Genomic DNA, 144,179 nt, shown 5'->3' on the forward strand with positions numbered 1-144,179 from the left:
ATTTGCTTTTGATGATAATTCCAAACTTTTCAATGCACCAGTAACTTCAAGTCAGAACCTAAAGGAAGATTTTTATTTTAAAACCAAGATCATGGACAGTAAGAATAGGTTGTTGGACTCATTTGTGAACGTAGCAGTCAAAGATAATCAAATGTTAATGCATCTACTGAAGCTCCAAATTCATCTCACAAATTAAAAATGGAAAGAACTGCGGATGCTGTAAATCAGGAACGAAAACAAAGTTGCTGGAAAAGCTCAGTTCTGAGGAAGGGTCACTGGACCCGACCGAAATGTTAACACTGTTATTTCATTCACAGATGCTGCCAGACCTCCTGAGCTTTTCCAGCAACTTCGTTTTTGTTCATCTCACATGTTGTTGTATAATCTCTTTTCACCTCAGTACAAGATTGAAAATAACTTATTTCTCAAAGATATTTTAACTTTCTGTATCACACGGTATTTTATACGATTCATAAGATAAAACAATTTCTTTACAGTACACATTAATCTGACTTTTCTAAATTCATTTTTCTTGACAATTACTTGAAGCCTTGTAATTAAGGAAGCATAAAGATTTAGCTTTAATGTAGGCTATCTTTTAACAATACAGCTAATTTTGAAAATTAGACTTTCTCCCCAAATATCTATTATATACTGAGATAACAAGGTGTAGAGCTGGATGAACACAGCAGGCCAAACAGCATCAGAGGAGCAGGAAAGCTGACGTTTCTGATTTCTGAAGAAGGGTCTCGACCTGAAACATCAGCTTCCTGCTCCTCTGATGCTGCTTGGCTTGCTGTGTTCTTCCAGCTCTACATCATCTTATCCCAGATTCTCCAGCATCGGTAGTTCCTACTATCTCTGTATCTGTTGTACACTGCTGGTGGAGACTCGCAGAAGTAATTATTTGTGGAAGTTTACAAAAGATTGCATGTCTTCGACTGAGAACCTTGTGCCTTTTGTGAAGCATCATTAGCTGCAATTTGAAAGGGAGAGACAAAAATCACATTAAAAGACTAAAATCTGACTTCAGTGATACACATTAGATTGGCAGTTTTATAATCTTATAAATTATGGGTTAAATTTTTTTTGAAATACCATTTAAATTTATATGTAAACACACACATCAGTTCTTGGCAACAGCCTAAGCAATCTGAATAATTTACCTCACTTGCGATTTACTCACACTTTTAACATACTATTGAATTAATTTTCAGCAGTTTTACTTAGTGAATGATGAGTCGTAACATCCCAAAAATTGTGAGCAATGATTTATCTTCACATTGCAGTTATTGTTATAACTGTGCTTAAAATGGATGCTCGGACCCAATTTTGTCATTGTGTCACAGGTGCCAATTTCTATTTTTGGACTCATTCAACTCCCTATACGTGTATACTGCATGATCTAATCAGCACCTGGTGGCTTCTCAGCTAACTGACAACTAAACAGGTGAGTTGTCCAGAGAATTCTCCTCCTGGCCTCAGAATCCATGTATGGGCAGCTGTCATTCTAATTTCCACTATTCCTGAAGAATCATCTTCTCCGCTGGCTCCCTGCTCAAAACCAATCATCCACTGATCTAAAGGCCAAATGCCCATCTGATATTGTAGGAGCTACCTGTTCCTCTAAAGCATCCAGCTTCTAGCTGAAGCCTGCTTGCCAGCTACTTGAGCTCTGCAAGAAATCTCACTTTGTGCATCTAATTTAACACATTTTACAGGATGTACTGTGTTGCATTTCTGCTACTGTATTTGGTATGGAATTCACAATATAAAGAGTGGTAATTTGGCCAAACTGCTCGATGCAGGTGATAATGCTGCACATAAAGTCCTCCCACCCTATTTAATCTGATTCATTCGACATATCTTTCTGTTTTCTGACTTGTATCCAGATATCTAACCTTGTTTTGCTGCAAGTTCTTCTTCCTTTCGCTGTTTCTCTTCCTCAATGGCTTTCACTTTTGCCTCATGCTCATCAGCCAGTGCTTTCCACTCCTTTCTATTATTGAGGATGCCACTGAGCATTGGCTGAATTTCAGAATGAAATCTGGTGAATTCCTAACATGACAGAAGAAGTATTAGTGTAATTGCAAGTGACTCAGGAAATGTTCACAATATTCAAATATTCTCATGTAGGCAAGTATGAGGTGGCTCATATTGGTAGGAGAAGTAATGAGGTCATATATTCTGTGGAAAATGAGCACCTAAACAAGGGATATGTAAAGATAGATGTACCAATCATTAAAAAAAGTAATTAAGCAATGTTGTAGGGAAGTTATGTTAAACTCATACAAACTTGGAGTACAATCAGCAGCTCTGGTGCCCAAATCATAAAACAAATGGAGAGGCACTGGAGCTAGACCAAAAAAATCTATTATAGTTAGATGTCACCTCTCAGTTCTAGTGTATCAAAAATACTGAACAGGCTGTGGATCTTTTCTCTTGAAGGATTTGATGGGATAAATGTAGGAAAGGCGTTTCCACTTCAGGTGAGACTACAGAAAGATTACAGAAGAAGTCCAAAAGCTCATCATGCCTACATTGGCTCTTTAAAATGACCATCTCACTTAGTGCCATTTTCCTGCTTTCTCCCCTAAACTCTGCACGTTTTCTTTCTTTCCAAATTGCCATTTATTGTGCTTTTCAATGCCTCAATTGGAGATGCTGCCACAAACTCACTACCAGTCCATTCTAGACCCTAACAACTTATTGTGTGAAAAAGATTTTCTTTAAGTCACTTTGGCTTCTTTTACTAATTATTTCACATCCATGCCTTTCCTTTCTGAATCTTTTCATAAGTGGGAACACCTTCCTTCCATTTACTCTGTCCAGACACTTCATGACTCTGAATACCTCATCAGATGTCCACTCTGCTTTTTCCTCTCTAAGGAAACCTCTTCAAATAACACCTTCCACCCCAATCTTAAGTTCACCTGGACCATCTCCGATACCTCTCTCTCTCCTTCTTGGACCTCTCTGTTTCTATCTCTGGCAACCACCTGGAAACCGATATCCATTTCAAGCCTACCGACTCCCACAGCTACCTAGAATTTACCTCCTCTCAACCTTTCCTGCAAAAAGGCCATCTCCTATTCTCAATTCCTTTCCCTCCACTGTATCTGCTCCGGAGATGAGGCATTCCATTCCCAGACATCCTAGATATCCTCCTTTATCAAGGACCTCAACTTCCCCCTCCACAGCAGTTGAGATCACCCTCGACCATGTCACTCACATTTCCCACAACTCATCCCTCACACCCCCTCCCCACAATAACAACCAAAACAGAATCCCCCTCATCCCCATGTACCACCCACCATCCTCAGGATCCAATGCATCATCCTCCAACACTTCCGCCATCTGAAATCTGACCCCACTACCAAAGACAATTTTCCCTCCCTACCCTTATTTGCTTTCCACAGGGACCACTCTCTCCGTGACTCCCTTGGCTGTTCCATGCTCCCCATCAGTCCCACCACACCCGGCACTTTTCCCTGTAACCACAGGAAGTGCTACACCTGCCCCTATACCTCCCCCCTCACCCCCATCCCAGGCCCCAAGAAGACCTTCCACATCAAACAGATGTTCACCTGCACATCTGCTAATACAGTATACTGTATCTGCTATTCCCGTTGTGGCCTCCACTACACTGGGGAAACCAAGCAGAGGCTTGAGGATCACTTGGTGGAACACCGGTGCTCGGTTTGCAACAAACAACTGCATCTCCCAGACACGAACCATTTTAACTCCCCCTCCCACTCCTTGGACGACATGTCCATCCTGGGCTTCCTACAGTGCCACAACGATGCCGCCCAAAGGTTGCAGGAACAGCATCTCATATTTTGCTTGGGAACCCTGCAGCTCAATGGTATCAATGTGGATTTCACAAGCTTCAAAATTTCCCCTCCCCCAACCGCAACCCAAAACCAACCCAGCTCATCCTTCCTTCCTTAACCTGTCCTCCCACCTACCCACTCTTCCCAACTCAAGCCCAACCCCTTCTCCTACCAATTAGCTTCATCCTGCCTCCTTGACTGTCCGTCCTCCCTGGACCGACCTATCCCCTCCCTGACTCCCCACCTACACTCACCTTTACTGGCTCCAACCCCACCTCTTTGAACTATCTGTCTTCTCTCTACTTATCTTCTCCTTTATCCATCTTCGATACACATCCCCCTCTCTCCCTATTTATTTCAGAATTCCTTTCCCCTACCCCATTTCTGAAGAAGGTCTAGGCCTGAAACATCAGCTTTCCTGCTGCTCTGGTGCTGCTTGACCTGCTGTGTTCATCTAGCTCTACACTTTGTTATCTCAGATTCTCCAGCATTGGTAATTCCTATGTCTCCCTGAAAACTGACACTTGATCCTCTTGACCTCCCACATTTCCAAGAATCATGTCCAATAGTGTTATGTCTATCCATCCTGTACTTCTGAGCCAAATGTGGTACCATGGATTTGATTTTGGCTGCACTCCTCGATAACCTCCTACAATCCCAATTCTGCCAAAGCATGAATATCCCATTTTCAGGTTTCCCAATCAATTAGACAAACGCTGCAGGATAAATTGCTAAATCTAGCAAAGGAAAAGTTTCTAGCTCAGCGGATTACAATAGCGGAGAGTCAGGATGGCTGAATTGTATTCTGATTCCTTAGCTTTCATCAACCTCCGAACTGGGAAGGACACCAAAGAAGACTGTCCTCATCTGATTCTTAGACACCTAACTGAAGGTCCCTTTACAGGATCTGAGCAACTGAAGTGAGGTGATCTTTCCCAAGATAGGGATGAAAAGATCGACCTCTCAAAGCAAGCGTAAATAGATGGTTGCAGTTGAGGTAGTGAGCCGGGGCAGTGTAGTTTCATGAACCTGGATATAGCATCAAAGAGGTTCAAGAATTTCAGAAGGACCTTACAGGTAAATGGCAAAATACTATATGCGCCGACCTGTAGACTGACCTTTCCTTTCCCAGCATTATCTTGCATAACATTGCTCAGAACAGCATAACCTTGAAGTTCCCACACACTCCCCTTTCTGAACATCTCTCAACTCCCCATCTGAGCAATGCATGCTCACAGTCAGCTTCATCTTTTATTGTCTCATACCCGTGCCTCACTGTTATTCTCTCCTCTCCCCACATTTCTCATGCAAAGAAATCCTCCCCAGTAGAAGAGAACACAGAAATCCAAGGAGAAACATTTGAAGGTGTCCAGGCCTCCTATGACAAGCACATAATCAGCCACTGGCTAACTGTCCTCACTTGGTGCACTCGGCAGGGACTCTTGGTTAATGATGCCTTTACCTTATGGTGAGGCACGGTGGCTTAGTAGTTAACAATGCTGCTTCACAACGCCAGGGATCTGGGTTCAATTCTAGCCTCGGTTAACCATCTGTGTGGAGTTCATACATTCTTTCCATGTCTGGATAGGCTTCCTCCAGGTGCTCTGGTTTCCTTCCATAGTCCAAAGATGTGCAGGTTACGTGGAGTGGCTGTGCTAAATGACTGACAGTGTCCAGTGATGTGCAGGCTCGGCAGATAGTCACGGGAATGCAGGGTTACAGGGATAGGGTAGGATAGTGGGTATGGATAGAATACTGTTCAGAGTGTTACTGCAGACTTGATGGGTCTAATGGCTTACTTCCAAGCTGTAAGGATTCTACCCAATCCCCTCCAACTCTTGGCAGCTAATAATTCAATAGACATTTCAGGAGAAACATTTTTATTCCCTGTTACATGAATTAATTGAGACATATATAGGATATATTAATTGATAGGAAGCTAGACAAACACATGAGAGAGAAACAAATAGAACGATATGTTGAATAAGTTAAATGGAGGTTGTGTATGAAATAGAAATAAACTAGTGTGGACCTGGCTGAAAGGTTTGTTTCGATAATTTAATACTATGTAATGCTCATTTTGCTTAAATTTCATTCAAGATAAATATAATGAACTGAATTACCTGAAGAAAAATATATCTTCTTTTACTATAGCCAAAAATTTTTCAATACCAGAGGATTGTGAGATTTCTAAAATGAGAACATTTCTATTAGAATTACTGTGGGTGGTAAGATAGGCTATTATTATGGTCCTAGTCAATGTTATTGTAAAATTATGTGCAGCATGGTGACTCAGTGGTTAGCACTGCTGCCTCACAGCACCAGGGACCCGAGTTCATTTCTACTCTCAGGCAATTTTCTGTGTGGAGTTTGCAACATTCTCCCCGTGTGTGCATGGGTTTCCTCCGGGTACTCCGGTTTCCTCCCACAGTCCAAAGATGTGCATGTTGGGTCGATTGGCCGTGCTAAATTGCTGGTAGTGTTCAGGGATGTGTAGATTAGGTGGGTCATGGGGGATCGGTCCGGGTGCGAAGCTCTGAGGTTTAGTGTGGAATTGTTGGGCTGAAGGGTCTGGGTCCACACTGTAGGGATTCTATGATCTATGATTCCACAAAGGAAGAAAGCACATACATCCTGCTAAAATCGTGCCAACAGGAACAAATTTCCAAAAAACACATTACTCAGGAGGCAGAAAATGTGGCTTTTGATTAGCAAACAACAAGCTTGCTGTACTGTTGAGAAGCTCATTCAAAGTAATGCAGTTCTAATTGTACTGAGATTAGTTGAAAGTGCTGAGAGACTATATGATGCCTTTTTCCGATCGCTTTGTCCTCTCTCTGTCCCTATTGAGGCTATTTTATATGGGCTGGCTGCTTCCTGTTCATTTATGGGAAGAATCAACAAAATTCAATAGGTTCCTGAGCTCAACAGTAATATTAGCTTTTCCCATTGACAATACAAATTCAATTCAAAATTACAAAAACCAAGTTAAGGTAATCCTTGTAATCTTACATCATGCATTATTACAATTATCTTCCAACTGATGAAGACAAACTATAGATGATAAACAATAAGGGAGCTAAACACACAGGTTATGGCTGGTCTGTATGCCTGTGTGGCTTTTGATGTTTGTTGATGCAAATGATGATTAACTTCACAGGTAACCAGAATTATTGATCAAAAGTACATTTCAAAAGGTATTTCTGAAATCTGACAAGCCACTTGGCACAGCTGGAACAAGAGATTACTATAATCCTCACAGCAACCCCTGAAGAGGCCATTGTAAACGCCACAGAATACAAATGTAACATGCAGCCATTCATTCATTTAACGCATAAGGCAGAACTCAATGTAAGACAATATTGTGACAAGTTCAATCTCAAATACCACAAGCATCTGCCAAAGCAGCAAAACAATTTTCTCCACATGAGGGTTTGAGATCTTCTATAATTCTGCTGGCTAGGTCTAAACTCACACTATGAATCATTCACCGATCATCCTGTGCTTATTGATGTAAATTGATTGCTAGTCAAGCAAATCTTGCTTTTAAATTCTCATCCTTTCTTTCAATTCCATTTATGACTTTACCACTCCCTAACTCCATTACTCTGCAGGTCCACAATCCTCTGAGATATCTGCACTCTTTGAGCTCTCACCTCCTGAGCATTCCCAATTATAAACGCTGAACCATTGGTCATAGATTCACTGGGTAGTTCCACCTGAGTCCATTTCACATACACTGCTGCTCTGCATTAAAGCAAACTGCAGGTGAGTGTATGGTTTCAGAGCAGACAGAGCATTTGGAAAAATAATGCCAGAAAAATAGAATCAAGGTAAGTCAAGTAATGAATGATCGGGGACTGATGCAGTATCCTTGGTGTAACTGAAGTGGATGGCCCAAGCCAGGTGATTGCTCAGAGAAATTAGAAGTGCCTCGGCCACTTAGGTTATTGGCATCTGTTATTTTCCATTTGATCAATTTCAATCTCAAGACCCATGGGTAATATTTTTACAAATTAACTTATATTTTAGAATGTAAGGCCTTAAATGGCTCCAGATTATGATGACATTTTTTACCCACAATGCATTTCTTAATGGACAATAACGTTTGGGTGGAAGCTATACATTTTGTGAATCACCCATCCAGTTAATAGAGTTGTACATACAGTCATGGCACACTGATTCACATAGTTTTTTGTCTGGAATTTTTCATGTGCGCTGACTTTTTTGAATTTTTTTTTAGGTGGCACATTCGGTCTTTATTTTTCCTTAAACTTCATTGAATGTGCACTTTTCTTAGTCCTGAAAAATTGATTCCAAGCATTCAATTGAAATAGAATTTCAATTCTTAAGCTAGTTGTGCTCAGCTCTTAATGGTATTGGAATGTAGCTAGATGGCATTTGGGATGTATACTTACAAATACAAATCTAGACAAGCATTTCTATTTGTAATAAAATTACACCAAATAACATAAATTGGTCAAAAGAGGCAGGTATGTATATAAGATAATAAAATGTGAGGCTGGATGAACACAGCAGGCCAAGCAGCATCTCAGGAGCACAAAAGCTGACGTTTCGGGCCTAGACCCTTCATCAGAGAGGGGGATGAGGAGAGGATTCTGGAATAAATAGGGAGAGAGGGGGAGGCGGACCGAAGATGGAGAGAAAAGAAGATAGGTGGAGAGAGTATAGGTGGGGAGGTTGGGAGGGGATAGGTCAGTCCAGGGAAGACGGACAGGTCAAGGAGGTGGGATGAGGTTAGTAGATAGATGGGGGTGCGGCTTGGGGTGGGAGGAAGGGATGGGTGAGAGGAAGAACCGGTTAGGGAGGCAGAGACAGGTTGGACTGGTTTTGGGATGCAGTGGGTGGAGGGGAAGAACTGGGCTGGTTGTGTGGTGCAGTGGGGGAAGGGGACAAACTGGGCTGGTTTAGGGATGCAGTTGGGGAAGGGGAGATTTTGAAACTGGTGAAGTCCACATTGATACCATTAGGCTGCAGGGTTCCCAGGCGGAATATGAGTTGCTGTTCCTGCAACCTTCGGGTGGCATCATTGTGGCACTGCAGGAGGCCCATGATGGACATGTCATCTAGAGAATGGGAGGGGGAGCGGAAATGGTTTGCAACTGGGAGGTGCAGTTGTTTGTTGCGAACTGAGCGGAGGTGTTCTGCAAAGCGGTCTCCAAGCCTCCGCTTGGTTTCCCCAATGTAGAGGAAGCCACACCGGGTACAGTGGATGCAGTATACCACATTGGCAGATGTGCAGGTGAACCTCTGCTTAATGTGGAATGTCATCTTGGGGCCTGGGATAGGGGTGAGGGAGGAGGTGTGGGGGCAAGTGTAGCATTTCCTGCAGTTGCAGGGGAAGGTGCCGGGTGTGGTGGGGTTGGAGGGCAGTGTGGAGCGAACAAGGGAGTCACGGAGAGAGTGGTCTCTCCGGAAAGCAGACAGGGGTGGGGATGGAAAAATGTCTTGGGTGGTGGGGTCGGATTTTAGATGGCGGAAGTGTCGGAGGATGATGCGTTGCATCCGGAGGTTGGTAGGGTGGCGTGTGAGAACGAGGGGGATCCTCTTTGGGGATCCTCTTTGGGCGGTTGTGGCGGGGGCGGGGTGTGAGGGATGTGTTGCGGGAAATGCGGGAGACGCGGCCAAGGGCGTTCTCGATAACTGTGGGGGGAAAGTTGCGGTCCTTGATGAACTTGGACATCTGAGATGTGCGGGAGTGGAATGTCTTATCGTGGGAGCAGATGCGGCGGAGGCGGAGGAATTGGGAATAGGGGATGGAATTTTTGCAGGAGGGTGGGTGGGAGGAGGTGTATTCTAGGTAGCTGTGGGAGTCGGTGGGCCTGAAATGGACATCAGTTTCTAGCTGGTTTTGTGCTTTTGGTTCTAGCTTTTGTGCTCCTGAGACGCTGCTTGGCCTGCTGTGTTCATCCAGCCGCACATTTTATTATCTTGGATTCTCCAGCATCTGCAGTTCCTATTATCTCAGGTATGTATATAAAATGTGTCAGAGAAGACCATTCTACCAAACAGTATTATTCTGTCTGGTGCAGCACATGACCAAGTTCAAATACATTGTAATGCTAACTTCTGGCAAGGGCAGTCCACAGAAAATAAAATTCCTGTGGTTAGCTTGAGGAAAATAATTATAAAATTCCTACACCACATAATTCTGATTCAGGTAGCTATAACATCACCTTTCTCTCTTTAACCCCAAGTCTATGGAAATACATATAGACTCTACAAGACTGGAAAAGACATTTCCATTACAATACACAGGTCCCAAATATTGAATGTTCTTTTCATCCTAATTACTCATTGCCTCCCCAAAACACAGTATCTTTATCACCGTCTGGATATTTATAGCAAACTTCATTTCCAGCAGCAATCCTGCATAATTACTTCACATGCTCACCATCTTCTGAATACACAAATTTTATTTTAGCCAAGCATTCACTTTAAACATATTTTGCCTCATTGTGGCGATTAATTTCAATCTTTATCTTAGACCTGGTGGATTAGGAAAATAGGTCATAAAACATTCTTTATTCTGAGGACATTTTAACATTTGTTAATAAATTAAATTCACAGAGTTAAAATAATATTTCAAGTGTAAAATAATAAAGCAATCTTTAAATATTTTACTACCTGTGTTCTTACCTTGTATACAAAAGTGCACACAAAGTCAATGAAACCAACTTGAAGCTTTGGAAGTTCAGCAGCCTTGTTTCGGTCCATCATGGGCTGAAAGAGTCATGATGATGCTAAATATTAATTTTTATAACCACAAATACTGCAATTCAGATGTAAATAGTGACATTTGTCTTTTCTCAAATTAACTTTTCTAATTACTTGTTGAATTACAATTTGTTAACTACCTTGTAACAATAAAGTACTGCCCTTATTAGGTTCAATATATCATCCCATTATTTGTTTCAAGCCATTGTACCAGTACTTACAATAGGTTGCTGATCCAATACAGTTCGTTCCAAGTCACCCTGTTCCCAGAATTCGGCTGCTACGGAAAGAGCTACCTTGAATACAAAAGAAATGACAGATCTGGGACACAATGTAGAACACAAAATTGGCTGCTATCAATTTTAATGTAGGAACATACAGCTTCTATGAACTGAAATGCAAATTGAGAAAGTGTAAGAATGGTGGTACAGTTCTTTACTTAGTAGTTGGCTATTATTCAATTATGGAACTGCTGGAGGCAAAAACTAACTTTATTCAGGGGAGGTGGTTGAATGGTGGTAATATTACTGGGCCACCAATCCAGATCACCAGGCAAAAGTTCTGGGGACATAGACTCAAATCCCATTACTGGCTGCAAGTGAAATTTGAATTCAATTAAAAAAATCTCAATGCTATTACGATTATTTGTCACAAACATCTGGTTCACCAATATCTTTCACTAAAGAAAATTCACCAGACCCCAGCCCTGCGGTTTGCTCTTAATGTCCTTTGGGTATGTAGGGATGAGCAATAAATGCTGGTCTAGCCAATAAATGAATAAAAATCAATCCAAGTAATTCCCAGTTCTGAAGAAAAGTCACTGACCTTAAATATTCCACTCCCGAACATCCCAGCTGTCCTCTTATTTCAAGGGCCCCAACTTCCTCCCTTCAGTGATCGAAAATACTCTTTACTTCATCTCTTGCTTTTCCCACACCTCTGCCATCTCATCCCCTCCCCACAACAAAAACAAAGACAGAATCCCCCTTGTCCTCACATATCACCCCACTAAACTCCAGATTCAACGTATCATTCTCGGCCACTTCTGCCACTCACAATTTGACCCCACAACCAAGATACATTTCCCTCCCCACCCCTATTTGCCTTTCGTAGGGATCCTCTGTCCATGACTCCCTCATCTGCTCCACACTCCCTACTAGCCCCACCACCCCCATCACCTTTCCCTGCAACCACAGGAAGTGTTACGCCTGCCCCTTCGCCTCCCCCCTCACCTCCATCCAAGGACCCAAACAAACTTTTCACATCAGACAGATGTTCACCTGCACATTCGCTAATGTGGTCTGTTGTATCTGCTGTTCCTGATGTGGCCTCCTCTACATCTAGGAAACCAAGCAGAGGCTTGGACACCACTTTGTAGAACATCTATGCTCGGTTCACAACAAACGACAACACCCTCCAGTTGCCCCTTTCACTCCCTGGACGACATGTCCATTCTGGGCCTCCTCCAGTGTCACAATGATGTCACCTGGAAACTGAAGGAGCAGCACCTCATATTCCGCCTCGGGACCCTACAGCCCAATGGTCTCAATGTGGAAGTTACCAGTTTCAAAATCTCCCAAACTCTGGCCACATCCCATGACCAACCCTCCCTGTCATCCCTGCCTCCTTGACCTGTCCATTTTCTCTCCCACCTATCTGCTCCTCCTACCTACCTTCCTCAGACCCAGCCCTCCTGTCTTTCAGACCTCCAACCCCCTCGCCCATTTCTGAAGAAGGGTCCCAAACTGAAACATCAGCTTTCCTTCTCCTCTGATGCTGCCTGGGCTGCTGTGTTCCTCTAACTCCATACTGTGTCATCTCTGACTCCAGCATCGATAGTTCTTACCATCTCTAGACCTTAAATATTAACTTTCCCCCTCTACACAGATGTTGTCTAACCGACTAATTTTTGTCGATTGTTTCTGTTTATATTCCAAGGAGGCATCCAGACATGCTGGCTGGTGGCAAATATATCTCCAACAATTTCATAATCATTAATTAAAGCACAACTGGTGCAGTGGATCTTGTTGGGTAGGCACCCGTTTGAGGAATTAGGGTTAGGAGAATGTTGTGATGGAAATCCAGCATCTAGGTGCTGCCACCTAGAGCTTTTCAAATTAGGGAACTTTCTAAGGAAGGGAATTTGCATGTCATGCTTTTTAAATGAGTTGAAAACAGCATATTTCAAAACTATTAAATTTCATAAGAGAATATTTAGCTTTCACAGATCAACACTGGCTGTTCTTAATAAACTGTCATTTCCTAAGTGAGTACTAACTTTACACTTTCTTTTGAATCTGCATACTTAACCAAGGCTAAATGATCTGCAATTGACTGGTTAGTCCCAACTTTCTTTCCTGCAGTGATATATAATACCAATCCTCTGTATCATTTTTCTTAACAAAGGATGATTCACCTTTTCCTCATTCTCTACCTGTACTTTCTTGGCCACTCTGAATTGTTGTAACATGCTACATCACAGTGTGATGGAGCTCTAACCTATGACCCTGAAGCACTGTGAACTCCAAACACTTTTATTTTATTTGTTACTGTGCAAGACAGATCAATATAAATACATGCAATAAGTAATTCTAATTCATAATGCATAATACTCCTCAGCAAATTATTCAAAGAAAAAACACTAAAGTAGGAATAAAACACAAAATTATATGTTTTACCTTGCTTTGCACTTCCCAAGGTTTTGTGATTGCAGATAAATCACATGCTGTCATCATCATGGCCCTAAATGAATTATGCTCAAGATTATACAAAGGTAATAATCACGATAATAAATCAGTACCATAACATCAATTAACCATGGTACCAGAAGTGCGGAAAGCATTTTTATTGGAAACTTTTTGTGGGAAATGGACATCACAGCCTGGGTCAATATTTCTTGTACATTTCTAATTGCTCTTCAGAAAGTGAACTGCTGTCTTGAACCACTACCGTTCACGTGGGTTCAGATACCCCCACAATACTGGTTGGAAAAGAGTTCTAGGATTTTGACCGAGTGACGGAGAAGGAATAGTAATTTAATTCCTAGTCAGGATAATTTGTAGCTTGGACAGCAACTTGTAGGTGATGGTGCTGTGAGATGACAGAGATTGCAGGTTTGGAAGGAGCCTTGATGATTTATTGCGGTGTACCTCGTCAATGGTATGATTTCAACTTAGTTTCACCTTGACTGCCATTGATTTTAGATTTGCTAGGACTCCTTGACATCAAACTTAGTTAATCGCTGCCTTAGCCAAAAGCAGTCATCCTCACTTCTCCTCTAAAGTTCTGCTCTTTTGACAATACTGAGACCAAGGCTTCAGTGTGTTTTGGAGATAAATTGCCCTGCAGAAACACAAAATCATCACTGAACAGATTGTTGTTATGTAAGTGTCACTTGGTAGCCTTTGCAGTATCCAATTCCTTTAGCTATTTTCGATATCACGTAGAGTGAATAAAGTTGGCTGAAAGCTGACCACTATGATGCTGTGGATCTTAGTTTAGGATGGATTATCCCTCAGTGTTTCTAGCTGAAGTTGGATGCAAATGTTTCAGCCTTATCAGTTTCACTGATGATCTGGGCTCACCCAACACTGAGGATGAGAATTCTTATGGATCCTTTTCTTCCACTGGCTTGCTTAATTATTTACCACTTTTCACAATTGGATATGATAGCACTAGAGAGCTTAGATCTGATCCATTGGTTGGTGAATTGCTTATCTTCATCTATCACATTCTGCTTATGCTGCTTGGCATGCAAATAGCCCTATAATAGCATTATAGCATCACCAAGTTGACACTTCACTTCTTAGGTGTGCTTGCTTCTATTCTAGACATGCCTTCCCACACTTTTCATTGAACCACTTTTCAGTTGACCCGCTGGCTTGATGATAGTTACAGAATGGAGCATACGCCAGGCTACAAAATTATAGATCGTTGTTGAATACAATTCTGCTGCTGATAGCCCATAGTGCCTCATGGATTCTGATTTTGAGTTGCTGGATCTATTTGAAATCTATCTCATTTGTTATGGAGGTATTACTACACAACATAATAGACGATATCCTCAAATAGATAGCTAATCTCCACATGCTGTTCAGTGGATCACTCCTACCAATACATTTATGGGCAGATGCATGTGCAACAAATAGAATGGAGAGGAAAAGGTCAGGTACAATTTTTCTTCATGTTGGCTGTCTCACTACTTGCCTCAGACTAGCAACTGTGTCCTCTAAGACTCAGCCAGCTCGGTCAGTAGTGGTGCTTCTGGATAAGCATAGCAGAGGTGAAGTCCTCCATCCAGTGCACATTCCGTGCCATTATTAACCTCAGAGCTTCCTCCAAGTGTTATTCTACAAGCTGTTGTAATAATTCAAGCGTTCAGGAGAGTTGGTAGGTGATATTCAACAGAAGGTTTCCTTGCCATGTTTGACCTGATGCCATGAGACTTCATGGGATCCAGTGTTAAAAAGCTGAAGATTTCCAAGGTAATTCCTTCCAAATTCTACACTTCTTTTCTACCATCTTTGATGGGTCTGTCCTAATGGTGTGACAGGACATGTCCAGTAATGTCAATGGTGGTGCCTGTGACATTGTTATCATTCCATTAGAATGACTGTCAGCTGTTACTTAACTAGCCTGTGGGATAACCCTGTCAATTTTGGAACAACCCCTCACATGTCAGTAAGGAGAACATTGCAAAGTCAACTGAGATGGGTGATTTGCTGACATTTCTGGTGCCTTAGTCAATTTAGTAAAAAATGTCAAATTTAACATTCTAAAGCCACAAACGTTCTGAATTTTATATGTTTAATTCAAACCATATTTCTTCAGCACATTGTAATGTCTAATTTCAGATTTGGAATTTTAAAAAATACCAAAATTTTACTTACATGATTATTTCTTTCCTTGTTGTTTCCAGTATCATAAATTGGACCCATTCTTCATCACTTTCATATGTTTCTGACAAGTCCACTATCTTTTGAAACATTGTTCTTTTTCTATCATGTGATAGAAATAATAGTGCACATCAATTGAATTTTATGTCTCATGAAAAATTAGATAAAATCCAAATCTGTGAATCATTTTTAAGATATTGAAAAACATACTTGAAATAAAGTGCTAGATCTGTAGCAATAATGGCAATGTCCATCAGATGGAGCACATGTTCATACTGTCTTCTATTGAGATTTTGGAAGATATTTAAATCCTGTTAAAAATCAAATAACACAAACTAAATTTTAAAAAGGGACCAAATCAGCACCATATACTACATTACTGTCAGAACCACATAGAAATGAAGATATTTTGGAGCATGTTGATTCTCATTTATCTTCAATTCTTCTCTGATTATTTCTAAATCATTATTTCTGGCCAATTATTACCAATGGCAAGAGAATGGAGAAATGTCCTGTTTCTGTGGCTCTATAAAAGCTGCTAATTGGATCTCGAGCTAGATGGTCAAATATGAAATTAGGCACCAATCTATTTTTTTGATAATGGGTTTATTGAGAGAACACGGGATTACACAGTGTTCTGGAAATCTCAATTGATGAATGCTATAAGTTGTTTTTCGAATCAACCTGTTTGGAGAAGGTATTACATACCACTGGGACTTGAACCTGGGCCTTCTGGCTTGGAGGTAGGGACATTACTATTGTGTCACAAGAGCCCTAAACAGGTGCTCATGACATTTTCCTTTATCAACCATTCAGAGATGTTACAATATACCACCAGTGGAGGCAGGACTTGAACCAGGTCCTTCTGCTCAGACGTAAGGGCATTACTACTGCACCACAACAGCCTCCCAAGAAGTGCTCATGTACTTAATTCAACAATGCTCTACACTTGTGTTCCCTTACCCTTACATTATAATATGCATACCATTAGCCAAATCCAGTTTTCAATCTTCTTTTTTGAACTGTGGTGACTTGCCAAACCTTTTTTATTGTACAACAGGTGATACTTACTGTCTGCTTACTACTTTCCCAACCAATGTGATAGTGATAGGATGCAATTCCAGGTAGACAAGTTAATGTTAGGCGATACACTGTTTATCAAAGTTTCCTAATTATAATGGCAACTTTAAAAATTCCCAGATTAGGCATAGCGAAATGAGGGAAATGCCTTAAAATTGTGCCAGAGCTCCACCAACAGATCACTGTTTCTTAACCAATATGGTGGGGTCAATTTTAATTTAACTCTTAATTTAGTTTAAACATGTGAGATTTCATTGGTTTAATAGTTTGCACTCAAATAAAATTGAATGGGGTGTGGATGGATAGACAAATTGCACCCATTTGTTCTCCATTGAGTGGTATTAAAATTATCCCTGATATTACTGTTTTTCAATCTCAATCATTCCACCATTCTCATTCAGAATCTTCTGGTAAAAGAACAGCCACTATAAGATTAAAGCACCAGCTCAGCTAAGCTGGTAATGTGGAATTTCATCACAAGTGGCAGCACAACATAGGGATGTCACACAGATGATCTACTACACGGTTATCATTACTGCCAATGAAATGCTTTTGAAGTGCAGTCATCACAGTAATCTAGGGAAACATGCCAATCGATTCATTTAAAACTAGGTTTCACAAGTAACAATGAGATGAAAGGCCCAGTAATCTGTTGGGATAGTTCCAGCTGAGAGGCAAATTTTTTTTTGGACAATGGAACAACTCTCTCGTCATGTAAATTTTGACATCCATTTCAGACAGCACATGGGAGTCCTACTTTAGTACTTCATCTGAAAGATTACATCTCTGACAGTACAACACACCGTCAATATTCTGCTGTGTTCATCCAGCTCTACACCTTGTTACCTCAATATTCCGCTGATGTGTTCACCTAAATTATGTGTTCATGCAAGCAAATTTGCATATGGTATCATTAACTACCTGTCTCTGAGATAAGATTCCTAAAGAGTATAGAGCCAAACCACACCTTAGCACATTGGTAGTATTTCATAGGAGGCAAAAGAAGAAGCACTGTTTCAAATATTGATCTTCAGGATCAGTCAATGGATAGACAAGTGTGTAAGAGAATCATGAAGGCTATTATTCTGTTTTGATAGACTCAACTACATAGAAAACAAAATTAAGATTTCAGCAAGGAAGAGAGTTTCTGTGAGTATTCCTGGAGTGAAAGCGCATTGCTTTGATCATGCTTTCTTACATTTGAATCATGCAGGAAAGCGTACACTTATATGGTGCGAACATCTTTGCTTAGACAATAATATGGTGCATTAAAGGCAAAAAGTAATAGGTTTGCTGGGAAGCAGACAAAAAGGCCTGAACTTTTCTTACTTATTTCTTTGTTCTGTCATCAGTATTGCGAGCTGAGCAGCTTTTATTTGCCCAACCCAAACTGAGCTTGAGAACATGGTGGTGAACTGTCCTGATCTGTACTAGTTCAGCACTTATGCACTTATACATGTTCACTTATCCAATTTTAAATCATTTTCATCTGGTGACAGTGTAAGCCAGGTTTGTGTGGTGTGTGCTCTGAAGAAGAACCTACAATAACTGTGCTGTAATAGCAAAGAAATTCATGACTATCAACAGAAATTAGAAAAAGAACTTGGGGGACTGTACTGTTGCCAAGAAACAACAATTTCTGGCCTGTATAACAAAGTGTGAAGCTGGATGAACACTGCAGGCCAAGCAGCATCTCAGGAGCACAAAAGCTGATGTTTCGGGCCTAGACCTTTCGAAAGGTCTAGGCCCGAAATGTCAGCTTTTGTGCTCCTGAGATGCTGCTTGGCCTGCTGTGTTCATCCAGCTACAAACTTTGTTATTTTGGATTCTCCAGCATCTACAGTTCCCATTATCTCCGATCACAATTTCTCGCCTGTAGCATTTTTGGCACCAAACCTTCAAAAATTTGATTTAGCCTAAAAGTAGTGAAAATGACATGAAATTAATACCATAAAGTGTGGTATTATGAATGTGTCAAATGTGAAATAGCTGCAGATATAATTATAAATAAACAAAATTAGAATTTCCTTCTATTTTTATTAAAACATTTTTTAAATTGAAAATTTTAAAAAATAAGCAGCTATAGAAATGCCTGCTATCTAACAGCATCATCAATACATGTTTTTGACAATTTTTTTCCAATGATCCTTGTATATAAAATTATTTGCAATCTTACACCTTGATCTAGTGTTGGTTTTTCTTCTATGTTTTTCATTTAAATAATACTTCATATACACAGAATATTTTATATAGTGTTCACTGTGTGTTATGACTACCAGCATGCTATCTCCTTTTCTATTATTTCCAACCCTTCTTCTGATTTAAACAATTTGTTGGGATTTAACACAATTCTGGCATACCTCATCTTGGAGCAGAGTTTTGCTAAATTCCAAGTGATGGCGTTCCATAATTGATGAGCCATGAAGTTTTGCCAGTGGATCCTGTGATCTGTTGGATTTGTGAAATGTAATTAATAAGATTGTCTTTTATAAAAGACATAGTATTCAAAATAAGTGCAATAATACATGCCAACTGCTTTTAGTAATAGTTACTCACTTCATTTGATAGAGGTTGTTTGTTCCTCTATGATCAATGTCATGGCAAAGTGCTGCTGTCACCATGGCTAAAGCTTCTAGATCTGTGTAGTAACGCTTTAGGTTTCCAGTCTAAAAGAAGTTCGCAGAGTAATGTTAATAGGTCGGAACTGTCTGGTATGCAGCAACTCACAAAACAGGACCCATTCATTCAATTTATTTCCTCACTCTTCAGCTAAAAATGTTTTGTGAGAGCAAAAGAGTATCTAGGAACTTAGTGAATAATTGGACAAATCATCTTTTGCCAAACCCGAATTTTTGCTCCACAGTTGGTGACTGTGCTTTTGGCTGTCTCGGTTCTAAGGTCTGGAATTCTATCCTAATTGTCCGCTAACTCCCTCTTTCTTCCTTTAAGACAGTTCTTAAAATCTAAGATAATAAAATGTGAGGCTGGATGAACACAGCAGGCCCAGCAGCATCTCAGGAGCACAAAAGCTGACGTTTCAGGCCTAGACCCCTCTCTGATGAAGGGTCTAGGCCCGAAACGTCAGCTTTTGTGCTCCTGAGATGCTGCTTGGCCTGCTGTGTTCATCCAGCCTCACATTTTATTATCTTAAAATCTACCAGTTTGACAAAGTTTTGTACCATTTATCCAAACACTGCCTTAAGTGATCTGGTATCAAATTTTGCTTTGCTACTTTAAAGGTCCGACGTGAATACAAGTTGACGTTGATGTTGATTGAAGAGTTTTTGTTTAGTGCATTGGTTGTGTAACAAAAATAGAAATTGCTGGAGAAACTCTGCATGTCTGGTAACATCTGTGGAGAGAAAGCAGAGTTACCGCTTCAGGTTCAGTGACTTTTCATCACTGGTTGTGTCATTGTTTAACTAGGTCTTAGTGTACTGTATGTCACATGTTGTGTCACCATGGGGTTGCTCTTTCATTTTTAGCTAAATCTGGTCCTATCCTTCGCATGTTCTTCAGTTATTTTGATTTGATGCAATTTATTCTTGTCACATGTACCTAAGTACAGTGAAAAGTTTTGTCTTGAATACAGTACAGGCAGATCATATCATACAATGTTCATAGGATGATTAAATACGGTGAGGAATACAAAGTTACAGCTACAAAGAAGGCGCGTATAAAGCAAGATTGATATTGAATATGATAAAATGTGAGGCTGGATGAACACAGCAGGCCAAGCAGCATCTCAGGAGCACAAAAGCTGACGTTTCGGGCCTAGACCCTTCATCAGAAGGGTCTCTGATGAAGGGTCTAGGCCCGAAACGTCAGCTTTTGTGCTCCTGAGATGCTGCTTGGCCTGCTGTGTTCATCCAGCCTCACATTTTATCATCTTGGAATCTCCAGCATCTGCAGTTCCCATTATCTTTGATATTGAATATGAAATTTGAGAGTTCCATTCAATAGTCTAATAACAGCAGGGAACAAGCTGTTCTTGAAGCTGTTGGAAAAAAGTTTAAGCTTATGCATGTTTCACCTGATGAAAGAGGTTGGAAGAGATTATAGTCGGATTGAGAGGGATTTTTGATGATGTTATAGAGTAATAGAGTGATACAGCATGGAAGCAGACTCTTCAGTCCAACCAATTCATGCTGAACATAATCCCAAACTGAACTAGTCCAAACTGCTTGCTCCTTGCCCATATTGTTCCAAAATTTTCCTATTCATACATCCATCCAAATATCTTTTAAACTTTGCAATTGTACCTGCATCCATCACTTCATCAGGAAGTTCATTCCACATGCGAACCACGTCTGTGTAAAAAAAAAGCTTCTTAATTCTTTAAATTTCTCTCCTCTCACCTTAAAAATGTGCCCCCTAATCTTGAAATTCCCCATTTTAGGGAAAAGACAACTGCCATCAACTCTATCTATACCTCTCATTATCCCGAGGCAGCGAGAAGTGTACGTCGAATTAATGGGTGGAAGATAGGCTTGAGTGAAGGACTGGGCTGCATTCACAACTGTCTGTGGTTTCTTACAGTTCTGAGCAGAGTAGTTGCTTTACCAAGCCATAATGCATCCACATAGAATGTTTTGTATAGTGTATCTATAAAAGTTAGTGAGAGTCTTATGAACAGGCCAAATATCCTTAGCTTCCTGAAGAAGAAGAGGCATTGTTGTGCCTTCTTGACCGTCACATCAATGTGGGTGGTCCAGGACAGATTGTTGGTGATTGTCACTCCTAGGAGCTTCACGCTCTTGACCATTTCCATCTCAGCTCCATTGATGTAGATAGGGATGTGTACTCCTCCTTGTTTCCTGAAGTCAGTGATCAGCCTTTTAGATTTGCTGGCTCTGAGGGAGAAATTGGTTTCTTTACACCATGCCATCACGCACTCCAGATAGTTTCCCGTATTCTGTCTTAGAATTATTTGATACCCAGCCTACCGTGGTGGTGTCACCAGCAAACCTGTAGATGAGGTTTGGATGAAATTTGGCCACACAGTCATGGGTGTACAGGAATTACAATAAGGGGTTGAGAATGCACCCTTGCTGGGTGCTGGTGTTCAGGATTATCGTGGAGAAGGTTCTGTTGCCTACTCTCATTGATTGCAGTCAAGAAGTTGAGGATCCTGTTGCAGAGGGCGGAGCAGAGACCAATGTCTTGAAGTTTGGAGATTAGTTTGATTGGGATTACAGTGCTGAAGGTCCAACTGTGATCAATGAGAAGATGCAGCACTTTACAACATTTAAAAGACATTTGAATGGATTCATGATAATGGCAAAGAGTGAGGGATGTGTTTTACCATGAAGCTACTTTTTGCGGTGGAATCTAATTCTGATCTGTCCAAGTAACAGCAGCTTCCAATAGTTGCCCACGTTATGAGCTGATGGATCTCTTTTGAATCTATTGCATTTAGCACGGTGTATTACTATGAAAATCAGTGGAAGTTGTGTGCTTTCTGAGGACTAAATAACATTTCCACAGGGAATGTGTATTAGTCATTCTCATATCTTTGCCACCAAACTGTAGATTGGTACAAGCTGGAATCAGCTAGGTTTATTCCCTTCTGTTGGTTTTCTCATGAACTGCCACAATCTCAATTTTGCATCTTTATCCTTCAGGAGTCACCCACTCTGTAGTGCAGTGCTACCAAGTTACTCGGTGTTAGGCAGTGAAACTCTCCGTTCAGAGTGCATCTGTCACCTTGTTATCCCTGGTCCTTCTTCAAATAGTATTCAACATAAAGTTACATTGATTTATCAGCTAAGGGAGGATAATAGATGATAGACAGTAGGAGGTTACTTTACTTATGATGACATTAGACGTCATGGGGCCTGGAATCAATTTTGGGAACCCTCAGTGCTACGCACTTCCAACAGTGCCACAACCTCTAATGGGATAAAACATACCCAGGGATGGTGATGGAAGTGCCTTGGGTGTTGGCGAAAAGGCATAGTTCATAGAGGAGACAACAAAATGTACATCAAAGAATTACTAATAGTAAAGGTTCACCATTGAATGTGGATATCATTTTGTACTCACTGTGTATAACAAACAATCATTTAAGCAGAAATCCATGAGATTGATAGCCAATGCCCTCCTGAGAGGCAAATTGACTATTTTACTAGTATAGTGATGTGAGGTGACCCTTGTTTCACACATTTATTCAGTGTTAAAGCTGAGTCCCAGGTCTTAGGGAAAATGGCAGTTTTATTGAGGCAAGGACAGCTTCAGGATACAGATAAGTTTACTGATTTGCTCAGGGACCAGGGAGAGAACTGATTTCACCCCTGGATCTGCAAGTTCTGGCTGGGATCCAGACTTGTTAAATGAGCCTGGCGTCTGGGCGTGGAACCTGCTTAGCAAGAAGCAGGTGCTCACTAACTGCACAAAAAGTGAGCAAACTGGGGCTTGCAGCCTGCATGAAACGTCAGACTCAGTTTGCACCAATCACCAATCGCCGATAATGTCAGGGTTAATGTCTCCCTTCAGAATTCCAAGACTGATTAATTTAATTCAGGTTTGAAGACTATGTAGGAATAAGCAGAGTAATTAAAACTGCTTCAGAGATAATGGGAACTGCAGATGCTGGAGGATCCAAGATAATAAAGTGTGAAGATGGATGAACACAGCAGGCCAAGCAGCATCTCAGGAGCACAAAAGCTGACGTTTCGGGCCTAGACCCTTCATCAGAGAGAGGGATGGGGTGAGGGTTCTGGAATAAATAGGGAGAGAGGGGGAGGTGGACCAAAGCTGGAGAGAAAAGAAGATAGGTGGAGAGGAGAGTATAGGTGGGGAGGTAGGGAGGGGATAGGTCAGTCCAGGGAAGACGGACAGATCAAGGAGGTGGGATGAGGTTAGTACGTAGGAAATGGTGGTGCGGCTTGGGTTGAGAGGAAGGGATGGGTGAGAGGAAGAACAGGTTAGGGAGACAGAGAAAGGTTGGACTGGTTTTGGGATGCAGTGGGTGGAGGGGAAGAGCTGGGCTGGTTTTGGGATGCAGTGGGGGGAGGGGAAGAACTGGGCTGGTTTAGGGATGCGGTGGGGGAAGGGGAGATTTTGAAGCTGGTGAAGTCCACATTGATACCATTGGGCTGCAGGGTTCCCAAGCGGAATATGAGTTGCTGTTCCTGCAACCTTCGGGTGGCATCATTGTGGCACTGCAGGAGGCCCATGATGGACATGCCATCGAAAGAATGGGAGGGGGAGTTGAAATGGTTCGCGACTGGGAGGTGCAGTTGTTTATTGCGAACCGAGCGGAGGTGTTCTGCAAAGCGGTCCCCAAGCCTCCGCTTGGTTTCCCCAATGTAGAGGAGGCCACACCGGGTACAATGGATACAGTATACCACATTGGCAGATGTGCAGGTGAACCTCTGCTTAATATGGAAAGTCATCTTGGGGCCTGGGATAGGGGTGAGGGAGGAGGTGTGGGGGCAAGTGTAGCACTTCCTGCGCTTGCAGGGGAAGGTGCCGGGTGTGGTGGGGTTGGAGGGCAGTGTGGAGCGAACAAGGGAGTCAAGGAGAGAGTGGTCTCTCCGGAAAGCAGACAAGGGTGGGGATGGAAAAATGTCTTGGGTGGTGGGGTCGGATTGTAGATGGCGGAAGTGTCGGAGGATAATGCGTTGTATCCGGAGGTTGGTGGGGTGGTGTGTGAGATCGAGGGGGATCCTCTTTGGGCAGTTGTGGTGGGGGCGGGGTGTGAGGGATGTGTTGCGGGAAATGCGGGAGACGCGGTCAAGGGCGTTCTCGACCACTGTGGGGGGAAATTTGCGGTCCTTGAAGAACTTGGACATCTGGGATTTGCAGGAGTGGAATGCCTCATCCTGGGAGCAGAAGCGGCAGAAGCGGAGGAATTGGGAATAGGGGATGGAATTTTTGCACAAGGGCGGGTGGGAGGAGGTGTATTCTAGGTAGCTGTGGGAGTCGGTGGGCTTTAAATGGACATCAGTTACAAGCTGTATCAGTGATGATGGGAACTGCAGATGCTGGAGAATCCAAGACAACAAAATGTGAGGCTGGGAGAACACAGCAGGCCCAGCAGCATCCCAGGAGCACAAAAGCTGACATTTCAGGCCTAGTCCCCCCATCAGAGAGGGGGTCTGATGGGGGGTCTAGGCCCGAAACGTCAGCTTTTGTGCTCCTGGGATGCTGCTGGGCCTGCTGTGTTCATCCAGCCTCACATTTTGTTGTCTTGTATCAGTTACAAGCTGGTTGCCTTAGATGGAGACTGAGAAGTCCAGGAAGGAAAGGGATGTGTTGGAGATGGCCCAGGTGAACTTGAGGTTGGGGTAGAAGGTGTTTCCGGAGAAACCACTCTCTCTGTGACTCCCTTGTTCAATCCACACCGCCCTCCAACCCCACCACACCCGGCACCTTCCCCTGCAAGCGCAGGAAGTGCTACACTTGCCCCCACACCTCCTCCCTCACCCCTATCCCAGGCCCCAAGATGACTTTCCATATTAAGCAGAGGTTCACCTGCGCATCTGCCAATGTGGTATACTGTATCCATTGTACCCGGTGTGGCCTCCTCTACATTGGGGAAACCAAGCGGAGGCTTGGGGACCACTTTTCAGAACACCTCCGCTCGGTTCGCAATAAACTGCACCTCCCAGTTGTGAACCATTTCAACTCCCCCTCCCATTCTTTCGATGACATGTCCATCATGGGCCTCCTGCAGTGCCACAATGATGCTACCCGAAGGTTGCAGGAACAGCAACTCATATTCTGCTTGGGAACCCTGCAGCCCAATGGTATCAATATGGACTTCACCAGCTTCAAAATCTCCCCTTCCCCCACCGCATCCCTAAACCAGCCCAGTTCTTCCCCTCCCCCCACTGCATCCCAAAACCAGCCCAGCCTGTCTCTGCCTCCCTAACCTGTTCTTCCTCTCACCCATCCCTTCCACCCACCCCAAGCCACACCTCCATCTCCTACCTACTAGCCTCATCCCACCTCCTTGACCTGTCCGTCTTCCCTGGACTGACCTATCCCCTCCTTACCTCCCCACCTATACTCTCCTCTCCACCTATCTTCTTTTCTCTCCATCTTCGGTCCACCTCCCCCTCTCTCCCTATTTATTCCAGAACCCTCACCCCATCCCCCTCTCTGATGAAGGGTCTAGGCCCGAAACATCAGCTTTTGTGCTCCTGGGATGCTGCTTGGCCTGCTGTGTTCATCCAGCTTCATACTTTATTATCTTAATTAAAACTGCTACTTGTGTCTTTGCAGAGAGCCAATATAGACACTGATAGGCTGAAAGACCTGCTTATGTGCTATAACCATTCCATGAATTCAAACAATTTCACCTGGAAAACTAAAAAGGTAAGTTCCTACCATAAGCAGTGAAAACATGGTTTGCCCAACGTTGAACCCATGGCGCCAATTGTGATAAGTGATTTTTCTGTATCCTTTACTTAGAGAATAAATGAAACGGACTAATACCTGTAACATGACAAAAAAAATTGTTTCTACTTAACTCTAAATACAACATTAGTTTTGAGATGAGTTATTCATCAAACTAGTTACAATTGTTCATATTTCTGTTCATACTTTCAAAAACACCAAGTTATCTTGTATTCAAATGTAAATTTCTAAAGCAATCCTTACATTTCAATGGCAACTTCAGGCTTTCAGAACTTTGTTTCCTTTTTTTGACAAGAAAAACATTGCTGGTGTCAAAACAGGGAAGGAACATCATTGAGAATAGTGATCAGAGATAATGGGAACTGCAGATGCTGGAGAATCCAAGAGTTGAAAATCCCAAAACCAGTCCAACCTGTCTCTGCCTCCCTAACCTGTTCTTCCACTCACCCATCCCTTCCTCCCACCCCAAGCCGCACCTCCATCTCCTACCTACTAACCTCATCCCACCTCCTTGACCTGTCCGTCTTCCCTGGACTGACCTATCCCCTCCCTACCTCCCCACCTATACTCACCTCTCCACCTACCTACTTTTTTCTCCATCTTCGGTCCGCCTCCCCCTCTCTCCCTATTTATTCCAGAACCCTCACCCCATCCCCCTCTCTGATGAAGGGTCTAGGCCCGAAACGTCAGCTTTTGTGCTCCTGAGATGCTGCTGGGCCTGCTGTGCTCACCCAGCCTGACATTTCATTATTATGTTGAAAATAGTGATTAGGATCAGATTCTGGATTGCCTGCTTGTATCTGTGTCCCCAGAAATTTTCACCATTAATTACAAGGGTGAGGGTAACAAGCCCACAAACTGTGCTCCCAAAATTGCTGGCTCTTTTTCAAGACATTTAAGGCCTAACCTTCATCTCATCCCTGAAATTTTACTTGAATCAGACAGGTATTTGCAGCAGACAAGATGTTAGTTCTTCAGAGGATTCATAAACTGGTGTAGAAACAGTGAGCCATTTAATAACACTGGTAATCTTTGAACAGCTCATGAAATAAAATCTCCCTTTACAAAAAAATGCCTTTCATACATTCCCATAAAACTGTCAATCAAACATAAGCAGTGAAAGTTCCATAAGCACTTAAAGTTATCTACATAAATAAATAGATATTTAAAAAGATCAAAGAAATAGAAACTTATTAAAAGCTCATAAAACTATCAAACAAAGCAAACAGCCCTCTTCAAACTGTCCAAACACCACCTCTACCATCCCCAAGGAATGCATTAGTCATTCTTACAGGTCAGCCAAGCATTCATCATGCTACTTCTCAGGATGGAAAAACAATGTGCAAGCATTAACAAAGTAGAGGCAAGATCCCAGAGTAAGGAAAATTCCATTTCTCTGATTGCTACATGAAGATCTGGCCTTACAAATCAGAAATATTTCAATAGCTCTGAAGCATGCTGAGATATTCTTTTTCTTTAGATCGTTCTTTAGATGCAAGTCAGATTTCTGCTTACGGTCTAACCATATTCCTGAGTTAGGAATCACTATGTAATTGTGGCATATTCCCAACTAATTCTCTTTTGTGTCACTAAGAAAAATAAAACAAAGTGTTAGAGACAAGACCACATTTCTAGCACCAAAATATATTTAAGGAAATATAAATAGGGACCTTGTCAGATTGAGCCTTCAGAAGTTAAAGGATCAGGCAGATATGATGGAATCCTAGAGCATGCCTCTTCATTCTATTGTTAGTATTTGGGCTCAGTAACCAATTCTACCACTATGTGGAGCTGGCAGTAATGAATAATAAGCAAGAAAAATATTTGCTGAGCAACTTTACTTGCATTTAAATTAGGCAGTATGGAGTGATTCATACTTTTGGAGAAGGGAAGAGAACCAACACTGGGTTTTGCAATGGTGGTAGGCCTCACTACCTACTTTCCCTGTTGCTTCTCTTGAAGAATTTCCTGATCTCGGATGGTGAACAAAGGAAAAACAGCTACATTCAAGAAACCTCTTTAGTAGAGATATAAAAGAATACATTATATTGCCGGAAAATCTTAAATTTATGAAGAGTACAGAGTGAATTACTACAACCTTGATTATATAAGACCACAAGACATAGGAGCTGAATAAAGCCATTCGGCCTATTGAGTCTGCACTGTTGTTTGATCATAGCTAATATGTTTCTGACCCACATTGTTCTGTCTTTTCCACGTAATCCTTGATTCCCTTACTAATCAAAACACCTATCTACCTCTGTCTTAAAGACACTCAATGACTTGGCCTTGAGAGTCCTCTGCAACAATCAGTTCCACCGATTAACCATCCACTGGCTGAAGAAATTCCTCTTGTCTTAGGTCTAAATAGTTGACCCTTCACTCAGAGGCTATGCACTTGGGTCCTAATCTTCTTTATTAGTGGAAATATCTTCCCCACATCCACTCTATCCACCCCTCTCATTATTCCAAAAGTTTCAATGAGATCCCTCCCTCATCCTTCTAAACTTTATCAAGTACAAACCTAAAGTGTTCAACTGTTCCTCATATGACAAGCTCTTCTTCCCTGGGATCATCTTTGTAAACCTCCTCTGGATCTCCTTCACTACCAGCACATCCTTCCTTAGATATGGGGCACAAACCTGCTCATAATATTCAAATTATGTCAGACCAGAGCCCTGTATAACCTCAACAGTACATTTCTGTTTTTGTCCAGATCATTAACGTATGACGTGAATAGTCATGGTCCAAATACAGACCGTCGTGGAACTCCACAAGTCGCCAGCTGCCATCCAAAAAAGATGTCTTTATCCCCATTTTCTTCCTGTCAGCCAATCCTCTTTTCTTGCATATACCTACTCCCTAGCACAATGGGCTCTGAACTTACTTAGCAGCCTACCCACTGTACGTCACTTTGTCAAAGGCTTCTGGGAATCCAAATAGATTCACATCTACTGGTTGTCCTTTGTCTAACTATCTTGTTACTCCCTCAAAGAATTCTAATAGATTTGTCAGGCATGTCCTTCACTTGACAAAGTCAAGCTGACTCAGGCCTATTTTACCATGCACTTTCAAGCACTCTGCAATCTCATCCTTAATAATTGACTCTAAAATCTTGTCAGTGACTGCAGTCAGGCTAACTGGCCAATAGTTTCCTATCTTTCACCTCCATCCCTTCTTTAAAAGGGTGCTACATCAGCCATTTTCCAGTCCTCTGAGACACTTCCTGACTCCAGTGATTTTTGAAAAATCACCACTAAAGCCTCTACAATCTCCTCAGCTATCTCCTTCAGATCGCTGGGAGGTAGTCCATCTGATCCAGGTGACATATCCACCTCGAGGTCTTTCAGCTTCCCCAGCACCACCTTCTTAGTGTTGGCACTACATTCACCTTTGCCCTGAATCTCTTGAAGTTCTGGCAGGCTGCTGGTGTCTCCCACTATGAAGTGAGTATCCAGTTCCTCTGCTACTTTGTTCCCCATTACTACTTCTCCAGCCATTAAAAACTTATTTTCTTTAGATGTTGTCTACTGCTTTTTACAGGCTTCCCAATCTTCTGATTTCCCACTAATCTTGACCACATTGTATAATTTTTCTTTTGCATTTATGCTGTCCCTGGCTTCCCTTGTCAGGAACGGATGCCTTGTCCTCCCCCTAATATGTTTCTTGTTCCTTGGGATGAATTTTTGTGCCTCCCAAAAAGCCCCCAGAAACTCCTGCCATTGCTGCTTCACCATCTTCCCTGCCAAGCCCATCAACTCTGGCCTGCTCCTTCTTCGTGTCTTTGTTGTAACATTTCCTCAATTGTAATACTGTTACATTTGAATCCATCTTCTCCCTCTCAAACTGCAGGGTGAATTCTACTATATTATGGTCACTGCCTTCTAAGGGGTTTCTTCATCTTAAGCTCCCTAATCACCTGCCTCATTACACATCATCAAATACAGAATTGCCTGTTGCCCAGTGGGCTGTACCACAAGCTGCTTCAAAATGTGATAGATATTCCAGGTGTTCCTTTTCCTTATGTCCACTACCAACTTGATTTTCACAGTCCACCTGTATATTAAAGCCCAGCCCTTCCCCACGGTTATTGTAAAAGCTCCTTCCTTACTTGCCTTTTCTGTCTCCTGATTTATTTCCTTCCCGGCATTCTACTACTGCTCGGTTGTCTGGACATAATTCCCATTAGGAATTTTTCCATTTACAGTTCCTTCTATGAAAACTACAGTTATTTTTAAGTCTTTTTGACATTATTAATCTCATTGTTTTTGGGTGTTCTAACTCATCAACATCCTTAATTACAGAATGCCAGTCAGAAAATACATCCTTTTCTTCTTATACTGAAAATAGTAGACAATACGGATGGCATTTTAACAGCGATGGTGCAAAAGCCTTACTGAGGTACAAAGGTTATAATCTACTAAAACACACACCCCTGCAGAATGCGAGATAACAAGGTGTAGAGCTGGATGAGCACAGCAGGCCAAGCAGCATCAGAAGAGCAGGAAGGCTGATGTTTTGGGCCTAGACCCTTTTTCAGAAGAAGGGTCTAGGCCTGAAATGCCAGCCTTCCGGCTCTTCTGATGCTGCTTGGCCTGCTGTGTTCATCTAGTTCAACACCTTGTTATCACAGATTCTCCAGCATCTGCAGTTCCTACTATCTCTCTCCTGCAGAATGCATTGACTTTTTGCACATTGCACAAAGCCCATGATATACACATCAATAGAATGGAATATGGCAGCGTTATTTTTATCAAATTTAATTGGTTTACAGTGTAAACAGATAAAATGACTCACTGCCTGTGGTATATGGAACTTATCTACCACACCAAGTTCGTAATACATCTGTATTCCACATTTCACAAGATCCAAAGGAGACCATTCAAAATCACAAAAGTGAAACTCATAGATTTCTGCTTCCTCAGCATCTAGAAGTTCTTCAGCCTTTAAAAAAAAGACAAAAATAAGTGTTAATAATAATAATAATTAGCAACTTGGTAGAATTTCTGAGCATCTCACAACCCAGATTTAGATCTATACTTCACTGTTGCTGAGTCTAAAACTGGAACTCCCTTCCTAAGAGCAATGTGCACTCCAAGAATGGTAGCAAACCAAGAGGGTCAGCCACCACCACTGTCTCCAGGGCAGTTAGTGATATGCAAAAAATGATGACCTAGCCAGCAATGCCCATATACCATGAACAAATAAATAAAAATGATCAAATATATAGAAGTGACAGTTATATTCATTTTTAGAAGATCTTTCCATCTCCATATGGATTTTGAGATCATCTCATTGAGCCAAGGAGGGTATGTGAGGGTATGAGGTATTAGGGTTTGTCAAGTTTAACATTTTCTAAAATACCGAAGACAAAATCCCAGAGAACTGAATTGGGACTTCTAAACACTGTACCTCAGCATTAAACTATCCCCATAGTCACCTCTGCTCTAGTTTTTGGGTCAGTGGGCTTGATTCCATTCTGTAACTATTCGCATGGAACAGAAATTGAACCTAGAGAAACTTCTTAACTGAGTTTGAGAATCTGAAACTTGGATACAGGCACAAGATGGCTTCTCGGTGCAAGTTAGCACAACAAAAATGGCTTCTAGCCTGGGAATTGTAAATTCTGCTAGAGCTGCATAAATAATGCAGTGATGATAAGATAATGCAGTACTAACCATTCTAACTGACCTTCGGTTGCAAAGGTTGTGGCACTGTGTGGTGAGATAAAAAGCAACCTAAGTGTTGTGACTTAAGTCGTTTACCAGTTAATATTATTGGATTAAGTAACTGTCAATGAAGCAATATCACATGTTGATTGGTAATTGTTTGAATACACTATGCGATCACGCCATGTACCCTGCTTTAAGAAAAGTGTAGAAATATCTGCATTAAGTTGTGTGTGCAGCTCCTCCGAGGAATACTGAAGTGCTCAACTTCTGTGTTTCCGGATGATCTGTACACAGCTGTATGAAGAAATAAAGAGTAAAGTCTTAAACAGCCAGACTGATTGCAAGTGCTCATTGACCAATCACGGAATTGAGAGACCCCGCCGGGGTCGAGATTTTCATCTGGTTCCATGACTCGGATTCGGTACGGACAGATTGTGGACAGCGGTGTAAGAGCCTTGAGTCCTCCACTATTGAGTGTAGAGGAATTGGCCGGACGTGAGTATTTTCTCCGGCTGGGTTTCCCCTCATTCAAGTAGTAGTGGACTCAACTCTTCGCTGCCTATTGTCTAAGTCCAGCCTGAAAAAGCATCGGTCTTGGAAAGATAAGAGGGAGTCGGGGACTCCATTTAAAGGTCGGGGACCTATGGATTGCGGATCCGGAACAGAGTTGGGGACTCTAACATTGAAAATATAAAAGGGAGTCGGGAACTCTAACTTTGAGAATTGAGGGACAAAATAGACAGGTCAGGGACCTGAGTTTTGAAGACTTTAAATGAGTCGCGGACTCAAATTTGGTCAAATTGGCATTGTCTAAAGTGATTTTCAAATTAGTCTGTGAAAGACGAAACAAGGAAGTATTGTGATATATTCTGCCACCAAATTGGGAATTGAACTGACTGATAATGGTACCATAAAACTAATTGAGGTTCTCAAAAACAAATGTACTCGAGTCAAATGTCAACAGAAACAAAAAGAAAAGTCACTGGTGACTGACAAACAAAAAGAGTTGTGTAATTCAATGGTTGGCTTTGGTTTGGTGCAGGGGACAGCAAAAATTTGAATGTGGATGATTGGTGTTTCTATCTGCACCTTGCACCCCTAAGCAGAAGTTACGTTTAAAAGACTGGGAGGTTTGAGACCTCCAGCGGCAGGAAAGGTAAAAATTCTGAAGGTTCGCAGATAAAAAAAAAATTAAGTCTGGAGGGGTTAGTGTAAGACTGGTAAAATAGAATAAGTATTTGGCTATAAGTATAGGATAAGTAGAGTGTCTGTCTGTCTCAAACACCCTGCCTTAGACCGGTTGTTAAGAGGGGAAATCCCCCACACAAAGGTCAGGGCCTGAAGTGGGTGTTGACACCAAGGACACTGGTGTAGTATATAGATATAAGCAATGAAGTAAAAGCGCCAAAAATCGGACAAACCTTGGATAAATCTGGCACTGGAGCTCCTCTACATTGAATGTGCCGAGATAATTCTGAGGATGAGGAGCGATTCAGACGTCTGTCGGCATGCCTTAATGACAAATTAGGGAATGAAATTTGTTCAATAGGGGGAACTTGGGACGTAGATAAATGCATAAAAGTGAAAGAAGCAATTTGGAAATGCAATTCGGAGGCAAAATGAAAAACTTTAATACCCATGTGGAGAAAAACTGCTGAGGAAATGACGAACAAATCTAAACTGGCGAGTTGGGAGAATAATGCACGTTGAAAAGGGATTAGAGTATGTGATCATGAGGGAAACTTTAAATTGTGGGAGGTGTTGAAGCAGCAGCCTGAGGATTATGATTTAAGTGAAGTAGAACAGGAAAGATTGAGAAAGGAAATGCCGAATAAAGAATTAGGAGTGAAACACCAGGCTGAATTACCGTATGGAAATAAAAAGGAGGTACCTCCTGACATATGTTGTTCCAAAGTAATGACATAAATGAGTAAAATGAGAAGGACTGGAGAAGGAAGTAGGCAACTTAAAATAAAGTGTTTCATGCAATGCAGATTATGTGAAACATTAGAACATGCAGAAAACACGTGATTTGCATTTAAAAAAACACACTACAGAAGTCGTACTTCACACACAGTAGTTACTCAACCCAAGTTAAATGATCAACTACTTTTTAATACAAATCCAAGATTGTGTCATTTACAACCGCAATCCCCAAGAATTATTTTATAAAGCAATATCAGATATCCCCAAAAAAAATTCTACTGTTAACCAAGATCATGAAAGCATTGCATTCATATCTGTAAGAAATTCTGTTTGAAGTTCAATTTGTTAATTTGATGTTCCCTGCCCAATTTATGTTTCTGCAGAAAGATCTAAAATATAAAGTAACATTTGGCTCAACTACAAATAAGGATGTGATTTAAAATCTTCTGGCAAACCTTACTACATTTACAAATTAACAAATCTTGCAGAAATTCTGCAAATACTGAGTTGCAGATCTGATGAATTGGTTTAAACTCCCTGTTAACAATGCAGAGATTTAGCTGGATTAGAAGTGCCTCATAATACAGCATCAAGGGGCTATTTCCTAGCAGAAGTTATTTTAAAAGAATACTGTAACCTGCCTTTGGTTGCCCACATTGGAATACTGGAGTAATACAGTTCCTTCATGTAGTCATTTTCAGATTAAACATCAGTAATGTATTTATATTGTTGCCTGGCAACACCACATTTTAGGTACAAGCCATAAGATGAAGAATACAAACCCGCGGTTTATACAGACCCTATCTCCTGTCGTACTAGATCTAGAACTAAACAGAGAAATAGGAAACAGAATATGGAACAAACTGCTAGTGGACAAAAGGAGGGAGGGCAGGATTCTTTTAAAACTCACTGGGGAGGTCTGAAAAAACGTCCTCAGGTACATCCATCCAGAATTCTCTGTATGTTAAGAACCTTCTCCAGGCAACCCTCCTCCCTAAACAATTGGCTATTATCAAATGCGCTGCCCATGCCTCCGATGACCCTCTAGTTACTTAGGGTAACATACGGGTTGATCAGGCTGCCGCAGAACAAACTTTTATTGTGCCCTCTATGAGCAAACAGGCAATAAATTGCTTGCCTCCTTCGAAGGCAACAGGCATGCCAGTTATTGACACTGTTCAGCATTTTCAGGGAGACGCCCCTGACTCTGAAAAACAATTGTAGAAGATGCATGGGTGTTTGTGCTCTGTGTCAAAAGGTCTCTGGTTGGCCAAGTGTGTATACCTGATGCTTTGTTACCAATGCTTACTGACTGGTCAAGGAGTGTGGTGCATTGCAGGAAAACACTCTTGCCAGGTGGTCTATTTGAGTGCATTCAGCTTGATTTTATTGAATTGCTGTGTGCACATAGCTATAAGTATTGTCTTGTTATTGCTGATGTATTTAGTAGATGGATTGAGGCCTTTCCAACCATTACTAATAAAGCCTCAACTGTGGTAAAATTACTACTGACAGAGATCATATCAAGGTTCGGGGTACCTCGACAGATTAGTTCAGACAATGGCCCCCACATTATTGGGGATGTTAATGATGAAATATGCTCTCATTTTGGGATCCGCTGCCAGCTTCATTGTGCCTATCATCCTCAGGCTGCGGGGCTTGTAGAACGTTGTTACCAGACTTTGAAAACTAAACTTGCCAAATTGACTTCTGCGACTGGTCTCTCCTGGGTTCAGTTGTTGCCTCTGGTCTTATTCCACCTGCGTTGCACTCCCGCAGACAAAACTCACTTGTCCCCAGCCGAAATCATTTACGGTCGAGCTTCCTGGGAATAATGCCCCTTCCCCTGTTCATTTCCACCACATGACTGAAGACGTATCCTCCTATATTCTTACTTTGACTAAAATTTTGTGAGGTTTCACTCCCAGGTCCGTGCTGCTTATGAGAAGCTCCCCTGCCTCAACACTCTTCCAACTGTTGAACCCAGCTCCTGTGTTCTCATCAAGAATTGGACGCGCCGCAGCCTCCAACCTCGATGGGAAGGGCCCTTCCAGGTTCTCCTCACCACCCCTACTGCTGCTAAGGTCGCCGGGCACTTCGCCTGAGTTCACCTCCATCATTGCAAGGTCATTGGTCGAGCCCCTTCCAAGGGGAGAGATGAAGGAGATGGAGACGATGAGGAACTGGGGAAGGAACCGAAATCAGTTGGTAATAAACCAGACTCCTAAGATACAACCAAAACCGTATGTTTCGAATAGTAATTCTTCTTTTGTTTTAGATATCCTAATCCTTGCTCCAGGATGACCAGAAGGAATCTCCCGGCCATTCTAGATACTCCTGCAAACACCAACAGCAGCCAAAGCCCAGAGGACAGAGCCGCTGGATTCACCTGAGTGATTGTAAACGATGGGCCCCCGCAAAAGGATTAAAGACAGCTGTTGGATTTTCCATTGTCATGGCCACCTTTACAGCATTAAGCCTAAAGGACAACTTGTTTTTTAAGGCTCATATCTTTTTATATGGAAACCACACTGTGTGCTATCCACTTGCCCTGTCAGTACAGGTGTTATTTGTAGCCACCCCTGGATGGTCCCCCTTTGACTTATACACGACTGACACGGCTAACGCCTCATGCGTAGGCCAGACTGGTATATACCAACAAAGTATTCACTGGAGACATGTAGAGCTGATAAACTCAAACAAGACACAGTCCCCCAATTGTATAGGAACTCGGGGAAAGAACGGCACAACATGTCTGAACTCGCTAAGTTACCCCCATTGCTTTTCAGTACAGGGATGGGGGTGCGCATACGCTCTAGTCCCCAATGACACCTCCTGTGTGCAGACGCAGTGCTCCCACCAACATTGCCAAGTGTTCACGTGTACTTGCGATGAGCAAAAATGTCTTAACATAACTGCCGGTAGACAGTTTAATTGTGGCCAATGTAATGGGGCACATGTCAGTTCAGCCACCTGGACGTATCTATTTGATACCTACCAACTGGTGGGGTCAGGCAGAGACTCCAGCCAGCCAGAGAACTGGTGGTACAAACAATTCACGCAGAAGAATAATCAGGAGATCAAATGCTATCGAGCTAAGAAAGGTTTTGTGTTCCTCCTTAATGGGGTATACAGGACAGCCACCCCGATCCTTCCAGTCCTCTTTGCCGTTGGTACTATCGGACCACTTACTGTCCCGTGCCCCCAGCGAGGACACACCCGTAGGGAGATAGTGGCCCAAGCCATTAGCGAACCATTCTGTGCAGACTAGGGGGACCCAGTCACATTGGGGTCCTCGCCTAGCCATGGGTTCCTTGGGTCCCTGTCTCTAGGGGGATCAGCGGGAGCCATTAGTGTTAAAAGTAGAAACTACTTATTTGTGGATTGACCATCCTGGGAAACAACACTGTAGCAGGACTGGAAGTTGTTAATAAGGAACTGGCAGAACTAAGGCTCTACACACAACAGACAAGATATGCAGTGGGTTATCTGTTGGGTCAACAAGGGAGAGTATGTACTCTAGTGGGAGACAAATGCATCGCCCATGTTACAGACGAATCATATAACATAACCCATGCCATTCAGTCTGTTAAGAAGCAATTAGATGCTTTCAGGCAAGGTCCTAGAAAAGGAGATTGGAGTTTTGGCTCGTGGTACCACTGGCTGCTCAATCTAGCGTTATATCTTGGCATTATTTTGCTTTGTCTTTTTGTTGGTATTGCTATTGTTAAATGTATTATTGCTAGACTAATGAATTCCATTAGTGATATCATCTCCCCTCAGAAAATGCTCCTCCTCCATCCTGATGGTACCCCCCACTGAGGATGAGGAGGACCAGTTGTCCATCCCGACTCCTCCTTGGAGGTGGAGGAGTATTGGCAGGATCTGGCGTCCATCCGCTTGGACTGACCTAATCTATGGAATCCCATCCTATGGTGTGGTCATGGAATGACCAAAGTGGGGAGATGAGAGTCTGGATACGGGCGCAAGATGGCTTCTCGGTGCAAGTTAGCACAACAAAAATGGCTTCTAGCCTGGGAACTGTAAGTTCTGCTAGAGCTGCATAAGTAATGCAGTTCTAACCATTCTAACTGACCTTCAGTTGCAAATGTTGTGGCACAGAGTGGCAAGATAAAAAGTAACTTAAGTGCTGTGACATAAGTTGTTTACCAGTTAATATTATTGGATTAAGTAACTGTCAATGAAGCAATATCATGTATTGATTGGTAATTGTTTGAATACACTATGCGATCATGCCATGTACCCTGCTTTAAGAAAAGTATAAAAATGTCTTTGCTTTAAGTTATGTGTGCGCAGCTCCTCCGTGGAATACGGAAGTGCTCAACTTCTGTGTTTTCCAGATGATCTGTACCTGACCGTATGAAGAAATAAAGAGTAAAGTCTTAAACCAATTGCGAGTGCTCATTGACCGATCGCGGAATCGAGAGACCCTGCCGGGGGTCAAGGTTTTCAAGTTTACTGAAATTTCTCAACTTGAGCAATTTTAAAATCCAGCACTCAGTATCTCATCTCATCGTGCTTCTGTAAAGTGACCATAGCCAAGGCAGTAGAGTCAAGTTCAAAGAAAAGAAAGGAAGAAAATCCCCTTTTTTCAAAAAAAGGTATAATCTTTGCTGTTCAATATTTTGAGAAACTATTTAAAGTATTCTTAAAATTAAGTTTTTGTTGAGAGTGTTTTGTCAGTCTTTATATTTATTTATAACAAAAGCTACATCTTAAATATAAGAAAAGAATGAAATTGTCTATAACCATAAATACAATATGGTTTACTCACCAATATTTCTTGAAGTTCTTCTTCCTCACATTCGTCTGGTTCTCTTTCAAAGTATTCTCTAGTTTTCTGTCAAATTTAACAGTGTTAGTGATTTGTTTCTGAAACCATAACATTGTTAGAAATTTAATTTCAAAATCACATAATATTGCTGAACAAAGTTCTTTAACATTATTCCAACATACCAGGATATCCTGTATTTCATCTTTAGAGCATTTAACATGATAATTCACCATATCTTGTGCAATATCTTTCCTATTTTCCAGTTTGTTCATTTTGTCATATGTATCTGTGTTCAAAACAGACCACCCAAGGAACTGTGTCAAGGCCTGAAAAAGATAAAGACTTGTCAATATGCAGTTTTCTATCGTCTGATTGAGATTCCAAAGTTACCAGATTGAAACTTACTTCCATCAAAGTTTCATCCATCTCATCAAATGGTTTTCCATCCTTCCTGTTATAAAATGTGGCAACTCCAACAATCTCTTCTTTCTTGTTCACTATTGGCATTGACAGCACATTCTTAATTGTCCATCCCAAATTATCAAGTGGCTCATTCTGTAGATATTAATAGAATTTATTTTAAATGCATATGGGAATTTATGGCTAAGCTATAATATATCCGACAAACTAATCTATGTATGTTCACTTTAGTTCAGCCTATCTATGCAACTTCCAACACATTTATATGGAAACATTGGGCTGGTTTTAGTCCTATCATCGTGGCACTCTCTTGTGGGCTTGGACAAGTCGGACAAAGGGTCTAATTCTGTGCTGTATGATTCAATGACTCTATGTCATTGGGGAACTGGTGTCGGCCTGTCGTGGTTAGTTGAATCTAATAACATGGTGGCTAGCCCATGAATGTAGGTGATGTGGGCTTGCCACTATATTACATGGCAAGGAACAGCTCAAAGAATCCTTGACATCAGGAATCCTGTATCACCTGATGATATTGCAGGAGCAGACGTCACACTTAAAAGGCGGCTAAGCCCTGTGTTAGATTTGGAAATTGTCTTGCAAGCTTTTTAAGAAAAAACTTTGTGGTTTTTAATCTCCAGCATCTGAATTCCTGTTGCTCCAGCACACAAAAAAAGGACACTCAAATGTCCAAGAAGGCCCCTCTGATGTTGTGTTAGATCATTCTGTGGTATTGATGGGTCAAATTGAGGTCAGAGATGTCACAGTGTAACCACCACATCCCCTCCAGTTGTCAAAACTAAAAGAGGACAGGATGGATGCTTACCATACTGTAACTACCTCTTCATTTCCGTGTAGGCAGCCTTACAGCTGTCTTCGGTTTTGGGCTTCAAATTTGTGATGTCATTTTACGGAACGGCTACTCTACAACCTTTAAATTTTGGACCCAAAATGTCAAAGCTCAGAATTTTCATCCCTCAGGCTGAGCTCAGCATGTTTACACACGGAATAAATATCTCAATCTAGTGCCCTCGGCCAGCAGCAAGCCCAAACATCGAGTCATGGTGCCAACATATGAGTTGCCAGCCTTCTCTGGGTAGGTTACTGAAGGTATGAGAGACACACTTGAGTTTAACTGAGGTGAGGAAGCAGGATTAAAATAGGTCAAACTGCATTTAATAATATATAAGGCATTTAAGCAAATAAATGTGCCAATGGACGCAGTTCCTGTTCTACTGCCTTCCCACCACTGATTTAATTGGCTTACCTATTTCCATTGTCATGAATCTGATGTATGGGCACCTGCGCAATTCTTTGTGCCTACTCACCATCTTGCCCATTCTAGCAGGCTTTAAAATTGCCAGCCATGTTCTCTTTGCATTTTCCTACCTGAAATTCAAAGAATTCATCTGCAGCTGCATTCATAATGTTGCATATCTGGAGAAACATGAAATAGAGATAATTTTCCCCTTATTCCTCATTCGTTCTGCTGAAATAGGCAACTTTCATTGAAAGAACAGTTTCTTTTTAATATAACATGCAGCAAGGTTCTGTGTATCTACTGTTCGAGTACAACACTTACAAGACTGGTTTCTGCAACATACGATGGTAATCCACTAACTAGGGCCCAATGGTCTGGAGGAGGGTTCCTGAAAAAAGCAATCAAAATTTGAGGAAACAGTTTAAGGTGAAAAAGTAATTACAGTGACTCACTCTTTAAAAAAAAACTTCTGATATCTGAAACCTATGTGCCGACCCACTGACGGCTGCCTTTCCAGCAGTAAACATCTAGTTCCCTCATGACACTCAGGGCAATGAGGAGCTACTGGCCTTCGATTGGCTGTGGACTTTGACTGGGTGAGGATTTAGAATTTTGGCTTCTGGGGTCCTTAATACCTATGAAGGGTCATTACAGGCTATAAAAGTCTCTGCCTGGCACTTAATAAGGCAGACCATTCCAAAAGGAGGGAGTGCAGGGTTCTCACTGCTTCTCTGGCTATCGGGAAAGAGCACAAATACCTGAATGAAACTGTCCTTCCGATGTGAGGGAACAGAGAGATGAGAATAAAAGGGACTGAACAGAACAGATTGAACTGAAGGGAGTGCTGGGAAAACAAAACAAAAACAGACCAACATTTTTCTTTGGACTTGAAGACATTGCAGCTGTTCTTGTTTTTCTAAGGATAAAGATAAGAGGGATATGAGTGAATGGAAAGCAATTGAGAATTAAGTGAAGACACAAATGGATGAAATTAAAGGAAACTAGGAAATGAACATATGTATTGCATTATCTACAGTGGCAGGACATTGCAAAGAAATTTTAAAGAATTGTCACTGTTTCAATATAGACAGTCATGATAGTTAATTTATATACAAGATCCCATGACCAACAGTTACAAACTTACATGGTTTGTTCCGTTGATATTTGTAGAGGAATAAAGGTTGAGTAAGGTGGCAAACAAACTCCCAATTCTCCTGAAAATGGCATCATAGCATCTACTTCATCTGAGAGAGCAGTTGGGATCTCAGCTTAACATTTCACTTCACTTAAAGGATCCACCCCCCAGCATTGCAGTGGACTTAAACCCGCAACCTTCTGACTGAAGGCAAGAGGGCTATTGCTAAACCAAAACTGATCTTAAAAAAAACTTGACAATGAAAGGGAGATGCAAGGGGAGTGCATGGCTATGGGATGGAATTGATAACATTTTCTTGCAACAAACGTATTAATTACAAGACATTGAAACCACTTGTCTGTCAAAAAGCTTTTTTTTAGGGTGTTCTCTGAATTTTGAACACAGAATTTATTATTAATCTGTATTTAGCCAAACGACCAACCACAATATTGGACAACAACAACTTATATCTGTACACTGAGTTAATGTAATTGAATATCCCAAAGTATTTAACAAAAGCAGTACAAAGCAAAATTTAGCATCACACCATAAGCAGATACAAATTCAGGTAATGAGAATCTCAATCAAAGAGATAGGTTTTAAGGAGTACCTTGAAACTTGAGAGATGGAGGGGTTTAAGGATCAAAGCCCAGATCCTAGGGTCTTGGCAAATAAAGACATGGTCACCAGCTGTGAAATGATTGAAACTGGGCTGGACCAAGAGGCCTCTAATTGAAGAAGAAAGCTATCATAGAGGTTTGTGGAACTGCGATTTCGTGCAAGGGAGAAGTGATGCACGGAAGTGTTTTAAAGCAAATACAAGAACGAGACCAAAAATTGAGGCAACGTTTACCTGGGAGCCAATGGTAGGTCAGTGGGCACAGGGGCAATGGCTGAATGCTCGTGTATGCAAGTCACAATGCAAACAGTAGAATTTTGAATGACTAAGGTTTACCAAACTCGGGTCTCCTTCTTCTGTGAAACATAACCCATCCCTTTCAAACCAGCAAAAACTGGATCTGTTGGAAATGTGGCTGACACTTACATACAGAGTTCCACTTGCCATTTTAAAGGTTCACAGAGAAAATCCAACTCTTGCTCATTTATACTGCATTTGTAACTTCTCAACCCACCAATTACAACCCCATCATTTACTAGAATTCCCAACACATCAGTGCACTATTTTAGATTCATTCAGTTTTCTCCCAAAACATACATTGCCATGTTGATATCCAATTGGCAGATGTCTGTGTGTCCCCTCTGCTTGCTTGAAGGGTACTTAAAGGATAACAAGCTGACTATACAGTTTTAGGTGCTGTGTAAATGCTCACATAGGGGCCTCAATTGGCAGTGTGTGGGAAATTTGACCATGGGTTTTCCTGCTCAGAATTTAGTTCTGGTGGAGATGGGGTTTAGGTATGCTGCTGTCCTGCCTCCAAGCTCACTAGTGAGAACAGACGAGTCTCTTTAAATATCCAATAAAATTCATTTCTGCCCATTCTATTTTCACTTCTTTTTCCTCTGAATCCAAATGTGAGTCTGAGAAGTAAATTGTACCAACTCAGCACAGTGTATCCCTTTCTCAAATTTTTATTGAATATAGACTTACGGGATGACTTTAATTTCCTCTTTTCCATGAAGGATGTAATCAATTATTTTGTAGAAGTTTATTTCCTATAGAAAAAAAGAAAAGGCTGCAAGAATGAAAATGTCAAAACAAAGGTAATATCATTTGAGTCAAATGAATTATAAAGCATACCCGTCCATCTGGAGTTCTTGGACCATCATATGGTGGTACCTCACCCATTTGTACCGGCCAAAGATCAAAAAATTCCTGTAACAAAAATGACAAAATCACAATGAAAAGGAAGTTACCTGAATATAACTCATAACCAAGTCAATGCTGCCATATTTGAAGTATTGATGCAGAAATTACAAGACCTTTTCCTTTGTCATGTCCAGGAGTGCAACTGAGTATCTGTCACAGTTCAAAAATGCTCGCACAGTGTAAAGGGCTTTGTGAAATTGGCGCTCAATATCAGTAAGTTCTTCAAATACTTTGCTTGCAGACCATAAAAGAACCTGTAAGTAAATGTTTATAGACTTAATTGTATAGACAAGAATGTCAATCAATTTCCTCTGATATTAAAGACAAGAAGTTCATATTAGTCAACTTGTAACATATATGTTTTTGAAGAAGCTTTTGAATAAAGTAAGAACTCTGAAGGTGTTAACAATGATTTGCATCAAACTCCTGCTAATCTGATAACATCACACAGTCTTCTCGTGAGGGAACTAAAAGTCTGCATGAGTTCCAAGTGGGGCAGATGTGTTTTGAACAACTCCTGATAGACCTCATTTATTGCATCTATCAAGTTAATGCAGATTATGTACAATAAACTGCCTTGTTCTATAAGACAGGTGCTTTTTTTCTACTTAGGCCATTCTTTACCATGGATAATTAGTTTATCTCTAGATTCAGCTAGAGAAAGCGGATACACCCAGAAAATGTTATTCTGATTTAGTAAGTTTCCGTTCACATTTTAAAAGTTTCCTTTCATCGTTAATTTGTGTTTTTTTTTGTTACATTGTCCCTACAGGGGCTCCTTAGCTTGATTGTGGGTTGTTTGAGAAAATAAATGAGAATGGATGGCATTGAACTATCATCCAAGAACACAACAGAAAGAGCTGTCTTTTGGCAAAGAGAAAACAATATAGCAGTGGTAATAAAGTGTGAAGCTGGATGAACACAGCAGGCCAAGCAGCATCTCAGGAGCACAAAAGCTGACGTTTCAGGCCTAGACCCTTCATCAGAGAGGGGGATGGGGTGAGGGTTCTGGAATAATTAGGGAGAGAGGGGGAGGCGGACCGAAGATGGAGAGAAAAGAAGATAGGTGGAGAGGAGAGTATAGGTGGGGAGGTAGGGAGGGGATAGGTCAGTCCAGGGAAGACGGACAGGTCAAGGACGTGGGATGAGGTTAGTAGGTAGGAAATGAGGTGTACTGTATCCATTGTACCCAGTGTGGCCTCCTCTACATTGGGGAAACCAAGCGGAGGCTTGGGGACCACTTTGCAGAACACCTCCACTCGGTTCGCAATAAACAACTGCACCTCCCAGTCGCGAACCATTTCAACTCCCCCTCCCATTCTTTAGATGACATGTCCATCATGGGCCTCCTGCAGTGCCACAGTGATGCCACCCGAAGGTTGCAGGAACAGCAACTCATATCCCGCTTGGGAACCCTGCAGCCCAATGGTATCAATGTGGACTTCACCAACTTCAAAATCTCCCCTTCCCCCACTGCATCCCAAAACCAGCCCAGCCTGTCTCTGCCTCCCTAACCTGTTCTTCCTCTCAACCATCCCTTCCTCCCACCCCAAGCCGCACTTCCATTTCCTACGTACTAACCTCATCCCACCTCCTTGATCTGTCCGTCTTCCCTGGGCTGACCTATCCCCTCCCTACCTCCCCACCTATTCTCTCCTCTCCGCCTATCTTCTTTTCTCTCCATCTTCGGTCTGCCTTCCCCTCTCTCCCTATTTATTCCAGAACCCTCACCCCATCCCCCACTCTGATGAAGGGTCTAGACCCGAAACGTCAGCTTTTGTGCTCCTGAGATGCTGCTTGGCCTGCTGTGTTCATCCAGCTTCACACTTTATTATCTTGGATTCTCCAGCATCTGCAGTTCCCATTATCACTAATATAGCAATGGTGTTGGTTGTCAGTGTTTAATGTAACAATATGACGGCACTATTTTTTAAACTACATAAACCAGTAATCTGGATTTAATAATTGAGAAAATAATTTTTTTTTTCAAATGAAATTGGAGGTCAAATTGAACTTGTTGCAAATTGTGACAAAGATCAGGAAAGACAGGATGATAAAGCTCATGGAATCCCTACAGTGTGGCAACAAGCCATTGGCCCAACAAGTCCACACTGACCCTCCATAGAGAATCCTAATCTGATCCATCCTATTTTCCTATCCCTGTAACCCTGTACATCTGGTCGCTAATGCACCTAACCTACACATCCCTGGATACTAGCTTGCACATCTTTGGACTGTGGGAGGAAACCCATGCAGACACAGGGAGAATGTGCAAACTCCACACATACAGTCACCTGAGGGTGGAATCAAACCCGGCTCCCTGGCACTGTGAGGCAACAGTGCTAACCACCGAGCCACCATGCTGCCCTATTTCAGCAGGATTGGGTATGTGGTGACAGATGCAGTTCGTTATAGAGAAATGCTACACCATACATTTTAAATATGATCATAGAGAAAGAAACGCATATTTTGACCACTTAATTGGAGCGTAGAAATTTTGGCCTTTAGCTATGTAGATAAGACCATAAGACCGTAAGACATAAGATCATCTATAAATGCACTGGAGGACCTCACCAGAGCACCTTCTATACCTGTGACAGCCACCATGTAAAAGAACAAGGACAGCAGATGTACAGGAATACCATTGCCTGCAAATTCTCCTTCAAGTCAGACACCACCCTGACATATCTCACTCCTAGGATGTCAATGCATCACAATGCTGGAATATCTTATGTACCCTCAGCTGTATGTATACTGTGGTTTGAGAATATATGCTACAGGATCAAAACCAAGAACTATCATTTGTCTGTCTTAATGACATTATCTATTTACGCTCCCAAATTTTCTTTAATCATTCATGAGATGAAGGTATCTCTGACTAGGCCAGCATTGATTGTCCATCCTTAAGTACTCAGAGGGGCAGTTATGAGTTAATCACATTGCTGTGGGCCTGGAGTTACATGTAGACCAGATCAGGTAAGGATGGCACTTTGGTCCCTTCATGGGTATTAGTAAACTTCTGTGGAGGTCTGTTCAATGAAGTAACTAATTTTATAATTATAATATTAATTCTATAATTACTAAGACTACTCTGTGAAGCTCTGTTTAATGAAGTAGCTACTTATGTTTATCTTTTAAGATATAGTGATGAAAACATACATGTACAGAGACGATGATGCATAGATGCCCCACCTATGATGCCCATCAATTGTAGTGTAGATTCAATTGCCCAGCAATTGTCTGATACAACTGAAGTCATTTATCACATTTATTGTGCAAAATATTACTAAGCACTTGTTTAAGTTGTATTGGTACTTGTTATATTTTGTACATTCCCATTTAACTTTACCTGCCCTTTCCTGGTTTCACATCCATGGAGGTAATTCAGATGGTAGATCTTGAGTGTTAAGTTGAGAAAATTGAGATACTTTAACAATATCTGAAAGTCAAAATGAAATCACTTTCAATATACTAGATAAAAACTAAGAAACTCAAGTCTCAAGTTTCTACCATTATATTTGCCGTGAACTTAATCATTGGATAGCCATGGAGTTGGAGTAATACTGGAGCCTTTTAAAAATGGCGAGGGGACTCATTTTCAGGATTATTGATCCATTCTCAGTCTTTGCTCGGATGTCATAAAGGCACAGACAGTGAGCCCACACTCTACACTCTCAACCGGACTGGCTCCTTGTGAGGATAGACATCTCCTAGCTCTCTGTAATTTTCATGGATTCAAACCAACTCTTCCATGACACAAAATACATGACCCCTCAGAGCAGTCATGAATCATAGTTTTGTGAAATTTTTGAGAGGCAAGGCCAAAATGGCTTCTCCATGTCCTCTGTGTTCCAATCAATGCCAACCCATCATCCCATACATTCTGACAGCCCCTTATATCTTTTGTACCAACTCTTGGCCCCCAGCCACTCCACATTGTCTCTTATACTGTCCATGACACTTCCATGCCCATTCATCCAATATGTGTTATGTACATATTCAAATGAGCCATATACAAGCTGATGGCAACAATGTAACTGCTGAGAGGAAAATAGAAATTCAGAAATCTTGTCTGAAAAACATTGAGGAATTGACAAATCACAGAAAGAATGACTAGCTACATCCATATTAAATATGTGAATGAAGTAAGGTATCAATTCAATTTCATTGTCAAAACAGAACTGAATTAATGTTCTCTTGGTCAATGTCACAGCCAATTCTTATCCATGCTTGGTCATATGAAGTTAGTATGCAGTACAGAAAGGAATCCAGTTTGAGAAAAGCAGCATTTTTTTTAGAACTCAGGATGATCTAAATAAAGCAAGTTTTCCTTGGAGATGATAATGGGACGTGGTAGTAGAACCAGATCTGTCACTGAATGACGAAACAAATTGTCTGCCAGCTGCTGAAATATTCTGGTGATCACGTAAATAATTGGGATTTTGACTATTTAGTTATTACACTGAAGAAGGAATGAATAAAATACAGATAATTTGCATTGCAGAACACTGGCTGTGAAAAGTTGTCAGCCATTCCAGCCAACTGAAGAGTAAATCCAACAGAGGAATGCCCATGATAAGCCGCAGATCTGGACGAGTAACTCCAGATTAGCCAAACTAACAGATGCTTGTTCGATGATTGCACCAACTATTTGCAGTAGAGTTAGATTAAGCAAAAACATGAAATCATGACAAAGCCTGCAGCAATGGCTGCAAAAGGGTATTATCAACATCCTGTACTGCTATGCTCTGAGATATTTTTTAATACAGAGGAAAGCAGACTGTTTCACTGCATTGAATTTTCCCAAATTTGCCTAAATGTAAATTTTAGGGAGTTTCAGTCTGCGAAGATCTCTAAGAATTGTGTCTTATCAAATTGAATTGGCACCTCATTTCATGAACAGGGACCAGTCCTGGAGGACAGGGAGGTGGAGAGGAGAGCAGTCCTCTTTTGTCTGGATCACCAGAGGAGCCCACAGTACCAGGCCCTGAAAGCCTGATTCTAAATTATTATCCAGGTCAGTATCATGCCCACCGTTTGAAGGAACATTCTCCTGGTATGTCGGCAACTACTTATCAGTCTCATTGTATATTTGGAATTCGGATGAGGGTGGAAAACAACACTAGTGACATATCAAACCATCATGCTCTTTTCTGCCTTGCACTCCCTATCAATCCCATCAGGTTTGAACCTCCCCACTCAATTCTTTTATTTAACTCGTCATCTCCTGCAGTGAGTCCCAGGCATACAGTCAAACATTGTTATGCACAGTACCCTTATCAATACTAGGGTGATGATGATCATAAATGACCTCCCCATCCACACTTCCCTCAGTACCCTAAGACTTCCCATGCTCTAATATTGCCCATCCTCATTTGTTAAATTGTCCCCACTTGATAGTTATTGTTCGCTGTGTGTCTTAGCATTCTTCCTCTAATTCCCACACTTGATTTCCACACCAGGGAGTCCTGATAAGCTTCCTTAGGCTTCAGTGAGCAAACTCCAGAAGTGACCACTGCCCACCCCCAAACAATTTGGAAGGATTGCCCCAACTGATAACAGACTAAAGCCCTCGCTAATGTACGTGCAGCTCCCAACTAGCTCACCTATAATTCCTGAACTGGTCAGTCTCAATCTGCAGGAACCACTATGGCCCAGTTGACAGACTATATTGAGATGAATTCCCTGACCCTGATCACTCCATGTGGCCATTTGACTGTGTCCAAAAACCTAGCTGAGATCCAGCTATGATCTTAACTGTGTCAGGACCCCAGACTGATCACAGGCCTGGCTTTTTTGTCGAAGGTAAAAGGCAAGGCCAAGCAGAACTACCATGAGACTACAAGTCCTGAATAAAGTGGCAATGCACAAAAAAGGCAAAACAAAGCAAGATAGAGATACTTTGAATATTCAAGTAAGCAGAAAGTTAGCAAATGCTAACAAAGTAAGCTAAGAACATTAAGGTGAAACCTGCTCCAATACATGTGATGGGTGCCTGTCCCCATGCGAAAAGCAGCTTGGCAGCAACATTGCAATGCAAGTTATCAACATGCAGTATTGAAGTAGTGGACTATATTACAAGTGAGTTGGGGATGTCATGATGATCTGCTAAGGCTGATGCTTGTCTAATGTCTAACAAGGTGCAGGTGATGCTTTTCTATTGGTCATTCCTGAGAGAGTGGGCAATGCTATCCAAGGCAGAGAAGTGACCAGCAAAATGCAATCAGATAACAACTTTGAGTCTCATGTGGGGAATTAGCACCATCCAGTTTCTCACCAGTACCTAGGAAAGTAGTTACAAGATTTTAATGTAGGCAAGTAGGATCCTCACTGTTCACTAGCAATATTCTCATCTTGCCATTAAAACTTCAGATGGAAAATCAAACCTTATCTTTTTGAAGTCAATAATTTCACTTTCTTATTTCTTGCTGTATCTTGCCTGGGAAATGCCCACATTGTTGAGGGAAAGTATTGCCTAGAGTTTTTTTTTATATGAAATCTTTCTTTCAGGTTTAAAGCCAAAATGTGTAATTGTTGAAAGTGAAGCAAGAAATGTTTCACTGTCTTAGTCTGTGCCAACATTGATGACATTGAAAAGTTGTCACAAAATCACTTGAATGATCTTCAACATTTTTGAGGCGTGGGTCAAGAAAAATAAAATGATTCCAATGGAAGTAAAGGAAGAATATTGCTGTGCTAACCCTGAAAGATCGAATGAATTCGTATCTCACACGTCTCCCTGAGTGAAGCTGCAAAGAACAGAGATACTGCAGGATTTTGATTTTGTACTGCAGCAGGTAAACAGGAAATACATATTTGACTGCATTGACAACATGGTGGACTTGTTCAAAGACAGCACATTAAGCAGAGCAGTCTATGGAATGTTTCCAGATCCAATTTACTGTATGAATTCAGACTAATATATAGAGTGAGCAAATTGAAACAGAGACATTTTTTTCATGTATGTGATGTGTCACTGGGTATTCAATGAGTTTTTCTTTGTCATTTGAAAGCAAATCAGTTTTTATTGGAGAGGAAGGTTGATGTTTTGTATCGGGATCTTCCTTCCTGCTCCTCTGATGCTGCCTGGCCTGCTGTGTTCCTCCAACTCCAAACTGTGTTATCTCTGACTCCAGCATCTGCAGTTCTTACTATCTCTAGATGACAAATCAAAGTTAAATCTGATGATCAGACCCACACCACTATCATTGCCAACACCATCAACACAAATGGCTGGGCAAGGAAGGTGGTGGAAGGCACAGGCAGACAGGATAAGTAGAAGTTGACATCACTCCTCAATCAGGCTTGCATCAAGGCCTTGATGTTAATTTAATGACCAACTATAATTTAAGAGGGCAGGAGCACTGCACTGCTATAAGGTGTCACCAACCTGGCAGCTTAGCATATTTGTAACCTCCTGGCATCAAATACTTGGATACATAATTGCAAACGCCCTTACTCTATTTTAACAGAGTGAAACCAAAACTACTGCATCCTGATGTGGCCTCCTCAACATCGGTGAGACCAAGCGGAGGCTCGGAGACTGCTCTGTAGAGCATCTGCACTCTGCTCACAACAAACAACACCTTCCAGTTGGAAACCAGTTCGACTCCCCCTCCCACTCCCTGGGTGACATATCCATCCTGGGCCTCCTCCAGCGTCGCAATGACATCACCCGGAAACTGGAGGAGCAGCACCTCATATTCTGCCTTGAGAGCCTACAACCCAAAGGTCTCAGTGTGGTCTTTGCCAATTTCAAAATCTCCCCACCCCTGGCCTCATCCCATGACCAACTCTTCCTCACATCCCTGCCTCTTTGATCTGACACAACCTGGCACAACCTGGCCATCTTCTCTCCCACCTTTCTGCTCCTCCCACCTCACTTACCAAACCCCACCGCTGCCTACCTGCATCACCTATCACCATTCCACCTACCTTCTCTAGCCCCACCACTCCTCTCTCTATTTATTTCAGAGCTCCCTTCCCCCTCCCCCATTTCTGAGGAAGATTCCCGACCTGAAATGTCAATTTTCCTGCTCCTCTGATGCTACCTGGCCTGCAGTGCCTCTCCAGTTCCACACTGTATTATCTCTATCTATTCCATCAGCTGTCTGATAGCATTTGAAAGTTAATTCCTCAAAACTTAACCTTTAACTAATTTTTCCAACCTTGTCACAATAGCAAGTTGCACAAAATGGCTTGGTAAAAAATACCAGAGCCTGCAAACTAGATCTAGAGAACTGCATCCTTTAGAGGAGAAGGTCAAGTGTTTGCCTGGAAACAATTTTTTTTAACTTTGGATCAAAATAAGGACAATAGGGAAGTGCTTGTTGAGGATAAGACCACAGGGAAGTCTTCAGGCCAAGATCTTCATTTGTATTCTGCTACCTTGGTCTTCATGACATCATCCCCTCTATCACATGCTTTCACATTTACCTATCAACTCAAAAACTTTCTCCTGGGACATTGTGAATCATTCACAGTAAAAGGGAGCAAGAAGGGTATGGAGAAATTGAGAAAACGTCAGCTTATCAAAAGATGTAGACCAGTAAGCTACCTGTACCTCTAATTCTAAACCTACAAATCTATTAAGTAAGATGTTTGAGGAACACTCTGCCAATGCATGGACACTTCAGTCAATCTTTCAGCGTGCATGACAATTGACAGCTGTGATTATCATTTGTAGCAACGTCAAGGGACCCAAAGGAACAAGAATTGGCCATTCAGCCCATTAAGCCTATCCCAACATTTAATATGATCATGGCTAATCAGTATTTCAGAATCTTTTATCCATAAGCCTTTACACCATCGATAATGAAACAATTATTAGTTTCTACTTTAAATATACTTTCTGCTTATTGAAAGAATCATGCAGATTGTGGCATTGACAGCTGTAACACCCGTCCACTCCTGCAACAATCAGCAATCAATCAGTTACTATACCAAGATAGATTGAAGCCTCGGTTGTAAGTGCAGGCCAGACCAGATTGCATCCTGCATACTGGATAGCTGAGGCCCCGGGTATAACCACAGTCTAAGTACTTTCAGGAGTGGAAAGCAATCATAAGACCAAGAAGCCTGGTGGCCAGTGAAGGAAGATTTATGGCTTAATAAAATGGAGACAGCAGGAGTAGACATAGGAAAAGCTGCCTTTTCTCATCCCTAGAGAACTACTTAAAGAGTGAACAGGAAGCTGAGGCACAGCTTTAAAGTATGTAGTCAGAAGCAGCTCCCTCCCATCACCAAGCTGCAATAGTAGAAAAGCCACTTCAATCCTGTGAGACTTTCATAGCATAGGAATGGCCAACCCTGAGGTTACCTCTGGGAGCAGCTCTAGAATGGGTGGAAAAAGGTTAAGGTAGACAACTGGGTGAAAATAAATCAATGTGTTGAAGAATAGGTACCTTGGAGGCAAAATTCATGGTTTTCAGAATTCCAGTGATGTTCATCCCTATTCTATAGATATTTAAATATCCTCAAACTGCATCAGTTAATATATTGTGAGAAGGCCCTGGCCAGTAGTGAAAATTATACTGTAATCATTATGGGACAGAAAACTGGTAACATTTTTATTCGCCTAATTTTTCTGTCACAGAAACGAAACTGATTATTGTGATACCAGAAGATGTTCTGGAAAAAATGTTGAATTTTAAAATTTTAATTTTTAAAATCTGTGGACGCAGAGAATGTGTACAAAACAAAGCAAAACAAATTCTTACTTCTTCATCTTTGGTGGTGAAATGTGATCCCGTTACTTTGTTTACAGCCATTACAACGGCAACTACATCTTTTCCATTCATTATTGGAGTTGCCAGAACACTTTTTGTTTCATATTCTGTCAGGGTGTCCACAAAATCACAGAAATGTTCATCCTACAATACAGAAAATAGTCAGTTAATATAACTAAATGAAATTTTCAATGATCAATCTAAAATATCATGTATGAAAATTATAGCCAGTTGGACACTCTCAAAACATATCACCAAACCAAGAACCTGTAAAAATAATAATAATTATATCTGATCCTAGAATCTGATCTTTTCTGCCTTAAAGTCTTGTGGGTTCAACCAAGAATGCTAAGGTTTAATAGACAGGAGCAGTGCGTGTGGGATAACTTGCCCCGACCTCCAACACCTTTTCTTACTCTTGAGTTACTATAACAATCTGTATTTTGAGAAGGAGTGTTTTGATATTTGTAAAGTCTGTGACAAGCATGTTTTCTCGTAACTAAAGAGCATAAATGTTTATTTTCGCAACACCTGAAATGTAGTCACAACAAAAATACAATTCCTAATTTCATACAAGATGACGTTAAAAATGTACCCTGCACTTATATTACTAACAGAGCAACAAGAAATACTCCATCTATTTCTGATGTTAAAAACATTGTAGACTTGAAGGATTCCCTTTTTGCTCCTTAAATGCAAATGGAGGTTGGAATTTTCCGATGTTTCAAATGAAATTGTGTCTGAGATATTGAACGAACTCGTTCATTTTGACTGTCACTTAGGGGCAGTGTTATTTTATTACTGCTGGTCAATCTCTCCCACTGTGGTGTTGGTCCCAGCCTGCTCTGTAACACTTTCCAATGGCTCCCTCTCCAATCAGAATCAGTTGTGCAAAGACAGTTTTCAAGCATTCTATTGTCCATGCAATGGATTGGAGCTGATGAACTTGATGCAACAATAAGGAGAAAATTATCTCATTTCAATTATGATCATTAGGTGCCAGGTTGGATGGTGCCAGTTGGGAAAAAGTTCAGATGTTGGGGAAGGGTTTGGAACAATGGATCCAGAAAAGAGTGAAGTGGGGAAGGGGTGACTAGTCCAGAGCAGGGGTAGAAGGTTTTTTTTAAATTCATCAGTGGGATGTGGGCATCTCTGGCTGGATCAGCATTTATTGCTCATCCCTAGTTGCCCTTGAGAAGGTAGTGGTGAGCCGACTTCTTGAACTGCTGCAATCCACCTACTGTAGGCTGACCCACAATGCCATTAAGAATAGAATTCCAGGATTTTGACCCAGGATTTTGCTGGGTCTGAAGCAGGGGAAAGAGGAGTAGAGGGAAAAAAGGAACTAATCCAGAACAAGGAAAGGGGTGGACGCGTGAAAGGGTTTCAGGCGAAGGATGGGAATGGGAGAGGGTGGTCAGTCATCAGAGGCGAAATGTTTTGGGGTGGCGTTTGGGGATCAGCGGTTAGGTAAACAGGTGTTAGGTCTGGAGTAGGGCTGAAACATTATTTCATATTCTGTCCATCAGGGGGTGGGGGTGTCGCTGGCCTGGGGAGGTGTATTTGGGGCTGAAGCTTGTAAATATGGAGTCAATTGAATAGTCACTCAGGAGTTACACTATGTATTTAATAAATTAACTTTTTCTAGTAATTATTCACACAATTTCATCAGAAATCTCCAAATTTGCCACTTTAAATAGATATATTCAGAGGGATCCAAGTGTCAATTTATCAAGCAACTGCTTTGGAGTTTGTTCTGATGGGGATTCCACAGGGTCCATATGTGGAATTCCCATCCAAACTGGAATAATGAATATGTGGGCCAATTTCTCAGATCTTATACTTAGCAGTGGAAACCACAAAATGAGACATAGCTTTCCAGAATCCACTTTGTGAAGGTACAGTGTTCATTTTTCATGTTGCTTTATTTTTAAAAGAAAAAGTTTCTCCTCCGCATTAACTTCTCAAGTATCATGCAATCAACACAAATATCTGTCATGCCAAGGCAACATCGTCAGCTCCAGTTTGCCCTCCAAGTAATACAACGTTTTGGCTCCAGAATACGTTGCCATTATTGTATTGATATTGGTCAGAATCTTGGAATTCTACATCTAATACTATTGTTGGGATGCCGTCATCAAAAGCAAAGCGAAATATACTGGGAAGATAGCCTAGACTCCAACTTTTTCTTATTTTTAAAGGACAAGTGTAAGACGTTGTGTTCGAAATGCAATTCGATTGATCAAACTACCAGACATGAAGCAAAACACACGTTATTCTCATATTACAGTTCAAAACTAACAAAGAGAAGAATTGGAATAATTTACCTCTATTGGATTAGATTATTTAACAACCAAACAGCAACTGTTCCAATATAGTAACATCCGATAAACACACCCTTGGCAAACACAAATTCAGTAAAATAAATTGTCTCACATGCAATTCTAGCAGCAGGAAGAAAACCCAAGCTTTTAACTGTAACAGGGAGTGGAATAACGGCTTCCACATCCAGCTTCAAGACCCCAGCAACTACTGAAAGTTAAACTAAAATCCTGGTTCTGTCAAGTTTGACATCACCTCTTTATGTTGATTCCATAAGGTGGCATGGTGGCTCAGTGGTTAGCACTGTTGCCTCACAGTGGCAGGGACCTGGGTTCAATTTCACCCTCAGGCAACTGTCTGCATGGAGTTTGCACATTCTCCCTATGCTTGCATGGGTTTCCTTTGGGTGCTCTAGCTTCCTCCCACAGTCCACAGATGTGCAGGTTAGGTGAGTTGGCTATGATAAATTGTCTGCAGTGTAAGGGGCGTGTGGGTTACAGAGGGATGGGTCTCCTCTTAAAGCCATAGTATTGTCACACAATCAAACTGTTCAGAAAATCTTTTTACACACCTCTTTTGTAGATGGGACTTGAACCTAGGCCTCCTAGCTCATATGGTGGGATATGACCCCGGAACTGCAAGCTCCCTCGGGAAGGCAGTTAATCAGTGTGATGTGGGTGAGGTCTTATTTGGCCCACTTAAGGCTTGAATTGGTGACAAAACCAAAAGAACTATGGATGCTGTAAATCAGGAACAAAAAACAAGTTGCTGGATAAGCTCAGCTGGTCTGGCAGCATCTGCGGAGGAGAAAACAGAGTTAATGTTTGGGTCTGATGACCCTTACTCAGAACTGTTCTGAGGAAGGGTGACTGGACCCGAAACGTTAACTCTGTTTTCTCCTCCACAGATGCTGCCAGACCTGCTGAGCTTTTCCAGCAACTTTGTTTTTGTTTGTCTCAAATTGGTGATAGGTTGGGAAGGTCGCATGAGGTCTTCTTATATGCATACATTATATTTCTGTCCACTAGATCCTTTTCAAAAAATGGAGGATTCTCTGCATGTTGAAAAAAAAGTTAACTTGCCGAGAGATGATTCATGAAAATATTGTCAACAGTCATTTCAAGCTTGTGGCATTTTTTTTCAGTTGTATGAAATCTGGGCTGTCCTACATCTTGAAGCACTTGTGCTTTTTTAAAGAAAATTTGGCAATGAATCCCAAATTGGGCAACATTCCACAGCTGGCAGATTGTGAATAGCAGCCATTGATTCTTACTTAGCTCCATTCATTCCAAATCATGCCATTTCGTGACTTCATCCACACGCCCAACCCTGAGCCCTTCATATCATTGTGATGATGTGTGCCATTCTATCTATTGCCATTGACCCTTATAGCCCATGTGCAAAGAAATCCATATTATTGTTTGACTCCACCACCTTTCGCCCTTACACCTTATTAACATTCACGATGGGCGGTCATCAGGGGCCATGGTGAGATTAAATGAAATAAGGTTTTAACACTGAGATTTTTCATTTTACAAATAAACTTGGCAGTTCTTAGGCAGCCCTTATGATTGAGGATCACTTGCTTCCATTCCAGTGATGCTGGACCTGAGATGACTAAATAATCTAATATTAGATCCACAGACCCTGCCAGAGGTGAGCCATGTGATATTTCTGAAATGGATTAATGGGATTTTGGAATGTTCATATGCTCCTTCCATTGTTTCTTCTTGACGTCCATCTGGGCTTATCGGAAACCGAAACATTTCACTCTTTTTGCCAATACTTCACTACCAATTTTGGTGGTCTTGGTCTATAGATTCCCTGGAGTCATGTTGATAATGATGTCAAGTGTAGGTTATTAACTGTCTACATAATTACAAAATGTTGTTTCTTGATTACAACTTCAGGTTATCTCACACAAAATATTAAGCAATCATAAATCATTTGGCTGCTTTTCTATTGGATGTTGCCATCAACACCAATGGAGTGGCATTTTTTTTAACAATGAATGAGACATTTATCATTATCAATGGTATTTAGAATACTATATAATATTATTGGATGTCATGCAGCAACACATATTCCATTCCTCAGGGATATACTTCTCACTTTTCAGCATAAAAATGTTAGAGCCTCAGTTTTGATCTGTAATTTGGGCCTTTTCCATCATGGTCTCACGTATTCCTATGTCCCCTATCACAATTGCATTTCTACTCCAATTAATACAGTCAGTATTAGCTCAAATATACATGCACCTTGCAAAACACAATTAATGTGATCCTAAACCACATTTGTGTCTATAAATGTAGCAAACACATCACCCTTCAATCCAATACTGAAATTGTCTTTGCCTGTCGCTTACGTAAACAACAACGTTGGAAAACAATGATGCAGCTATCCTACTTGCACAAAACAGAAACTAAAATTCTAACCACAAGGAAATAGCTGTAACTATCTCAAACTATATAAGGAAATTTGAGTGAACGTATTGGAATAAGACAAAGCATGATAGTGAATATCATCCACAGTACGAGAAAAAATAGCATACTTAATATAAGTCATAAATAAATATATTAATATTCCTAACATACAAATATGATTACTATTTCTGAATATCTCAGAAAATATAATACTAAAGGCTAGAAATAGGGAGGAAGCAAGTCAAAGGGAAAAATGAACCTGTCTAGAAATATATATCTACAAAAATATTAGTCCAAATGGCCTTTTTAACACTATGGTGTATCATTCTACTATTTGATAATGAGTTATTGATATCTCAATCAAAAAAGCTTGCTAGTAATACTGAATAATCTGAGATGTATGTACAGCATTTGATTTAACTATAAAAGTACAATAGCTTTAGATTTTCAAGCTTATTTTGCAATTAAGACATTGAAAACTATTCTTTCGATTAAGTTTGTTTAGCACATAATCATGAGGTTTAGTTTCCTGATCATAAAATGCAAAATGCTATGAAAAAAGTATGATTCATAACTGTAACTGTGCTGACAAAGATGTTCCATTAAATCAGCTTGAGAATGTACGACCTACAAAGGTAATCCTTGTATCTATAAGTATGACAGGATTAGTTTGTATGATTAAGTCTTTATGAGACAACAGTCTAAATGATATAATCCTGTGTACTATACAAATTTGAAATATCAGTAACTTGCCTTATCACTCTCCAATTGCTAACTAGCTTTAAGTATTTCCAGCAGATTTTATTTTCCATAGCTAATTATGATGCCCTCATTAAACGGTCTTATCTTTAGAGACTGCCAGCAACTGTAAGGCACCTCTCTAAACATAGAAACATAGAAGATAGGAGCAGGAAGAGGCCATTTGGCCCTTTGAGCTTACTCTGCTATTCATCATGATCTTGTCTGATCGCCCAACTCAATAGCCTAATCCTGCTTTCTCCCCAGAACCTTTGAAACCATTCACCTCATATTCTATATCTAGCCGCCTCTTGAATATATTTAATATATTTCTTGAATATATTTCCTGTGGTAATGAATTCCACAGGCTCACCACTATCTGGATGAAGAAATGTCTCCTCATCTCCATCCTAAATTATCTACAATGAATCGTCATACTGTGATTCCAGTTTCTGGACACATTCACCATCGGGAACATTTTCTCTGCATCTACCCTATCTAGTCCTCTTAGAATTTTATAAGTCTCAATAAGAATCCTCTCATTCGTCTGAACTCCAGTGAAAACAATCCTAAGCTAGTCAATATCTCCTCATACGTCAGACCCACTATCCCTGGAATCCGCCTGGTAAACCTTTCCTGCACTCCCGCGAGAGCAATAGCATGCTTCCTCGGAAAATGAGACCAAAACTGCACACAATATTCTGGGTGTGGCCTCACCAAGGCCCTGTATAACTGCAATAACACATCCCTGCTCCTGTATTCGAAATCTCTCGCAATGAAGGACAATATACCATTTGCCTTCTTTACCGCCTGCTGCATCTGCATGCTTACCTTCAGCGACTGGTGCACAAGGACACCTAGGTCCCACTACACACTCACCTCTCCCAATTTTTAGCCATTTAGGTAGCAATCTGCCTTCTTGTTTTGCTTCCAAAGTGAATAACTTCACATTTATAACATCACTGTCTTTATTTTGTTACAAATATTTGACCAATACTGATTATGGAAATTTCTCTCAATAAGAATCATGTGCTAACATTTTGTTAAAATATACCTCCAGTAACTGAAGCACATTTTAACTTTCATTTAGATAAGCACATATTTGACATTATTAAGAGATTTCTGTAGTATTTATTATAAATATTATTGTTTCTAGAATCTGTAACTGAAGTACAAAATATAACATCATAAAGGGAGAATGAGCCAGTCATACATCCAAAACCTTAAAGTTTGAATGCAAGATTGCACTCTAGCATTTCCTAAAATGCTTCAAATAACAACTTCTTTCACATTTTAGTAACCTTCCATAATGTCCCTTGAAATTACATTGTAATACATAAAAAACACCCCTGAGTTTGGCAATCAGTTGTACATAGTTTGTAGCTAGGATTAAAATAATCAGCTCAACAGGTACATAATGTCTACAGTAATTGCATAAATATCTACATTAAGGGCAAAAAATGTATTCCAAGATAATAAAAACTGAAGAACTTAAAAGGAAATCAGAACCAAGAACAGAAATTGCTGGAAAAATTCAACAGGTCTGGCAATATCTGTGGAGAGAAATCTGTTAACGTTTTGGGTCCAGTGACCCAGAGAATGAGCCATTTGTGTTCTGAGATAGGGTCACTGGGCCCAGAACATTAACTCTGGTTTCTCTCCACAGATACAGCCAGACCTGCTGAGCTTCCAGCAATTTTGTTTTTACTTTCCAAGATAATGTTAACTTTCTTCTTTCAGTTGAATGAACTTATGCAAGGGTATTATTTTCATGAATGCTTTGTTATTTGCACACATGATGATGCGTTAGATTTTTTTTTACATGTGGAGTTAAATCTAAAATATAGATATATAAAGAAGCCAAAATATTAGTGTAGCAGTAAAGTTCCCAATAAAACCTCTGTAGGCCATAATGGTTACCGGTATAGTTCATTGTTACTTATAGTATTTGTATGGAATTTAGTTTTATTCTTGTTTTGCTTCATTAATAGCGAAATAGAAATTTGTCCTTTGCACACGTGCGAAGTTTAAAATCATTACATATATTTTCTGTCTACGTACATAATCTTTAACCGTAGAATTCAAGTGTGGAAACTTGCATTCCACAAAGTTGCAAAGAGAATTAATTTAATAAATAATGGGGCTTTTGCTGCAGTGTATTTAAGTATAACATTCTGCATCCTCTCTAAGCATTCAATTCTGTGCTCATGTAATCTAATCTGCTAATTTTCTTTATGCTTTAATGTACCCTTTTTCAGATTTCCATTTCAACTGCAAAGGCCTTTCATAAACACTGCAAAAATTGCACAGCTCAATACACATTTAATGCTGAAAAATTTGCTGATGTTTCAATAGGATTTTCACATACGTTACATAACAATACTTTATCAACTCCCAGCAGAAACTTGATTACAAATAATCATTTTCAAAGATTTATCAAATGAAACCTTCTTTGGAGAATTATTTTATTGCATACTGTCTGTTTATTTCTGATAGCAAAATTACATTGTAACAGTTACAGCTATTTTTCAAACTTTGCTCTTGAAGTTAAATTGCTTAAAACAGAAATAAACACACTTCTGTTTGTTCTAAAAAATTAACTTAAATTTTTGTTAGTTTATTTTTATCTGAATTGTTCATAGATATTTTTGTACATCTTTTTCTAGTCTATTTTGCACTGTTTTTACACTCTGTCTCCCTCACTTTTTCATTCTTTATCTTCACACTTGCATCATCATCTGTGTGCCTCTGTCTACCCTTTCTCTATGTCTGCTTCTCATTTCCTCTTTGTATTTTTGACCTGTCTTCTTTTGATATCTCCTGCTACCTCTGTACACCTTCCATTGAAGATTCTTTTTTGCTTTCTTTGCTTCATACTTTTGCTTTCTCTCATTATGTGACATACATTGGCTTTCACAAGAATAATCATCATTGAAAAATAAGTGCAGTAAATTCTCTTGCTTTTGCCTGGAAATAATGTCTCTACCAACATTTTAAATTGCAGTGCAGAGTGTATCGACACCTACATGTTTTCTGTTATATTAAATATGTTTCATTAGTTCAGAGCATCAGTCAAATGTTTTAACACGTATTTGTAGTACCTTGTTTTTATCTTGGATATTCACTGTTTTCTTAGTGTGAGCCACATATCCAATGATTCCAGTGTCAAGAGGAAAAACTATTTCACAATCTGGTGAAACAAAACAATCTTCAAAAACAGAATTTTTTTGAACATTAAATAGCCTAGTGGCAAGTTCAGGAGTTCCATTCCTGGATCTGTACATGAACAAACTCATACAATCTGCATGAATGAGAAATGTAATTCTTCTGAGTATATTAAACACTGTCTTTTCCATATTAATATCCTGCATGTCTCGAATCAGCTCAAAAATAATTTCACTTTCCTCAACACAGTTTACCTCCTGGAAAGTACTGTAGTCCACATTTGATTCTTGAGATCCCAGCATGTTCGCAATATGTACAGATCTTAATCTTGTGTCATAGTATTCCTTGGCAAAATTAGGGTTACTGTCCAAAAATTTCTCCACTTCTTCTTTGGTCACATTCATTTTGGGATACGTTGTTTCCTGAATTTACCCACTGTATTAGAAAAACTAATTTCCTGAAATAAACTAATAATATATGAACATTCATTCCATTTCAGGGCTTCAGGAGTAACAATGTATCATGGTAACAGTAGCCTTACTAACCACCTATACAGATCCACAGTTAGGTGCAGCACTCAACCACTTTCAATTACATTTTCTCAGTAATGCTGAAGGTGAAAGTAGGATTACACCTTAACATCACCTGACATAGATTAAGCCTCGAACAAATCAAACTGAGATATATTTTAATGTTAAGTGATAATCATTCATGTAGATCACTATTGAGCGCTAGCCCCCAATGTCTATTTAACTGTACTAAATAACTAAGAACAACTGAATGCACACTTATTGTATCTGGCACAGCTATTATATCATTCATTTAATATGTCAGAAGCTCCTGTAGCATAAGAAACTTATAAAAATCACTGTTAAAATTGGAACCAGCTTGGAAATCTCCATTCCTACATGCTGCATTATCCATGTATGGTTACATTTTCAAATTCTGCTTGCACTTTCTTGAAATTAAAATTAAATCATTACCTTCTAAACAAAGAATAGAAGGCACTTGAACTGGGTTTGGATTGAAAATCCTCCTGTCATCTCTTATTGATTTAACTGCTTATAATGGGATAAGACTTCTTTATCTGAGAATTAAATTAGCAGATATAGGCCTTGTGGGTACAAGGTTATCCTTATGATGCAGTAGTGAAAATAGCTAAACTTTTGCATACGTGCATACTTACGAGTTTATAAATGTTTCAGCTTTGGAAATGTTTGAGAGGAAAATTTGGGTAGAATTTGACTGTGAGAGGCTGAGGGTACATGGAACGTGCATAAAATTGGATGCTATAGTTGTTTTATGCTTGAATCCCCCAAATCCTGCCTTTCATTGTGAATATTTTACACATTGTGAAGAAAGGTTTTGGGCATATTCTTTGCCTATCTGCTATCTGAGGCCTTTAAGTGGCCAACTGATTATATCTTGAGGCCTCAGGCTGCCATGTTTGTAATTTGGTAGGTGGCAGTTGAAGTTGATGCCAAATATACAGTCCAAGTTGTGGCGTTGCAGTGGGTAAGGCAACCTCTTGCACAAAGTGCCATCGGAGGCCCTGACTCTTTCTTCATGTCCCATTTCAAACCAGTTCAAGAGCCAGTGTAATTGCCTTATGAGCCTACAATGTGCAGGCAGGTTTAATTAACTTTTACACAAGTTTGAGAGGAACAAACTCACAGATAAAACGTAGCCCTTAGTTAAATTTTATTGACACAGTTGAAAATCTGTTTATCTCAAAAATAAGAATTGTTTGTAAACTAATAGCAAATCATTAAAAATGTCATCTAAATATGACTGGACCATTTAAATTTTTTCGTGGTTGTACAGTAGCAGTTACTATGTAAGTGATTTTTAGTATATGTAAACATTTTAAAACTTGCCAAATAGTGTAAAATTTACCAATATTTTGAAACGCTTCTGGAACTAATTTAATTGGTAAACTCTCAACATTTCTACTGGAGGCATAGTCAGTTTTGAGTTGTATGTCTCCTCCTCCTCTTTGCTGGTACATGCATCACTCTCAAGTAGAAAGGTGGGTTTTAGAATAGAATTGCTACCATGCAGATCGAGGCCTTTCAGCCCATAGAGTCTGCACTGATCCTCCAAAGAACGTCCTACCCAGACCTGTTTTTTTTCCTGTAATGCCACATTAGCTATGGCTAATCCACCTGGCCTACACGGTCCTCAACACCAAGGGCATCTTAGCATGACCAATCCACCTAACCTGCACATTTTTGGACTCTGGGAGTAAACCAGAGCACCTGTTGGAAAGCCACACAGACACAGAAAAAGCATAAAAATGCTACACAACACATTACCCAAGGCTGGAACTGAACCCATGTCCGTAGCATTGAAGGGCAGCAATACCAACCCCTGTACCACCATGCAGTCATATTCATTTTAATCAAATTCAAAAGCAGAAAGAATTTAAACAGCAAATTGTCAAGGAACATCCACAAAAATAAGTTGGTATAAGATTTCACAGGGCTGCATAAGCTCATATTGGAGTCTAAATAAAAAGCAGAATCTATGAAGGTTAATAACTGTGGAATAATAATTGTTTTCATACCATTAACATTAGTATCAAAATTATGGATATACTGGTTAGGCAGAAATGTTTTTCCTTTGCTGTCAAATTTGCGGAGTTCAGATTTCAAGTCCTAAACAAATTCGAGGTAAGAGGTAAACAAAGAGACAGCAACTGAACAATATTCTCCACTTGAGGCAATTGAAGATCCTACATCTGAATTTGATCAGATTGCAAGAACAAACGGTGTTATGACAAATCCAAGTTACACATTGGATGCTGAGAGACTAGAAATGGCCTTCTTTCAAGAGAATACCTGACCTTTCAACCATTCAACAACTTTAACAGATAGCACATCAAAAGAAAGGCATCTTCAGATAACACAATTAAATACTATTGGAAAATAGACACATTTGGTTAAAGCTTTTTGTCTTGCACTCATCAGGACACTTCACAAGAATACCAATTCAAAGAAAAAAAAACATTTGTACTACGTGAGAAGGAAGTGCTGATTGGTTGGGAAATGGACTCTGATTTATAGAGAAATTGTTTTGGAGAATGCACCACTCAATTTCTTCATGGCTCACTAGAATCTTCATCAGTCCAAATTCTGAAAGATAGATGAGATCTGTGTGATGAGATATGTGCGATCATAATAGCCAACACACACTCTTAGTCTCACACTATAAGGCCTTATTATCCCAGAGGCAAATTATTCTAGTACTTAACATGATGAGTGGCAGCAAAGCTGATGAAAGATATACTTATGGGAGTAATCAATGATGCCAAACTCAAAAGGCTATCTAGTGTGGATAGGAAATTTATAATTGATCCTCAACAGCATCCTGCATAACTATTTCCTTACAACTATTTACAATGCTGGAAACAACACCCTACTGATCCTGCTCTTAAACACATATACTTTATTTAAATGGGGCAGTGGTTGACTGTAAAAAGGTTCTGTTGTGGCTTGAGATACCAGGATTTTGTTGAGATGATGAGCCACTCTTCAAAAACAGCTCCTGATTTTTGTTACAGGGAGACCAACAATTAACAAACTTTTTCAGGCCTGGGAAATTAGTCTGTAGCTGATAGCAAGAGAGTTGAGGATTGACAAAATCCATTACTCAGGCCTCATCTGGGTGAAATACCATTGTTGACCAAGCCTCCAGAGTCATCTCACTTTAACAGAAGATCAAATTTGTGATTGAGTGCTTTATCAGCCATGGATTTCAGAGAGACTGACTAAAGCGAATATGTTTATGATAACTGTGGAAATGATATTTGAATTGGGATAGGGAGAGGTGGTAGCATTGCTCCTCCTGGTCCCACACAAAGGATTTTCTTTTAAATTACAGTCTTGCTTTTAGCTGACAATCATGGGAGAGCATGCATTGAAGAACTACAGGTGGCATGAATCTAATATCTGTTCATACATGCAAAGTAACAAACTCAAATACTTTTATTTTAAAAAATACGTCGACAGGACAAGGACATCACTGGTTAGGTAACATTTATTGTCCATCCCTGATTGCCCAGACCCAACCACATTGCTGTGAGTCTGGAGTCATATGGAGGCCAGAACAGGTAAGGATGGCAGTTTCCTTCCTTAAAGGGCATTAGTGAACCAGACAGGATTTTCCAATGTTGAAAAATAGATTCATAGTTATCATTCGATTCTTAATTCCAGATTTTTTTAAAAAACTGAATTCAAATTCTACCATCTGCTGTGGCAGGATTTGAACCCCAGGTCCCCTGAATATTATCTGGGTCTCTGGATTAACAGCCCAGCAATAATGCCACCAGGCTGCCATCTGCCATAGTCACCTTACTCCTCTGCATGTCAATGGCGATCCTCCAGCTCTTTGATTTGCTGATAAATTATTCTGTACAACAATAGAAATTATAAATGAAATGTAAGTAACTTTTTTTCCCACTTGGCAATTAATTTGTAACATCATCATGTTTCACCATGGGCTTCCGGTCCATGCCGGTAGATTGTGTGTCTGGTTAAACCACTAACCTACAGATTCTTCTCCTGCAGCTTAAATAACCCTGCAGGTTTAAAGTGATTTATACTGGGGTTTGTAGTGCCTCTTTACTTTCTTACTTGAATTATTTCTTACACATATCCTGCATTCACTTCAGTCACATCGGCTACCACTGTAGTTGACTATCCTGGCTGAGTACAATATGAACATTGCCATTTTCACAGGAATACTTGACCTAACATTACTCCAAGAGAGGATTTTATTCAAGCCTCCTCCAGATATACCATTCCTGTTAGACATACTTCAACATGTTGACTGATCTACATAGAAGAGAACCCAAGTAACAATGAACATTTGGACCAAAAAGGAAGGTATTGTTTCAAACCAAGGAGACTATGTAAGGAGATTGCTGTAGTTTTAAAATTCACATTCCTGAGAGCACATTGTGAGCTATAGACAATGCTGCATTATTCCTGGAACAATAAGAGCAAAAGCATAACCATGGAGACATTGGGCCAGGGCAAAAGAAAAACTGCTCGACAATAACACTGTGATTGGCTCTTGATCAGATGACTAAGGCTGGCATTAAGCCAGAGACGCAGGAAAACACTTAATCTGTAAAGAGAAAGCACCAAATAATCCGAGATAACAAAGTGTGGAGCAGGATGAACATAGCAGGCGAAGCAGCATCTTACGAGCACAAAAGCTGACACTTCGGGCCTAGACCCTTCATCAGAAAAAAGGGAGGGGGAGAGGGTTCTGAAATAAATAGAGAGAGAGGGGGAGGCAGATCAAAGATGGATAGAGGAGGAGATAGGTGGAGAGGAAACGGACAGATTAAAGGAGCGGGAATGGAGCCTGGAGGGGTGAGTGTAGGTGAGGAGGTAGGGAGGAGATAGGTCAGTTCGCAGAGGATGGACAGGTCAAGGGGCGGGATGAGGTTAGTAGGTAGAGTATGGAGGTGCAGCTTGAGATGGGAGGAGGAAATAGGTGAGAGGAAGAACAGGTTAGGGAGACGGGGATGAGCTGGGCTGGTTTTGGGAAGAGGTAGTGGGAGGGGGGGATTTGAAGCTTGTGAAGTCCACATTGATACCATTCGGCTGCAGGGTTCCCAAGCGGAATATGAGTTGCTGTTCCGGCAACTTCTGGGTGGCATCATTGTGGCACTGCAGGAGGCCCAGGATGGACATGTCTTCTAAGGAATAGGAGGGAGAGTTGAAATGGTTCCCTCCTGGGAGGTGCAGTTGTTGATTGCAAACCGAGCGTAGGTGTTCTGCAAAGCGGTCTCCAAGCCTCACCACAACGGGTACAGTGGATGCAGTATACATCATTGGCATATGTGCAGATGAACATCTGCTTGATATGGAAAGCCTTCTTGGGGCCTGGGATGGAGGTGAGGGAGGAGGTATGGGGGCAAGTGTAGCACTTCCTGCGGTTGCAGGGGAAAGTGCCAGGTGTGGTGGGGTTGGTCAGGAGTGTGGAGTGGACAAGGGAGTCCTGGAGAGAGTGGTCTCTCTGGAAAGCAGACAAGGGTGAGGATGGAATAATGTCTTTGGTGGTGGGGTCGGATTGTAGATGGCGGAAGTGTCGTAGGATGATGCATTGGATCCGGAGGTTGGTGGGGTGGTGTGTGAGGATGAGGGGTCTTCTTTTTTGGCAGTTAGTGGGCAACGGGGTATGAGGGACGAGTTGAGGGAAATGCAGGAGACACGGTTGAGGGCATTCTCGACCACTGCAAGGGGGGATGTTGCGGTCCTTGAAGAACGAGGACATCTGGGATGTGCGGGAGTGGAATGCCTCATCCTGGGAGCAGATGCAGCGGAGATGAAAGAATTGGGAATAGGGGATATAAGTTTTGCAGGAAGGTGGGTGGGAGGAGGTGTATTCTAGTTAGCTGGTGGAGTCGGTGGGCTAGAAATGGATATCGGTTTCTAGGCAGTTGCCTGCAAAGGAGACAGAGAGGTCCAGGAAGGTGAGGGATGTCTTGGCGATGGTCCAGGTGAACTTGAGGTTGGGGTGGAAGGTGTTGGTGAAGTGAATGAACTGTTCGAGCTCCTCTTGGGAGCATGAGGCGGCGCCAATACAGTCATCAATGTAACGGAGGAAGAGGTGGGGTTTAGAGCCAGTGTAGGTGCGGAAGAGGGATTGTTCCACATAATCTACAAAGAGGCAGGCATTGCTGGGGCCCATGCGAGTATCCATGGCCACCCCCTTTGTCTGTAGGAAGTGGGAGGTATCGAAAGAGAACTTGTTGAGGGTGAGGACGAGTTCAGATAAGCGGATGAGGGTGTCAGTGGAGGGGGACCGGTCGGGCCTGCGGGACAGGAAGAAGTGGAGGGCCTTTAGGCCATCTGCATGGGGAATGCAGGTGTATAGGGACTGGACGTCCATGGTGAAAATGGGATGTTGGGGACCGGGGAATTGGAAGTTCTGGAGGAGGTGGAGAGCGTCGGTGGTGTCAGGGACGTAGGTAGGGAGCTCCTGGACCAAGGGGGAGAAAACGGAGTCCAGATAGGTGGAGATGAGTTTGGTGGGGCAGGAGCAGGATGAGACAATAGGTCAACCAGGGCAGGCAGGTTTGTGGATTTTGGGAAGGAGATAGAAGCGGGCGGTGCAGGGTTGGGGAACAATGAGGCTGGAGGCTGTGGGTGGGAGGTCCCCTGAGGTGATGAGGTTGTGGATGGTTTGGGAGATGATGGTTTGCTGCTCGGGGCTGGGGTCATGATCAAGGGAGTGGTAGGAGGAGGTGTCGGAGAGTTGGCGTCTGGCCTCAGCGATGCAGAGGTCAGTGCGCCATACTACACCTGTGTGTCCCTTGTCGGTGGGTTTGATGGTGAGGTTGGGGTTGGAGCGGAGGGAGTGGAGGGCTGCACGCTTTGCAGGGGAATGGGTGGAGTGGGTGAGAGGGGTGGAGAGGTTGAGGCAATTTATGTCTCGATGGCAGTTGGAGATGAAGAGGTCGAGGGAGGGTAGGAGGCCTTGGGGTGGTGTCCAGGAGGAGAACGTGTGTTGGAGACTTTTCCTTATGGAAGTGAAGTCTCCAGTAATAGATAACTGCCTTCCATTTACTTTTCACTGGAAATTCTCCGTGGAAGGAGGAGTAAAATGCCTTTAAAAATAAGGAGCAAATTCTTAACCGACAAATGAAAGACAATATTGATGTGCAAACAATCTCATCTCATCATCAAGGACTTTAAAAAGATTTGAAAGGATGAATAAAGTTAACTTATTGAATCCCATGATCCAGTCTGATGCCATTGAACTGTGTTTCTCTGATCTTTCTCTTTCTTTTACCACCGTTAATGTCCATGCCATACACCATGATAGTATGCAGTTTGGACATTTTTTTCAGTAATCTTGTGGATATTTGGCTAGTGATTCCCTGCATGCCCTTCACTAGACATTGCAGAGATACAAATGACTCATGTCAATTTTGCTTAGATCATAGAATCTGTATAGTGTGGTAACAGGCCATTCGGCCTAAAAAGGCCACGCCGACTCTCCGAAGAGCATCCCAGCCAGCCTCAGACCCCCACCCTGTCCCTGTAACCCTGCATTTCCCATGGCTAATCCACCTAACCTGCACATCTTTGGACTGTGGAAGGAAATCCACACAGACATGGGGAGAATGTAGACAGTCATCCGAAGCCAGAATCGAACCCAGGTCTTTGGTACTATGAAGCACCATGCTGCCCTTTTAATATAATTATTTTTATTAATGTACTTTTTATATGCAGGTCGTGTGAGGCCTAGATGTTTAAGTTCTGCACCAGAGGGAGAAGCCACTTTGGTCTTTTACAGACAGCTACACTTCAACTACCATTATCAATCACTCCTTGAGGTACAATCAAATATATTGGAGTAACTCCTGACTTTATGCAATGGCAGAAAATGGATAATGCAAATGAAAAATTTGAAAAATATAGATCACATGTCAAAAGTCTATGATTTCCTGAGCAGCAAAACAGCAAACTGCTGCCATCTGCTTTTAGTCTTGGACATCTGTTTCTGGGTATAGTGCATGTTAAAACCTAATATAAGTGAATCATTGAGCGGGTTACATCTTTTACAAACTCTGACTCATTAGAGCTCAAGACATGAACTAAGCCACATAACTTCCAATATACAAACTGAAATTTGGTGTGACTCCAAGTTTGCAATACTTTTAAGCTCTCCGATCGCCAAAAAACTCTTCCTGAGTTACTTACAAAGAGAATATGCTCTGGTTTCACAGCACTGAGTGCAGTGTGTTCATTGTCATCTGAAACTCAACGAATTGAATCAATTTTTTTTGGGTTAAATGTCAATTTTGTTGGGTTTGAAGGAAGATTTTTCTTCTAAGCATAATGGATTTTCTCTTCCTATCATTCCAAAACCAACTCAGTAACAACCTAACCCACCCCTATGGTGCCCCATCCTTTTAAATTCTCCACCTCCTCCTTACAGAATGAATTCATCACAACTATAAGAAAACTGTCACACACCAAGAGAAGCACTCAGTACAGAACTGCCCCACACAGTTCACAACATTTGCCCCAGTCATGGGCAATTAGGAGAATGTGGTGCCCTGTTTCACAGGCAGGTGCTGGATGGTCCTGGTGGGTGGGGTGGTGCAGAGGACTGCTGACCTCTTTCCCGAGGGATTCCAGAGGTGGCGACAATATCAGGCCCTGCCAGCATGGCCGGTGGTTATCTCCTGGGTCGGTGTGGTCTCAGCTGTATGTCAATGACCTTCTCTCCACTGCCAGAGTAAGTGTAACCATCTTTCCCCTGCTACTTCACACTCAGCTTCTGTCTGTGATTCTGCCCACCATCCACTGAGGATCTTGCTCTATCATTTTAACTGCTACATGCAACATCACTTTCACCCTGCTCCAAATCCCCAAAATACCCACACTACTCACCCACCATGGCCTTTGCATTGCCTATTCAGTCACTCAGGCTACCTCGCCAGCTTGCACTTACCAGCACCCAGCACAAACAGCTGCATGACCTACTTTCAACTTAATACTTCCCTTCTTCTCATTCCAAGAGAAAACAGTCCAGTCAATAAGACAGAAAGAGCCAAGATGGGTGATGGGGTGCTCAACATTTGGCTCCTTACTCATTAATGATAAAGGACCACCCCAAGCAGCTGTCTGACTGTGTCTAGCTTCTGTAAGTGTATCAGAAGCCGCCTTGACTTGCTGTGTAGGGACCCCCTGGTGGAAAGGGATCTCCCTTGGCTTGACTGAGGACTGCTGACAACCATGACAAGCTTCCTGATTTTTGCCTGTGCTAAACAGCAAGCCAAGACAAAAGTACAATGAATCTGATAGCTTTGACAAAAAGGCAAAGCAAGATAGGGATGTTGTGTGCATAGTCTCAAAGTTACTGAGCAGTAAGGGAGCTAACCAAAGGCCTGATCTAGATCATGAGGTAGGTGCCAGTCTCTGGGCATAGTGTCCTTGCAGCTACCTTGCAATGATAGTTGCTGCTGTGTCTTGAGGTGCAGTATTATGGTTTGAGTGGATTGATGTTGAGTTATGTTGCTGCAGAAAGGTTGGCAATTTCCTGCTGCCAAGATCCATGGTCATGGAGTGTGTGCAGCTACTGCCCATGGAGCGTGGTCCGAGATGCTGGTGGTGGGTATCTAGTATGGAGGGCAAGAGGTGGAAGCAGTGAGCTGTAGTCACCAGATGCCTGCTTAGATTTTTATGTTGGGAATTCTCAGCATCTAGTTTCCTCCTGGAAAGAATGCTGAATATTAACAAGGCAAGATCTGCAGGTAATCTATATCATCTATATCAACAGAGCTGAGGTTGAGAGTGTTGACAGTGTTAAATTCCTAGGAGTGATGATAACCGACAACCTGTCCTGGACTTCCCACATAGATGCAACAGTCAAGAAGGCACAACAATGTCCCTTCTTCCTCAGGCAACTTACCAAATTCGGCATGTCCATAAGGACCCTCACCAACTTTTACAGATGCACCACAGAAAGCATACTGTCTGGATGTGCAACAGCCTGGCATGGCAACTGTTCTGTCCATGACCATAAGAAACCACAGAAAGTGGTGTGTACAACGAAAACCATCACAGAAGCCAACTTCCCACCCATGGATAACAAAGTGTGGAGCTGGATGAACACAGCAGGCCCAGCAGCATCTCAGGAGCACAAAAGCTGACGTTTCGGGCAGAGACCCTTCATCAGAGAGGGGGATGGGGAGAGGGTTCTGGAATCAATAGGGAGAGAGGGGGAGGCGGACTGAAGATGGAGAGAAAAGAAGATAGGTGGAGAGGAGAGTGTCGGTAGGGAGGTAGGGAGAGGATAGGTCAGTCCAGGGAAGACGGACAGGGCAAGGAGGTGGGATGAGGTTAGTAGGTAGGAAATGGAGGTGCGGCTTGGGGTGGGAGGAAGGGATGGGTGAGAGGAAGAACAGGTTGGGGGGGGCGGGGATGAGCTGGGCTGGTTGTGTGATGCAGTGGGGGGAGGGGACAAACTGGGCTGGTTTTGGGATGCGGTGGGGGTAGGGGAGATTTTGAAGTTCGTGAAGTCCACATTGATACCATTGGGCTGCAGGGTTCCCAAGCAGAATATGAGTTGCTGTTCCTGCAACCTTCAGGTGGCATCGTTGTGGCACTGCAGGAGGCCCATGATGGACATGTCATCTAAGGAATGGGAGGGGGAGTTAAAATAGTTTGTGACTGGGAGGCGCAGTTGTTTATTGTGAACCGAGCAGATGTGTTCTGCAAAGCGGTCCCCAAGCCTCCGCTTGGTTTCTCCAGTGTAGAGGAAGCCACACCAGGTACAGTGGATACAGTATACTACATTGGCAGATGTGCAGGTGAACATCTGCTTAATTTGGAAAGTCATCTTGGGGCCTGGGATGGGGGTGAGGGAGGAGGTGTGGGGGCAAGTGTAGTACTTCCTGCGGTTGCAGGGGAAGGCGTCAGGTGTGGTGGGGTTAGAGGGGAGTGTGGAGCAGACAAGGGAGTCACGGAGAGAGTGGTCTCTCCAGAAGGCAGACAAGGGTGGGGATGGAAAAATGTCTTGGGTGGTGGGGTCGGATTGTTGATGGCGGAAGTGTCGGAGGATGATACATTATATCCGGAAGTTGGTGGGGTGGTATATGTGGACGAGGGGGATCCTCTTGGGGTGGTTGTGGCAGGGGCAGGGTGTGAGGGGTGTGTTGCGGGAAATGCCGGAGAGGCGGTCAAGCGCGTTCTCGACCACTGCAGGGGGGAAAGTTGCGGTCCTTGAAGAACGTGGACATCTGGGATGTGCGGGAGAGGAATGCCTCATCCTGGGGGCAGATGCGGTGGAGGCGGAGGAATTGGGAATAGGGGATGGAATTTTTGCAGGAGGGTGGGTAGGAGAAAGTGTATTCTAGGTTGCTGTGGGAGTCGGTGGGCTTGAAATGGACATCAGTTTATAGCTGTTTACCTGAGATAGAGACTGAGAGGTCCAGGAAGGTGAGGGATGTGTTGGAGATGGCCCAGGTGAACTTGAGGTTGGGGTAGAAGGTGTTGGTGAGCCATGGACTCCATTTACATGTCTGGTTGCCGTGAAAAGGCTACCAACATCATCAAAAATCCATCCCACCCCGGTAAAGCTCTCCTGCAACCTCTTCCATCAGGCAGAAGACACAGAAGCTTGAACACACATACTAGCAGGTTCAAAAACAGATTCTTCCCTGCCATTATTAGACTGGTGAAGGGGCTATCCAACTTCAAACGATGCTGATCTTGTTAATATTGATCTTGCCTAGTCCATGTCCAGTGTAGCGCAACCTGCATGCCTTAAATTATCCAAGTTTACTTTGATCTGCCTTTGCTGCTCACAAACAAACCTTTTCACTGTACTGAGGTACACATGACAATAAATCAAATCAATCGATCAAACAATCAGTCAATCAGGTAATAAAGTTGACAACAAGCAATAATCGTCATTAATAAGCGTGTCACTGCTCACAAGCAAGAATGTTATTTCAGAATTCTGCAGGAAAATGCAACTAGTTATTCCTGATATCAAGAAAGGCCTCATTGGACTTCTTACACAATTTTCCCAGATTTCTGGCCATACAGGACCTACAGTAATCAGACCCTTGTAAGAGTCCAACCTGTGTTCCTGAGGACCCCACTTACAGATGAGGAATCTGACTGTCTAATAGACAGTCCTTTGAATCCTAATTCTAAACTTCCTGCTATCCAGGGAATCAACTATATTTCGAATGATTGATCTGCCTTGCTGTTGTGACAAAATGAAATATATACTACTTTAAATAAATAAGCTGATCTTCTCAGAGTGACAAGGAAATACATTCACCTGACATAATAAGAAGAGTGAGTTACAGTGCTTTTCCTATACACTCAATTCTGAACCATAAAAACCCACATATTTCATTTGGCTCATGATTCATTGTGAAACTGAAAGTCTCTTGGAGCAAAACGACCTTGAATTGAAGGCTTGTCGTCAAAATGAACAACTACACTGGTTGCAGGAACAGCAACTCATATTCCGCCTGGGAACCCTGCAGCCATATGGTATCAATGTGGACTTCACCAGTTTCAAAATCTCCCCTTCCCCCACCGCATCCCTAAACCAGCCCAGTTCTTCCCCTCCCTCCACTGCACCACACAACCAGCCCAGCTCTTCTCCTCCACCCACTGCATCCCAAAACCAGTCCAACCAGTCTCTGCCTCCCTAACCTGTTCTTCCTCTCACCCATCCCTTCCTCCCACCCCAAGCCGCACCCCCATCTACCTACTAACCTCATCCCACCTCCTTGACCTGTCCGTCTTCCCTGGACTGACCTATCCCCTCCCTGCCTCCCCACCTATACTCTCTCCACCTATCTTCTTTTCTCTCCATCTTCGGTCCGCCTCCCCCTCTCTCCCTATTTATTCCAGAACCCTCACCCCATCCCCCTCTCTGATGAAGGGTCTTGGCCCAAAACGTCAGCTTTTGTGCTCCTGAGATGCTGCTGGGCCTGCTGTGTTCATCCAGCCTCACATTTTATTATCTTAACTACTCTGACTGACTAGTTTACAATTTTCTCACACCAAAAATGCTGCATTCATGCTATTCTTGAATTGATTTACTGTATTCAACATCTGCCCCGTAACTTTCGGCAACTTGTTAAAAAAAGGTCTACTCAATGAAAAAGGTGTATATTGCAATCAAAGTATAAACCATGCCTTAACTTTATTAATTTAAATCTATCAAATGTTTAATGCAGTACAAGATAAAGGTATACTTTTAGAGATGGTGGTGATACAAAATTAACATAAACAACGAGAGACAGCTCAAGCTCAGAAGAGCGAACGTGCACAAGCAATTTTGATTTAACTACTTTGCACAATATTTCAAATGGACTTTTCAGGTAGGAATTGGAAGAAGATAGCACTAAAATAGTTTGAGGCAAGTTAGATAACTATTTTCTGCTTCACCATTCTGCAAAGAATCCAAGATAGTGCCAAGCTAACACCACTTAAAACAAAGATAGTAGGAACTGCCGATGCTGGAGAATCTGAGATAACACGGTGTGAAGCTGAATGAACACAGCAGGCCAAGTAGCATCAGAGGAGCAGGAAAACTTGACGTTTCAGGTCGGGACCCTTCTTCAGAACGACTTAAAGCAAGCCTAGTCTCTTAAAAACAAGGTTTAGTCTGACCACAGTAGGTACTGGAACTGTTTGTGGAAGAGTGTCTGTGTCATAAAAAGCATGCATTATGCGGAATATTTCTTCTTGGTCGCTGATGCTACTTTGGGTGATATACTGGAGGAAGTGGAAAATTGGAGATATACAGTCTATCCACAGGGACAGGCATACTCCAGACAAACACTTAGAGGCAGTGGAACTAAAGAACCTTGCAATTTAATTCCAGAAGCATTTTACGACTGTATATTGCTGCAAAAGATGCTCCGTAAAAGTGGTCCCACAGATACGAACAAGCTAATTGAATGTATTTTCAAAAGTCATTTCCCAAAAATAGCATCACTACCCCCATACACTGCTCAAAGTATCACATCACCAATCACCCGCCAAGAAATCCCAACAATCATGTTTATTCCCAACATTTACATACTTTATCTGACCTCAACCATTTAGCACCCATATATGAAACTTCACATACTAAAAGCCATTCCTCTAAGATAGCTAAATATTCCAAATTCATTCCTCCTCACTCACTACCAAATTCCCTTTTATCTTGTAAGAACAAGGAGGATCCTAACCATTGATGAAAGCAACTAAGTGGAGAGGGACTAGTGAGTTTGCACATCCTCATTCCCATAGAGGAGATGGCAATCACCATCATTGGAGCAGCCATTACTAAGGCTGTGACTAGTATCAGAGTTGAAATCGTTGAAGATGATGGTCGGTTCCCAGTTAATCTTTCTCTCACATCCCAATTTTCCTTCATCCAAGATCTCATCTGATTAGCAAACTGCATTTGGTGTAAGCGTGGATCTTTATCCTTCTACCTTAACTCTACCTTCGAGTCTTCCTTCATTCAGATACCTAAGAGCTGGCACATGATGGTGGAAGAATATGACTGGAAAAGCAAGAATACACAAGTGACAGATACTGACACTACATTATTTGAATGATACAGTTATGATTTATACATGGTGAGGCATCTTGTACAAGTGGTTTGCAAACAAACTAGTGAACAAGGACAGTCCAAATACCAGCTCAATAGAAGACAAGCTCACTCAGGGGTTGCGAGGCAAAGAATTCAGATGAGCACATCAATAGGAATGGCCCAGATGGGTATGCACAATGAAATTTTGGTCCATTGGGCTCATTTACTCAAAAATCCTGTCTGTAATGTCAAGGAAATGCCCAGAGCGTGGTGCAATTGCTTGAAGCCTATTTTCTTAAGCATGCAAGTGCTGGCTAATTCTATCAATATGCTTGTGGAACCAACCTGATGCAATGTTTAATGGCTGATGTCTCACCTTGCACTGCAGCACCAGCAAGAGTCAACCGATATTTAAGTGGTGCTGTAGAATTTGAATGTAGAGTCTCACAAGCTCAGACTGCCGCTATCAGAACTTCCTGATATGCCTGACTAAAGGGACTGGCAGAATGATGCCCATATCTAGGGATCTCTCCCAGGTATTGGCCTGGGTTAGTCGTAGTGACTCAGCAGAACATCTACCTGCTGACCTCTCACAGAGTAATATTCTTCTTAGCACTCCACCAGACTTGGCTGCTGCCTGTCAGTCAGCCAGGTCAGACTTCTGCTGTCCATGCTGTAACTTGAAGCAAGGAATTTCTGGGCCAGAACTGCTCAAGGTTATTTTGCAAGATCATTGGCAGTCTTCCCTGGTGAAAGTCAGCTACCTTTGCTGCACTCACTAGGCTACACAGTTGAGGAGCAAAGAAAGAGACAAATTAAGGGAATATGTAAGAATGGTCAGTGACATATGAGTGATTAGTATATGAAATGGCAGGTTTGCTGAATAAATTGAATTTGCTATCTTTATATTGTGTTTGAGAGAAAGATGTGATGATCAGGATCAGGGGGAAGAGATGATGTGGTTATTTTTATGAATCAGATTGCATTGACTTGTGTTATCATTGGATGAGTTATGCATGGTCTTCCCAGTCAAAAGGGACAATGATTGCAGCCTCTTCCCTTTGTACCTTCTTCTCGTTTTCTCTGGTGCTAAGTATCTTGTGGCAAGGGGTCGTATCCTCTTGCTGTTGAGATTGTGCAACAGACCAGAGACAATGATGAATCTTTGCCATGAATTATTATCCTAGCCCTTTTGGGGTTGATCAGGTAGATCTTCTTGGTTGCTAGGTTGAGAAATACAGACTCTACAACTCTATATTGGTCTGAAGGATGATCCATAACACCCCCCAAAAAAAGGACACCCTAATTGCCTACCCCCAACCACACGACACCACTCTCAGAGAATTATCATTCCTCAGATAGCCTTTTTAAAATGATTTCAGACAGGTTTTAACACTGTGGATATCACAGGGTTTTAATTAGATTCAAGGACAACAAATGCTGGAGATCACAGCAGGTCATTCAGTATCCATGGAGAGAGAGGAAGCTAACATTTCGAATCTAGATGGCTCTTCATCAGAGCTGAAGTGAAGTGGGGAGGGGGCAGAATTTACACTATCTTGGGGTGGGGTCGTTGAAGTGCTGGAGGAGAAAGGATATTGATAGGTCAGATTAAGTAATCAGATTATAAGAATGGCAGAATAATGGTGTATCTAACTGGCAGAATGGAAATATCAGAGCGTCCCATTGGGATGGGGGGATGGGAGAGAAGACATGACAGAGAACATCACAAGTAAATTGAAAAGAAAGAGGAGTTGGTTCACCATTTGAAGCCATTGAACTCAATATTAAGTCCAGAAGAATGTAAAGTGTCTAAACTAAAGATGAGAATATTATTCCTCCAGTTTGTCCTGTAATTCACTGGCACAGCAACATGCCAAGGACTGAGAAGTGGGTGTGTGAGCAAGATACTGTGTTAAATGACTGGCTACGGGAGGGTTGGGGTCATGCTTGGCACAGACTGAAGGTGTTCTACAAAGGTGTCACCCAGCCTGCGTTTGATTTCTCCAATGTAGAGTAGGCCACATTGGATACAGCGAATACAATACACAAAATTGGAGGAGGTGCAGGTGAAATGCCGTTTCACCTAGAAAGTCTGTTTAGGCCCTTGGATGGGGAGCAGAAAAGAAGTGAAAGGGCAGATTTACATGGGAAGGTGCTGTGGGAAGGGGTTTCTGGTGTTGTGGTTGTGGAATGGATCAGGTGTCCCAGAGGGAAATGTAGACAGGGAGAATGAGGGGAAGATGTGGTTGGTGGTGGCATTCTGCTGGAGTTGTCCGAAATAGTTTACAATGACCCTTTGAATGTGGAGGCTGGTGGTTTGAGAGGTGATGACAAGAGGGACCCATTCACCCTGTTGTGAAGGGGCAAAGACAGATGAATGGGTGATAGGTTGGATGCAGTTGAGCCTTGTGACCACAATGAATGGGAACCTATGGTTATGGAAGAAGCAAGCCATGTCAGCAGCTTTGTTCTGGAAGGTGGCATCATCCAAACTGATGCGATGTAGGTGAAGGAACTGGGAGAATGGGATAGAATCCTCACAGGATGTGGGGTGTGAAGAGCTATAGTGGAGGTAGGTAGGGGAGTCAGTGGCTTTGCAGTGGATGGCAATGAAAAGTTTATTCCCCAAAACGGAGACAGAGAGGGCAAAGAAAAGAAGGGAGGTGTCTGTCGGAAATGGATGATGTGAAAGTTATGCGGGGGTGAAATTTGGAGGCAGAATGACCACATTTTTTAAAACACTGGCAGGAGCATGAAGTGGCCTCAAAACAGTTGTCAATGTACCGAGAGAAGTGTTGTGGGAAGGGTCCAGTGTAGGGCTGGATTCCTTTAATTAGAAACCTTCAATGATACGCTCTCCAAGCAAAGGGGGTATGTAGCCAAGATCAGAAGTGAGCAATGTTGGGGATACGTTAATATAATTACTGAAGTATAAATATTCATGAAAGATCTGAACAAGCGAGCTAGTGCAGTGAAAATAGCCAATCAAATTGAATAAGTAGTTCTAAGGAAGGAAGAAAACATGATCTAATTTCTTGTAGAGAATCCAGTCACCTTTAGCTATTATTGCAGTAAACATTTGAAGTGGGATATCTATCAAATAATAAAGTAACATTTAACTTAATATTTTTCATTACAAAAATATATTTTATTCGTGAAAAACTTTGTGTACGTGCACGCTTACAAAAGCGTTCTGAAGCAACAAGGTCAGGCCTATCCTTTGCAACATCAGGGACAGGTAGAGCATCAGTACATAGTGACACTTAGTATTTGTGTACCGCAGGTCTATGCACAGTTTCATGTAGCCATACACACACAGGTGGCCATCAGGATGAAGTATGTCGTTCTCTCCCCTTTTCTGGAATATTGTACATGGTGTGACACAATCCATTTTTGACCTCCAGATGACATAGAAAATGGCTCGGGTGACTATTATGGCACGGTTGGGGGAATGGGCCAGACCTGCATCATGTCCAGACAACAGAGAGACAGCCTCACACCTGTTGACCAATGGAGAGGGAATGGTGCTTATTGGAGCAACACTCCCATAAGCCCAGTTTCTGCCTTACGTTAACAATATGGTCCTCCCAAATTTTTGCACATGCCCCTGCCACTCCAAACCATATTCCCAGCACTTTCAGATAACCTGTACTGACAGTGAAGGGATAAAGGATCAGTCAGCCCAGTTCCCAAAGATTTACTATGATACCCAAGGCCAGTTCAAACTGGTTGCAGATACGCATAACTCTGCACTGACAGCGGATCCGAGCAGAAAATGATGACATCATCCAGGTACAGGGAAGCTTTGACCTGCGGGTCTCCGCTGCCTGGAGTAGTCACCACTTTTGGGCTGCCATCCTTCCTGATGGATTCAGAAAAAGGCTCTACAATATATAAACCATGCAGGAGATAGTGGTCAGCCCTGCCTGACTCTGGGGTCTAGGCCCGAAAAGTCAGCTTTCCTGCTCCTAAGGTGCTGCTTGGCCTGCTGTGTTCATCCAGCTCCACACTTTGTTATCTTGGATTCTCCAGCATCTGCAGTTCCTATTATCTCTGGATCTGATCGGGAAGCATTCTGATTCCCACCCATTGACAGAGGCACCACTTACGATGTTGGTATAGAGCAGTCAGATCCAACTGCAGATCCCCTCCCTAACGCTCATTTCAGACATGTCCACATGTACGTGTGTGTATCCTGTCAAAGGCCTTCTTTTGGTCTAGGCTGATGAGACATGTGTCCACACTCCTGTCCTGCATGCAGGTGACTGTATCACTGAGGAGCATGATGCTCTCAGAGATCTCCCTGCCCAGTACAGCACAGGTTCAGGTGGGTTGAATCACCAAACCCAGAGCAGGCCTGACCTAGTTGACAATGACCTTAGACAGAATTTTATCATCCACATTCAAAAGAGAGATTGATCTCCAATTTCTAATTTCCTCCCGCTCCCCCCCTTCCACTTGTAGATGTGGGTGATAATATCTTTCTTCATGGATTCACACATGCTATGTGCCAGAAACATATAGTTGTACACCTCCAGGAGGTCCTGGCCAATCAAGCCCCTCAGAGCTGAACACAACTTGGTCAATAAGTCATCACTTCTAGAGGCTTTACTCTTTTCAAAGGACTCATGGCCTTGGTCAGCTCATCCAGAGATAACATTTAATTTAATACTCTGACCGAAGACTATAGCTTGAGACAGATGACTTTGTTCCAGTTGAGGACGGAATTATCATTACAGATTTCTATTTGCCACACATTTATTGTGTAAGATGTTAGAGTGACTTTGATGAATCTTAAAACCTGTTGAATGCTCTCAATACCTAGAACATGTTTTGGATTGCATTACTAATTTTTTACATATAGAAGTACATCTACATTGTAATTAGGTCCAACCTTTTTGTACTACAAACAAGGATTCAGTCACTGTTGGATTCTAAGTAGGGCTGGTCCTCCCAAATTCTATGAATATTTGCATGCCTGTCAAATTCTTTGTAAAACCTCAGTGGTCTCAGGAAACTGAGTTCTCCAGAACTCATGACATTTCATTTTCTTTTTCATATGTTTGTTTTTCTTTAACTTCATAAGCACATGGGTTGTAAAAATTGCAGTTGACTTAAGATTACCTCAATGAACTTAACTTATCAAATCATGCACTCTGCTCATGTTCCTGACAACTTGCAACAAAACTGTTTTACTTTGCAACTGTTGATCTGTGTTTTCCTTATCAGGGATTTTCTCACTGAAGGCAGAGACTTGTGGTTCAGCTGCGTGAACTTCATTTACACTTTCAAAAGTATTAGAAGTAATTCATTTTTTGTCTACTTATTTATAGGAAAATAAACCCTTCGATCTTATAACCCTTCACTGTGGCCAGTATACTTTACAGGAACTGTTTTCACATCATGACACCTGCTCTGCCAAGTAATATAATGGCTTTTCCACAGTGATCCAGGTTGCAGTAGGGGGTAAAGATGTTATATTATTGGGCAACATCTGAAACTTACTGATTACTTTTTACAATTCTTTCATGTAGACTGGGCATAATCCAAATCTGCCTGGGCTGTTTAATATTGCTGCATAAATCGAAGTTTCACCTATTTCAGCTTTCAGTTTTCTCCTATCTCCCATTTTGTGAGATAGCATTACTTTCATCATATACAAGGTGCCATAAATAAATTTCTGCTAATAGTACATCGTCAATTCAGAGATCGTAAACTCTCTTAGACCTAATTACAGTCATTTAGATCATTTCTAATATTGACCTTGGGTTTTAATGCCTTTATGCTATCATGCCCTGCAATTGCAAGATTATCAGAAGCAGCCAAACTAGAAGCAACACTACATTAAAGGCATCTTAAATTTATCTCCATCAGAGTTGTTCAAAATTGTACTCAATAAAGATAACTTATGATTCTATGTGTTTTTGGTAAATCTACATCAACAGTTAAATTTTTGCAAGAATTAAATCTTTTTTAAAAAATCTTGCGTCAAGGGTGTTTATGTGTGAGAAAATAGTTTACAGCATGTCAGTGTTGCGCTTGCAAAACACTTAGACATGCATGAGGGAAGTAATTACATTCTCTCAGTTCAAAGATTAACAGATTTAAACAAGGCAGAAAGCCAGCAATGATGAGATGAATAAAGACCCAGACGTCATATTAAAGTGAATACCAAGTGAAAGTTATGTGCGAGGAAAAGGGGGAATGATTGAAATCTGCATTTTAAAATATTTTTTTCAAGTCGCATCTTGTTTTCCCATTAAACTGAGGATATAGCACTGATGAGGATAATCAGCTAAAAATAGTGTTCTTCTTTAATTTGTAGAATTTGTTTCATCTGCCCTACAGCGTAGTAGCAGGCTGTCAGTCCCCTCGTGTATCTGTGTGTCAATTTAGACTGCAAATCTCGTAGTGTATCATTAAAACTCAATATCTGCACGAAGGTGTATCACATTACCCAAAGTACATTTCAGGTCGTAATCTTCTATGGAAACTAAATAGCCGAAGCTTCAAATTCTGTCTCAATATTAAAGAAACCAGGAAGATTTCTACTATACCCAGTCTACATGAAAATGGGAAAAATATGAATAAGCAAGCTTCAGATGCTGCCCAATGACATTCAATCTTTAAAATCCTTTTAGCAAGGTTAGCAACATAATGTTTTGAAGGGAAATGTTTTGAAGAAAATTGCCTTTAAACAGTATAATTAATTAGCTAGGTGATACGTGTCAATTTGAAAGTCAAGTTCAATGTTTCCAGTACTGACTGTCAGTACGAGGTCACTTCCCTTGGTGCTGACACTCACTGGATCTCTGACCCTGTGGCCCAGGATCTCACTGGGAGTATGGCTACCGGGTCTAACTCTGGCTGCACAGTTCCCTTGGCACTGACAGTCATTGTTTGCAAAGTTTCCTTGGATGGAATCTTCTGGACCTACCTGAGGCATTTAGCAAAATGGGAAGGAGAAGGTAACTGGGTAGGAGTCAAAATTGAAAATCTCAATGCTGTGTTACAATTTTGGCATTAGAATTTTGCTATTCATTTCTCAGATCATTTCAGGCACGCCGAACTATGGGTCATAATGGCCAGGAACATCTTTTGCATTCGTTAGCGTACCTTGATTATCATGAACTTCCCAACTCAGTAAAATTACTTTCAAGGAGTGAACAGTGAAATAAAAAATGTGGTAAGAAGTCAACCATATACATGAAGCATGTACCTGTTGCTGAAGGCTTCTTTCTAAAAGCTCTGGTGAATACATACTTCAGTAACTTGAGAAATGACATGACTTTACTTTGTTTCAAAGGTTACAATATAAGAAATGCATACAACCTGGTCCGCCCAGTTCAGGAGAACACTCATTTTTGACCAGTCTTGCAAATCCTTGTTGACCTTTTTGATAACTATGTGAGTAATGCGGGCTATGTAGTCTAGTCAGTCTGCCCACACAAGGCATCCGCTCTGGTTGACACTAGCAAACCCTGACCAGAGCAGATATGTAGGTTCAAAGGAAGAGGCAAAGCAGAGAATAAAAAAACGACAGTAAATAAAAGCAGTGAAAAGATATGGTCTGAATGGGTATGGTTGTTGGGGGTGCCAGAGCATCCTGGGGCTCAACGATCAGCAACTAGGAAGCAAAAGGGAGAATCACAAAGATGAAGTAAGGAGAACAAGGAAGGATAAGAGTTGTAAGTTGAGGAGTTGCGATCTCAGCAGATGTTATGTCGGATCCCAGACTGAAATCTGAAATTTAGACAGCATCATTAAAACTCAAAACTGCTCTGTGGTGTATCACATTAGCCAGAGTATTAAAAAAACCAGTTCTAACTCCAAGAAAATGAAATAGATATGATGAATAGCATGGGGCTTTTTCCGAGAGGCCATTCAAGACTAGGGGGCACATTTTAAGGAGAAAGGAAAAAGGAGAGGGTCAACTTTTTTGTACAGAGTGGTTTGTGTGTGGAACAAAACTACCAGAGAAAGTGGTAGATGTAGACATAGTTAGGACATTTAAAAGACATTTGGATATTTGATTAATAGGAATGGTTTGGAGGGACATGGGCCAAATGCAGGCAAGTGGTGTTAGGTTAGTTTGGGAACTTGATCGGCATCAACTAGTTGGATTGAAAGGTCGGTTTTCATGCTCTAAGTCTCTATGATTCTAAACAAAGACAAAAGAGAATAATTAAGCTATTTACATATTGCACAATTTCAAAAGATTTCAAAACACAGGGTAAAAATCAAAAACACAATCAGAAATTGCTGGAAAATCTCAGCAGGTCTGCCAGGCTCTGTGGAGCAAAATCAGAATTTACATTTTGGGTTCAGCGACCCTACTTCTGAACATTTCACCATTATTATATCACATCATCACATATGAAATATGTGAGGCTCTTGTGATATGCCTGATAGTGTCACTCTGTAACTGGAATGGAAAGAGAAAGACCAGGTTAAAATTGTTTATTCTCGCTGTTCTGAAAGGTTTCATTCCAATTATCAGACAATCCTCCAAAGTTGTTTTTCCCACCAGCTCCTATCCGATGCACTTATCCAAAGTCCAGCATGGTAATGAGGGTATGAACAATTGCTTTTCAGACACTTTGGGACAGAGAACAAGAACCATTCCTGTTATTTTTGCATAGCAACATAGAAATAGGAGCAGAAGTAAGTTATCCAGTCCTTCAATGCAACTTGAGTTTTATTTTTAGATTTGAGTCCTTCTAACCTCAGTTACTTTGAAAAATTCAATTTCTTTGCATTTTTAAACATTCCTTTTAAGCCAGAATAATTGAATTAGTTTTCAGACTTCTTCAATTATTCTTTTTTTTTGAAGAACTTTTCTCAGTTCACAAGATTTAATAATTACACTCGGAACTATGTCAAAATCCAGATCTATCTAGGTTTAATCAGCTCTGAAACAGTAACTCTGATATCTTTCGACAGATGTGGCCAGACCAGCAGGGCGTTTCCTGCAATTCCAGTTTTTGTTTTAGATTTAATCACCGGTATCTAAATTTTCATTTGCAACAGTTGCCCTCCCTTTGCCCTGCTTGTGCAATCTAGACACTATTTATGAAGTTTTGGTTAGCCAAATTTTCAACTGCAATAATGTCATAATTAAAGGCAGGAGAAAGCATTGTTTTAAACTAAAACTACATAAAAGGTTAAGATTTAAAAGTACCAATCTCTCAAAAGACAGAAGTTTGCCATGGATTTTTAAAGGCAATTATCAATTTTAAAACAAATTTGATGCATAGTCCTCTTTTGTCAACACAACAACAAAAACAGGAATTGCTTGAAAAGCTCAGCATCTGCGAAGAAAAAATCTCAGCTAACGTTTCAGGTCCGGTGACCCTTCTTCAGAACTGGACCCGAAAAGGTAACTCTGATTTTTCCTTCATAGATGCTGCCAGATCCTCTCAGCTTTTCCAGCAAATTCAGTTTTTGCTCCTGATTTACAGCATCTGCAGTTCTTTCAGTTTTTATTTAGTCCTTTTTTGTATCCTGACCAGGTTGACACCTCATTTTCAAGTATGCCTGGTGCTGCTCCTGGCATGCCCTCCTGCACTCTTCATGAACGAGGTTGAGTCCCTGGTTTGATGGTAATATATCAGGCCATCAGATTACATGTTGTCTTCCTGCTGTTGATGCCCCACAGTGCCTCATGGATACCCAGCCTTGAGTTGCTAGATCTGTTCAAAGTCTGTCCCACTTAGCATGGTGATAGTGTGATACAACACAATGGAGGTTGTGTAGTCCACATGGACTGTGCAGTGGTTCCTCTTACCAATACTTTCATGGACAGATTGCAGCTGGCAGATTGCTAGGGATCTGGTCGAGTACATTTTCCCTCACGTTAGTTCCTCCACCACCTGCTGCAGGTCCACTCTAGCAGCTATGTCCTTTAAGATGCAACTGGCTTAATCAGTTGTACTGCTGCTATGCCACTCTTGGTGGTTAACATTGAAATCATCCCCCTTAGAGTACGCATTGTTTCCTTGTCATCCTCTATGCTTCCTCTAAGTGCAGTTCAACATGAAGGAGTACTGATTTATCAGCATTCCTTCCCCACGTTTAGTCTGAAACTACAAGGCTCTACGAGGTTCAAATTCAATTTTAAGCACACCCAGGGATCTGATTGTATATCACTGTGCTCCCACCACTGTCAGGTCTGTCCTGCCAGTGAGACAGGACATATCCAGGGATGGTGATGTTGGGTCTGTAAGGTATGAGTCTGTGAATACGACTGTGTCACGCTGTTGCTTGACTAGTCTGTGAGACAGCTCTCCCAATTTTGACACTAACCCCAAGATGTTAGTGAGGAGGACTTTGCAGGTTCATCATGTCTGTTTCTACCATTGTCTTTTCTCGTGCCTAATCGAGGCCAGCTGATTCATCTGTGTTCATTTCTCTGAGACTGTGTTGCAATTTGTAGAACTGAGTCACTTGATAGGCCATTTCAGAGGGCAATTGAGAGTCAACAATCTTGCTGTGGGTCTGGAGTCACATGTATGCCAGACCAGATGAGGATGGAAGACATACTACCCTGAAGGGCATTCTGAACCAGATGGGAGATAATGGAAACTGCAGATGCTGGAGAATCCAAGATAACAAAGTGTGGAGCTGGATGAACACGGCAGGCCAAGTAGCCTCTTAGGAGCACAAAAGCTGACGTTTCGGTGAAGGTTTTAGGCCCGAAACATCAGCTTTTGTGCTCCTAAGATGCTGCTTGGCCTGCTGTGTTCATCCAGCTCCACACTTTGTTATCTCTGAACCAGATGGTTTTCCCGACAATTGATAAGGGTTCCATGGTCATCAGTAGATTCTTAATTTCAGACTTTTTTTATTGAATTCAAATTCCATCATCTGCCATGGCAGGATTTGAACCCAGAACATTAATCGAGTTTCTAGATTAATAGTCTAGTGATAACAGTTCACAGTGCAGCACGGTGGCTCAGTGGTTAGCATTGTTGCCTCACAATGCCAGGAACCAGCATTTGATTCCATCTTCAGGTGACTGTCTGTGTGGAGTTTGCATTCTCCCTATGTCTGCGTGGATTTCTGTTGGCTGCTCTGGTTTCCTCCCACATTCAAAGACATGCAGACTAGATGGATTGGCCACGCTAAAATGCATATAGTATTCAGGGATATGTAGATTAGGTGGGATAAAGGGGAATGGGTCTGAGTTTGGATGCTCTGAGGGTTGGTGTGGACTTGTAGGGAATCTATAAATACCACTAGGCCATTGTATCTCCTTTGTTTGTGTAATGTCTGCCAGTTCAATGTAACATCCTTGTTTTAAAGTTTAAATGTTGGGTTTCTTGTAGTACTGTCTTTGCTCACAGCTTTTTCTTCAAATTATTTTAATACACCATGCAGGTTTACTGCTCTCCCCTCACAAACACTCTCACTTTAAAATTTCAGGGTCTTCCTTTCAGTGACCATCAGTGAAAAGCCATTGTTTGCAGAATAACCATACCTATACCCATTCGAGAAAAAAAAGTAACAAAGAGCCACTTCATCACAAACTAGATGCAATCCAATATTCATTGTGAGAAAAAAATCAAACAGTGATTTACAAAAAAAACATTGGCTCAGTGTCAATTTCAGGGAGTTTTCTGCAGGGTTTCTCTCCATGAGCTCTAGTGAGTTCTCTCATATGATTTTTTTCCACTTCTCACTGTCTTAAGTCAGCACCATGTCCATGGGGTGCTGCTCTCGTGCTCTCCTACACTCAGCAGCAACAGAAGAGCTTACTGAGACCTTCCAGTGTCCTATCACTGGCTCCATATTAAAATCCCAGTGTGTACCAGTCCAAATGCTGGAAGCCAGGAATAGCCCTTTGCAGTTGCAGTGTGGGAACAATTTCATTACAGCTGGCCAACAGCTGTCAGGAATCAGGAGGTCCCATTGGATGGGGTAGTGAACTGGCAGACTGTCATCTTTCTTCAGCATGACCAAAGACCACAGCACCAGATCCATCCGGCATGGTCGGAGTTGCCAATCAGATCAGTGGTCTAAAGGAGTACCCAGCAGTGCAGGAAGAAAGATATAACCTTCTGGACTCTGCAAGAGTAAGTGCCACCAAATTTACCACTCCAACTTTCACTTACTTGGGCTCTGCTATTGTGTACACCTCACATTTCATTAGGCCTCAATGATTCCCAACCACACTATTTCTCCAATTACTGAGCTTCCTGCCCTCTGCACTTCTTACTGACTCTCTCTGGATACCTCACTACCTTCCTACCACTTGTATCACCACTAATAGCTAAACCAGCCACTTCCAATCTCATTTAATCCCTCATTGCAGAAGAAAGCACATTGCAATAAGACTGAACGAGCCAATATAAATATTTGTCTCCTCACCCCTAAGAGGAGGGCATCCTTGAGTCTGAGGGACAGGCTCTGAGACCTCAATGTTAAACCAATCAAGTAAGATTCACTATCAAGTACTGCACAGCTCCCCATTTCCATTACTGTTTGTAAATTAACATGCCCAATCTTCTAGCCCTATTTTGCAACTCATTCCCTCTCGTTGGCTTCTGCCGCAGCCATCTAGCCTTCATCCTGAAGAGAATAGTCTCTCCAGCCAACACCTTATCCTCCACCACTGAGAATGAAGTCACAAATCTCACGAGAAAACACTGGCAATCCTGGCTCCTACACTCTCCAGTTGCTCAGATACTAAAATCTTGCTGGTTACTCTAGTTAGATTAAGGTCAGGAGCACAATGCAGAGAGTGCCACATCCCAGCAGCTAGCAAGGAAGAAACACTCCAGCTTGATGTTGTTCTGAGGACTACCAGAGACCAGGTACCTGCTCAACGCCAGGCAGGCTAGGATTCATGGTGTTGGCCATTAATAACTTGTCAAAATGCACAAGTTGACATGGAGCAGCAGGCAAGTTTGACGGACACACTAAATCAAAGATGTTTTTTAATGTTTCAAAGACTGTCTTCTGTGTAACTCTACTACTTAAGAATACCCATATAACAATCTGAAATCTGCATGTCTACTTTCAGATCAGTATTATTTGCAATATGAGGATTTATGAGAACAGGGACTAAATGGCCCCCTTTTAAAATGTTTTACTTTTTGTTAACTTTTTCACTGGAAATGGGCATTTTTGAATAGACCACATTGTTCCCCATTCATGTTGGTAAACTACCTTTTGCTATCACCTTTGTACCCGTGTAGCCTGTATTACAGGTGTTCAATAAATGTTCCATTATCCAACTGTATCAAGAAATAGATTCAAACTTGGCAACAGAATAATGTTTGCCTTGAGCTGTAGATTAAGAGATTTTATTGTCGAATCACAATGGGCTAGATTTTCAAATTGCCACACAGTAATAAACAGGTAGCGTTGAAGTTCCATACATAATATGAATAAGCAATTTCAATTCCAATGAAATAATTTATTTATCTTAATTTACCTCTCAAGCTAACTTTTTTTTCTGAATTTTTAATCACAGATCATCAAAAGAGCATTGAAATGTTGATTAGAAAGATTTGTTTATTAGAGTAAATGCACATCAGTGGCAACGCAACTTACAGTGACAATTTGTATTTTTATTAATTTTTTGTATGTTAATAATAATGTATATATAACTAATAATCCATACTATTCCATCAGCTTTATCACATCATTATTTAGTTCTGTTTTGAGTTTCAATATTACTAATTATGTTGTAGCACTGGAAATTTTTTTGTCAGGAAATTCCTTGGATACACTCCTGTTTCATTGGCTTATTTTATTTGTGTGAATAAAATTTGATTTATAATTAGCAAAGTGATGCCAATAAAAAAATAAGCTTATTTGAACAATTTCCTGTCCACTATGTTAATGTAAACACCTTCACTGAAAGGAGAACTGCAGACGTCTCTTGGGCTGGAGACACAAGCAGGCTCCAATTTGAACAACCCTCCATACATTTTATGCATCTGGGGTTGTGTCCAGCATGGTACTGAGAGTTAATGTGGAAGAGTAACATAGATCCTCAATATTTGAAATAATTATAAAAATAAATGAGAATGTCATTACATTTTGCCCAATTTAAAATCATGCAAACAGTCCAACAGCAAAAAAAAAGCCAAGTAAAAATAACTTTGTTAGACAGGCAATAAACTAATTTATATGATGCAAAGGTTGACACAGCATGGCTATTTATCTACAGAGGAAAGGTTCATGATGTCTTTTTTACAATGACAAAGAAAAGAGATATAACAGAATTGCAGCATTCAAGCAAGATTCATTTTTACATGCTTTAAGCAGTCTTGGATGGATTGGTGCACCAAATTGCTACTAAGCATATTTATTTTGGCACTGTCAAAAAGCTCCATAGAAACTAGCAAGGGAAACAGTTTTTATACCAACTGAGGAAAACACGTCCAGACTGAGAGGTACTGAAAACATTTAAAACCTGGAATTGTTTTCAGTGGGTGACTGCATTTTGGAATCTAGGTATCCGAAAGAGTTTTGTTAAAAGCAGTCAGGAATCAACATGATTGAATTCATTGGAATGTTACTAATGTTTGTCCTGTGGCGACAGTTGCCTACATGGTTTCAAGGTAGTGTATCTGTTGAGGAGCAAACTACGGTAGATGATGGAATCTGCACTGAAAACAAAAAAACATGCTGGAAGTCACAATGGGTCAGGCAGCATTCGTGGAGTCATCTAGACTCAAAACATTAGCTAGCTCCCTCTCCTCAGATGCTGCCTTACTCACTGCAATTTCCAGCATTTTTGTTTTCAGTGTACATGTTAGTATAGCATGACAGATAACTTAGAAAAGGAGGAGAAGTGAAACTGATTGTCATAATCCATTTTGGATCAATCGCATGGGCTGGATTTTATGGGGATCCATAGCTGCTGGCTCCCTGAAAAAATGCCGGGGGTGTGTTGACTCCTTACTGTGGGGACAGAAAGGAACTTTACAATTGGCATCAACTGAATTAGGTACAAACCAAGATTCTGTCTGAAAGCATGAACAGAACTGTAGAAAGGATTTAATCCATTCAGGTAGGAAGAGTGCTTAGAAAGGAATTAAAATAAAAACAAATTATCGAATTAAAGAGGGGACGTAATGCCCTTCCAGGTTATAAACGGTGTAAAGGGATCTAGGCATTTTATTGGTGGTAGTTAGTCGCAAGCCTACCTCTGGACTGCACAGTGACCAGTAATCCTCAGTCACTGATACAAAGAGAGACTCGACTGCTTGGCAACACCACAACTAAAGATGGCTTCTACAGAAGCTGTTAGAAGAAGGAGAGGCACAAGACAATGCATGTCCAAAATTCATAAGAATATAAAACGTAGGAGCAGAAGTAGGCCATTGGCCCACTGATTCTGTTCCGTTATACAACGAAATCATGGCACATACTTATAATCCTCAACTCCACCTTGTCTTTTCCCAATCCCCTTGATTCTATTATTGATTAAAATCTGTCCATCTCAGCCTGAATATATTTAATGACCAAGAATTGCACAGATTCACCACCCACTGAGTAAAGAAATCCTTCCTCATCTCTGTCCTAACTGGACTACCGCAACCTCTGAGATTATGTCCTTTGTCCTAGACTCTCCCATGTCTCCACAAGGAAAGGTGGGAAACAACCTTCTACTTCTGCCCTGTCAAGACCCCCTAAGATTCTTATTTGTTTAAATAATCTTATCTTTTTAAACTCGATTAAGGGCAGGCACAACTTAATCAACCACTCTTCATAAGCAACTCCATTCACACCCAAAATGTACCCAAGTGAACCACCTGTGGGCTGCCTCCAATGCCAATGTATTTTTTTCTTTAGGGAAAGGGACCATAACTGTTCATTGTATTCTAGGTTTAGTCTAATTAGTGTTTTTATAGTTTGATATGATTGCCCTATTTGTAAACTCCACTGCCTTTTAAATAAAGGCCAACATTTCACCTGCCTTTCCAGCATTACTTGCTGAATTGTACGCTAGCTTTTCATGATTTCTGCAGAATAACTGCACCTTTCTGCAGTCTTTCTCTATCTAAATAATATTCAGCTTTTCTATTCTTCTTGCTATAGTGCATAACCTCACATTTTCCCACATTATATTCCATCTGCCAAGTTTTGCTGATCTGTAATAATATCCCATTCAGAAATTTTGCATTGCTGCCTAATTCAGCATCTTATCTGTCAGCCGATGTACTGTGAGAAATCGAGCCCTAAGGTTTTCCCTCCACAAATGCACCTGACTTGCTGAATATTTCTAGCATTTTCAATTTTTATTTCAAATTTTCAGCATTCACAGTACTTTTAAATGCAGTTCCTATCTTTCATATAGCTTCAAATTTCCTGTAGAGGGTGCTGTGCAGAAATAGCTTTTTAACCAACAGACTAAAAGAAAGAGCTTATACAAAAGCAAAGGATAGTAGAGATCCATTCATCAGGGTAACCTAAACTGCGGCAGAGAGAGTGAGAGTGTCCAGATTCACATAACATAAATATTCAAAACAAGTTTGAGGGCTCTCAAGGTCAAAATTAAATGATTTTACATGGAAAGGTGGTATAAAATTGACTCTCTAACCCGCATTTATGATGTCTCACTTTTCCAAATGAATATTAATTGTGGTCTTAACAAACCTCTCTTATACCTTTTAGCACTGACATTAGACTGATTGGCCTGTAGTTACTAGATTTAACCTTCTGGCTTCTTCTTTCAAACAGAGCTGTAACATTAGCAGACTTTCAGTCCTCTGGCACCTCATAACCAGGGATAATTGAAAGATTGTAAGCTTGTCTCAATGTGTCAACATACAGCGAATTCAAAATATATCAGCAGTAACACGGTGGGTAACAGTGTTTCTTCTGTACTCCTGTGCACACAGTCTCAAACCTCGGTAACAAACTATTCACAAATTCATTTCCTTTAAAGTTACCATTTTCGTTGGTATAGCACAGTCTTCTTTGGGTCATAAATTATAGATTCAAATCGCACTGGGGATTAGAGCCTAAAATTTGGGGCTAACATTCTATTGCCATTTTTCAGAATAAAAATGTTGAGCTAATGCCCTAAATATTCTCTTAAGTGAACATAAAAATTACATGGGTGATAATGGGAACTGCAGATGCTGGAGAATCCGAGATAATAAAATGTGAGGCTGGATGAACACAGCAGGCCAAGCAGCATCTCAGGAGCACATGGTATCATTTCAAGGAACAGGGGAGCTATTCCAAGGTTGCTAGCCAATATTTATCCCAAAATCAATATAGCAAAGAATGCCAAAGGGAAGAAAAAACCACAACTTGGAAATTAGTAAATGGTCCAAACCAAACTCGTATACCTGAAAATGGACCCTGCTCACATTTCCAAGTTCAACCAGCTTTTATTAGTTCTTATTCAGAATTATCAGAATGCTTTGGGAATCAGATATGTGTAAATTTGTTGCCTTCCCTACATTTCAGTGATGATTATGTTTCAAAGTAGATTCACTAAAAGTACTTTGCATCATTCTGAGGCATCGTTTAATTCTTTTCTCCATGTCTGGATTAATAACCAACTGGATTGAAGTTATTTTAACATTCTATCTTTACTTCAGCTACTCTAATTTCTGTACTTCAAATCAACTTAATCCTTCAGTCATATGCTCTCTCCACAACAACAATTTATTTGCTTTAATCCTCACTGGGCCACAGCTTTTGTTTAGATATGTACTTAGTCTTGATTTGATTATAAAAGATTTTTGGTTTCTCCTTTATGTTGACTGCCTACATTTACTCTTCTGTCTGTGCTGTAATGTCAGATAAATCTGATAATAGAAAGCAAAATAGAGAGAGTGAATAAAAGTTGGAATTAAGAGACTGATAAAAGAGGGAGAATGAAAATGTTCCTTAAACTATTTTTGAACCCATTCAAAAATAATAAAAATCATAAGGAACAAATGCCATACTTCTTGAAATAACAAGGTGTAAAGCTGGATGAACACAGCAAGCCAAGCAGCATCAGAGGAGCAGGAAAGCTGATGTTCCCACTATCTCTGAACCATACTTATTGAAGTTAGTTTTCACTGACAGAGAGGCTTTTTCACAGTAATTAGAATCTTTGACCACATAAAAATATATCATTAAATTCAAACGGGAATAGACTAGAGTGTTTAGTAGATCTCCAGTAGATACTTGTAGCACAGCTTCTAATAAACAGGACAACTCAGATCAGCTTCCTAGTTAATACGTTTGAGTGTACATTTGTAGTCATTGGGGGCTATTGTCCAGTATATACATTAATAACAGTAAGCATTGAAGCTTGTACAATATTTTTGCAGAAAAATCAACTGAGATAAAATAAAATGTTGTTTTCTTCCTGATTCAAAGTTGGTTTGGTACTGTATATGTTTTGGTTGAAAGAACCCTGCAAACCAGATTGAGATTTCGAAAAGTGGAATGTACACACTCAATAAAAGTACATACAAAAATATTTAATTTCTGGTTATTTTTCCTGCCTAGAGACACAGGCCTAGAAAGAGATGGAAGATAATCATCAAGCAAATTTACTCGAGATGTAAGGCTGTTGATACTTTCAGATACTAACAGATACTTCGAGGTAAACTTCATCCATCGGGATATAAAAGACTTTTCCTGGGAAGAGCTAACCAGTATCCCTGTTGTTCAGTTTTCTCTAAGTTGGGTATTTACTTTTACGTTGAACCCAATATTTCACAAGAGACTATATATTTTGTATATTATGTAATTTATAGAAAGTAATATGTGATAAACCTATTTTCCAAGGCCAAGCCTATGTTCTGCCAAAGGCATTCATGCATGGGCATTCTTCCCCACTTGATAAATTAGTATCTATGAAGAAGATTGGGTGCCAGTCAATCTATCCACAGTATCAATGATGGATCAAGGATTCATTTACGGATTAAATCACAGTCCAATAAATGTAAGCAATCCTGGTATCAAAATTACAATGCTGTTCAACGTGGCCCTAATTCAATTTGTAAAGTTTTTTAGAGAAAAGAGCAAAAATAAAAATCTGCATTTGTAATTTATTGTTCTGAGTACAGGAGTGTGTTTTGAAGGTGTTTCAAAAGTTGGTAGAACCATTTATTAATGTACATGAATATAAGAATTTCATTTTGCTGATGTTAGTTACAGCAAGTCAACAATACAACCTAACCAGTGTGATATCAGCAGATCAATCAAAGGTAAGCCTTTTAAGTTTACGTACGTACAAAGCCAGCTGGCTCATATTTCTTTTAGAACAAGGAAGTTCATTTTCTATTTTAAATGTTAATAAACAAAATGTTTAGTGTGAAGATGATACCCACACAAGTAGATGAAACTGATATTTCACAATGCTGGAAGATTGAAATTTATGCTTGTAAAGCATTATGCCCTATAGCTTCTCATTGTGTATCCAATTAAGTAAGTAAAATACCAAAACTTAAATGTCACATTGAATTTGAAAGTTAAGTGATGGTTGGATATCACAGTAATTCTGGTGAGATCACTGTTTTCAGAGTTGTTTATGTTCTAATTAAATACAAACACTTTAAGTTAGTTCAAGCTACATAATAATTGGTTTTTGATATTTGTGCATGAGCGTACTGTTCCACTAAGTTATAAAACTAGCCATGTGGATATCTCCACTGGTAATGTTCACTTAAACTTCCAAATGAGACTGGACACTTGCTGTTGGGGAAAATAGACTACTTCCAATTGTATTTTGACACGGAGAAACTAATATTTCTGTGCTACTTCATGAAGTTCACCAGACTATAATATTTAGAATCTCATGGAGCAGTTAAACTACTATATTTTATGTGATTCACGAAATATAGCTTTAAAACAAGTGGTGAGCTTGTATATTTGTGTCTTTAAGCATAATTGATGCATTTTAAGCATAATTGATGTATCTTTAAGTACAATTGAAAGTAGAGATCCACACATTTCCAATGAAAACTTTTCACAAAATAGTGAAATACAGAAAATGAGGTAGAATCTTACACTCTTTTCGTTGGCGAGCTTGGAGCCAGGAAGGGCACTTAATTAAATAGGATGGTGGCAAAGGGTTTGCTACAGCCATCTTTCCACCTCTAGGAAAATTAATTTCGAGGCAAGAGAACACACAGTTGACCATCTCACCTGCTGCACCATCACACCTGGCCAGCAAAGAATCACTTAAAGCATTGGCCCAGTGTGAGAGGAATTGGCCCAGCTGTGGGAGGCCTTCTTGCCATGTGGAATGCCTCACAGGCCAAATTATGTGTCGGAGACTCCAGGATACTCCTTCAGTACTACCACTGGACTCTTCTGTGACAGTGCTGAAGAGGTTGTCTACTTCTAACTGGCAGCTACCTCTCACTGGGCAGGAATTTTTGGTCTTGATTCCAAGTAAATGCCTGGTGGTGTCCTCAGCACTGTCTCATTGGATCGGCCCAGGAAGATCATTACGTGACAGATTTGTGAGCGTATCTCTGGATGCACTTTATTTCTGTTTGTTGAATTTTCATTGTGCTGTTATCTGCTGCAATGGTTGCACGAATTTAAGGGCATTTCACTTTCTTTATGGACCATTTTGGATGGAGTGGACCTAATGATTCACCATTTATGGTGACACAACATTAGTAGTAGCACATCTGATTATCCTGACATTGTAAACTTCAGTTTAAGGTTTAAAAAGTTTGAACTTTGCACATCATTTATGAAATCAAGGGCATGCAACATAACAGGTAGTGTTCACTTGATTATAATCTCTCTGAGGCTTTTGTCTGAGCAGCATCTGCAACGAATTTTTATATATTTTGCTGCTGTCCTCATAATGCAGGTCTTTTCAATGCAATGCCCCATTTGGAGAATATGTTAGAGAGACTTGTGTGAATTTCTTCCAGTTACAAAAGCATGCTATTTTCAATGTAGCATGTTTATGGGTAGATTGCATCAGAAGCCAGCAAAATGTTTCCTTCCAAATGCCAGATGTTGTGGGAATGTACATCCAGGTAGTGCTCCAGTCTTCCTGATACTGATAACGCCATTTTGACTCAACGGCACACTTAGAACCGGTAGGACATGTTTCACTTCTGAATGGGGCATACACCCACAATACTAATAGGCTTAAGGTGAAAATGTTGACTTTAATGGAGCCAATAATGGAAAAGAAAATTGTAATGAAACAAGTTGGCTGTTCCATGGGAGAGCTTGGGCCCCTAGCCACCATCAGTTAATGACATCCAGTAAAATACAGATATTAAGATGACTCATTTGGTATAGAAATATTTTTATTTATTCACAGGACAACACTGGTTAGGGCAATATTTATTGCTCATTCTAACTTGTCCAAAAGACAGTTGAGAATCAGCTGCAATGCTGTGGTCTGGAATCACATGGAGGCAGACCAGGTAAGGATGGGTCTTTCTGACAGTTAGCAATGATCATCATTCGACTCTTAAAGGTGACAATGGTCATCATTAGACTCTTAATCCCAGATATTTAATTGAATTCAAATTCCACCAACTACCACAGCAGGCTTTGAACCTAGATTCCCAGGACGTTACCTGAGTCTCTGGACTAACAATCTGGTGATAATACTATTAGGCCATCATCTCCCCTAAATCTGATAACCATGACGGTATCATGGGGCTATCTACCATGTTGTATCAACATCCTATTATCTGCTGCTCCATCTGTACCATCCACTCCCTCATCACCAGCATCACTTTCCCTTACTTTCTTCTAAAGGATCCATCTGGCTTCTTCATCTTCCTCTCTGAAAGTATTTCCCCTTCGCTGAGTGAGGTTGTGCAGGATGCAGCAGATCATAATCCTGGACACACTTTCTAGCTTTCTGCCTGAGTGCTTGAAACAGTGGAACCTTATGCCTCGCAGTCCAGCAGTCTGTTCTCTCATTGCCTAGTGTTGAGGTACAGGCAGTATAACATCACCTCTGCTACATTTTGCATATTACACACTGGTGCCGTTAGCTAGGACCACTGTGGATATCCCCTAGCACCATTTGCTATTCAGAACTGGCTTTTGATAAATTTCAGGATGCATTAGTGAGTGGCAGATTGGGATAATCCATACATGTCCCAATGAAGCAATGGAAAGAATGGCAGGCAAAGAAGTCCACTTCCATGGTGACTCAGGGCCAGGTCTTCCCAGAACAGCTGGCTAGGTGAGTGACAGCAACTGATCTGCCTGAGGTGTTCTTTGAACCAATTGCTCAGGGTGATCTGCTCACCATAAAGTTTTGAGCCCTCTGGCCTGTCCTGCGTATTTTTACACAATGTGGAAATTCCGTTTTTAGCACCAGGTACAGCTGGCCTCTTCCCACCTACTGTTATCAACACCATCCTGAAGGATGACTGTACATCTCAGATGTTACTGATGCAGTCATGTGTACAGACTTTGTAACAGCAAATGTGGAATTTGAATCCACGATCATGCACATTACTTTAATCACCCTTAAAAGTCAGTCCAAAACCCTGCACTGACATCAGACAGATTCCTCAAAACTCCTTATCAGCTGTGGCCAGCAAGCTTCCCCCGGCACAATGATATTTCCCTCCACACCCACTCCACCCTTAATACACCATTTGCGCCGTTTTGTTTATTTGTTGCAGGGATGTGGTAGACCAAGTGTTTATTGTCCATTCCTAATTATCCTTGAAAGGGTCAACGATATTGCTATCAGTCTGGGATCACATGTGGGCCAGAGTAGATAAGGACATTAGCCTTCTTTCCCAAAAGGTCATCTGTGAACCAAACTAATTTTTCAAATTATTGTTACAGCTTTACCATGAATGGAAATAACATTTCAATTCCTGATTTCTTTCTTTCCAATTTGTTTACATTTGAATTCCACTAGCTGCCATAGTGAGATTTGAACTTATGCCCCTCGAGTATTAATCTGAGCCTCTGAGTGATAATCATCTTGAATGGTGGAGAAAACTTGAAGGGCCAAATGGCCTGTGCCTGTTCTCATTTTCTGTTTCTACATTAAAGTCATTCCAACTCCAGCAAGTACATTTATTCACCTGATGCATACTACCTATAAGCAATCATAGATGTGGAGGCATACATTTCTTGTTTGTGCATAATTTAATTTGAAAGATGCAATTCATTATTTTGAGATTACCCTTTAAGGAGCAAGCACAACATTGAAAACACATGCAATTGAGCTCCCGGATGCTTACAGACAAACTTTTGAGAACACAATATCTTAGTTGCACCCCTCCATTGGCAAGTGAGTTTTGGTCCCCTGCTCAAAGTTCTCTTGCTGCCCAATTTTTCACCCTAAAACAACAAAATATTCCACCCAATATTTCAGGTCAAGTGATTTTTCATTGGAATTCTGATGAGTTGACTCAACCAGAAACGTTCATTTTATTTCTCTTCACATGTGCTGCCTGATCTGCTGGTTATTTTCAGATATTTCTGCTTTTATTTTGGCATCTGTAATATTCCGCTGTTACCCACTAAAGGGTTGTCCCCTTCACTTTGGTGGCTCAGTAGATGTGCACATTTTAATATTAAATATTTTGAAGGAGTAGATTGCGGCAACTGATGGAATCTATACTGAAAACAACAAATGCTGGAGATCACAGCAGGTCAGGCAGTATCTGTGGACAGAGAACAGTGTACTGCTTCAAGTTTAACAAAGTGTGAAGCTGGATGAACACAGCAGGCCAAGCAGCATCTCAAAAGCTTTTGTGCTCCTGAGATGCTGCTTGGCCTGCTGTGTTCATCCAGCTTCACACTTTGTTATCTTGGATTCTCCAGCACCTGCAATTCCCATTATCTCTGATCACTGCTTCAAGTTTAGATGATTCTTCAATTAAATTGTTGAGAAGGTTCCTAAAGGTGGTGACAATCTCTCTCTCTGCTTTACTTGAAGTGGCAGACCCAGCTTCCTCTGTGCTGGGGGTCCTCCTATTGCCCCTCCTGGCTCAAGGACCCTGTCACCATCTGTAACTGAATGGTAAACCTGTTCCTAGACACTAATTGGGCAATGCTGGAAAAATCACTGCTTCTAGCACATTGCAAGGCAGAAACCCACATTTTACACTGATATTGGAATCCTGACCCAGAATGTAAAATGTTTTTCATAATCACAATACAATGCAGGAACATCCAGTGATCAATTTGCAAACAAACAGCCATGATGTTGGTGAATTAATATTAGCCAGGATGCCTCCCCTGTTGTACTTCAAATAGTGCTGTGGAATCACTATATTCAACTGAGAGGGAAGATGGAGTCTCAATTTAATATCTCATCCAAAAGACAGCATTCAAACTGTGACACACTCTTCACCACTAACATGTTACAGTACTGGGATGAAGCAACACTCTCTAAGTTCAGGTCTCGAGAGACAGTGTTGATGCTATTACCTCTGACTCAGAGGGGAAGAGTGTTGTCACTGAATCAAGGTTGACACTAAATAACATATTATAAGTTTGTATGGTTCTTCTACTATCCTGCTGCTAAGACCTCTCCTGATAGTACATTGATATTTGTAGGACTTCAGCAAGTGAATTTGACCCTAACTGCTATGAGATTTGTACAAAGCGACTTGATTTTCACAATGGTGGTGGCTATGAGGAGACAGCTGATAAAACCAGCCAACAGTGATTGAAGTTTGCATTCTATTGAATTCTCATTCTTCTTTTTATCTAATATGAAGTAACTAAGTGTTACCTACATTGTGCAGAATTATATAATGAAATTACTGGTCGGGACCCTGAGAAAGAAACAAATAATTTAATCTCAATTTTGATGATTTTATCTTCACTGGCGGGCAGGAGTTTTCTCTTTCTCTCAACTTCAGCCACACTGATTTTTACTGGAAGAAAATCAGAGTGTACTGTAAAGATGCAACAAACCACCAGCGACCTGGGTTCGATTCCAGCCTCAGATGACTGTCCATGTGGAAGTTGCACATTCTTGCTGTGTCTGCATGGGTTTCCTCTGGGTGCTCCATCAGCCTCCCACAGTATAAGGATATGCAGGCTATGCGGATTGGCCATGCTAAATTGCCTGTAGTGTTGAAGAGTATGTTGACTAGGTGGATTAGCCCTGGGAATACAGGTTTATGAGGAGAGGGAAGGGGTTTGGGATGCTGTTTGGAGGATTGGTGTGGACTTGATGCGCTGAATGGCCTGGGTCCACACTGTAGGGATTCTATGATTCCAAGAAGTCAGACAGCATGAGTAGAGTGAACAAATTTATCATGTTTCATGAGTGGGCCGTTCAGCACAATTGAAAAGTATTTCCCACACACACAATTTTAACTTAGTAGGAACATGGGGAATGGAAGAACAAGTTAGGATTCGTTGCTGACTGATTGTTCACATGAAACTTTTCTGCAAATTGCAAAATCTTTTTGCATTCGTTTTATAAAAATGGCTTCCCTGTCATTGAGTTTCTTCATTCGTGGTTTCTTTCTTCGTGAGCCCATATTAAAGTCAACTTCCTCAAAAGCCTAATAAGCCAAAACTATTTCCCTGGGTCATGAAGATGTGATTTGGCTGATATTCCGAATAGAATCTTAAACCAGAATGCCAAGTGGATGATCCATTTCAATGACCTCCTGAGATTCCCCAGCATCAACGATGCTTGACTTTAACTAATTCAATTCACTCCATTTCATACAAAGAAAGAGTTGAGCGTTTATGGTGCAGTGATCACATCCCTACCTCTTGGTCGGATAGCCTGGGTTCCTGTATGCAAGACTCTGCCCCACTCCACTCAATTAAATAGAAATGAGTAGTACAATTCATGTTGAAAAAGACCCAATTAGACTGCATTCATACTAAATTAATGATAAAGAAAATATCAGGAGAAAAGTTAGGATGGATGACACATTGGATGACTGAAGTCATATTTGTTGAATTTTAATTCATTCAAAAACCCATTTACTTAAACAACTAAAATTGAGCCCAGAAATTTGAAGGGAATTGACCTAAACAAGCTGAGGGATTTGGAAGAAAGTACCCTAAGAATTTCAAATCATTTCAAAAGTAATTGCTAATTTGCTATGTATTTCTGAAATAGCATTGCTGAACTATGTTGGGTCTATTTTATGGTCCTATTGAACTTCAATCTTGAGCCTTCATAAAAACCTAAAGTACATTTTTAAATATTTTTCTTAAATATGATCCTGGGCCTATGGAGGTAATTAATTAATTTTAATTTTTGCTGCTGGGATGGAGAAATCTTGAGCCACCTGAATGTGAGGCAAAGCAGAAAGCTTATGACACCAAAAAACTCAATGCTTCAGAAAGCTAAGTGAAGGAGTGAAATGAAAAAGGAAATTAGGAAATCAAAGTGAGAGCATGAGAGAATAAAATTAAGGAGAATGTTTAATCAATATGTTAAGAGTTAAAAGGATGGTTAAGCAAAGAGGAGGGCCTATTAAAGACCAAAATACCAACTAATGTATAAATGCAGAAGATGCTAATATGGCTCTTAGCGAATATGTTCATCTGTTTGTTAAGGAGGAAGAGGAGCTGAAGTGTTGGATGTGATAAACATAGGAAAAGAGGGAGCATGAACAGGATTATTATATATGAATATGATAAATTACCAGAACTGGAAGAAATTCTGATAAAAGAAATCAGAGAGGAAATAGCAGAAGGGCTGACATAATTTTCCAGTCCACATTCCAATGGGGCTCCTCAAGGCTCTGTATTATGTCTCCTGACTTTTGTAGTATAGATTAATATTTGAAATAAAACCATGGGGCATGATCAAGAAATTTGCAGGTGACAAAGGTCATGTGATTGATAGTGAGGAAGATAACTATAGACTTCAGAAAGATAACTATAGACTTCAGAAAGATATTAATATATTCATTCAGTGGTCAAACAAGTGGCATATGGAACTGAACCTAGGGAGGTCAGTGTTGATGCATTTTGGGGAGGCCCAACAAAGAAAACTAACAAACCACACTATATTCACTGGTGTTTATAAGAATGAGGGGAGACCACGTTGAAATGTGGCTGTGTATTGGATGAACTGCTGTAGTTAGTAAAATCTATCTCTACTATAAGTACCTTTGTGTCTAATCCATGGCAGCCATTACCCACAGCACTTGACATGAGAAACAACTCTGGGCTATCCATTTTTTCCTCATGGCTGCTTTTCTCCAATCCAGACAACATCGTGGCAAATCTCTTCTGTACTGTGGCTGTCGCAAATTGCATGCTTTTTGTGGTGATGTAACCAGAACTCAGGTTGTGGCCTAACTAATGATTTATACAGCTCCACCATAATCTCCTTGCTCTTATATTCTGCAGTTGGTAATGAATGAAAGAACCACATGCGAATTCTGAACATGCCATCATTGCAATCCCTCCAAAGCCAGAACATCCTTTTTGAGGTAAGTCAACCTCAACTGCACACGCTACTCCGGGTGTGATAATAAAATGTGAGGCTGGATGAACACAGCAGGCCAAGCAGCATCTCAGGAGCACAAAAGCTGACGTTACGGGCCTAGACCCTTCATCAGAGAGGGGGATGGGGAGAGGGAACTGGAATAAATAGGGAGAGAGGGGGAGGCGGACCGAAGATGGAGAGTAAAGAAGATAGGTGGAGAGAGTGTAGGTGGGGAGGTAGGGAGGGGATAGGTCGGTCCAGGGAAGACGGACAGGTCAAGGAGGTGGGATGAGGTTAGTAGGTAGCTGGGGGTGCGGCTTGGGGTGGGAGGAAGGGATGGGTGAGAGGAAGAACCGGTTAGGGAGGCAGAGACAGGTTGGACTGGTTTTGGGATGCAGTGGGTGGGGGGGAAGAGCTGGGCTGGTTGTGTGGTGCAGTGGGGGGAGGGGACGAACTGGGCTGGTTTAGGGATGCAGTAGGGGAAGGGGAGATTTTGAAACTGGTGAAGTCCACATTGATACCATATGGCTGCAGGGTTCCCAGGTGGAATATGAGTTGCTGTTCCTGCAACCTTCGGGTGGCATCATTGTGGCAGTGCAGGAGGCCCATGTTGGACATGTCATCTAGAGAATGGGAGGGGGAGTGGAAATGGTTTGCGACTGGGAGGTGCAGTTGTTTGTTGCGAACTGAGCGGAGGTGTTCTGCAAAGCGGTCTCCAAGCCTCCGCTTGGTTTCCCCAATGTAGAGGAAGCCGCACCGGGTACGGTGGATGCAGTATACCACATTGGCAGATGTGCAGGTAAACCTCTGCTTAATGTGGAATGTCATCTTGGGGCCTGGGATGGGGGTGAGGGAGGAGGTGTAGGGACAGGTGTAGCATTTCCTGCGGTTGCAGGGGAAGGTGCCGGGTGTGGTGGGGTTGGAGGGCAGTGTGGAGCGATTCGCTCCACACTGCCCTCCAACCCCACCACACCCGGCACCTTCCCCTGCAACCGCAGGAAATGCTACACCTGTCCCTACACCTCCTCCCTCACCCCCATCCCAGGCCCCAAGATGACATTCCACATTAAGCAGAGGTTTACCTGCACATCTGCCAATGTGGTATACTGCATCCACCGTACCCGGTGCGGCTTCCTCTACATTGGGGAAACCAAGCGGAGGCTTGGAGACCGCTTTGCAGAACACCTCCGCTCAGTTCGCAACAAACAACTGCACCTCCCAGTCGCAAACCATTTCCACTCCCCCTCCCATTCTCTAGATGACATGTCCAACATGGGCCTCCTGCACTGCCACAATGATGCCACCCGAAGGTTGCAGGAACAGCAACTCATATTCCACCTGGGAACCCTGCAGCCATATGGTATCAATGTGGACTTCACCAGTTTCAAAATCTCCCCTTCCCCTACTGCATCCCTAAACCAGCCCAGTTCGTCCCCTCCCCCCACTGCACCACACAACCAGCCCAGCTCTTCCCCCCCACCCACTGCATCCCAAAACCAGTCCAACCTGTCTCTGCCTCCCTAACCGGTTCTTCCTCTCACCCATCCCTTCCTCCCACCCCAAGCCGCACCCCCAGCTACCTACTAACCTCATCCCACCTCCTTGACCTGTCCGTCTTCCCTGGACCGACCTATCCCCTCCCTACCTCCCCACCTACACTCTCTCCACCTATCTTCTTTACTCTCCATCTTCGGTCCGCCTCCCCCTCTCTCCCTATTTATTCCAGTTCCCTCTCCCCATCCCCCTCTCTGATGAAGGGTCTAGGCCCGTAACGTCAGCTTTTGTGCTCCTGAGATGCTACTTGGCCTGCTGTGTTCATCCAGCCTCACATTTTATTATCTTGGAATTCTCCAGCATCTGCAGTTCCCATTATCTCTGATACTACTCCGGGTGTGGCCTGTTTAACTGAACAGAGAGAGATGAATGATAGAACATAGGTTGAAATAGATTGTCAGAAAGATTAAACAGGAGAGGAGGCAATCTTTTCACTCAGAGGGTGATAGGATCAAAAACTCCCTGCCTGAAACGGTAGTAAAGACAGAAACCCTCAACTCATTTAAAGAGTGTCTGAATATGTACTTTAAATACTTTTACCTGCAGGTCTGCAGACCACATCCTGGAAATTGGGATTAGGTCAGGTGACATGTTGCTTGGCTGATACAGACACTATTGGCAACCATTCATCTCTATCATGTTCTATAATAGTCAAATGATCATTTTACTGCCTAATCCTCAACTTCAGATATTATTCTTGGTATTTACCAATGTAATAATGTAATTACAGGTGCAATGTTGGACTGGTGTTAATGGGTATGTCACCACATTTTCAAAGTTAAGTGTTATTACTGATGCTTTAAATTCAGAAATCTAATGCTACTTCTAAATTTGTCAACATTGCATGAATAATATTTACGACTGGCAACAGATTGCAAACTCCTTTAATCACATAGAGTTGCTATTACACTTGACCACATAGCAACATGTACACAAATAAATCACATTTCCTAACCTAAATGGGTGATATATTAGTTTACATCTATGCTGGCCAAGGGTCCTGAGACTGAAACAGGGTGAGACTCAATCTTGCCATTTACTATAAGAGACACTGACTGACGCGCATGTAAATTTCTGAAGAAGGTCACTGGACCTGAAACATGGACTCTGCTTTCTCTCCACAGATGCTGCCAAACCTGCAGAGTTTCTCCCGCAATTTCTGCTCTTGTTTCAGATTTCCAGCACCCGCAGCTTTTTGTGTTCATGTAAATGTCATGTTGGGCGTCCAGTATGTACTGGAATATATCATGAAGGGGAATCTCACTTAGTAAAAGATCGATAATCAGTGGTCGGGAGCTGCAAAAAAGCTGACGTGAGCACACTGACACAGCAAGGAATCTGACACACTGCAATCCAAAAAGTAGGCGGAGCTCTAACTCATCCTGGGCAGTCCTCACACAGGTCCGTCAGAGGCAGCACATGATCAGAGCACTGACCATTCAGAGTCGTGGGTGGGCGTAGCTATGAAAAACCCGCCCACCCAGTGACGTTTCCCGGCGTGTTGCGGGGGGTGGCCAGACGTGGCCAATAACTCCGACGGTAACCGTCTCCGGCAAGAAATATTGCTCCCGTTTTGTTTTGTTACTTCACTTGCTACATTGTAATCATTGCTGAACAGGAGCCTGATAGCAGGTAATTGAGTGCATTTTATTTGTCATTGTGCAGCGAGGCAGGGCAATTCCGTGTGCTGGTTTCATTGAAATTGAGCAGCACGGGATCGCGCCTCCTGTTTCCATGTTGTTAATTACCCAACAGTGTAATAGATTCCTTAGTTAACGTGATCTAAACCAGTTCTGCGCCTTACAAAACAAATCTGCCAATAATTTCTACTGGATTTCAGATGCTGTCCTTTCGAAAGCTAAAGATAACTTCATAATACGCCCCTATAATCAAAGCACTCCCTGATTGTGTGACAGTAGATTCTTTTGTGATGTGGCTGGTACCTGTCAAACAGGAAAAGTTTATTATATTAATGCATGCTGCCCGAAGTTGACCTCTGATATGCATCTTATTTTGTCTTAAAGCGAAAGTGGATTGGACATTCATAGTTAATTTTGTCCGAGTTTGTGTGAAATTGAAACTATGAAATTGGAGCCTAAAATTAAGATCGAAAAATGCTGTAAACATTTAGCAGGCCTGGCAACATCTATGGGGAGAGGAATGGTTAAATTTTAGGGGTCGATGACCTTTCATCAGAGCTGGTTTTTCGGGTCGATCTATTGGCATTTTCTTTAAGTTCGTCGAAACCAGGTTTCACGTTCTGACCTTTCCCTGTCGGAAATTTTAGTAACGGATGAAGCAGAATGAAGTTCTGCATATGCTGTGCAAAACTGAAAAGAGTGATGCAAACTTTCAACAAGTTAAATGCTGAAATTAATGCAGTGATGCTGTTGCATGGCCTTTGATGCAGAAATGTCTGCGGCCCATAAGGGATACACTGCAATCTTCCCTAGGATGGTGATACACTTTTGAATGTATTAAGTATGATCTGTATTTCAGGAAGAGTGTGGATTCAGTTGAATTCTTATTGGACGTGCCAGATAATGCCCAACAATTTGAATTATATTTTACAAGTATTGTTAATAACATTAGCCTTTATTTACTGGGGGGGAGGGTGATGCTGTTCAAAGAATGGTCTAACTTTCTGCACTAGTTAGCAACTGCTCATGCTCAGACCAATAAACAAAAGAAAAAGACCTGTTTTTATCTGGTGCTTTTTATGACCAAGCATGTGCCAATGAAGTACTTTTGAAGTGTGTTAATTCTTGGACTGTAGGAAGCATACCAGTTAACGTGTGCACAGCAAATTCCCACAATCTGATAATGAGCAGATAATCTGTTTTGTGTTGTTGATTGAGGGATAAATGTTGGCCAGGGGATACATTATGCCCATCCAAGGAGGCTAATGGGGAGATAATAAAATGTGAGGCTGGATGAACACAGCAGGCCAAGCAGCATCTCAGGAGCACAAAAGCTGACGTTTCGGGCCTAGACCCTTCATCAGAGAGGGGGATGGGGAGAGGGAACTGGAATAAATAGGGAGAGAGGGGGAGGCGGACCGAAGATGGAGAGTAAAGAAGATAGGTGGAGAGAGTGTAGGTGGGGAGGTAGGGAGGGGATAGGTCGGTCCAGGGAAGACGGACAGGTCAAGGAGGTGGGATGAGGTTAGTAGGTAGATGGGGGTGCGGCTTGGGGTGGGAGGAAGGGATGGGTGAGAGGAAGAACCGGTTAGGGAGGCAGAGACAGGTTGGACTGGTTTTGGGATGCAGTGGGTGGAGGGGGGTGGGGGGGGAGAAGAGCTGGGCTGGTTGTGTGGTGCAGTGGGGGGAGGAGACGAACTGGGCTGGTTTAGGGATGCAGTTGGGGAAGGGGAGATTTTGAAACTGGTGAAGTCCACATTGATACCATTAGGCTGCAGGGTTCCCAGGCGGAATATGAGTTGCTGTTCCTGCAACCTTCGGGTGGCATCATTGTGGCACTGCAGGCTAATGGGGCCTTGGTTTAATGTCTTATCCAAATTATGGCATCTCCAACAGTGCAGCACCTCAATACAGCACAAGATGTTAGCCTTGATTTTTCTGCCCATGCCCGTATTTGAAGTTGTACACAGACTCTTGTAACTCAGTGAAAATGTCATCAGCTTAGCTATAGTTACTTCAATGAGTTGTGTTGATTCACTGTTATGTTTCATGGAAATGTTTTGCTGCTAAATGTTTTTAGTATTGTCATGGCAGACATGCTCACCAATGTCATTGCTAGTCACTCTCTATTTTTATTATTTGTTACTATCCCATTTCATTTCAATGTATATGGAAACTAGAATATAATAAACTTGTTATGGGGAGGCAATGGCCTAGTGGTATTGATTTGAGTATTTATCCTGAAGCTCAGCTAATGATCTGGGGACCTGGGTTCAAATCCTGCCACGACAGATGATGGAATTTGAATGCAATAAAAAAATCTGTAATTAAGAGTCTAATACCAACCTTGAAACCATTGCCGATTGTCAGGAAAATCTATCTGGTTCATTAATGCTCTTTAGGGAAGGAAGTGTGTCATCCTTACCTGGTCTTGCACGCATGTGATTCCAGAACCACAGCAATTAGGAATGGGAAATAACTGCTGCAGTAGTGAGTGATGCTATGATATTCCATGAATGAAGTTAAAAATAAAATTCTTTAAAAAACTATCTGATCAGGGCTTCATAAAATATTTTGGAGGGCCTTTTCAAGATCACTGTTGGATTATTAAATAAAAAATCTTACAAACATTTGAAACTTGTTTATCATGGTAAATTTATAAGGAAATAAGCAGTCTTCAACTTTCTTCAAGATAAGATGGAGACATTTGAGTTCTTGTTCCCAAGTAGTTCTTTGGCAATTAGTTGTCAAATATTGAGACTGTGCTGTGATTTTTTTTTCGGTGGGTAGGATGTCACGGCTGGATTTGGTTCAAACTCTGTGCCGTTGTCTTTAACGTAATTCACATATAGTTATCACGTCAATAAACTAACAACGCTACCCCGCCCAACCCCAATCATAGGACATAATCTCATATGTATTATTGTGGTACTTGTTTACTGTAAATATGTCCTGTGATGGAAATAATCTGTAGTGTAGAAGAGAAGGATCGATAGCACTCTGAACAGAAGGTCTAGATTTTGCTACTTAAAGTTCACTAATATGATTAGAGAGTTACTTTATGATTATAAAGTTAAAATACTGTTATAATCTTTATCTGAATCAATTTGTTGGAATAGAGATAATATTCTCTCTATAACTAATTACAGTTCCAACAGCGTGTTGTTACCTTGTGATGATTACAGCTGACTTGTGTGTGTGTGTGTGTGTGTGTGTGTGTGGATTTTGACCATGACCATAAACCATGTTAGTACATCAAAATTAGCTACCTTGCTGTGTCCAGTAAGCGTACGTAAACTTCAGTGAAACATCTCTTCCTGTAACTAGGTGTTAAAGATGACTGGCGGCTTGATTCAGCTGGTATAATCCTGGGTGCCGAACTCAGAAAATTGTGATTTCCAGTCTCCTATCGCGACTTAATACAGAATCTAACATTTATGAGGAACTTTTTCTTTGTCAGATGAGCCATTCAGCCTTGAGGAAAGACCCCAGATTGCCCTTTCTTTTCCTTTGCTTATGCATTTAAGGTGGGAACACATATCTAGTCCACCTTCTGACCTTGACTAATAACACCATATAAAGAATGAGCTAATCAGAGTATTGTATTTTGGATCTTTTTGTGTGAACAATTGCTGCCGTATTCACCTATATAACAATGGTGACTGCTTGTAAATTGATTTTGTGTGATCGTGAAGCCTTGACTTTTCCAAGATTATCTAGAAAGTAACGTAAACTCAGGTTCTTTCCTAACTGTTTAATGTCATCTTAATATCTGTTGCCTGTTCCAGTAATAAATGAAGATCTTCAGAAGCCTCTGTCACTAAGATCAAATTTCTCACCTATGCCTTTGTCAGTATAATTGAGTTTTTGTGTAACCAATACCATAAGTTAAGTAGCTTATTGGAAAAAAGTTGTTCTTCCTGTATTTCCTTTTACATTTTTTAGTGTCCGAAGAGGTTAATTAGCATCTGGATGGTTTACAATGCAAAATGACGCTAACAGCATCAGTTCAACCAGCTGAGATTACCTTGAAGCAGTGTTCTTCACAACATCCTCTCCTTGCCTGAAGGATGGTGTCCATCAGGTTAAACCACCACCGGGTGTGTCTGTTTTGTGAGAGAGCGTCCCTATAGTCATATAAGACCAAGGTGACTTTACCTTTACCTCTCTCGGCATGGATTTGTCAATCACAAAGGAATAGCACCCACTGCCATTCTAAAAAGTGACTCCGTAAGATTTAGCCACCATAGATCATGAAATTCCTCTCTTTCTTTTTTTGTGAGTATAAATTTAGCGCCAACTCTGGCATCCTCCAACAAAGATCAGTCAATTAAGTTGCAGATTTCTCAGACTGCAAAGTAGGGATTTTTTTTTCTCTTTCATGGAATGTGGATATCATTCCTAATTATCCAAGGGGCAAGTAAGAGGCAACATTGTTGTGAGTCAGGAATCACATACGCTAGACCAGGTAGGGACAAAAGTTTCCTTCCCTAAGGAGCATTAGTGAATGAGATGGGCCTTTCCAACAAGCTACGATTGTTTAATCTAGCAATAATACCATTAGGGCATCACTTCACCCTTAGTATTCACAGTATAATTACTATCAAGAAACAAAAGCAAATCCATTAACTTATAAATTAGTTTCTCAACTGAAAAATCATAATTTTCAAAATCATAATCATAAATTTAAAATACTTGAAAACATGCAATTTTCACCTTAACCTCCAGAGGAACAAAACACCGTGATTGCAAAATAAGTTTCGTGGGAGAAGAAAGGTTGCTTTAAGAGTTATGAATTACTATGCTGTTTAAAAGCTCAATTGCATTTGTAAAACGTTTCTCTTCATTTTTCACTTTTAAAAAAAAAAGCAAATTTGAACTTAACACAGAACCAGTGAATTGGTTGCATCTGTGAAGACTGCAATAGATTAAAGGTGAGGAAGCAGGGTATTTCTAATAGCGAATTCCGGCTTCCTATGTTTAAGCACATGAAAGCATGCTAGAAATTGTTATTGATTAAACATGATGGTGGTGAATGCTGACAGTTTTGACATTTCACAAATGCAAATGCCAGACCCCTCCCTATCTTTGTCACCCTCTCCTGCCCCACACCCCCTCCCTATCTCTGTCACACCCTCCAGCCCCTGCACGCCCTCCCTATCTCTCTCTTCGCTACTTATCAAAAATAGTGGCTCAGAAACTGTTGGGAGGATTCGCAACTAGATATATTCTAATCTTGTTTGCTATAATCAGGAAGAAATGCACATTGTCATATTACCACTCATTGTAAAAGATAAAAAGATAAAATTCGTAAATTCGTATTAGCTTTTTCACATGGAAACAAATTTTTTTAAAAACTGACAGTATTTTTTCCGAGCTATTATTAATGTTCACTTGCTGAATTAATGTTTCTTACTACATTGATAATGTCGGGGTTGAACTTGTTTCATGGTCAACAGTCCATTGCTATCTTTGTGTCACCAATAATTCTCAAAACATTTTACTAATTGTAGAAAGTTGGTATTTCCTCAAAAATGTCAAGATTAAGCAGGCCAGGCGTACTACAAGAAACTGCTATTGGTGCTCCTAAACAAAAGATTAACTTCTCAAAGAATGACTTTGAATTTGGCACCCAAATTATTATTAGGTCTGTATGAAAGGGAAAAAAATGTGGGAACCTCTGCAAAATGCACTATCAGATTATAGATATCAGTGTCGTAACAATGTAAAATATTAACTTGTGCTGAGTCATATTCAAAATTCAGTCAGCATTACTGAATGTTGGCTGGAGGATTTTGATGGGAAGATGTAACTGATTGATTGATTGATTGTAAAACAGTAAGGCAGTGTTAGTTTTCTATCGCCAGCCAGGAACATGTTGTGATGTGGACATTTGCCAGATTTGTTGAGTAAACATTTTGAACTATTACAGCTCTTTTTTAGCACTTTATGCATTGAGACTGAAACAGTGATTTTTTTTCAGGAGAAATGTTAGGTAGAACCTTGGCATGCTGCTTGCTGTTAGTTGTGCCAGGTGATCTTTACCGTCCATCTAAACTGTTTGAATGGGCCTTTTTTTTTGAGTCTGACATTTTCCAGCTATGCAACATTCTTAGTATTGAACTAGTGTGGGGCTTGTTGAGGTTGTTGGCTTGCTCGCCAAGCTGGCCGGTTATTGTACAGATGTTTTGTCACCATGCTAGGTAACATCATCAGTGCGGCCTCCGATGAAGCGATGTTGTTCTATTCCACTTGGAATTTATATGACCTAGTCTGTTAAGTTGGGTTGTGTAATTTCTGGTTCTGTCCTGGATGGGTTTGTATAGGGGGTCCAATTCCATGTGTTTGCTGATTGCACTTTGGGTTGAGAATCAGGCCTCTAGGAATTCCTGTGCGTATCTGTGGTTGTCTTGAGCTAAGATGGTCGCTTTGTCCCAGTTAAATTGAGGCCTCCATTGTCCAAGTGCACTGAGATAAGGGAAAGGTCATTGTGTCGTTTTGCCACTAGCTGGTGTTTGTGTATCCTGAGGGCCAGATTCCTTGCGGTCAGGCCAAAGTAATGTTTCTTTTAGTCATTGCAGGATATTTTGTAAACTACATTGGTCCTGCATGTCATGGCTATGGGATCTTTGGTCCTTGGAAGTGTTTGTCATGGTGTGGCTGTGGGTTTGTGTGTGACCCTGATTCCTAGTGGTCATAGGAGTGTCATCAGTTTTGGTATGTTCTTGATATAGGGAGTGTGGTCAGTGTATTGGAGTGTACTATGTCCTCTTGGCATTGTCTGTCTAGTAGGCACCTATGGATGAAGTTGTTGGGATATCCGTTGCTAGCAAAGACCTTGTATATGTGCTCTTCCTCCTTCTGGTGTAGTTCTGACTATGCTGCAGTGAGTTGTGGCCTGTTTGAATAGTGTCCTAACACAACTTTGTGGATGTTCGGGTGATTGCTGTGGAAATTTGATGATTTGGTCATTGTGGGTTTGAAATTTCCTGTCTCTTATTTATTCTACCCTGACGTCAAGACATGGAAGTTGATTGTTGTCTTCCTCTTCTCTCATAAATTTGATCCCAATGAAAATGTTGTTGATGAGAAGATGTGCCTCTTCTTACTTGGTGCATTTAATGATGACAAATGTGTTCTCCACGTATCAGATCCACGAAATGTCAGCTTTCCTGTTCCTCTGTTGCCTGGCCTGCTGTGTTTCTCCACCTCCACACTTTGTTACCACCCTAAGAACTGCATCTTACAGTGCCCATGCATACATCACACAAAAAACAAATTATATAATTTGAGACTCCCTTTGTCTGCTGTAAATTTGAGAAAATTTCTGGATCGGCTACTACTGCTCAGCCTGTAGATGTCTCAATAGACAACAACTCTGTCTGCCTGTTTATGTCCCTGTCTCATGGTTAAATTTAATTCATATGGAAGATGTTTAAGATATGCGTGGACAGGATTTGTTCAAAAAAAACAAGTTTAGGAAAAGTTTGTTCTTTCATGACCAAGTACAAGTAGCAACTAAACCTAGGACTTCAGTTACATTTTTTAAAAACTTGAAACTAACAGACTACTTGGTTGAGGTTGAAGTTTTTAAAAATGTTCTTGGTAAAATGCTTGAAATTGAAATTGAATTTGGCTTTTTTCCAGAAAAGGGTACATCACAAGCAAGATTATTCAGATATTGTTATGCTTGCTAAAACATGTTGCACTTTAAACTTTGTCAAATAAGGATTCAGACAATAAAAGATATTAGGTTTATCATAGCTGTGTTAATTTATGCAAAGAAATCTCAATATTCACCAACTTGTGAGTCAGAGGATATCTTATTTCCTGGTCTTATCAGGAAAATCTGATGGAGAAATATTTGGGCAAGTACAGTCTTTTATGTAATGCAAGTTCGTTCTGACTGTCTAACATCTGAAGTTAACATTAACATAATACATGAAATTGTAGGTATTGATCATGTTTGGCATATCAAGACCTTGGTTGTGATTTGCATTTGTTTTTCCAAATAGAACGCGTTGCAACAGAGGCAGCAATGGAATGCTGCAATGCTTAAATAGCTCTTAACTCGTGAGTACTGGGAAATTGGAACTGTATCCTTATTGTGAAATTGTGCTTGTTTAAGTAGACAGTTCCCACTGGGTTCTGCACAACAATCACATGTTCCAGACTATTGGCTGTCTGTCGTGTTGTGAGGCAATTGAATAACTTCAAATCAAAGCAGGCAGAGTAAGCTGTAAATAATTTATTGTTTAATATTCCCCATTGATAATTTCACTGACTTTTTATAATTGTTTGTTAATGACTTGTAAGATTTGTTTATCCTTTGAAATTTTATTAAGTTATCTTTAGAAACTTGAGAGGCAATGGTAAAGAAAAGTCTAAGTTGAGATCATAATCTGTGACATGGTAATAACCCACCAATTGCTGTAACTTCTAGCTTTAAAGTCATATACTTTGTAACATAAGTATTTATCTTTTTTAAAAAAAGTTAGATACACATTATCCTTGAATGCTCGTGTACTCATTTTCTGTAAAAATAGAACAGTAACTGACGTTTTTTGGTTTGTGAAGGGATTAGCGTGTTGTGTTCTATCTGGTTGCCCTATGGTTTATATTTATATAACTTGTCTATGCGCTGAAAGCCATAAGCTACTTTGGAATTAAAATTTATTGGATTTATTTGTATACAATGCATAATAAAAAATTTACCGCATGAATTTACAGTCTTGTCTTGTTTTGAGTCAGAGTCACACAGCACGGAAACAGACCCTTTGGTTCAAATTGTCTATGTCGACTATGTCCTGAAACTAAACTAGTCCCTTTTGCCTGCATTTGGTCCATATCCCTCTCAATCTTTACTATTTCTGTATCTATCCAGATGCCTTTTAAATGTTGTAATAGTACCATCCTCCACCACTTCCTCTGGTACCTCATTCCGTACACACACCACCCTCTGAATGACAGCATTGCCCCTTAGGCCCCTTTTTTAAATCTTTCCCCTCTAACCTTAAACCAATAGCCTCTAGTTTTGGACTCCCCCACCTCTGGGAAGAAACCTTATCTATTTACCCTATCCATGACCTTCATGATTTAAAAAAAAAATCACTATGTGGTCAGCGCTCAGCTTCCAACATTCCAAGGAAAATAGCCCTAGTCTATTCAGCCTCTCCCTCCAGATCAAACTGTCTAGTTTAACAATATCCATGTGACAGCATGGCAACTAGAATTGTATTCCAAAAATGGCTTCACCAATGTATTGTACAGTCACAATATGATGTCCCAACTCCTATACTCAATGCTCTGACCAATGAAGGCAAGCATGCCTTACACTGCCTTTATCGCCCTTACAAGATGCCATGCTGCTTTCAAGGAACTATGATCCTGCACACCTAGGTGCTTCTGTTTGACAATACTCCCCAGGGCCCTATCATAAACAAGGGCAGGAATTACATAATTAATCTAAACTAAATTGCATCTGCCACTTTTTGGCCCAGTGGCCTAATCTGATCTGATCAAGATCTCTTTGTACTCTTGGATGAGGCTGATTACTGATTCTCATGAGACATGTTAAAGTATTTTTTTAGAAAGAAAAGGTAATGCTGTGCACATTATTTGTACACTTAAATTATCCACAAAAATATTAAAAAGTGTATAAATCATGTTATTTTATCTTAAACTTTTGAAGGGTGTATTCAAAATCAGTGAGTGTTCTTTCCGAATAATGGACATTTGTTCTGTATCACTTTTTTAATATCCTTTGTCTGCAACCAAGGAAGAAGGAATAGTCTGCTTAGTTGAGATAAGTTAAGTTTTTCTGGCTTCATGATGTATAGTTCATAACTGTCATACTAGTCAATATATTGCTTCTACTATTTTGATCAAACTTGATAAAGTAATCTCTTGCAATACGTGTGCTGAGATTTGTTGCTGCATTGAACATAAGCAAGACTGACTAATTTGTTCTATTTGTTTTGACAAATTGCAGAATGACTTCTATGGAAGCTAATAATGCTGACAGCATGTTGGCTCTCGGTAGTCTATCCTCTCTTGATGCAAAAAACAGGAAATATTCCCCCATTATACTGGAAGAGGCAGAAAGGAACACTTTAAATGTGAAGAAAATTGCAGTGAAAAAGCTGAAGAAGTGCTGTTCATGCACCCCAACAAAGGCGAAAGACTTTTTTGTTGATCTCTTTCCTGTTATACGATGGTTTCCAAAGTACAAATGGAAAGAATGGATTTTGGGTGATATTATGTCTGGACTGATTGTGGGCGTCCTACTTGTCCCTCAGTCAATAGCCTATTCGTTACTTGCAGCGCAGGAACCAATATACGGGCTTTACACCTCATTCTTTGCTTGCATCATTTACTTCCTGATGGGAACGTCAAAGCATATTTCAGTTGGTATCTTTGGTGTGCTTTGCTTAATGATTGGTCAGGTTGTTGATCGAGAAGTTCAATATTTTGGTTATGATGTTAATAAAACTGCCCAATCAGAAATGTTCAACCAGTCCACAGATTTTTGCGATAGAAGTTGTTTCGCCATTCGTGTTGGTTCAACTTTGACATTTATGGCTGGAGTCTATCAGGTGAGTTGGACGCTTACTTAAACCTAAATTTATGTCTGTTGTATGGACAACATAATGATTACATGATGGATCTGAAACGTGTTCAATGAAAATGGCACAGAGAGCTGCACAGTGGCTCAGCGGTTAGCACTGCAGCCTCACAGCACCAAGTACCCGGGTTCGATTCCAGCCTCAGGTAACTGTCTGTGTGGAGTTTGCACATTCTCCCCGTGTCTGCGTGGGTTTCCTCCCACAGCCCAAAGATGTGCTGACTAGGTGGATTGGCCATGCTGAATTGCCCATAGTGTTCAGGGGTGTGTGTGGGTTATAGGGGGATGGCTCTGGGTGGGATGCTGCAAGGGGCAGTGTGGACTTGTTGAGCCAAAGAGCCTGTTTCCACACTGTAGGGAATCTAATCTAATACACCAATTCTGCTGATTGTCTTACACTTAAATTTCCTGCAAATCTCATTAGAATAGAAAAAAATATCAGAAACGAGAAGACGTGGAATTCAGAATGAAAACTTAAATTTTCAACTCATTTGATTTTCATTTGAGAACATCAGGCACAGCGTGCTTGACAGTCTTTGATTGAGTCAGCAGTTCCATTTTTAAGATGACAAGTACTGCTGTGATAAAATGCATTAATGTAAACAAAAATTATGCTGCCAGTCTGAGGTTAAGAGAAACTAAGTGCTCAGCAAAATTTAACAAAACACCAAAAATATTTTAAAGATGTGACAGGAAATCTGGTCATTTTAAGTCAACCCTTGAGCAAGTGCAATTGCAGGAACTAATATGGGGCTCCGTGAGGCTTGAATGTACACAAGGTTGTATAATTTAGAGATGGATCTGTTTTAGCAGCACAAAGAGATGAGCTCAGGCAGAATTTGTTTGGATAACCGTAAAAGGTCAACCACTATTTTGGTGTGCAATTATACCTGCCTGCATGACCTGCACTGAAAATATTGTTATCTTTAAGCCACATGATTAATTGTGCTCAGGCTGGTTGTAACCCTGAATGCAATAATGGTGAAAATGTAAGACTGTTAGATCAGTACAGTTATTAAACTCAAAGCACTGTAGGAATGCTTCCTGTCAATCATCTTGTTGGCAGTGGTCCACAAAAGAATTTGAGTTTTAGATCACTAACATGCTTAAATCCACCTTCATTAACCATTGCCATTATCTTCTACGTAACTGTAGAATAGGGCATGAAGCATTCAGTGTCAGCAACTATTCAAATTAAGGAGTCTTCATTGAGACATGCAAAGTCTAAGCAAAGAAGTATAAAGCAGAGATTAGGATTTAATTCATGTGCTGAAAGCAACATTAGGATTGGGAAAGAAGATTGAGAATGATAAAAGAAACAAAGTTTTGGGGGAAAAATAGGCTCAACAGAGCAAATGCAACAAAAACAGAAATTGCTGGAAAAGCTCAGCAGGTCTGGCAGCATCCTGAGGAAGGGTTACCGGACCAAAACATTAACTCTGATTTTTCTTCACGATTGCAGAATGAGATCTAGTCCTGTAAATTACATTTTTGTGGTCAGAGACATTACTTATTGAAGGATCTTTCATCATTACCATCTAAAAATGTACTTATTTCTAAATGCCCCAGCCATCTTTTATGAGGAAATATTCTAATTTTCATGAGTTTACATTATGTCAATTTGGCAGTGAAATAATTCTGTGAGGATTGTTGCCCCTCGCCCTGTACAGCAGTGTGGCATCCCTGAAAGCAGTTTCCAGATTTCCAATCTTGACAGCACTTGTGTAGACACTGCAAGTTGCTGGCAGGTTTGTGTTATAATAATGGTGAGGCCTGTTCACCTCCCCTTTATCATCTTCAAAATCCAGGTCATTATAACTTCACTTACCTTTCTCACCCATTCCAATGTAAACAAGTAGTCAAATCAGATCTTAAGCTAAACTTTTATACATTTTAGATTGCTTCTCTAGTTTTTAAAAGAATAAATCAAACTACATGATCAGGTAGTACTTATGTTAACCAGTACATAAATCATTCCCAAGATGATCCTGGCTGAGAGCTGAATATTCAAGGATAACAGACAGGTAGAAAAGGAGATCATTTATCTCTGTCAATAAATGACAGTATAGTAGTGAGACATGATCTTAACTCAGATCAAGGTTTAGAATTGGATTAGGTGGGGATAAGAAATAAACAATAAATTATTAGTTGGAATAGTGTATAGCCTCCATAAGTGATACTGTAGGATTGAACATAAATCAAGAAATAGTGTGATCTTCCAAGATTAAGCACATCAATAATCATGCAAACTTTAATCTTCACATGACTGGACAAATCAAATTAGCAAAGATAGCTTTCAGGATGAGTTTATAAATTGCATTCAGACGGTTTTAGCATTTTGTGGAACCAACTGTTGAACATGCTATTTTAGACTTGGAAATGTGTAATTAGACAGGATTAATCAATAGTCTTAAACAAAAATGGAATCTCAAGTGTAGTCAATGTTGTAATGTAGGAAACACGGCAACAATTATGTGCAAAGCAAACTGCCACCTACAACAATGTGATGATCAGGTAATCTTTTTTTTTTATTTTAATGGAGGGATAGTTAACACTGGGAGTAACTTCCTTGCTCAAAATAGTGAAATGGGTGTTTTACATCCACTTGTGCACTTGACGGGCCTCAATATCCAAACCAATAAAAAGAAATTTCTGATAGTTAGCACTCTCTTAGGAATGATCAGGATTATCACTCTTGATTTTTGTGCAGTTAGTGGTATGTGTCTTGAACTCGGTTCTTTGTGACTTCAAAAGCAGAATGTTATCACCTGAGCTGTGGCTGATGGATCTCCATTTTGTAGTTTTGCTGGCTGCTGACTGTAAATTTAAGAAATCTAATTGTGAAGGCTCGTCCATTTGAATGTTGGATCACTTCTTAGTAGTGAAGCAACCATTATTGGCATGGGAGTGGTGTGTCATGTATAGGCACCAAAAAGAAGGACAGCAGACTTTGTTAAAAGACATTGAGGAGAATCAATAAATAATTGTCTATAATTCTACTTGACTATTTTTTTTCCTGAATCTACCCCATAGTACGAAAAAAAGTGCTCCCGGAATATTGTTATTTTATATGATTTAAAACTCAGTTAAAAGGTAAATGGAGCACATCAACTAATGCCTTAGTACAGGCCATAATTCTCATTGTACTGTTCTTGTGCTGGACAAAAGTATTACTGTTTGTGGTAGACAAAAGTCCAATGCAATCAATTAAAAGACTTTCCACTTAAACTTATTAATAACCACAATTTGAATGATTCAATGATATTTTAACGTATTATTGCCTCAAAAAGATCAAAATTTCATCCCTTATCTGTGGAAAACCTAATGTATTTAAATATTTAATGTATATAATTTATATTTGTATATAAAATTTATAAAAGGTGCATAACTGAGCCAATTATTTTTATAGGTATTAATTAACCCATAAGCACTTACAATATTTGATTTTTTTTCATTTCCAGTATGAATGTTTTTCCTCACTTGTACGTTTTAAATAATGAGGTTTTAACAAAATGTAACTCTTGATTTATTTAATTCCATAATGTAAAGACTCTTGGAAATGAAGGACATGCAAAATACAGTACACTAACCATGATGCAAATGTAGGAATTCTCTATTATTTCCAGATCTCTAAACTATATCATTTGTAATTGTTTTCTTTTATTTTGCTTCCAGATTGCCATGGGAATCTTCCAAGTGGGCTTTATATCAGTGTACTTGTCTGATTCCTTACTTAGCGGATTTGCCACTGGAGCATCACTCACTATTCTTACGTCACAAGTTAAATACCTTCTTGGGATCAGCATTCCACGTGCCCATGGTCCTGGTTCACTTGTGCAAACCTGGGTGTACATCTTTAAAAATATCCAGAAAACTAATGTCTGTGATGTCATAACCAGTGCATTGTGCCTTCTTGTTCTAGTGCCTTTAAAAGAAATAAATGAGTGCTATAAATCCAAGTTAAAAGCACCAATTCCAGGTGAGCTTCTGGTTGTAGTTGTTGCTACTCTAGTCTCTCATTATGGGCATTTGAATGAGAAGTTTAGTTCATCTATTGCTGGAAATATTCCCACTGGATTCATGGCTCCCACCCCTCCAGACTGGACCTTGATACCTCGAATAGCTGCAGATGCCCTTCCAATTGCTATCATTGGTTTTGCGATTACTGTTTCTCTTTCAGAAATGTTTGCCAAGAAGCATGGGTATACAGTTAGAGCCAATCAAGAAATGTTTGCGATTGGTGCCTGTAACATTATTCCAGCATTTTTTCATTCCTTCACAACCAGTGCTGCCCTTGCAAAAACTCTTGTGAAAGAATCTACAGGCTGCAAAACACAGTTATCAAGTATAGTGACCGCATTAGTGCTTCTCCTTGTGCTACTTGTGATTGCACCTCTTTTCTACTCACTTCAAAAATGTGTGTTGGGTGTCGTCACTATTGTAAATCTGCGGGGGGCTTTAAGAAAATTCATTGACTTACCCAGAATGTGGAAGGTGAACAAGGTGGACACTGTCATATGGTTTGTCACAATGATATCATCAGCCTTAATCAGCACAGAATTAGGGCTATTGATTGGGGTTAGCTTTTCTGTGATCTGTGTCATTGTGCGAACACAGGTACCAAGAGCCACTACGCTTGGCCACCTTGAAGGGACAGAAATTTATGAAGACTCAGGACGATATAAAAATCTTCAAAATTTGACTGGTATCAAAATATTTAGATTTGAGGCTCCGTTGTACTATGCAAACAAAGAATTCTTCAAGACGTCCCTGTACAAACACACTGTTGACCCCACTCTAATAATTATAGCAAAGAAAAAAGCAGAAAAGCAAATAAGTCAGGAAATGGAACACAAAGTGACTGGAAATTCTGGTAATTCTAACAAGTCCGATGTCACAGTACAGCTCTCTAAGCAAGAGTTTGAATTCCATACAATTATCGTTGATTGCTCAGTTATACAATTCTTGGATACTGCAGGTGTAGCTACGGTAAAGGAAGTCTTTAAAGATTATAAACAGATTGGAATCCCAGTTCTTCTGTCAAACTGTAATGCCTCTGTTATTGACAGCCTTCGCAAAGGAGGCTATTTCGAAAATTGCAACATCCACAGATTGGTATTTTACAGTGTTCATGATGCTGTGATGTTTGCTTCAAATGTACACCAAAAGAATGGTGACTAGGAAGCAAACACCTTCTGTTAATGTTTAACTGTGACCAAATACAAGAGAACTGCTCTAATTTGTTAGCGTGAGAAACTTGAACATGTTTAAAAGCACACTGAAATAATTTCTTCATTTTAACTTGACTAAATTTCAGATGAAATTAAGTATAATTGTTTTATTCTGAAACATGTTTGTGTATGTCTAATCATGTTGCTTATTATGAGATGGGATTAGGATCTTTAAAGTTTTTAAGTAATGATAGTTGACAGATGTTTAAAATTAACTAATTTGGGTTTTTATTTTAAAATGAGAGAGAGCCTCCTGCTTCTTAAATGTGTAATGCTGAGGAGGTTAATTTTTCAACGGGCTGTTATATATTTGAAAATAAATTTGGAGGCTGAGTTTTGAAATTAATAATATTGCAAAGAAAGCATCAAGATAATTCTTCTTGCAGTAATTAATAGATCTACCTTTTTTAGCTGGTTAAACGGTAGAATACTGATTGAAAATGTATTTTTGCTTTATAACACAATGTGCTTTTGCTTTCATCATACCTGAAGTGTTTTACTCTAAAATGCCAGATTTATCTGGTTTCAGTTTTACATTGTTTATGGGGGTAAATCAATTTTATTTTTCTAAAATAAAGGAGGCTTGTGCAGTAACAGATGTAATATCACTACCTACCATGCATTAACCTAGGAAATAGGGTCAAGCACCCTAAGACAAAAAAAATGTTTCTGTGCTGGCATAGATCAAAAACAGCAGTTATTCTGAAGATGAATAACTTTTTTTTTGAAAGTATGTTAACTTATAAATAATCACAAGCTTTTCCTCCATGTTTCTTCCTATCTGTTCTCTTCACTTTCCTACCACCTAAATAGAGAGATGTTGAGTATTGATGAAATATATTTATGTTACCCTCACAGACAGTTTTCTTTTGATATTAACTATGGAATTGAGCATAACTGAGCTTAATCATGCCCCAGTTATTGGTTGCACAGACATTCGGCCATAAAAGAGTTACGTGTCGGAAGCCTCAACTGATTTTGATGTTAGTTATTTTCCCTCCCTACCCAGGAATAATAAGACCAAATGATTTGTATTAATAGAGATCCCATACCTTAGCACAACTGACCAGAAATCAAATGCTACACTTTGTACTGAATGGTGCTTTAGCAACTTAAAGTCATCTTTCGTGATTTCATCAATGGAATGACTGCAACACTCATGTATTCTGTGTTATAGAAATAGAATAATCAAGAAGAACATGCATTGTTTAGCTTTGGAAACCCATTGGTGAGCTTTGTTTAAAGTAAAGTTCACATTTTCATGTTAAGAACAGAAGCAAATTTATTCCATCGAGACCAAAGCACTACCAGAATACCTATGGTAAGTTTAATGCCTTTACATCCTCATCTAGCTCTCTGGGTTAACAAAGGGGTAGTTTTTCAATAACATCAGGAGCAATGCTTTATTATGTGCACACATGCATTTTGCTTCTCCTTATATCATTTTAATTGTTTCTGTCATTAATTTTGCGTCTTGAATTAAAACTCCACTTAATTTTTGTACTTTTCAAATAATGTGTACATATCTACTAACAATAGGAAATTATAGCGTGATTTACAACTGTAGTCATCCTTTTGCAATTTGCCTTGAACAGTAATATTGCACCAATGGGTAGGCTTTAGGAAGGGATATTGATCTACTCACTAAGTCCATAAATCTTTATTTTTTATTGAAAATATAGTGCCAGGAAATCAAGTTGGTCAAACAGCACAAAAATGTATCCAACATACAATAATAGAGTCTAAGCTGGGGAGAAGCATTAAAATCCATTGAAAGAAGTTGATCCAAATATCTGAAATATTGACATTCACCAAGAATACAAAATCTTAATGGTGTTGCAGTCATGACTATTAGAAGCTATAACTTTTTTTTTGTTGGAAACTAGGAGTTCACTTGAAGTAATCAATTATATCGTTAACTCAAGGCAACAGGAAATGTTGATACTGTCTACAAGATCAAGACAGTTACTTTGACTGTATAAAAAAGAAATCAAACTTGTATTTCATTTGAATCGTGTATTGTTCAACAAAACATGTCTTTCTTCAAAATCCTAGATGAGTCAATGTTTGGATTTTAAAGTAATTAAGAAATATTATTCCTGTATGTCAAAGTAAATCATTGACAAAATGAGGGTATTTACCGCTTCATTACAGTCTATGCATTCTGACTGTTAAAAACTACTTCACCATTTTTCATAACTTTATCATTTAACTGGAGAGCAGAAAAGATTTTTTTCCCTTGATTTGCAGTGTAATTTCCATTTTCTCTTCTCTATTGTGCTTCTTATACAGAAGTGATGACAATGAACTTTTAATTATGTGGCATGATCGATTTAAAGCATGAGAATTTTCTCCTATGATTAGTCTCTATACATTTCCCACCTAAAGTAATCACGAACAATTTAATCACGATTAGTTTTCATTCTTGGTGAACAAATTTTTCTTGCAAGCTGTTCATTTCCAAGTGTGATAGCCTGTGTGTAAACTTCTGCTCTCAAACAATTTTCCTCATCTCCACCTGGCTTGATATTGTTATTTTTAAGAGAGACTTGAGAGAATCAGGTTTTTTGATATCTTTACAGATGATCAAATGTGGCCATTTCATGGCAGAATAGATTTCTCAGTTGATTCACTCCTTTTTTTGGATTTTTCTGTCATTACATGACATTTTTCACCATCCTAGTATATTCTCACTATACTAAGTCAAGGCCTCCATTTTTACTGTGAAAGCAGCTCATCTTTGCTCCTATGAAGCGATTATGTAGCAATCGGATTTTTAAGACCCAAGTAGGCCCATCACAAAAGTATGATTGTGGAGTAAGCAGCAAAATGAAACACTTGAATACTATATTGCCAAATGTGCTATGCTTTAATTAAATGACATCAGACCATGGGTAGTACTCTCTCACCTGGGACCTGAAGATCCATAGTACAAGTTCCAAAGAGAGAGTGCTTGCTGCATTGGCACCATATGTGGCCAATAGGAGCCAGGAAGGGCTGATTAGGTGCTCAGCAGTTTAGTGCAATAGATCCAGATAACACTCGGTAAGCATCTAGGACAAGATAAATACTGTGCAAGCAAGACAGAAGATGGGAAAGAACCTAGAGGAAGACATGATGCTGCCTTCTGAACCAAAGAAATGTCACTCTAGACTGTGGAAACACATGGTGGAAAACACTATATCAATTACTCCGGAGCATCATAACTGATTCACTTGAGCACATATGTAAAATGCAGCAAAGTAATTAAGTCATGTGATCCTTTCCTTCATTTACATTTCCGTCTTCAACCAATTTTTACTGAATTAAAAGTTGGTGACTGATGATGTAGTGGCTACTTTAGTCCCTTGAATGGAGGAAAATGTCCCAGAGTGCTTCACAGGCAGACAAACAAACAAAATAAAAGCCAAAAGGAGAGGTTAGAATGGTGAAAGCTTATTCCTTAAAACCTAATTATTTGAGCAAGAGGAGGAGAAGGGTTTGGAGGTGTTTAGGGAGGGAAATGCAATGGTAATGACCTAGACAGCTGAAAACAGCCTATAATTTTTTTGGAAAAGGAAGTTTTACAATGCAGTAAACACTGGAATTGAGTGCAGTGGCCTTGGAAAATGGTAAAGTATGGTCTGTCCGTTTTAATTTGAATCTGTAGAACATTTGGTAGACAGTAATATTCCAATATTGCAATATTTTCATATTTCTGATGCCTCGTAGCAAATGTTTTATTTACTTTTTACCTCTAATGAAGAAAATAATGTCAAATTATATTACTGGGCTTCTGGTATTGTAATTTACCATTAAGTTCAACATTTACAATTCTCCTTCCATGTCGCCATGGATAAAAGTTACAATTTTCTGTGCAGCACGAAAGTGTTAATATTATAATGCACTCTATTGCAGTGAAAACTATTTAAGACTACACTTGATTTTACGCTATTTATCTTTTCACCAACTTTTAAGCATAAATTCAAAATTGCTTCTCCAAATTTTCTAAGGATTACATAATTGAAATGTTTGAAAGGAACACCTCATTTTTCTTAATGCCATAATGCATACCAAAATTAGCCACAACTATATTCTATAATTATAGAATGTAGTTTGTGGCTAATTTTGATAATTAATGGAATATATTTCCTGAATGGATTAATGAACAATTAAAATCTGAACATTTTGGTCCATTGTTTTAAGTGTTTAAGTTTATAAATTCAGTCTTTGCAACAACTGATAGTAAAATACAGATCTGCATTAAACAAAAAATTCCTTGTGTTATTATGTTAATTCATCTTATCCATTTGAATGCCTGTTTTAGTCTTTACTCTAACAAGTTGTATTTAGCATTAATCGTCTTGGTTTTGCTTTTAGTACGCCCGTGATTTTGCCTTTTGGGTAGTTCACCTTGATAACTCATGGTATGGCAGAAGTTATTGTTTACTTTTGGTTATATTACTCACTGCCATTTCTCTCCCATTGTCAGCTCCAAAGTAGTACTCATAACACTACTTGCATTGCATTGTCAGTTGCTTTTCTTTTGTAACGCTGACCTGCTGTAAAATAATCTGTGGATTAAAAGTTTTGGATATTGTTTTTTTAAGAAGTATTGAATTTAAGATGTCCTTGTGGAAAGTGGAACACTGGTGCAGTCTCAAGTTCTGACTCCTGTTTTTATGTCAAATTATAACACTGTATATAGAACAGACCCTGAATTATTATGGTTTCGATAAAAACTGAATATATTTGCTTGGAAACACATTTTAGCTTTTTTAATACATTAAGTACACAGGAAATGAAACCTTATGGCTTATTTGGAACACAGCACTACATCAGTGTGTATGTTTAAAAGAAACAAATATTCAGTTAAAACGTAAACATTTTCTTTGTACTTTTATAAGCACCAGGCTGTGCCTTTTTTTTGCAAACCATGGTTTGTCCAAGTACAAAGTTCTAGTTGCCTCATATCCTGTCTAAAAATCCTGAAAATGTTCTGTCCGATAATATATTGAACTTTAGCATTAAGCACAATATAAGTTAAATGTTTACAATTTGGTTTTAAATCTGCCAATAAATTTCTACTGGCATTGTTCAAAGGCACAGAGAAAATGACTGGGTACTCTCTTATTGTCTATTTATTGTTTTGTATTACAAATTGAATTAGTGCTAACATTATGACTGTTCACAAGGGGTGTGACTCCCTCCACCCATCATTTCCAGTAGTAGGTTTGCAGGCATTATCACCTCGGAGTGATCTTGTCACAAGGCAGGCCATGACAAGCAATGGCTATGAACCCAGCAGAGGTAGGTAGCCAGTTTGAACTTTAAACTTCACATATGTGAGTTGATTGAGGTTGTCAGCAGGAACTTCTACAGGCAACTTGCAGCTGGCCTGATTGTCCCGTAAAACCTCCTGTTGTGACTTCTATCCCACCGCTCCTGGCACAGGATCTGAAGTTATTACCTGGCCATAATTGCAGCCATATATGGGAGAGTTTCCTCTCCAAAAAGGGGAGTCATGCAGCTCTCTGTTTAGTTCATTCAATTGAATACCTCTTCCAAAAGTGAAGGGCTCTCCCAAACCCATTATACAGTGTCTACCTCTGACCATGACTGCTTTTCATCCTCCCAAAGCTGTTGGTCCTCTGATTGGGCAACTAGGAATTGGGAATCTTGTCCATCATCCTAAACTTGACCCAAACACCACCAATTGACCTAGATATGGCTCATTAATCTCCTGGCAGTCAAGGGTTGAAATGTTACCAACCTTGATTCTTGTACAGGGCACAAGATTTGTCCAAAGTTGGAATCATCTAGTCTGAAGGAAAAGGAACTTTGCATTGCATTGTCAGTCAGAATACTTTGCAAATACCTTGGTAAGACAAATTTTGACAACACACTTACACTGTTGTGTAAAGAATATCTGAAAGCATTGTTCATTATTTGTAAGTGGATCTGTTTTATTGCTACATTGATTATTATTCCATTCCATATAGTTGACCTGAATTAAATTTTTACCAAGTTTATTGCTGATTTGTTTGTTCCTTTTTTATCATTGATAGTTGTTTAACTATTATAGTATGAGATCCATGGGCCAGTTTAAGAAAGAACCTCCCTTCTACACCAATGTGAATGTTTCCATTTCCCACGTCAAGCACCTTTCAGGTTATCAGAGAGCCATTAAAGGGTAGATTAAGGCTAGTTTTGTGCAGTACAATCATGTTTCAAGGAAATAGATTGATACCACTAAGAGCCAAGCAGTTACGCTGCAGCTGAACAAAACTCTGGTGCAGCCGCACTTGGAGTATTGCATACAGTTCTGGTCACCGCATTATAAGAAGGATGTGGAAGCTTTGGAAAGGGTGCAGAGGAGATTTACTAGGATGTCGCCTGGTATGGAGGGAAGGTCTTATGAGGAAAGGCTGAGGGACTTGAGGCTGTTTTCATTAGAGAGAAGAAGGTTGAGAGGTGACTTAATTGAAACATATAAAATAATCAGAGGGTTAGATAGGGTGGATAGGGAGAGCCTTTTTCCTAGGATGGTGATGGCGAGCACGAGGGGGCATAGCTTTAAATTGAGGGGTGAAAGATATAGGACAGATGTCGGAGGTAGTTTCTTTACTCAGAGAGTAGTAAGGGAATGGAACGCTTTGTCTGCAACGGTTGTAGATTTGCCAACTTTAGGTACATTTAAGTCGTCATTGGATGAGCATATGGACGTACATGGAATAGTGTAGGTTAGATGGGCTTGGGATCGGTATGACAGGTCGGCACAACATCAAGGGCCGAAGGGCCTGTACAGTGCTGTAATGTTCTATGTTCTAAACTCCATTGCACAAAGGAACTTTACAACCAATGTGCAGCAGACTTTAAGCTATCAAAGTAATCTCTAACTTATTTGACTCCAGGAGGAGGAGGAGAAATGTCAGCAGAGCAGACAGTGACCATATCAGGCTTCAGAAATGATGATCTTGAGTTTTGAGAATTTCCCTTTGGAGAGACTTTTGGTTCGATTTATTGTTAATTCCTCTGTAATAGATGACACTTCTTAATTATTGGACATTACAAGGAGCATTGTCCTGTGTGGAGGTGCCAGTGTTGGACTGGGGTGGACAAGGTGAGAAGTCATACGACATCAGGTTGTAGTCCAAGTTTATCTGAAATCATGAGCTCTCAAAGCACTGCCCTTTGTCAGAAGTCAACTTAACTTTGCAGGAGTCCTCGTGGGTTACTTAACGAGGGCCAGAAAGGACTCAATCCTTAGTGGAGAGATTTGAAAAGTTAAGGAGAAAATTTTGGGAAATAGGTATTCCAGGGTACACAGCATTACTAAAAAAGAAAGGCAGAATTGTTACCACCCACTCGGGAAGAGTGTGCTGATTCTTCAGCATGGTGGCTCAATGCTTAGCACTGCTGCCTGTCAGTGCCAGGGACCGGAGTTCAATTCCACCTTCGGGTGACTGTCTGTGTCTGTGTGGAGTTTGCAAATTCGCCCCATGTCTGCGTGGGTTCCCTCCTGGTGCTCCGGTTTCCTCCTACAGTCCAAAGATGTGCAGGCTAGGTGGATTGACCATGCTAAATTGCCCATACTGTTCAGGTATTTGTAGATTAGATGGATTATTGGGGGATAGGTCTGGGTGGGATGCTCTGAGGGTCGGTGAGGACTTGTGGGGCCAAAGGACCTGTTTCCACACTGTAGGGATTCTAATTTAATTAATAAAAGGCCAGACAATAGTACAGGGTAACAATACGAGTCATGGTAACCAGTGTGTGGCAGGAGGGATCAGCATACGGACAAAACGGTACACCAGCAAGTATGATCAAAGTAAAGAGAATGGGTTTGCACTAACAAATAGTATTGGGGAGAGTGCAATAGTTCAATGAAGGGAGATTTAGAAATTCAAACAATAGAGTTGAGGTAATAGAAAAGTAGATTGACGTGGATAAAGAAAGCCCAGGAATGTTTATTTCTGTCAAGAGCTCAGGATGAATAGGTCATCTGTGATTAAAGTGCATGAGGAAATAGAAATTAAATAAAAATCAAAGTTATTTTTATCTGAGTATGCTGTGCATCCAGAATAAAATGGATGGATTAACAGCACAAACACGGATAAATGTTTCAATGTATATGTCAGTGAACAGATATGGTTCTGAGCTGACCAAGTTTGGGAAATAGAAATTCCAGGGTATACAGCATTACAAAAAGAGAAAGGCAGAATTGTTACCACTCACCTGGGAGAGTGTGCTAATTCCCAAACCCTACCATGGCTGTTCTCAAGGTTAAGGATTTAATAAAAGCACACAGTCCTAATTGACATGTCTGTTGGAATGGAGTTAGCAGAAAACACTGACCTGTTTCCTGTGCTTAATAGGAGCTTCCAATACCAAACAGCTATGAACTACCAACATATGGTTCTACTAATTAAAACTTTTTAAAACTCCGACACACACAAACAAAACATAATTGGTTTTATGAGTTGAGAATCTGAAAAGGTGAGGACAGCCATCTCCTTTCCTAAATGATATTTGTGAACCAGATGGATTTTTAAAATGATAATAGTTTCATGGTCATCATTAGATTCTGAATTCCAGATTTTATTATTGAATTCAAATTCCACCATCTGCTGTGGCAGCATTTGAACCCAGATCCTGAGCATTAGGTGAATTTCTGAATTAATAGTTTATTAACAGTGCCTCAGGCTTCTCCCTGTATATCTTCCAAGCAACCTGTTAACAGATGTTATTCTACAGCTCTGGAGCAGGTGAGATTTGAATCTGGGCCTCCTGGTTCAGAGCAAGGACACTGTCACTGCACCATAAGACCTCTGGGCTTTGCCCTCTAACTTTTGTGGGTATGAATGACATTCAGCTTCTCAGGAACAAGAGAGTTGTCACCAGGCTGGTCATCTTTGGCATCCACAAATTGTCTCAATTGCACAAACCAATGAACTACCAGCTAAGTGTCATATCCCGATCTGCACATAATAAAGTGTGAAGCTGGGTGAACACAGCAGGCCCAGCAGCATCCCAGGAGCACAAAAGCTGATGTTTCGGGCCTAGACCCTTGCACGTGACTTTGCTGCTGCACAAACCACAAATCATCCCCCAACTCCCTAATTGCTTAAACAAAGCAGCTGTTTAAAAATCACACATGTTGAGTCTGGTGACTTGCTTTTAAAAATGCAGCAATTCTTTCCACAATTCTTGGTTTTGAAAACCAGTTTCTTTTTCTATTTCAGTCCACGGCCAAAAGTACAGAAAATATTACGGTCCCTGTGTGTGTCCACATAGTTTCTGAAATGAAATTACATCTGTTATGTTTCATCATATGGTATGTGACACAAATTCAAAAACAAACCATGTCGATTCCCTCCCTGTTATACAATAGTTCACCATTTTAGACTTTCAACTTATATCATCTTCCATTCAGGACAATGCAGTGCAATCACACTATCAGTTCCAGAAGTGTGGATAAGCCTAACATTTAAATGGATGCCATAACAGACTCTGAATGACATTGCATTTCAAGTTCTCAACTTTTCCAAGAATGCCAATGGATTATTATCAACGTAGGTTAATGTTTCTCTGTTGCCCTGTCAGAATTAGACTTCAAAGTATTGAAGAGTCAATAATAAAATGTAATAAATTATAAATAAAATTTAATGAGCTAGATAATGGCCTTTTGAAGATAGTCCAGCAAGCAATTACTAGTCTTTTGGCAGATATTTGGTGCATGTTGAGTTTTTTGAGGAGTGGCACATGGCAAGATGGAGTTAGAATCGAATATGAAGGATATCATGGAGGTGGGGGTTGGTGATTATTGAGGTATGCTTTGGTAAGCAATAGCAAGAAAGCTCATTGGCTTTGTGCTGAGAATCCATCCAAGACACTTGACACAATTCACTTGCCAAATGAAAAGCGTAAGATTCAGCCCTGTAGTTCTTTAAGAAAACTCAACAGAATCCAAGTAACGTCAGATCAATGTCCATTAGCAAGACAAGTGACTAACAGTTGGACTTGCTGTCAATCTCTTCCCAATTCTCACCCACAGTGTGTCAATTTATGGTACTTGCTGTGCCCACTGGGCACTGCACCAAGAAAGCTGACAAATCTGGCCGATGATCTCCAAGCTCTAATCAAAGAGGTCCAAATCTGGGGATTCACGGCAATAAGTCTTTCTTTCAGCAAACCAGACGCCACGACAGAGATAGTACGAACTGCCGCTGATGCTGCTGGCCCTGATTCCTAACTCTTTCAAATGTGTAAATGATCAAACAATGCAGAAGATGGTGCACATGCAGTATAAACCTCCTAATCTTCTTTTCACCAATTGAAAAACCATTGCACTCCTTACCTTCATAAAACAACCCCTTCAATATATCTTTTATTATGCTGTACCCAGGCCAAACGTGTCTACATTTTGACTAATGAAAACAACTTTACCACTTTTCTGTCTTCATATCTCTCACTTTACCCTTATCACCACAATTCTTAACTAACACGCTTGATACCAAAATAGACAATATTCTGCACCCTAGCTTGCACTTGAAACATAAGGACACCTGTCTTGTGATGTATTAATTATTCCTAATGGAATTTGAATTTAAAAACCATGGGTGATGTTTCTTGGCAAGGTCCTGTTGGATATCATCTGGGTGAACACAACTAGTATGTAGTGGTCTAATTCATCCACCCAGTCCCTTTCAAAAATCGCATGCCAATTTCCTCAGCATCTCTTCTGCTATCTAACTATTACAGAACCTTACGTTATTTTTCATTCACAATGTTTTCCTCAAACAAAAGTAAAACATGAACGGTCATTTTGGGAGGATCGGCAGAGTCACACATACATTAGAGCAGGATTTCCCTGTGGTCTTCAGGATCCTACTAGCAGGTTTAAAGCAATGGTGTTGGGTTGGTGCAGTGTAGGCTATCAGAAAACCCCACACCATGTGGGCAAGTCACTTTCTGCTGTTTTTCTCCAAACTGGCCACATAGCCAGAGGGTGGGCTCATCATACAATTAACAAAGCTGACTAGATTCTCAAAGGTGAATGATTATATATTGACCAATGCAACGTAAAAACAAGTAACAATGCTCACCTTTTACCTCTTCCTCAAAACGGAAACCAAAACATCATTAGCACATGGAAAGTGATGAAAGGTCATCCTATAGTGCCATCCAGTGACAAAAGCTCATCACTGCAGTCAAAGATTTCGAGATAATGGGAACTGCAGACGCTGGAGAATCCAAGATAATAAAATGTGAGGCTGGATGAACACAGCAGGCCAAGCAGCATCTCAGGAGCACAAAAGCTGGCGTTTCGGGCCTAGACCCTTCATCAGAGAGGGGGATGGGGTGAGGGTTCTGGAATAAATAGCGAGAGAGGGGGAGGCGGACCGAAGATGGAGAAAAAAGAAGATAGGTGGAGAGAGTATGGGTGGGGAGGTAGGGAGGGGATAGGTCAGTCCAGGGAAAACGGACAGGTCAAGGAGGTGGGATGAGGTTAGTAGGTAGATGGGGGTGCGGCTTGGGGTGGGAGGAAGGGATGGGTGAGAGGAAGAACAGGTTAGGGAGGCAGAGACAGGTTGGACTGGTTTTGGGATGCAGTGGGTGGAGGGGAAGAGCTGGGCTGGTTGTGTGGTGCAGTGGGGGGAGGGGACAAACTGGGCTGGTTAAGGGATGCAGTTGGGGAAGGGGAGATTTTGAAACTGGTGAAGTCCACATTGATACCATTAGGCTGCAGGGTTCCCAGGCGGAATATGAGTTGCTGTTCCTGCAACCTACGGGTGGCATCATTGTGGCACTGCAGGAGGCCCATTGATGGACATGTCATCTAAAGAATGGGAGGGGGAGTGGAAATGGTTTGCTACTGGGAGGTGCAGTTGTTTGTTGCGAACTGAGCGGAGGTGTTCTGCAAAGCGGCCTCCAAGCCTCCGCTTGGTTTCCCCAATGTAGAGGAAGCCACACCGGGTACAGTGGATGCAGTATACCACATTGGCAGATGTGCAGGTGAACCTCTGCTTAATGTGGAATGTCATCTTGGGGCCTGGGATAGGGGTGAGGGAGGAGGTGTGGGGGCAAGTGTAGCATTTCCTGCGGTTGCAGGGGAAGGTGCCGGGTGTGGTGGGGTTCGAGGGCAGTGTGGAGCGAACAATGGAGTCATGGAGAGAGTGGTCTCTCCGGAAAGCAGACAGGGGTGGGGATGGAAAAATGTCTTGGGTGGTGGGGTCGGATTGTAGATGGCGGAAGTGTCGGAGGATGATGCGTTGTATCCGGAGGTTGGTGGGGTGGTGTGTGAGAACGAGGGGGATCCTCTTTGGGCGGTTGTGGCGGGGGCGGGGTGTGAGGGATGTGTTGCAGGAAACGCGGTCAAGGGCGTTCTCGATCACTGTGGGGGGAAAGTTGCGGTCCTTGAAGAACTTGGACATCTGGGATGTGCGGGAGTGGAATGTCTTATCGTGGGAGCAGATGCGGCGGAGGCGGAGGAATTGGGAATAGGGAATGGAATTTTTGCAGGAGGGTGGGTGGGAGGAGGTGTATTCTAGGTAGCTATGGGAGTCGGTGGGCTTGAAATGGACATCAGTTCGATTCTGATTTTGCATTTATAAACGTGGTGAGAGTAACAGTACTCGTAGTACGTGTGAAGTAAATTGGACATCAAACTCTAGCATCCACACCAGTGCAGTTCAGAGCAGAATTTGTAGGTTGCTATAAATAATACCGTGCTCCTGAACTGGGGGCATTGTAACCTTGCTCACTGATTGATTAGCCATTGAGTAAATGGAATGGTTTGATCTTGGGGCACTTGCCCACTAGTTTCCCATAATGCAGTTAAACAGCTACTGTTGGTGTACTTGAGAAGGAAAAAAAATAGTGGTATGGATAGCAATGGTTACTACATACAGCTTCTTTGATCCAAGATAACAAGGTGTGGAGCTGGATGAACACAACAAGCTGGGCAGCATCTGAGGAAAGCTGATGTTTCAGGTCAGGACCTTTACTGCTTGACCTGCTGTGTTCATCCAGCTCCACTCCTTGTTATCTCAGATTCCAGCATCAGCAGTTCCTGCTATCTTCTTCGATCTAAAATGTGTTTTACTGTTGGCCTGATTTCTTCAAAACTATTAATGTTAAAGATTTTAAATGTACATGCCTGTGTGTGAATGTGTTTCTGTTTCTCTCTTATCTCACTCCAGATTCCATGTCTTTCTGAACCTCATTTAGCCTTCTCTGCTTGATTTAAAACTGATTAATACTTTCTGATTTCAACTCAATGCTTTCAGTTAGTGGCCTTGAATCTGAAAGTCTCACTTTTAATATCCCAATCGTACTCCCATCATGATCTGCATTGGATTTCCACATTATTCTAATGACTGTCAACACAAATGTCTGGAACAGTACTTCATCTTTCATTCAGCTACCTTTCAGCCCACCACACTAAATATAAAGCTTATCAGAACTTCCATTCCTACCTTTTTTCAGACAATAACTGTCTGTTGTCAGCTGTTAGATGATTCTCTGGTGATTATGTGCAACTAGAGGCTGAATCAAAGAGTAGATCCTCAAAGGTAATAATTTGTGGATTATTTGATCAAGCCACTAGCAAAGTGGCACAGGGTAAATAAGATTAGAGAGATGAATGCATTGATCAAAGTTTTGTATGAGAGAAATTGTTTTGATTCATCTGGTACTGGCAGCATGCTGTGGAAAGCAGGAGGGTATCATCGGGATGGTCTTCACCTAAATCATGTCGCAACCAGTGCCCTGGTGAACTATATAAAACTTGAGGAGTGGAACATGCTTAAATCTAAAAAAAATACAGAAGGGAATCATGTCAAAAGTGAAGTGGTGAATCAAAGGAAAACAAGATAGCACAGCAGGATAATAATGATATGGCGGGAAAGACAGAGTCCAAATTTAAGAGTACTCTGGCAGATAAGGCAAGTGCTTCTAAACGTTTGTGCAGCAGTCATAACAAGATGGATGAACTTTCAGTTAAGTTAAGAATAAATATATTTTATTTGTTGACTATTAAAAACAAACATGAGTAAAATTTTGAAAAATAGGGATCTAGAAGATGATGGTAGGCTGTCCATGCTAATTCAGAATGTGATTATTACATTTGTGGAAAATAACTAATTCAGAAAAACAAGATGTAGAATAGGAGGCAAGACGAGACATAGGAAAAGTAAAAGATTGTTTGTGGGTGTCATTTACAGCCCCTTAACAATGCTTGCGCTGTAAGACAATATACGGGAAGAAACAAATGGGGCATGGAAGAAAAGTGCAGTGAACTACTGCCACTCATCTATTCACAATTAGCAAATTTGTATATCTGCACTTTTCATTCTGTCCAACATATCACTTGTTGTGCCATCAATGTCATCTTATCCACAGCCCTGGGAGGCAAAATATGATTTACAATTGTTACAAGGGAACACTATTGAGGTAGGGAAATGGGGGATCTCATTCTTTACTTGGGATTAGAGAGATCAACCAGGGATGACGATGGGACAAGGACAGTGGAAGGACCGCAATTTCAACAGATAAAATGGGGGAGACAGCATTGCATGGAAGGACATGGGGTACTGCAGGAGGTGGTCACCACACCAACATGAAGCCCAACCTGCATTTACTTTCACATTCTCTCACCTCCTAAATGCAAACTCCAGATGGGAGAAAAACATCATTGTGACCATATCTGGAGTGGTCAGACCAGTTTTTTTCCCTTCTGTCACCATAGGCAGGCTCCATTTTTAAGTGTCAGGAGGTCCTTCAAGGGCCAGTAGCATCAATCATACACTTGTATAGTACAGTGTAAACCCCTTACAATCATATCATCCTGCATGTGAAATGTACACTCTGTGAGCTGCAAACACCTGTCTCAAGCAATCTTGACCATGCCATTAATCATTGCAGATTGAAGATAACCATCTCTGTAGAGTAGAAATGATCACATGTAACCTTAGCAGTAGCACCAGCAATGCAAAGCCACAAAGCTAATGCAAGATTTTAAAGGTTGCACAGGAACTGATTTCCTGCCACCTTGAACTATAAGTAGGCTGCAACTTGCTCTTAAACCCAATGATACCTCTCTTGGATGGTTTGGGATTGGGGGCACAATGTGTTATTACTCATGCAACACTTACAATCGCCTGCTGTCTCATTGTGACATGACTCAGGCTGTAATTATCAGTATGAAGTCCAATGTCAAAACATTTCATAATATTGGATTTTATCAATATAATGGAGAAATTTGCCATTCTATAAATATAAACTTAGTCTTTCAGGTTTAACAAAAGTTCTTACCAGAAATGTCAACATTTTACCACCAACATTTTACACCAAACATGCTGTCCTGCCATACCCATCTCAATGATGCATTTCTGATGGGTGGGCTAGTCCTTGAGCTGACAGCAAATTTACATGGATCAGGTGAGGCTTATAGGGGAGACTCCTTACCCATTTGAAGCCTTTAAGTGGCCAATAATTGGCCATTTATGAATTATTTCAGGCTTAGCTGTCTGTTAGGGACAGAGATGAAGGCATAAAGGTTGTTCTGTTTGATTGGGAAAGAGATGGAAAGTGCCTCTCTCATGATTCCTTTTTCTTGATCAGAGGCACAACCCAAGGTCTTTCCCACTCTCCACCCAGGTGAAAATACTTACCTTTACAATCATCCTAATCTCCAAGTCCATCTCCCCCTCTCCTAGCATTACCTAAAGACTCCCAGACCTACCTGGACTCTTGGCACTTAGCTCAGTGGGACACTGCGTACCTTCAGCAGCCACCAGTGGCCGTTATGCCCTGCTGGAACTAAAGAACTGCCAGCAGCTCACATAAGGCAGGATCTCCATCCCAGAGAGTGGCAGAAGGCCCATTTGCAACCAATTAATGTATCCCAGCATTATACGTATGTGGTGCAACTTCAGAAACAGGGGTACATTCCCTCCCAACTTCTTTGGCACCAAGGCAGGAAATCCTGTTGTGTGAAAAATTTCTGCCTCATTAAGTTAGAACACCATTTAAAACTCAGTTACACTTTATTCAACAATCAAGTGTAACCTTTCAAAGGAGTCTTACAGCGCGATTGTTGGTGTTAAAGTAGTAGTTCTCAATTATTTACCCATTACTTTGGGATTGTAGTCTGGGATAACCTCATAACCACGCTCTCTGAAGAAGCTTAGAAACTACAATCTATCTTTTAATCTGTGCACCTGCATGTGGAGCAATGATGGCAAATGGTGACAGTTTTACCATGTTGACAAATTTCCAAAGCTAGGTTAACGCTTCTCCAAAGGATGGGATAAATTACATAACTCTAACAATGAAAAAGAAATGCAGCCATGCTGATAGCTTTTATTTTCAATCTGGAAATTCATTACATTCACTTTCTCGTTTTTTCCTATTCCAATATGATTTTATACATAATTAAACTGGTTTTTAATATTTTTATTAATCTACAAAGGATGAACTTCTCCAATGTTGTTTATAAGCAAATTTGTTTAAAATTCTAGATCCTTTTCCATGTAAACTGGTGATAACTACCTTCTTTTACTTTATTTCTCATTCATAGTGTCTTATAAGATAAATATATTTAAAATAAGTGACAATCCAGCACAAATTTCATTACAGCATCTATTGGTTGTTGTGGGCAAAACACCACAAGTAACCTTTAATTTGACTACTTAAAACTTCATATAGGTTATTATATCTGCATAAAATTGGACAACAATGTGAAAGCAAAAATAAGTTAAAACAATTTGCTATTTGTTAAAAACAAAGAACATAATCAGGTGCCATTCAGAAAGGCAGGCTAACACTATTTTACTCCTTCTGTTTATCATGGCTACCTGATTGCAAAATGAATGTCAGAATTATTACAAGTTTGCTTGTTGGGGGTATTTGTTTAATTTATATTTCTTTCTTCAACAGCAAATATCCTTCTGCCAATCAAGATCCAATCTATGGACTTCACACTGACTCCTTTACAAATTAGGCAATATTTGCAGCATCAACTTCCTACCATAATGGAGATTAGATAATTTGTAATGCTATCTCTGCTGACTTAAGTATTGTGAGAAAGCAGCTGAATGCTGGTGGATTCAATATTGATTGACAACACTGGGTCACTGGGATCTCCATAAACTATATTCTGCTAGCCAAAACTTCCATGAACTGTGGGGTTGGTTGGGAGAGTGATTAGGACAAAAAAGAACTGTTATACCATTGACGTATTTGTAGCAATTAGCATTCTTGTTAATATTTTTTATTCTGTCCATTCATCTTATTTATACTTCTTTAATCTGTTGTTACCGTGGAATCCACGCCATTCGTTAACAAATGGTTTTATGAGCTGCAACTTCTGCATAAGTGAGTTTGATTCTGACAGTGGTTAAAACATTATGTTCTTTTGTAGAATTTGGCAAGATGGGAAACAAAATGTAATAGCTCCTAAAACTTAGCATAGACTTTATGATGTACTGTTAAGCCGCATCTAATGCTTTCAAACCACACAGGAAACCAACATCTTGCTGTATGCTAATTTACACAATTGTTGCATGCAACCAGTGACAAACGTATAGTTGATAACAACATGTCTCAGCAGATGGATTAAGTTGATGCAAGGCAAGGCAAGCCAACCTGCACTACTTAAAAGAGAGTAGAATTCTGACATAATCAGCAGTTCAAAGTCATTCTGTGACTGTTTCACGTTTTGGGAAATACTCAATAATCATGCAAAATAAAAGTAAAAATACTCCAGGACTTTTCAGTGTTGCGCTTGACACTTTGTTGGAAGAGAGGGCAGGTAAAGAAAATGTGATCTAACCACAGGAGATCCTTCAAACAAATATTGTAAAGATGATTGGAGTGGATCATTGTAGCATTCCACATTACGATTCACAAATTAGGGTGTTAATGCCTAATGTGGTACTGCAAAAAGTTCAATATCCTCACATGAATGGTCAACATCATTGAATGTATCCTTAAATACCATATCCTATGAACCTCGCAAATACTATTCAAAGCTGTAGCCTTCTATCATTACTTGAATGTACCTGTATAAGGTTCTGAAAGTCTTATGTTCATGTTACGTTGGTTCTACCCATTCTATTTGATATCACAGACCGTATGGAAACAAAGAGTTTTACTTGAGCTTTCAGAAGGAGTAGATGTATTTGTACAATCTCCCTAAGGTATACCAAATATTGCAACAATGTTTGTTTACATTTCAACAAGAGACCACTTTGATAAAATCAAAACAAAGCAAAATATGTTCTAGAAAGACATGTTTTAGTCGGATCTGTCTAGTAATAACATCAGCTGAGACATCAACAATTTAAAAAAATTTGACTATGCATACTGGAGGAAAATGTTCATTTTATGAAAGAAGAATTGGCTAATTTGGCTGCTGAAGTCAAGAAAACTGCAGAAGTGGGGAGGAATCAGTTTGATTATTAAAAAGGACTGGAAAATTCTGAAAAAGGCACAGAACCACAAAGGCAGTACTGACTTACAGTGTTACAAAGGAATAAATTTGAAATGCTCGAAAGGACAGAAATTAATAGAATTGAAACCTTTATTGAAGAATTTGGTACCATATTGCAGAAATAGACTTGAAAAGACAGGCAAATAAAGGAGGTTCTGCAACATTGCTACGGTACAAGCTCCACAATCATTGAGTTCAAAACAACAGCAGTGGATGCAAGAATACACCTTAACGGGCAGCAGAGGTAAAATAACATTGAAATAACACAAATTTAATACATCTTTCATAATAATAAAATGAATCAGCACTTTGAGAAGAAATTGGTAAATATAAAATGCTTGGTATAAATCCAAAGAGAACCATACAGAAACAGAACATTGCACTTAATGGAGGTACTAGTTCTTAAAATACATCCATGTCTCAAATTTTGAACATTAAAGCTGAAACTGAGCAAGATCATACGATATTAGTGGGTCCAATCATGGTTGCTATCATTACCAGACAAAACATCAAAGCCAGATATTTTTGAATATTTCTTTAAAGCTCATCTTAATTACTTAACAGCCAATAAAATTCTTGAGCAATTAAAATTTACACTGTGAAAATGGAGGTGTGAAATCAGAATTCATATGAGATGGAATTGTTATTAGAATTCTTGGCCCAACTTTGTCGGATTTCTTACAGTCCAATGAAGAATTAATTTTGGAGAAAGCTAATCATGTTTTCTGACAGACTATTTTGAAAGACAGATCCTGGGCAGGGAAGACAAACACCACCTCAAGAGGGCAGCAAAGTCGGACTTTGTCGAGAGGTGCATGACAAACCTATATGGAAAACAAATCAAACACCGAAGACTAAAACATCAGCGTCAACACTAAGGGACAACAAGGGTCCCAGGCATAGACATTGTCCAGTCATCATTAAGAAATGCTACATTTCCAAAACCATAGGTGCATTCGAGAGGATGTGTAAAGCACAGTTTCAGAACAGCAGAATTACTGGTCACCACATATGTAAGAAGGTCTACACTGTAGACCTCTCACCACTTAGAAAGGATACTTGCAATTGACAAAATACCTCCAAATCAGTCATTGTCAGTGACAGAACTAGTGCTGAATGAATGGCAATCTTTCAGTTATATAGCTGTGAGACTGAAAATGTTTGCATCACCATTCAAACAAACATCATGGGCAACTGAAGATATTCAGACTGATAAATTTGAAGGATGTGTATGCAAACACATAAAGCCACAAGCTATAACATCTGGGAGATAATAGGAACTGCCGATGCTGGCATCTGAGGTAACAAGGTGTAGAGCTGGATGAACACAGCAGGTCAGGCAGCATCAGAGGGGCAGGGAAATTGATATTTCGGGTCTGGCCCAGACCCAAAACATCAGCTTTCCATCTCCTTTGATGCTGCCTCGCCTGCTGTGTTCATCCAGCTCTACACCTTGTTATCTTTAAGCTAAAACTTCTGTTGAGGGAATAAAGAAAGGTGATTAATTGAGGTTTTTGTTGAGTATTGTATGGTTTGATTTATTAATTTGGCTTCAAATAGTTCTTGTGTTTGCCTGTACTTTTGCATTATGATCAAAGAGATCCTGTATTGGTCAGTGACGGAAGAAATGAAGGGTATGGGACTGTTGGTGAATTGGGAATTGGAGTCAATTTTACTGAAATCATGGTTAGATATGTTGTCATTAGCAGTGTGATCGGATAAGGGCTGCAGTGGTTGCTCATCCTTTCCCCCTGTTCCCCCTTTGCTGTTGCCTTATAAGTGGTGGTCAGAGCTAATATTTATTCATGTTGGAATTGTGTAGCACGCAGCGGGCCATCATGAATACTGATATGGACTTTGCTCAACACTATAGGACTCTTTCACCCACATTGCAGAAGGGCAACTGTGCACCTTATCTAGTTTTTCTGCTACATTTGGTGTGACTGCATGTCTTCTTTTTTTAAGTGTAACTTGTCCATGGACTCATGACATATGTTGTCAAAGGATAGCCTTTGTCACCCAGTAATCATCCTCCAGTTGTGTTGTCTCCAGTGCAAATGGATTATCATAGAATGAAGGCACCAGGAGGTTACTAAGTATTAACTTAATATATATCATGTTGTTTTGATACAATTCACACACAATGTAAAGGTTATAATCTTAGCATTTTTAGCATTTATGAAATTGAAATACTTCAATCAAAAGCAATAGATTATATGTTTTTATAGGAAAAGGATGTCATAACTGTTTAGTTTAAGATGCTACAAATGATTACACATTATCTGCATGTTGAACTTTGTTTACTTGTACAGGTCATATTGACATAACAGGCTTGGCCAGCTTTCTATGCCCATCTCTAACTGCCATGGAGAAAGTGGTGAGCTCCCTTTATAAACTGTCCCAGTTCTTGGTGTGCAGGGACACCCATAATGTTGTTAGGAAGGAAAATTCAGGATTTTCTCTTGGTGTTTCAGTGAAGGAACAGTGATAGAATTCAAAGTCAACATAACATATATGTTGGAGGAAAACATGCAGTAGATGATGTTGCCAAGTATTTGTTGCTCCTGTCCTTCTGGATAGTGGAAGTCACAGGTTCAGAAGGTACTGTCAAAGGATACATGGTGAGATGCTGCAATGCATCTTGTAGATAGTACAATACTGCTGCCATTGTACATTGGTGACAAAGGAAGGGACTGTTGAAGATAGTGCCAAACAGTTGGTGCTTTTGCATAGATATTATGAGGTTTCCTGAGTGTTTTGAGGCTTTCATGCAGGTGAATAGTGTTCCATCAAGTTCCTGACTAGTGCCTTACTGATGGTGGATGAGCCCTGGGCTGAATGGAGATGAGTTGCTTACCACATACTTCCTAGTCTCTGACCTTCTCTTATAGCCT

The 144,179-nt window shown here is 40.7% G+C and overlaps 2 protein-coding genes across 10 annotated transcripts; one reads left to right on the forward strand and one right to left on the reverse strand.

The window, feature by feature from the left end:
- Window positions 1-801: 801 nt before the first annotated feature.
- On the reverse strand, window positions 802-62,337 carry pde6a (phosphodiesterase 6A, cGMP-specific, rod, alpha). Of its 5 annotated transcripts, none has more exons than XM_048542965.1 (23): window positions 62,306-62,337; window positions 61,259-61,347; window positions 52,666-52,818; window positions 46,296-46,385; window positions 43,060-43,200; window positions 42,878-42,952; window positions 42,728-42,792; window positions 40,305-40,371; window positions 40,112-40,159; window positions 38,711-38,860; window positions 38,488-38,631; window positions 38,306-38,371; window positions 30,710-30,856; window positions 25,883-25,990; window positions 19,103-19,212; window positions 18,907-18,994; window positions 15,677-15,777; window positions 15,461-15,568; window positions 13,250-13,313; window positions 10,793-10,867; window positions 10,494-10,577; window positions 1,902-2,058; window positions 802-976 (listed from the first exon to the last, which is right to left on the reverse strand). In XM_048542965.1, the coding sequence occupies exons 3-23, from the start codon at window positions 52,744-52,746 to the stop codon at window positions 918-920; spliced, it is 2,028 nt and encodes a 675-aa protein (XP_048398922.1). In that variant the 5' UTR covers window positions 52,747-52,818; window positions 61,259-61,347; window positions 62,306-62,337; the 3' UTR covers window positions 802-917. The 5 variants fall into 5 exon arrangements, with proteins under 5 accessions (XP_048398922.1, XP_048398921.1, XP_048398918.1 ...); XM_048542964.1 differs by lacking the exon at window positions 62,306-62,337 and adding an exon at window positions 61,577-61,682; XM_048542961.1 differs by lacking the exon at window positions 62,306-62,337 and having other exon boundaries at window positions 61,259-61,917.
- A 44,480-nt stretch (window positions 62,338-106,817) lies between these two features.
- Window positions 106,818-128,818, forward strand: slc26a2 (solute carrier family 26 member 2). Of its 5 annotated transcripts, XM_059650738.1 has the most exons (5): window positions 106,818-106,944; window positions 111,822-111,886; window positions 114,968-115,025; window positions 116,944-117,547; window positions 121,252-128,818. In XM_059650738.1, the coding sequence occupies exons 4-5, from the start codon at window positions 116,945-116,947 to the stop codon at window positions 122,755-122,757; spliced, it is 2,109 nt and encodes a 702-aa protein (XP_059506721.1). In that variant the 5' UTR covers window positions 106,818-106,944; window positions 111,822-111,886; window positions 114,968-115,025; window position 116,944; the 3' UTR covers window positions 122,758-128,818. The 5 variants fall into 5 exon arrangements, with proteins under 5 accessions (XP_059506721.1, XP_059506720.1, XP_059506722.1 ...); XM_059650737.1 differs by lacking the exon at window positions 111,822-111,886; XM_059650739.1 differs by lacking the exons at window positions 111,822-111,886; window positions 114,968-115,025 and having other exon boundaries at window positions 121,252-121,555; window positions 123,985-128,818.
- The last annotated feature ends 15,361 nt before the right edge of the window (window positions 128,819-144,179 follow it).

This window comes from Stegostoma tigrinum, chromosome 13, assembly GCF_030684315.1.
Source record: "Stegostoma tigrinum isolate sSteTig4 chromosome 13, sSteTig4.hap1, whole genome shotgun sequence".
Lineage (NCBI taxonomy): Eukaryota > Metazoa > Chordata > Chondrichthyes > Orectolobiformes > Stegostomatidae > Stegostoma > Stegostoma tigrinum.

Coding starts and splice junctions, on each gene's coding strand:
- pde6a (XM_048542961.1), bottom strand. CDS start 61,726: ATGAATGTGACCAAAGAAGAAGTGGAGAAATTTTTGGACAGTAACCCT. Junction 38,632..38,710: donor TGGATGAAACTTTGATGGAA/GTAAGTTTCAAT, acceptor TATCTTTTTCAG/GCCTTGACACAGTTCCTTGG. Junction 19,213..25,882: donor CCATGTTTTCACTGCTTATG/GTAGGAACTTAC, acceptor AACTTCTTTTAG/ACTGGAAACCTAAAGCGTTA.
- slc26a2 (XM_059650738.1), top strand. CDS start 116,945: ATGACTTCTATGGAAGCTAATAATGCTGACAGCATGTTGGCTCTCGGT. Junction 117,548..121,251: donor TTATGGCTGGAGTCTATCAG/GTGAGTTGGACG, acceptor TTTTGCTTCCAG/ATTGCCATGGGAATCTTCCA.